General features: G+C 43.2%; 1 protein-coding gene across 1 annotated transcript; it reads left to right on the forward strand.

The window, feature by feature from the left end:
* Positions 1-44,462: 44,462 nt before the first annotated feature.
* TGFBR2 (transforming growth factor beta receptor 2) lies at positions 44,463-121,350 on the forward strand. Its single transcript, XM_080673197.1, has 7 exons — positions 44,463-44,840; positions 80,925-81,093; positions 85,965-86,155; positions 105,332-106,131; positions 107,693-107,834; positions 118,519-118,646; positions 120,822-121,350. The coding sequence occupies exons 1-7, from the start codon at positions 44,747-44,749 to the stop codon at positions 120,999-121,001; spliced, it is 1,704 nt and encodes a 567-aa protein (XP_080529323.1). The 5' UTR covers positions 44,463-44,746; the 3' UTR covers positions 121,002-121,350.
* Positions 121,351-121,896: the final 546 nt, after the last annotated feature.

Genomic DNA, 121,896 nt, shown 5'->3' on the forward strand with positions numbered 1-121,896 from the left:
CGGGCCTCTAGTGTTTAACCACATATGGCTGATAGTTGCCATATTGGACATCACAGATTCTAAACTGAATATATTTCAGATTGTGCTTAGAACAAAGGGAAATGCTGGGAATTTTTTCTGTTAGGACACTGACTGATTAATTGCTTGAAGATGTCTCTTAACTACACAGGAGACCCACTAAACTTGACTCCCTACACTCTGCACCTCTCATTGACTCTCATCCTTCGAATGTACTTATCCTATGTCCCATTTTTGAAAAGTATTTCTTCTAGTCACTTATCTGATTAACTCAGTAAAAGATAGTCAGTAAAAGAGCAGAAAGTGTCAAGAGATAGTGCCTTCTCTGAAAGACATTTTCAGTCAGTTGGTCCAAAGACAAATATCACAAATTTTTAAGAAAAATAAATCATTCAGGTTAAGATTGAAAAAAAAATCACTTAGAAACTGTGGAAAATCTTTACAATAAAATTTTGGTATGAACAAATAAATTCAGCACAATTCCAATTTTATGCATTTGTGCAATCCTTAGGTGTTCAAATTATTATACACAATAAAAGTGAGCAACAGAGTTATGGAAAAAAACTCTTTTTTTACATTTTATAAAAGTGAGCAACAGAGTTATGGGAAAAAAACTTTTTTTAATTTAATAAATCTTTATTGTTCAGATTATTACAATTGTTCCTCTTTTTTCCCCCCATAGCTCCCCTCCACCTGGTTCCTACCGCACCCTCTGCCCTTACCCACCCCCACCACTGTCTTCATCCATAGGTGTATGATTTTTGTCCAGTCTCTTCCTGCACGCCCACACCCCTTTCCCCCCAAGAATTGTCAGTCCACTCCTTTTCTATGCCCCTGATTCTATTATATTCACCAGTTTATTCTGTTCATCAGATTTTTTATTCACTTGATTTTTAGATTCACTTGTTGATAGATATGTATTTGTTGTTCATAATTTTTATCTTTACCTTTTTCTTCTTCTTCCTCTTCTTAAAAAATACCTTTCAGCATTTCATATAATACTGGTTTGGCGGTGATGAACTCCTTTAGCTTTTTCTTATCTGTGAAGCTCTTTATCTGCCCTTCAATTCTGAATGATAGCTTTGCTGGGTAGAGTAATCTTGGTTGTAGGTTCTTGCTTTCCTCCATTTCTTTCATTTGTTATCTGTTTCTTTGTCTCCTCATTTTGACTGCTTCCCTGAGTTGATGGAGTGGCTTTGTGTGCTAGGTGTCCTATATGGCCCAGTGGCTCAGCCTCCCCAGTTACCTGAGGTGGACACTCTTGGTGCACCCCTTTGTGGGCTGTGTGCACAGTCTTGTTGTAGTTAAGTCTTGAATGTTGTTGGTATCACTGGGAGGAATTGACCTCCAGGCCAATTGGCTGTGAGGATCAGCTGTGTCTATGCTGGGAGAACTTCTGTCCTGGAGACAGCCTTATGAGACAAGACTTGCAAAATTGCAAAAGCCTCTGTGCTCAACTTGGATGGGGCGGAGTCTCAGGTCTGAGCAGACAGCCTTGGCTTCCTGTCAACCCTTCCCTAATAGGCCCCTGGGTCTCAGTGTCCCTTGGTAATCGCTGCAAGCACCTCTGAGAGAAAGCCGCCCTCGAGTTTCACCCGCTGCCAGACAGTCCAGTTTCTCCCCCAGTGAATCTGGATTCCCAGATTCTCGCCTGGAACTGGAGTTCAGCGCAGTTGGGAGCTTCCGTCTTCCTCCCACTAGAGAAAGCCACCGGCACACTCAGCAGTCAGTCCTCTCTGCGCGCACTTGCGCGCACGCCTCCAGAGCTCTGCCTTTTGCAGCTCCCCTGAGTTTCCGTGCACTCCTCTCTTTTCCTGACAGTCCAGACTCCCCCCATATGAGTCTGGGACCCCAGGGTCTCGCCCGGAACTGGGGTTCAGTGCAGTCGGAAATGGGGTTCAGTGCAGTTGGGAGCATCCGTTTCTCTCCCGCTAGAGAAAGCTAGCCAGGCACTCAGCCATCCGTCCTCTCTGCACACGTGTCTCTGTACCTCAGAGTTTTGCAGCTCCTCTGAGTATTCGAGTGCCCCTCTTTTTCCTTCCAGTTGTAGAATTTCCATTCAGCCAGCTTTCCTGTGGTTCTGGATGATGTCTGTTCTGTCTTTTAGCTGTAGTTTTGAAACTGTTGTGTGAGGCAGCAGTTTAGGTGTTCACCTATGCCACCATCTTGGTTTCTCCAAAACTGACTATTTAATATAAGAAATTTCTAGAGGAACTGTAAAATGGAAAGAAAATTTATATAACCTGAATTTATTTATTTTTCTTAGGTAAAGACCAGTCTGCCTATTAGGTAATGCATTTTAAAAGTGTGTCAATTTCATTTATGACTAAAGTATGTATCCCACAAATCTGCCACCAAAACGTCATCTTTCTGATGAAATTATTATTTTTTTTTTTTTCTGAGTTTCAGTACCTTTTCTCCTGAGATTTAGTTTCTCCACCTCCAATGGAGATCAAACACCTGAGCGACCTCCCTGTGACCTAGAACTCAGGGTACAGGCTGCCCGCTGTTACTGGGCAATTCTGAGGAGAGAAGATGATTGTATCTTCAAAAGAGTCTTAAAGAGCAGAATGTGCTGTGGCCGGCCAACCAGCCTGATCAGGTGCGAGGCCGGCCGGCCAACCTCTTGCGGCCCCTCCCCAAAGCTGGCCCTGATTGGCCCCGATCAGGGCAGGCCGGCCGGACTCCACCTGTGTACGAATTCATGTACTGGAGCTGCAGTAGTTGTATAAAAGAATAAGGCCAAGTCCTTTTTATTCCATTTGGCTTCCACCCGACATAGCTTAATCCCTGGACATAGTTCTATCTGAGCCACTTGGCTATCTGTTGGCTGTCATGTTATGTTTTTAGTTGTCTATGTTCTAAATTCATTTCAAATGTATGCAATTAAAAGGTTTAGATAATCCTTAGGTTTAATGGAAAATAAAATTAACATTTGATGTGTACAAGTGAAAGGGATATTTTAAATCCTTTTTGGTATCATAGGGATGCTAATAGTGATAATTAAACTGAAGGAAAGTTTTGATAAACTTAATATTAGCAGAAAAATAAATATTGATCAAAGTTGCTGCCTTAATTAGATTGAAGTGACATAATGAAAGATAAAATCGCAATTAAATATTTTTAATTGCCATCAAAGAAAGACGGAAAGTGAAAAGTAACATAGGCTTGGGGAAGTAGAAAATAATTATGTAAAAAAGATAAAGTATGCATAATACTGCAAGTGATGTGATAACTTTTTCCATTTTTAAGATTAAAATTGTCTATTCTTATAGGCTCTTGACACAGAGATCCACCCCTCATGCCCCAACCCCATTCTGAGGAAACTTGGAAAAACTCCATTTTAGAGCCCAGAGCTCAGTAAGAGAGAAACCTCTGATCTCCAAGTTAACCTGGGTCAAAAGACTTCCCTTTGTGTGAGGTGGGCCCTCAACAGCACAGGTAAGATTTATAAACCAGAAAAATGTTTGTCTAAGTATGAACCATAAAGGGAGTTTCTGTGGGTCAGAAGTGAAAAAGGCATTCGCAATGGGCTGAATTGTGCTCCTCACTCCGCCATTCATATGTTGGAGTACCTCAGAATATGACTCTATTTGGAGATAGAGTCTTTATAAATGAGGTCATGAGCGTGGGCCCTAATCCAATATGACAGGTGTCCTTATAAGAAGAAAAGATTAGGACATAAATACACATAGAGAAAGACCATGTGAGGACACCCAAAGAAGACAGCCATCTACAAGGCCTTAGAAGAAACCAAACCTACCCAGACCTTGATCTTGGACTTCTCGCCTTCAGCACTGCGAGAAAATACATTCCTGCTGTGTAAGCCACCCAGTCTAGGGTTCTTTGTTATGGCAGTCCTAGCACACTAAGACAGGCACCTTTCCAAAATGTCTAAATCCAGTTGGTTCCTCCATCAAATCACACATTAGGGGAGTGATTAAAATGTGTCTCATTACTATGAAAGGAAGACATGTCATGATTGGGTTTTCGGGTGCTGATCACAAGATTTTCTCACTCCACTTCTAAACACAAGATCGTCTAAGCCAGATCTGAGATGCTTGCTCATTTTCCTACTTTTTAAATGCCTAGCAAATAGAACTACTAAGTGATTAAGTAACACATGGTGAACATGAGAAGCAGGAAAAAAGAAAACGCTGTCTCCCAGTGACAGTGTTGTCCAGACCTCTTCCCCAACTCTCAAAAGAAGCCACTGAGGAGAACTTGAAAATAAATGGGAGCTGTGTGAAACAATCAACCTCACTTCCCAGCACTCGTGTCTTTGTCAAGCAACAGGAACACCAGCATTGCCCTAATGGAAGGGAACAATGACCTATTTATTCTGATATCCTGTCTCCTGCTGAGGGTTATGCCAGGTTCTTTTGAGGAAGGGCTAAACACCACTAAGTACCCTATTGTGTACCACTTGATCTGGTATGAAGTGGGGGCACTTTGGAGAATATGGGAAGGGTGGTCTTCTTCCTGAAGCATGTGGGATGTGTAAACAATATCCAGTCATTCGTCCCTGAATTTGGATTTCTGGGGACCTCGGTTAGCAGGATTTCTGAACTGCAAAAAACATGCTGTGAGTGGTGACAACGCACACACCACTGTGTATTTTGTTATTTGCAACCGCCTTTCGGTATCTCTGTGTCTGGCCTTCTTTGCCTTCCAAAATCATCAGAGTTTTCTAAGCTTTTTATTTTGACCTTGGGTAAATGTTATGTATTCAATTTTTCACTCTTGCACATGGAATACTAATAACTTCTAGTATTCCATATTGATTAGGTATATTAAAAATTTATGACCTCTAACTTTACCTGGAGCATCAAGACAATTATTCTATTTATCTCTACTTGATATTCACCTTTTTACACAGCTGTTTATAAAAACAACAACTCTATTTCCTCTGGAATGCTTTGCAACTCCAAATGCGTTTTGTATTTCCTACTACTTGCATTATTTTGTTAGAATTGAATGTTTACTCAATGAAATTTTTATTACATATTTTATATTTATTCATGGGGTTTCAAAAGACAGCAATGATTTTAACTTCTGTACTGAGTAGCCATATATTCTTATAAAAAGTTTCAAAGTCTCACAACATGTTCTCATTATACCTCATTATATCTGGGTCCCTGGTTCTTCCATTGTTTGTAGCACCAGTGATGAGATGCCCTGAAAATATACAACTGGACATCTTTTATGTGGTAATGTTTCTGGGAAGAAATCGAAACCTCAATTCTTATCTTCTTAACAGAAAGATTTCATTCAAGAGACAAAGGGCAGCAAAACAAGCAAAAATGTATTGGCTGAAGCAAAAGCACACTGAGACAAGGGCTTGGCATAGAAAAAGCAACAGGAGAGCTTAGGCGGGGCTGCTTTGGCTCACTGGGAAGTCAGAGAAAAGGGGGCCCTGGAGACAGGCTCAGGGACTTAGCCTGGGATGAGCTGCTGCTGCCCATTGCTTCCCTAGTTGCAAGTCTCCTGGGGTCCCTTAGAGTTTAAGAGATCATGGCTGGGGGAAGGAGAGAAAGAAGGGAATGGCACAAGCATGCTCCTCAAAAGGAGAGGGGTGCTGGGTCCTTAGTGGTAAAGGTATTTCTCTCTCTCCTACAAGCAGGAATCTTAGGGGAAGTCTCAGGGGAGGGTCTCAATAGAATAGTCTTCAGCTTTCCAAGTGTGCTCTTTTAGAATTGTGGTCTCTACTGACAGAGACCAGACATGGAGTCATTAGATAATGCGCTGGTCCTGAGGCAAACAAGGCATCATTTCTCTAGTTTTGCTACTTTTCTGGGCCTGGAGCTGACATACAACTGAGGCCTAGATGTTACCTTTAGAAAGGAAAAGCCAGGGGGGCTAACCTGCACGACCAGTGATATGTTAGGGGAGGAAAGGTCACCTGGAGCGAGGTCCTTGTTTTCCCAGTTTTGCCCCTTGCTAAGCACCTGGGGTTTTTCTGGCCTGGTGACCTTCTACACCTGGGCCATCAGCCTTGCTCTGCTCATATATGTCTTAACTGCCTATTACAGTAAGAGCTACAAGAAAATGGATAAAAACTCAAGTGAAACATTATTCCGAAGCAATTTTCTCTGAAAGGAATGCCCTCACTGAAGTGACAATAGGGTTCATATGTGAAAATGCTCCTTTAGAAGCACTAGAAACTGGGGCACAGCCAGAGTGCTGTTCAGGGTGGCCTGCAGGAGTGGATGAAAAATTAGCAGCACATGAAGGGGCAAGAGCCATTCGCATTGCATTTGAGCTTCCACTTATTTTGGCCAACCTCCTATTGTCTGGTTCTGTAAATCTGTAAAAAATAATATTTTATATTGTTTTCATTTTATGAGAGCAATTTTATTAAACTCAATGAATGCACTGATCCAAATGTATAAAATACAAAGCAGTCTGCCCCATATAACCTTATGTTTTTAATGATGCAATATCCAGAAATAACCAGACAATAAAATTATATCATATGAGATAAGAGAAGACCAAAACATGAATCCTATTTGACTGACCCATTCATGCTACACTCAACAGTCCTGGTCCCAGGATACTTCGCAGAAATCGTGGAGTAGAGTTTCCATTTAGTGATGTAGAAGAGAAAAAAATATTTTTCTCTCTACCTTCCTTGGTTCAATAGCTGGGGCCCACAAATCAAACTGATTAAAGACATTAACAAGGGAAAAAAAGTAGTTCTAATTACATATGTATGCACTACATCTCACAGAGAAAAATGTGGCTCCAGCAGGCAGCCAGATGAAGGAGATTTGTATACCATCTTAGGCTAAACAAAGGAAAAGGGATTTGGGGCTTCTGGGCAGGGGAGGTAAGTTTTGGGAAAGTGAAGGGAAGAAAGGTATGATAAATGAGCGTTGTCTTGTTATGCTGATTAGAGACTCTCAGGTGGTGAGTTGTGCTCTTCCTGGTATAGAAACATCTCAACAAATGGAAATTTCCTTTAGAAGTGTAAATTTCCTTCATAAAAGGAGAAATTAATATTATATTTTTAGGCAGTTGGGGTGAGGTAAAGAGTGTCTCCTGTGTCTGCTGGCTCTCCATATAGTCCTTATGCCAAAGTGGCATATTTTGGGGTGACATTTTCTGGTATCCTTAAGTGACATTTTAATCACAAATTAATGAATGTTAAATGCATCACTGCCCACTCTTCTTGTTCATTGGAGAATTAACAGACTTCATTTCATCCCAGAAAAACTGCTAAATAATTTATGAATATAATTTGCTACAAAGCCTTTTGTTTTGTAACAGGAATTAGAAAAACTTTTCTATAAAGAGCCAGATATAAATAAATACAGGGCCAGGACTAGGGTAAGTCATGTGAGGCATCAAGGCACAAAATTTAAGAAAGCTCTCACGCTCAGGGTCCTGCAGGTGCCTCTGGGAATGAGTGCCTATTTAAATTTTGCACCCTAGGCACCTTACTCACCCTAGTCTTGACCATGAGTGTATCTGCTAGGCTTTGCCGGCCAGATGGTTTCTTGTAACCAATCTTGTAATTAGCTAGTTATTAATAATAGGGAAAGAGTAAAGGAAAGGCCAGACATTCTAGGCATGTTATTTGGGCAGCTTCACCAGGAAGCTGCAGCTTTGCACTCCCTGGGAAACCACAGGTCTATTCCCTGCAAAATACTGGGGGAAGGGAGCTGGAAAAAAGGAAGATAGACAGGGGCCCAGTAAAGCTGGGATGACATAGGGAAAGTACTTGTCTCTCACTCATACCTGGGGACAGAGATGGTTGACCAGAATGGGCGGGGCCACTGCAAGCATGCAAAAATCTGAGACTACACAATCTCTTAAACGAAGGAGCTCACTTTTTTGGTGCCCTTGGCTCATGACTATTGTTGGCCTTGCCTCTTGGCTTGTGGGGCTCTTTGCTTCTGCTTCCTTGCATTCACCCCAATAGGCCATGGCCATGTGAGCCCCACATGCAATGGACTAATGGATTGCAATGAGGAAACACAAGCTAAACTAGCTTGATGCTGGACTAGACCCGGCTCCAACATGGAAAGGGAACGTCTGGACACTGACTCTGATTTTAGCTCTGCTAAAGCCCCAGCTACTCTTCTTCTCTGACTGGACTAAGGGAAATGGGACTTTGGAAACTCAGAGATTTAATTCCACAAAAATAAAGCTTTCTACTATATCTCATCCTCCAATGGGGGCCTCTGGAAATTCTTATTCCAGTGGTACCCCAAGAATCCCACCCCCACAAACAACCAGGGGAGAAAAAGCCCTTTACCCTCCATCAACATAACTATCCAACTCTGTCATTTAGCACCATAACATTATGAATAATACTAAATGAATAGGCATGGCTATGTTCCAATTAAACTTTATTTGTAAAAACAGGCAGTGGGCAAGACTTGGCCTGAGGGCTATAGTTTGCCAACTCTAGGTCTATGTGAATATTTAAAATGAATACAAATGTTACATTATTTGATTTGCCCATTAAATTTCATCAGCATGCAGAAAATGTTGCCAACAAATGACATCTATTGAAAAACATGTTTCCAGAACAGTCCTTGGACTTAAGTAATACTGGAAAGAAGGTTCCAAAAGTGGGGTTGATCTCTGGGTTGAGACACATATATGTTTTCACACCTTTTAGAATTTCTTTCCTTTTTTTGGAGGGGGGATTTCAACCACCCACCTCCTAGTTCACTTGTCAAAACACTACTCATCCTTTAAAAGCTAAATTTAAAAACTGCTTCCTCTATGAAACTCTCTTTTTGCCTCACCTCCTCCAAATACAAAATTACTCACACTTCTACTGTGATGATATAGCCTTTGGTTTGGAATTCTATACTAAAAGTCTTCAACCTGCCTCAGGTTACAGTTAGCTATTACACGTGCGTCATCCTCACTAATCTGTAAAGGCAGGGCCCATATTGAACTCACTTATTTTCCAAAATACTAAAGCGTATTATATTCGTGGTGGTCTTTAAATATATATGGAAATAAAGTGAATTGATATTTTGCATTGATTCGCTCTTAAGGGTTTATAAAGTGCCACTCTTACAAGTCCCTCTCATACCACAGCACTCCAAAAAGGAGCTCCCTGAAGCCATGTAGGAAGCAGGCGAGGCAGTCTCTTGGCTCCAGACCATGATCACAGCCCACACTTTATATTTTAACAAGCTGATATACCACCCACCAGTTCATTATTCTCCTCCCATTTTCTGATGCTATGTAACTCGGGATGAGAATATTCGAGGAGTCCAAACATGCTGTCCTTTATCAGAAAAAGATTAATTGCAAACAATTGTTCAAAGTTATTCAACCAAATGCTATGACATCTGGGATTTTCTTCATAATAATTTACTGGTGCAGGGGAATAGAGGATGTAGATGAAACAACAATGAGTTGATGATTCTTATACTTCGGTGATGGGTACACAGGGGTTCTTGTACATTTCTCTCCAGTTTTGTGTATGCTTAAAATTTACCAATAAAAATAGCAATTTAGGTAAAGGGCAGAGCTATTTTAAAGTCTGCCTTTGCCTTTGATAAATATATTTTTCTTTAGAGGCCAATTCACAGGGAAATGGAAAAGAAGGATGATGGATGAATAAACAGATGATAGATCCATAGATAGATAGATGGATGGATAGATGATAGATAGTAAATGATAGATAGATGATAAAGCTTTTCCTCTGTACTCATTTTTCAGACTTTCATTTGTCTTGCCCTAATTTCTTCTAAACCATAATCCATTGGTCAGTGCTTATAGTCACAACTCTGATAGTTTTTTTCATTGTCGTAGCCAAAAGAAGTGTTGCATAATGGTTGGCAGCAGGAGGGATGGGAGAGACACTCACATTAATGCTAGCTAACTGTTGAGTGCATAATTTATTTTTAGACTATTTGAAGTGTTATATATTAATACACTTAATCTTTCTGTATACTAACCAGTGAATTAAATCTTGTTTTTTACCCTATGTTAGAGAAGATATTAGTAACTTGACCAAGTACACACAATTTGCAAATGGAGGAACTGGTATGAGAATGCATACATCTGGCCTCAGAGCCACTACTTGTAACCATTATATCATGTAATAGAAAGCATATAGTAGAATTTAAAGAATTTACCAAACCAGGCCCAAGTTCCCATTCTTTAGCACCTAACTCTATTTCCCAGCTTCTACTCACAATTTCCTCCTTAGAATGTGGTTTGTGTAACTATCTCCACGGACTGCTTTTTCCCAAAGCCTTAGAGGTCCCTCTCAATACTAGTCAGTTTTTATGCAGTGACAAAACTTCAAAAATCTTAGTGGCTTACAACAACAAAGCCTTATTCCTTGTTCATGTTATGTTTCTACTGTGGCATGACTGCAGCCAGGCTGTAGTCTGCTCCATGTGTTTGCTCATTCAGAGACCTAGAAGGGAAGAGAAGCTCCTTTGTGTGACGTGCCTGTGTTCAGGGCACAGAAGAAGAACAGGAGCTCTGATGGAAATTTGTGATGCCTCTGAAAGTCTCTGTGTGAGCAAGGAATATATCACGTCCTCTCGTGTTTCATTGTCCAAAGCACATCATTTGGCCAAACCCAAAGGCAGTGAGGCAAGATGTTTATCCTTCACCCAGGAAGCACAGAAAGATATATGGGATCAGGCAGGAGGGGGAGGGTGGGTGGGTGGGATGTAATCAACCAAAGACCTTGTATGTATATAGGCATCACCCATGGACACAGACAATAGGGTGGTGATGGCCTGGGGCGGGCTGGGGGAGGGGGCTGGAGGGGGTCAATGGGAGGATAAAGGGGGACATACATAATACTTTCAACAATAAAGTTTTGTTTTTTTAAAAAAAGAACGTTTTCTGTGAATAAAAGAAAAAAGGGGGAGGGTAAATAATTGTGAAAACTGGTGTCATCTACCTCCTTCCTTTCAATATCTCTTTCTCACAATAACTGACTTAGCATATCCCCAGAGTCCATCATTACCCACTCTCTGGTTTAAGGTTTTTCTCTAATCATACAAACAGGAGCCTTCAGTGTTCTTAATTCCAACCCTCCCATCTTAGAAAAAAATGGCACTTGTCCAAAAGCATACGTATAGCTCAGGGATAAATTGTTACAAGAACATAGGACTCTTAAATGCCATCCAGGGCCCTCTTCAGGGTTCTCCTAAAGATGATAAAATAAAAGTCCATGGGCATCTGGCCTTTTAGTGATCAAGATTACATTTGGAACAAAGAAGATATTATTATTTAAGATTACATACATCAAAGAGCATAAACCCTAGTACACCATCTTAAACATAAAAGGGGGTTATTTTTTTCACATGATACAAAACCCCAAAGTAGGCTTACCTGGGCTTGTATAGTCAAGAACCCAAGCTCCTTTTCATTTTCATCTTCACCTACTTAAGCATCTTTTTACTTTGTACTTGCAGCAAAGCAGCTGCCTTTCTGGCCCCATGTTTAAGTTCCATGCAGGGATAAGGCTAAAAGAACAAAGAGTGTAAAGAGCCCTGGCTGGTGTTACTCAGTGGTTACAGCATCACTCCATGCACAGAAGGGTCTAGGGCTCAATTCTCGGTCAAGGGCCCATACCTACTTGGAGGTTAGTTCGCTGGTCCCAGTCAGGGCATGTGCCAGAGGTAACCAATCAATGAGTCTCTCTCACATTGAAGTTTCTCTTTCTCTTTCTCTCCCTCTCCTTTCCACTCTCTAAAAATCAATGGAAAAATCATCCTCAGGTGAGGGTTAACAACAAAAACAAAAAAATAAGTGAAAACCTAGGCATACCCCTTTTAAGTATGATAAAATAGCCTACCCAATTCTGCTTATATCCCATCCGTCAAAATTAGTCACAGCATCATCCTTACTTGCAAAGAAGTCTGAGCTACTATCTTAATTTTTTAAGTTTTTTCTGGAAATAATTAGAGTCGCAAGAAGTTGCAAAAATCATACCAAGAGGTGCCAGGTAGCCATTATACTACTTCCCCCCAATGATAGTATCTTCCATAGCTATGGTACATTATCAGCCCCGCCAGTGTGGTTCAGTGGTTGAACGTCAACCTATGAACCCGGAGGTCACGGCTCAATTCCGATGTCAGAGCACAAGCCCAAGTTGCAGGCTCCATCCCCCAATCAGGGCATGCAGGAGGCACCTGATCATTGATTCTCTCTCATCATTGATGTTTCTATTCTCCCTTCCTCTCTGAAATCAATGAAAAATATTTTTAAAAAACTTCAGAAATTTACATCGACAGACCAGACTACCAACCTCATTATGATTTCACCAGTGTGTTGTTTTTCATGAATTCGGTGTTCTTTTTTTTTTTATATTTCAGTGACATTTTATCACCTATATAGATTCATATAACGATGGTCACAATCAAGATACAGAGTAGTTCCATAACACAAAGGAACTTCAGAAGCTGGTTTTTTTTTAACTACACACATTGCAGCCATGAACGAAATCAGGGATCCTGCTAGGAAGAAAAAAGAAAAATGCATTTGGGGGAGCCAACAAGTAGCACCTGCCACAAAGGGCAGCTATTTTAAGGAGAGGGAGTTTTCCATGATCTTGGAGGTATGAATAGATTTCATCCACCCCCCATCCTTCCTCCCAACACATACACTCCTTTTGTCCTTTAGAAATCTCTCAAACAAATGCCATACAATTTGATTTATCTCATACTGCAGGGCTGTAATGACCCCATTGAGATGTGGAATTCATGGTTTCAAGAAACAGCAAATATATGTCTTAGTTCAATACCACTAAAACCACCCCAGAGACCAATGAAAGAACAAAGGGTTTTTATTGTTATTGTTCTAATGAGAATAATTCTTTGACACAGGACCAAAAGGCAACAAGTATAGAGGAAGGAAAAACCTAGAGGGTCTCAAATTGCATCATATTTGACAGGGGTCTGGGAGTAAAGGGATCTCTTAACTCGAGGGCCCACTGTTATTTTCAGTTCAATTCCAGAATTTTCTGAATGAAATCCAGCTATTTTCTTCCTATGGACCCTGAGAAACATTCCTTCTTGTAGTCTAACATGAAAGTTCTCTAAGTGTCAATAATGAGAAGAAATGAATATGAGCAAACGTGTAGAGAATATGCATATTCTAGGTGGGAAAAAATATCTTCCGGAAAGTACAAATCCATATAATAAAATATGATCATTTATTAAAGTGCTTTATTTGAATTTGTTCTGTCAAAACATGGGCAAGCTTGATCTGATGCATCTGATTGGTAACTAATAATGTCCATTTCATGATATTCCAATGACTTATGTGAGATTTGTCCTCCTTACAACTATTGGTTATTGAGGAATCCACTGCAATCATTGCTAATAGAATTAGCAACTAGCTGCTCAGACCCTGAGGAAAATGACCCCTGCCCAAGCAGAGAGCTACGGGAAAAGCAGTTAACCCTTCTGAGCACATCCTTTTAAAATGGTGTCTTTTCCATAATTTTTAAAAAAGGTTTTTTTAAATTGATTTTTAGAGGAAAGGAAGGGAGAGGGAGAGGGAGAGAGGGGGGAGGGGAGAGACATTGATGTGAGAGCGAAACTATCTCCCCTGCACACCTCTTACTGGGAACAAGCCCGCAATCTGTGCATGTACCCTGACTGGGAATTGACAACCTTTCAGTGCATGAGATGATGCCCAATCAACTGAGCCACATCAGCCAGCGCCCCACAATTTTTTGAGGTAGTCTTTGGCATAATATAAAACATCAGAGTAAGAAGCTTAAAACTAAGGGCCAAACTATTCAATATTCTATTCAAACCTTAATGGTCAAACTGCAAGACGACCAGCAAAAATAATCAGGGTGATACCACTGCTATGAACCAGCTCCCCTAAGACTAAGTGGTGCAGACATCAATCCACTCTTTCCCCAGCTCCACTTGGCTCCAGTTCTAGAACCTGCCCTCAATAGCTGTGGGTGGATGATACATTTTTATGTCCTCATTTTCCTTCATGTTAGAGATTAGTTTCTGAACCACAAACAATTAAAGACCAGAGAACGCCATAGGACTAATAAGGCCTTCTCAAGTTTCAGACGTAAGTGAAGCCGATGAGTGTCTGACAATAAGGGGTAGTGAGGACTGTGCCTAAGAGAGAAGCATAAATTCCCTCCCCAAACATATTCAAACACAATAAAAATATCACAAGGCAATGAAAACAGAACAATCAATGGTGTGCTCATTGGATAGTGTGAGGGACAAATTCAGTCTAGGATCCCCCAACATGGGACTTTGACCAGATAAAAGACAAATATGAGACCAGTAGTATTCGTTCAGTCCCCTATCAGCTTCCCAGAAATTGGGAGGGTCGGGGGGGGGGGACTGAAAATTCCAACCCTCTATTTATGGTTGGTTCCCCTGGCAACCAGCCCCCATCCTTAGTTGCTTTCCAAAAGTCACCTCTTAACACAAACCCAGTTTTGGTGGAAAGGGGCTTGTTATATGTAACAAAACACCCATTTCACCTTTATGGCTTTGAAGGTGTTCAGGAACTAAGGACAAGAGAAGAACTATTATAACAAAAGATGCTCTCATTGCTCTTATTGCTTGGCCAGCGGTTTCATCAGCCATGCCAATGTATTGAAGTCTCCACAGAAACCCACAAGGACAGGGGCCAGAGAGTTTCCAGGTTGGGAAACACATGGAGATTCTGGAAGAGTGGTAGAGTGGGAGAGGGCAGGGAAGCTCTGAGCTCGTTCCCCATATCTTGCCCTATGCATCTCTTTCTTTTGGATATTCTTGAGTTCTTTCCTTTAATAAGAAATCAGCGATCTAGCAAAGAAAATGTTTCTCCGAGTTCTCTGAGCTGCTTTTGCAAAATGGGAGGGGGTCATGGGAACCTCTGATCAATAGTTTGGTCAGAAGCACAGGTGACAACCTGGACTTGCAGTTGGCATCTGAAGTGGAGGACAATCTTATAGGATGGAACCCTTAACCTGTGGAATCTAATGCCATGTTGGGGTAGATAGTGTCAAAATTGAGTTGAACTGTAGGATACTCAGCTGGTGTCCAAAAACTGCTCGATGTGGGATTCCCCCCACACCCCCTGCCCATCCACATTGCAACTGGGTGTGGAACATTTTACATGGTTTAATTCAAACCCTAAATAGGATAATATCAAACATTTATGTAGTATTTACTATGTGCTTAGAACTGTAACACATGCATTTCTCACACAATGCTAAGAACCAAGTATTATTTGGAGGAAACTGAGGCACAAAAGGATTATGTAACTTGTCGATGGTCACTCAACTAGTAGGCAGCAAGGCTAGGATTCAAAACCAGGCAGCCTGGCTTCAGAGTCTGTGCTCTTAACACACTAAAATCACAACTCTTTTTTTTTTTTTTAAGAAATTCGATTTCATGTAGTCAAAATAAGCAAGGGTTTCTAATATGCTCCATAACTCCCTTTTAAGTTGTCTATTTATGGACTAGGCTCTGCTTCAGCTTCACTGGGATATATTGATGAGCTCCAGGAAGGACCACACACACGGGTGTGATGCCACAGTCAAATGCTGAGGGATGCCATACTTAGCACAAAGCCTGGGGACATTGCATAATACTTTACATACAAGGATCTTCAGAAAAACATAATCCTTTCTGACCTTAGGCTCAGGAATAGTTACAGTTGTTCTGAACAATGGGTTGGCTTTGAATAACTACTCTTTGGTTTCACAACTACTGGTATATAGCTGGCCTTGTGTCAGAGCATGTATCAGGTTATACATTTTTCTATATTCCTCACTCCAGGCTCTATTTTATGTCCTACCTTTCATTCCCTTGCAGAGGCTATCCTAATTCTTTTTATTTAAGGTATCTGGAATGTGTGAATACTTGTAAGTTTTTCTAAACACATGTTAGAGTAAGATCAGTCAATTAATTAATAAATTAATTGGGGAAGATATTCCACTAAGAGAAGATGGCCCAGAGAAGACAGAGAAGAAGAGAGAGACTTATAGACAACATCAGTTAGAATGCTCTCAGGTAAAAGAAGAAACAAAAAACTATAAGAAGACCTAAAATTCAAGGCCATATACTTTTATCCAACAAGAAGTCTGGAGGTTGCTCCTCCCAGGTGAGTCCATCAGCTCTGCATGACAGTGTGGAGGACAGGTGTCTGACATTGTCCTGGACTCTGCCCTGGGATGTTCAGGTGGCTGCTGCCACTTCCTACATCACCTCCTCATGTGCCTGCTCCCAAAGGTAAGAAAGCTCATTTCAGATACCTTCCTGCTTTCATCCTGGAGGAAAACCCATCTCAGAAGGACTCCAGAAGACTGCCTCTTATATCTCCTTGTTCGAATCTATGTGACATGCCATTCTTGGTTGCCAGGGACGCTTTTTAATCCCTTATAGTAGAAAGCAGAAAAGCAAAATTGAAGCTAGGAATGGTTGTTAAGAGGCCAAATACTCTTGTCTGCCACAAGATTTTAATTAAAAAAAAAAACAACAATCACTGGTTATATAAGGTATTTAACAACACTGATTAGAATCTAGTGTGTATGTGTGGAACAGGCAGGGGGGGGGGGGTCCACTTATACATTAGTTGTAATTAGATTTGTACCAAACCATTAGCAAAACTCTCACAAGAATGTTTGTGTTAACCTTGTAGTCCTTCCCAGGAAAGAGACTGCAGAGCTTCTGTTGAATGCAGAGTTGAGGAGGGAGGTGCACTGGCTGTCCGCAGTCCATGAGGATATTCCTAGGTTACCTCGAGGTTGAAAGCCAGGCAGGTCAAGGCCACATATCCGGAATGATCATCTAACTTTGACAGAGCCGCTCTGAGTTTGTTCTCTTTCTTTACTGGGTTTGAAAAGCATTTAACTGCTAGCAAAATGTCTGATCAACACAGGTAATTTGTTGCAGCTGTAGTGTAGGGTTTCCCAAAATGTGATCTGCATCAGAATCCCCTAGGCATGCTTGTCTAAAATTCATTTCCCTGGATCCCATTCCAGACCTATAAATTCGATATTCTGATTCATTGATTTGGGGTAGGTCCCAAGTTTCTGCATTTTAAGCAAGATCTAAAGTTGGAAACCAACCAAGAGTCCCCATAACCAAGACTGCCCTAAAAAGATACCTATTTCAGTAATTGGAGATGTGACCAAAGTTAAATTTTGAGGATGATTACTTTTAATGCTAATGTTTTTTTCTTCTTTCCTCAATTCTTGTGTTTGACATTTGGCCTTGAAATTCTCATACAGATTCTGAAATTACATTCCTGGTTTCTCTTGGCTTGTGTCTATGTATGCAAAGCGAAAAGTGAAATGTGCACTGAAAAGTGTTATATATAAATCACTTAATGGCCCTGCTTTGTTCCTTTCATCAATGAGGCCATATCTTAGAATAATTGTTTTAAATTACTGAAGCATGTTCCCCCACCCCCCTAGGAGTTAAATAATAACAGACAAGCCACAGACAAATACAAGAAGTACTACTTTATGAGTGGTTGAAATTCAGGTACTCTTTTATTAAACCACAGCAATATGAGACAGATGAAATTTCAAGCATGGAGACTTTTAGTATTGTTCCTGTAATTGCAAGGCATCCACAGGCATTCCCTTGCACTAATAATTACCCTCTCAGTTAATGCAATTGTTCCTAAAAATTAAACAGAAAGGTTCTAAGAAAATTTACAGGGTTTTTCTTTGTTGTTGTTTATCGCAACACTAGAGGATAAACTGTGGATTAATTAATTGCTCCTGTGTCAGTTTCTATGTGATATTGATTTTCAATTCAGAGTTAAAGCTTATGCTCTCACACTAAAAAGCCTGTTTATAAGATCATTTTTAATCCTCTTCTGAAAAGGTTTAATTTATAATTGAATATGCTCTCTCCTCTGCTTTAATTGTTCACAACAAACAATGCAAATGAAAATGTCCTTTATGGCATGGAAAACTGGGGATGAGAGAATTCTCACACACTGACTTTCAATATGTTCTTATGGTTTCTCCAGAAATAGCATTATATTTGAATAAGTGACCTCTCCCATTACAATGGAAACATGGAACAAAAGAATGAGGGCACAGGTTTTGTATCCCAGACCCACCAAGCCCACCAAGACCCAACAGGATAATAAAGAGCAATAGTTTTGCTTAATGACTAAAATGAGTAATAATTCTGTTCAGGCTTTCTGTCCCCTGCCTGTGCCTTCTCCTGGCCCCCTGCTTCCCTTTCCCTCTTCAATGTCTTCTCATCTTTCGTTAATCCTTAAAAGTCCTTGGTAGGGTTTTTTTTTAATTAATATATTTTTATTGATTTCAGAGAGGGAGAGAGAGAAACATCAATGATGAGACTGATCGGCTGCCCTCTGCACATCTCCTACTGGGGATTGAGCCCAGAACCTGGGCATGTTGCCTAACAAGGAATGAAACCATGATCTCCTGGTTCATAGGTCAATACTCAACCACAGAACCACACTGGCTGGGCTCGAGTTTCTTTAGAAAAATAGTGAGGCAATAAGAGAAGAACTGAAATGGGCAGTGAGTTGTAATAAATTGCAAGTTAAACAAACAAAGTGTCCCTAATAATTTACTGCTCAAATTAAGCTGATAACGTTACTGTACACACGTATACACACACACACACACACACACACACACACACACACGCACACACACACGAGTATATACAAAGCAAATAGAAAAGATAGGTCTTACTTAATTTACCCTTTCAAAAAGGGTATAACCAGGGGTGGGCAAACTTTTTGACTCGAGGGCCACAATGGGTTCTTAAACTGGACCGGAGGGCCGGAACAAAAGCATGGATGGAGTGTTTGTGTGAACTAATATAAATTCAAAGTAAAGGAGCGGAGGGGAGAGCAAGAGAACCCTCCACTCTTTCGGCTCCGCGGGCCAGATAGAACAGCCGAACGGGCCGGATCCGGCCCGCGGGCCGTAGTTTGCCCACGGCTGGAACCTCACCTTTCACCATAAAAATGAAACAGCATATTAGCATGAAAAGCTTCTGTGCCTTCATTTTGCCCGGCTAGCTTGCGAGTTTCCATTTCTTTCATCTCCATTTCTACTTGTACTTATACTAGTATCTTAACAGAAAAAGTCAAATGCATTCCAAATGGCCCTGAAAGCCATGGTGTAAAATGGTGACCACTGATCAAAGGTAACCCCTTTTCTCGAAGCCTGGTGGATGAGATCAGGATGGATTAAACAGATTTGGACCAAGCCAACAATGCAGTCTTTGATTTATGAAACTCCAACGGTAAGCTCGGCATCAGACCAGAAACAGTTTTTCTGGATGGCCTGCCCAGGAAAGATGGCCAAGCCTCTCCTTTGCCAGCAAGGTAGGATCACGAAGGAAACCCAAGGGTCAGAAAGCTCACCACATCTGGAGACCAGACACGGGCCGGCTCACACAGATTTTGAATATTTTCAATTCACTACCAACATTTAAAAACATGAGAGTTAACATAGAAAAGCAAGATAACAGATCTTTTTTGGAAAAAAATGAAAACACATGGCAGCCCTGAGCCTGAGTGTGGCAGTGACTGGCAAGAATGAAGTAGATGGTACCCATATGGAACAGATGTGGGCGCTGGGGCCTTAGCAGCCTCCACTCCTCCCTCCTGCCCTCACCCTCCCCTCTCCATTCAATCACTGCCTGCCCGGCCTCCGCAGCCCTCTGAGTGTGTTTCCTGAGGTACGCCAGCGTCTGCACGTTTCCAGAGGCCTTTACATCCCTTACCATGCGCTCACCATACTGAGTCGATGCAAAGTTATCACACTGTTATGTTCCCCTTCACCTTTTCACCCGCCCCTTCATCCTGCATCCCATCAGTGTGCTTGTTGTTTCTATGAGTCTGCTTCAGTTTGGTCCTGTTTGTTCATTTTGATTTCCTTCATTTCACTACCCTGCACACCTGAAACAAATACAATGTTATCCTTCAACTATACTTTAATGAAAAATAAGCCTGGCCAGTGTGCGTCAGTGGTTGAGCATTGACCTATAAACCAGGAGGTCACAGTTCCATTCCCAGTCAGGGCACATGCTCAGATTGGGGGCCTGCAGGAGGCAGCCAATCTGATTATCTCTCATCATGGATGTTTCTCTCTCTCTTTCCCTCTCCCTTCCTCCCTGAAATCAATAAAAATATATTTAAAAAATGAAATAAAACATCTAGTCACCTATGCACAACTGGGAATGGACCTCTGCTCTTTCCCTTCTATCTGCAGTCATTAAGTAAAACCTGTTTTCACCACTTTAACATTTTTTAAAAAGGTAAAAGAAACAAAAAGAACGGAAGGCCTTGACAGAAGTTGCAAGTGGACCGTTGAAGTCCGCTTACCCCTCAGTGGGTGAAGAGGAGCCGAACGCAGGGAGTCATGCTCCCCCATGCCACTGTGAAGTGGTGCCACTCCAGACAGCGAGCGCGAATCCCGGAGGGCAGGGTGCGTGGGCAGAATTCCTTACCACGTCTGCTCTGTTTCCTCCCAAGAAACTTAGAGTCTCATGCCAGAGACTAACCTTACAGGAAGGGCTACACCCAGTTCCTGGGTCTGATGACACGTGACTTAGCTCCACTATCTAACAAACATTGCCCACGAGCAGTGGCATAGTAAGGGTGGGCCCGGGAGTGGCTGGCCCTGCTTCTGTTTATAAGACAGACCTAGCGCCCTGTGGATAGTGCTAAAACAATGGGAAAACTGACTGAAAGTCAGCCTTCTTTTAATAATCCTACACACTAACAAGTCTGAATGATGACAGTGATACAGAAATATTCCTCTCTAAAAAAAATGTTGTTGCTTAAGTTCTAAACAATTGCTGTAATTATCATTACATTTAAAAAATTGTCCTAGTCTGTTTAGCTCAGTGGTTAGAGTATTGGCCCTCGACTATAGGGTCGCAGGTTTGGCTTAAGGGCACCTAACCTCCCGTTGCAAGCTCAATCCCTGGTCCCAGTTGGGGCACGTGAGGGAGGCAAGCAATCAATGTGTCTGTCTCACATCGTTGTTTCTCTCTTTCTGTCTCTCCTCCTCCCTTCCACTCTCTCTAAAACTCAATGGAAAAAAATATTTTTGGGTGAGGATTACCAATGTATATTGTCCCTAAAATGTATACATATATTTTGTATAATTATAAAGGCAGTGTTTTTAAAAATACATTTTATTTTCAAAATGGAGCTATCAGCTGTTAAAGTGTGTGTGTGTGCATCTTTTTGGGACACCCTGTATACGTAACCAGAAAATGAGTCAATTTCATTATTTGCACATGAAACTCAGAGAATCCTGTTAGACAACCTAACACAGAACACCTGCCCCCGCTTCATGCGTACTTGAGAGTAAGTCTGAAATCCTGGTTTCAGGCAAAGTTCCTGTCTCTAACCTCTGGGGTATACATTCCAGTTTAAACATTAGCTTGGAGATAAACAATGATGGTACAGTGATTGCAAAGACAAGGAACAGAACTGGGGTGACTAATTCTGCCATCGTGGGGAGTCTTAATTTGTGCTTACAGTTCTTGGCTTGCACAGACGTTTATCTAAAGCCCCTGGAATCAATCACACTACTTTTTTGTTTATTTTTAATTTTTTTTAATTAATCCTCACCTAAGGATATTTTTTTTCCAGTGATTTTTAGAGAGAGTGGAAGGGAGAGGGGGAGAGAGAGAGACACACATTGATTGGTTGCCTCCTGCACGTGCCACGACTGGGGCAGGGATTGAGCCTGTAACTGAGATTCATGCCCTTGACCGGAATCAAACCTGCGACTCTTTAGTCCATGGGATGATGCTCCAACCACTGAGCCAAACTGGGTAGGGCTTAAATTATTTTTTTAATTACCCTTGACATACAATATTATATTAGTTTCAAGTATGCAACATAATGATTAGACATTTATATACTGTACAAAGTTATCTTAAATCTACTATCTTAAAACAAATATATGGGTATTGCATTTTGGGGTTTTTTTGCAAAATGGAATTTTTTGTAATCTCTGCCAAATTTATCTTACATTTAAGGTTTTTCATAACTATTTCCATATATGTTGCTTCATGTGAAAGAAACATTTGAAATTAAAATGAATAAAGTGTGTTCTTTGATCAATTATGAAACAGATTGAAAAATCTAGCTATCCTCCTTTTTTCAGGAATGTCTGAAGATTAATTTTGATGAAGTCATCAACAAATTGGCACAAATTAAGCCTCAAGAACAAACTTGTCATGCTATTATTTATTACTATGAGAGAACAATATGATGGCATACACTTTCCCCTTTGTTCAAAAAAAGTACATTAAGGTAATCACCAAGTGTTAATCCATTCATTACTCTTTCTTTTCTGACCATTGTTTTTATGAATCTTTTACTTCAGAATTATTACTGAAAATTATTTTATCTAATAAAGAAGGGTGTTGTTAAAATAGGACAAGCTCTGGGTGACAATTATGCTAGATCTTTCACTTTGTAAAGTACCATGTTCCACCTTTACCCTTAATGGAATTCCCATAATTTATCAGATATAAGTAGCAGATTTTCACCTGACCTGCATTTGGACTGAATTTAATGCCTGGTTGTTATCTACAATAGAATTCTCTGCACTGTGAAATTTTCCCAGAGGTCCCATTCCTGGAGAGTTTGCGAGTAATTCACTCTTTTTTTAATGTTTTTATTGATTTTTGAGAGTGAGAGAGGAAGAGAGAGAGAGAGAAACATTGATTGGAGAGAAGAATCAATCAGCTGTCTCCTGCACACCCCCTACTGGGGATGGATCTTGAAACCTGGGCATGTGCCCTGACCAGGAATCGAACCAGCTGGTGCATGGGACGATGTTCAACCAGCTAAGCCACACCGGCCGGGGCAGCCTAGCATAGTGCAGAGATTCTCACTCTTCAGTTGATTCCACAGTACTTTGCCCACAAATAAATATGTCATGAATAAATGTTTACATGACCGTCCTTCCCAGTAAACATGAGCTCCTTTAACATAGGGAATGTGCATTAATTATACTATTTCTACTACTTTTCAGGTACCTAATAAACTACATTGAGTGGATGAATGAAGGAAGGAAGGAACGAATGGATGGATAGATAGTGCTCGCATGTGACAACAACTCTGTGAATACATGAGATTTACATTCCTACAAAATTAAACAAATACCTTTGAAAGGAGTGATTTTTCTTAAGAGCATACTCTAACCCTAAAATACCATTGCTATCACTTTAAAACCACATGTCACTGGCAGTGTCCTCAGTGGTCCCTGCACCTGTCTCTTGCTTCAACAATATTTGGACGGAACAGACCCAAGGACGCCCCTTCTTCCAGTCTGACCGCCTCCAACCTCTTTCCCAGCCGCCACCTTCAGCACCATCTCAGCCATCCTCAGCCTCCAGACCAACCAACCCTGCTTTCTTAGCTTAGCTCTTACTGCCAAGCCACCGTGAGCTCCCAAACTCGCCAGAATCACTCCCCTGCGGCGGAGGCCACTGTCAACCGCCTGGCCACCCTGCATCTGCGGGCCTCGCACACCTACCTCTCTCCGGGCCTCTACCCGCGGATGTGGCGCTGGCGGGCGGGGGCCGCTTCTTCCCCGCGTTGGCCGAGGAGGAGCCACGGGCGCCCGAGCATCTCCTGAAGATGTAAAACTGGCGTGATGGCCGCGGTGTCCTTTTCCAGGATGCGCCGAAAGCTTCCCAAGATGAGTGTGATCAAACTCAGGACGCCAGGGAAGCCGCCATGGCTTGCGAGAGGAACCTGAAGCAGGCCCTTTTGCACCTGGGCGCCCTGGGTTCTGCCCTCACCGACCCTCATCTCCACGACTTCCGGAGAACCACTTCCGGGATGAGGAGATGAAACTCATCAAGAAGATGGGCGACACCTGACTGAACTCCGCAGCCTGGCCGGCCCCCAGGATCCACGGGCAGGTATCTCTTGGAAATGCTCACCTTCAAGCAGGACGAGGGGCCTTGGGAACCCTGAGGCATTTGAGGGTCCCCTCTGCTTCCCCCTTGGCATCTGGTTTCTGCCCCAGCCTTTCCCTGCAGCCACTACCCTGGAGCCCTCTACCATGCTGTGGACCAAATGGAAACAGTGAAGCTTTTTGCAGCAAAAGACACAAAATAAAACCACATCTCACTTACGTTAATTATCAGAAAACCCAAATAAATTATTTGGGAATCTTTAAACAGCCAGTAGCCAATCGATAATATTATGGCAGCCTAGCATAGTGCAGAGATTCTCAAACTCCAGATTCATTGCATACTTCTTCATAGTTTTGCGTAAATATTTTACATTATTATTTATTTCTGTGATTATTTAGTATATATTTTTAAGTCTGCCTACTTTTTGTTAACTTAAATACAGTCTTAACCCTGTTGCAAGAAATAATATCCATAAATACTTTAGTTTTATGTGCCTGTTGGGTAATTTTTCTAATGCACACTAAAATAAACACAGAAATATGAAATATATTGTGCCCATCCTAGAATTATCTAAGGATATACCATGGGAAACCCTGGCACAATAGAATGAACATAGGTTCCAGGATAAGGTGAATGAGTGTTCAAGTCAAAGCTTTTCCATTTCCAAGGTGACTTAACCTCTTTAAAAGTCAAGTCTTTTTTTTAATCCTCAACCGAGGGCATTTTCCCCATTGATTTTTTAGAGAGAGTGGAAGGAAGGGGGAGAGAGACACAGAGATTGGTTGCCTCTTGCATGTACCCTGACCAGGGCCCAGGTCTGGGAGGAGCCTGCAACTGAGGTACATGCCCTTGACCTGAATCAAAACCCAGGACACTTAAGTCCATAGGCTGACGCTCTATCCACTGAGTCAAACCAGCCAGGGCTAAAAGTCTTCCTGTAACTATGGAGGTAAAGAAACTGACCTCAGGGAATTATGAAGATTAAATGGAATAACATGCAAATCACCTAATGAGAGCCTTCCATAGACTAATTGGGGGCTGCTGAGTCATAGCTGCTAACATGGTTCTGATGCTTCAACTTTCAAACTGTATTTCTTCTTTCTCCCCTTCTGACTCTATCTACAAGTCCCTTGACCACTGATTCTACATATAACCTCACAGAACCAAAGTGGCTCAATTTAATGCAAAACAAGCATCAGTCATAACAATTGCATTGAATAAAAATAAGCATGAACAATATAAAAACAAATATGGACCACGCTCAGGGAGCAAGAGTACAGAATGCAGAATTCTTCTCTGGCCTTGCTTCCATTGGTTTTCTGCCATCTCAGAAACACCACATGGGGCTCTGGGCCATGTTCTCCTCATCTAATAAGATTGAGGGAGTAAATCCCTTTTCCCTCTAAAACATTAGTTGATGAAAATTGTGCTGTATAACACATCTCTTTGCTTTCTTATCTTCTCTCTCTTTTCTTTTCCTTATTCTTATTGCAAAAGCTCACTGTGAAAGTGAAAAGACCTTCCACTGGGGTTTCAAGAAAGGATTTTTCAAGTTGAAACAAGTTTTAAACTGAGGTCTCTTAACCTTGTCCTATTGAACCATCAACGCCAGCCAGCCCTTATCAGTGTTCCAGTCTCCCCACCCTCTTTTATTCAGGTGGCACTAACTTGTTTTTATTAATTCTTATCTTGTTGGGGGGCTTGGGTTCTCAGAGAGAAAGTAGGTTAAAAACAAGAGCAAAAATCAATAGTTGTAATCTGAATAGTGGATGGGAATTTTAGTATGCTTTTTTTTTTTTTTCCCAGAGAGAGAAAAGTGCTTAGAGTTTTGATTGTATGGTACAGACCTCCAAAGTATTTAATTAAGATGTCTGAGGCAGATAATAACAAATGTGAGGGATTCGGCTCCTTGAATGATCATCCTGCAGACGCCTGAAAACCAACAAACAAGCACCAAAGCAAGAATGCAGGTTTCTGCTTCTGCCCCTTCATCCTGTGGACTCAGCAGGCAGGCTGCACGTGAGCCCTCAGAGGTCAGCCTGATGGTGGTCAGAAGAGCAAAGACTCTGGCTCCAGGCAGACAGGAGTTCAAACACCAGATCTACCATTTCCCAGGGCAGGACTCCAAGTGACTTCAGTTCACTCTGTTAGACCCCCCAGAGCAAGGACGCTGGGCCAGGTTCAGAGACTCACCAGGGAAAAAAAGATGCAGATGCCTAGCAAGAGGAAAAACTGGGAAAACAAGAATGGTGCCTCCAGGGTAACCTATCCTCCTCTAGCATGTCACAGGTCATGTGATTTGGACCCCTGATCTTTCATATCACTGAAGATAGCATCTAGGCCTCAACTGTATTATGGCCTTGCCCTGGGAGTCACGTAGCATAATTTTCCCTGTGTTCTGTGCTCAGTTGTATTTCAGCTCCAGGCCCAGAAAAGCAGCAAAACCAGACAAGTGGTGCCTTGGCTGCCTCAGGACCAGCTGTATTGACTAAGGACCCCCCGCCCTGGCACTGACCAATCAGTGGAGACCAGGACCCTGAAAGAGCACACCTGAAAAGCTGATACATATTCTAGTAAGACCTTCCTCTGAGACCTCCCCTAAGATTTCCACCTGCAAGAGAGAGATATGCTCAGAACAAAGAACCCAGTGCGAACTCTCCCTCCAAGGAGCATGCCTGTGCCATTTCCCCACAGGCAAATATCCCCCAACCTCTGAGGGACTCCATGAGACTTGCAACCAGGAGAGCAATGGACAGTGGCAGCTCGTCCTCAGCTGACCCCCTGAATCTGTCTCCAAGGCCCCCTTTTCTCTATGTAGTTCTTCCCTTTGAATATCCCCATCTCCCATCCCTTTTTCCTTGAATAAATTCAATTTTTTTTTTGTCACCGTCTGAGATGGCTATTTAGCCGGCCCACCCATCACCAACTTTAATCTTTCACACTCACTGATTCAGTTTCCATTGGGATTATGCAGGGGTTTGTAGAAACCTATTGAGAAATTGCTCTGATTATTTATTACTGCATAATATGCCACTCAGAGTTCCGTGACTGTGATTTTGCTGTGAATGTTGTAGGTCAGGAATTTGAACAAGATATATAATCAGGGAGAGAAACCAAGATGGTGGCATAGGTAAACACCTGAACAACAATTTCAAAACTACAACTAAAAGACAAAACGGACATCATCCAGAACCACAGGAAGGCTGGCTGAGTAGAAATTCTACAACTAGAAGGAAAGAGAAAAACACACTAAGACTCACAGGAGCGGCGGAAGGCAGAGGTATGGAGGTGCGCACACGGAGAGGGCTGGCAACTGAGTACGCAGCAGGCTTTCTCAATCGGGATGGAGACAAAAGCTCCCGACTGCTCTGAACTTCAGTTCCGGGCGAGACCCTGGGGACCCAGACTCATACTGGGAGAAACTGGACTGTCTGGCAGTGGGTGAAACTCGAGGGTGGCTTTCTTTCAGAGGTGCATGCAGCGATTACCGCGGGACACTAAGACCCAGGGGCCTCTTAGGGCAGGGCTGACAGGAAGCCATTGTGGTTTGCTCTGCCCTGAGATCCCGCCCCAAGAAGCCATTGCTGCTTGCTCTGCCCTGAGACTCCATCCCATCCAAGCTGAGCACAGAGGCTTTTGCATATGAATGGCCTGGTCCTTTGATTTCTAAACTTACCTAACAAACTGCAGGTGAGTCAGTGAGACCCCGAACATCCAAAAGAAGGCCCAAAGCCCCACAGCAGCTTGCATTGCTTCACAGCTGGGCCTCATCTGGGCACTTCCAAAACCGAAACAAAGAAGAAGAATCTGCAGATCTCTCCGTAGCTCCTGCTGGGTGGCCTCAGGCAGAAGCTAAATTAGTACCTCCTTGCAGATCCAAGAGCCAGTGTACCCGGGGGTCAGAGTGGGACTATCCAGAATACAATTCCTCAGATCCATAAGGGTCACACTTAGAGGGCAGACTCAGTGAGCACCAAAGCCCCACTGAAGCAAGTCTTGTCTCATAAGGGTGTCTCCAGCACAAAAGTTCTCCCATTATAGACACAGCTGATCCTCACAGCCAATTGGCCTGGAGGTTAATTCCTCCCGGTGATACCAACAACAATCAAGGCTTAACTACAAGACTGTGCACACAGCCCACAAAGGGATGCACCAAGAGTGTCCACCTCAGGTAACTGAGGAGGCTGAGCCACTGGGCCCTATAGGACACCTAGCACACAAAGCCACTCTACCAACTCAGGGAAGCAGCCAAAATGAGGAGACAAAGAAACAGATCACAAATGAAGGAAATGGAGGAAAGGAAATGACTGGATATAGAGTTCAAAACTACGGTTATAAGGTTTTTCAAGAATTTTCTAAAAAAGGCCAATAAATTTAGTTGAGACCCTTGAGGACTAGAAATTAAGCATACACTGACTGAAATAAAAAATAATATACAGAGATCCAACAGCAGACTAGAGGATCTCAAGAATCAAGTCAAAGATTTAAAACACAAAGAAGCAAAAAACACCCAACCGGAAAAGCAAAAAGAAAAAAGAATCAAAAAATATGAAGATAGTGTAAGGAGCCTCTGGGACAATTTCAAATGTACCAACATCCAAATTATGGGGATGCTAGAAGAATAGAAAGAGCAAGATACTGAAAACCTATTTGAAGAAATAATGACAGAAAACTTCCTCCACCTGGTAAAAGAAATAGACTTACAAGTCCAGGAAGCGCAGAGAACCCCAAACAAAAGGAATACAAAGAGGACCACACCAAGACACATCATACTTAAAATGCCAAGAGCAAAAGACAAAGAGAGAATATTAAAAGCAGCAAGAGTAAAACAGTTAATTACCTACAGGGAGCACCCATATGATTGTCAGCTGATTTCTCAACAGAAAGTATGCAGGCCAGACAGGGAGTGGCAAGAAATATTCAAAGTGATGAATAGCAAGAACCTACAACCAAGATTACTCTACCCAGCAAAGCTATCATTCAGAATTGAAAGGCAGATAAAGAGCTTCACAGATAAGAAAAAGCTAAAGGAGTTCATCACTGCTAAACCAGTATTATATGAAATGCTGAAAGTTATTCTTTAAGAAGAGGAAGAAGAAAAAGGTAAAGACAAAAATTATGAACAACAAATACATATTTATAAACAAGTGAATCTAAAAATCAAGTGAATAAAAAAAATCTGATGAACAGAATAAACTGGTGAATATGATAGAACCAGGGGGGAAAGGTGTGTGGGGGGTGCAGGAAGAGACTGGACAAAAATCGTACACCTATGGATGAGGACAGTGTGGGGGGGTAAGGGAAGAGGGTGGGTGGGAACCGGATGGAGGGGAGCTATGAGGGGAAAAAAGAGGAACAATTGTAATAATCTGAACAATAAAGATTTATTTAAAATAAAAGATATATAATCAGTATGGCTTGTCTGTGGTACACTGTCTGGAACCTTTAACTGGGAAGACTCAATGGCTGGGGTCAACTTGAGGTGCATGGGGATTAAAATGATCTTCACTTACATGCCTGGTACCTGATTCTCCATAACTTGAGTGCCTGGGGCTCACTGGCATCTCTTTCAATGTAGTCTCAGGGCCTTTCCATATTTCTCCTCAAGGCCTCACCAGCATGGCAACATTAGGGTGGTCAGATTTCTTACATGGCAGCTCAGAATCCCAAGAGTAAGTGATCCAGAAAACAAGGTTGAAGCTGAGTGGTCTTTTATGCCTTGCCTTGGGAGTCACATAGCATCATTTTCTCTGTGCTCTGTGCTCAGTTTTATTTCAGCTTCAGGCCCAGAAAAGTAGCAAAACCCGACAAGTGGTGCCTTGGCTGACTCAGGAACAGCTACATTAACCAATGACCCCCTGCCCTGGCACTGACCAATCAGTGGAGACCACAACCCTGAAAGAGCACTCCTCCCCTGAGAGCTCCCCTAAGATTTCCACCTGCAAAAGAGAGATAAATATACTCAGGACAAAGGAGTCAGTGCTTGCTCTCCCTCCAAGGAGCGCGGCATGCCAGGGCATGCTTCAGCCCTCTGAGATGCAAGGGGAGTGCACACAGATACAGTATTGAAAACATGCTATATTAAAAGCATCATACCCAACACCTGGAATATTACTGAAAATCCAGAAATGTTACGGATCAGAATGCCCCCAAGTCAATTTCCTGTTGTACCAATATGGCCATAAATAAATCATAAAATATGGAAGCATATCCTTCACAAGGCACCTTTATATTCATTGATTCATTATGTCACATTATCCCTATCTAAGCAGGAGAAATATTTTCCCTTATTTTGGAAATAAAGGAAGTCAAATTCTGAGAGGTTAAATCAGTTGCCCAGGATGGCACAGCTAGTAAGTAGTGAAGCTGAGCACGAAACCTAGGATGTCTCATTCATGATGCCATCTGCTTCCCTTTTTTAGAGTGAATGGGAATAAATACACTCAGATATGTAAGTATGCAGATCTTTATCTTAGAAAGATCTGGTAATCATTGACAATTTCAGCTCATCAACTATAAAACTCGCAATTATATTATATTATACTAGAGGCCTGGTACACGAATTCATGTATGGGTGGGATCCCTAGGCCTGGCCGGTGATCAGGGCCAATCAGGGCCGGGCCAATTGGGGCCTGCTGGCGGGGGAGAGGGACAGGGCATGGCAGGTTGGCCACCAACCCCAAGGAGGGAGCCAGCCCTCAGCCCTCCTGGGAAAGGGGCCGCATGCGCCACCACCCACCCTGGTTCCCTGTCCTACCCCAGGGCCCGAAGGCCCCGGTGGGGTTAGGAGAGAAGGCAACAGTCGCTGGACTGGTCACAGAAGGAACAAATACCAGACACTGATGCCACCTGCCAGCCATGGGAGGTTGGCTATGGAAGCGCACTGACCACCAGGGGGCAGCTCCTACGTTGAGCGTCTTCCCCCTGGTGGTCAGTGTGTGTCATAGCGACTGGTCGACCAGTTCCGATCATTCGGACATAACGGTCGCTTAGGCTTTTATATACATATATTTTAGTTTTCCTTTTTAATCTATGTTCTTTCACTAAACTTGTTAGAAAAATAAAATTGTAATGCTCTCCCTTGTACTGTGTGACAATATAGTCTGAAAATATTCTTGGGGTGACTCCTTCCTTCTTGTGTTATAAGAGAGAATCTAAGTCCCTAACAGACCACCTTCCTAAAAGCCATTAACAGTTCCTTACGTTTAACAGAAATGGGTTCCTTGGGCTCTCTCTCGTGGGGACTGGTGTCCCTGACACTGGTGCCCCATTGTCCATTCCTCTTCTCCTTCACTTACCCTGTGGCTAGTTCAAACTGACATGGATGGTAAACAGAAACTATGTAATGAAAATCAATGACAGTATAAAAATAATATAAAGTATCTCAATAATTTTTTTCTACTTCCATATGTTGAAATTATAATATTTTGGATATATTGGTTTAAATAAAGTATACTGTTAAAATTAATCTTACCTGTTTCTTTTTACATTTTTTAATGTGGCTATAAGACATTGAAAAATACAAACATGGCTTACATCAAATGGCTGTTAGTACTTAAATTGGAACAGTTTAAGGCACAGGGCTGTGTCATGCTAATAACATAAAGGCCAGTCCTGGAAAAACATGCTAAAATTTTCTTAAGAGAAACAGTGTGATTTTACAGCTAATATTAGTATGAGAACAAGACAATTAAATAGCTACACATGTTCAATGAAGTTTGTGTCACAATATGCTCAATCCAGTATTTTACCAAATGCCACTCAACAGTTATAAATGGTTGTGTGTGTTTTTTTTCTTCTATAGTAAAAATGGCTGAAATAACATGAAGGTGCAATTTGGCAACAAATTGAGAGGCTGTTGCTGGCAAACTTACAGGAAATATGTGGAAAACATTGATGGAAATGGAGAGACAAACATTAGAGCAAATCACACATGTGGGAAGGTGCTGTGTACTTAAATAAAAACACAGATGTTTATACCTGTCTTGCCAAATGCTTTTGTAATACATAGAGACAGAAAGGAATACATGTTGGGGAACTATTAAAAAAGATGTATGAGAGCCCTAGCTGGATAGAGCATCAGCCTGCGGACTGAAGGGTCCCAGGTTCAATTCCAGTGAAGGGCACACGCCGGGGTTATGGGCTGGATCCCTGGGAGGGGACGTGCAGGAGGCAGCCGATCAATGACTGTCTCTCATCATTGCTGTTTCTATCTCTCCCTCTCCTTTCCTCTCTGAAGTCAATAAAAATATATTTAAAAAAAAAAGATGTACGAGAGATGATAAATTCTTTAAAATATTTCAGAAAATAACTGTGGCTGCTTTGACTAGGATAAAACAAAACAAACCATCAGGAATAGCATTCTTTTCTTCTATACTATTTGTTGGGTGTGGTAGTATGGCCAGGGAAAGCACTACATTCTTCAGCCTCCTGTGCATGTGCCTGGATTGCAGGCTTGATCCCCAGTATGGAGTGTGCAGCAGGCAGCCGATCAATGATTCGCTCTCATCATTGATGTTTGTACCTCCTCCTTCCTTGGAAAATGCTACACCAATATTATTTTTAGGTCTGAGTAGGCACTGTACACTTCACCCAGAAGTAGAATTTTATGTACAGAATTGTCATTTTTCTGTAAAAGATATTTACATAAAAGGCCTGACTGGAAAACCAGAACTATATAAAAGTTCTATGGTAAAGCCATGTTCTAATTTTCTCTATTTTGAAAAATGTCCTATGTTTCCGAAGAAAGAAGCAAATACATTTTATTGGAGCAGATGGCTGAGCTGAAAGAAAAAGTAGAGCATAATAAAAGGTGTCTATAAAATCAGTCAAATAAAACATTAAGTGTTAGGGAAATTGCCTGATATTTTAATTATCTTTCAAGAGTTTGTTTTGTGTATGGAGGCAAAACAATAACAATAAACTTCAAAGGCAGCCTCTCTGAACTGCTTCCTCTGGAATTCTAAGGACTGGTAGCATTCTGAGAGCCTTTATGTGAAGAATGACTACACAGAGCAGATGATTTAATGTAATAATGACTTAAGAGATAAGCATTTACCAAGAACCAATGCCTATTATCAAGTTCAGGAAGGAGCAATCCTTTGAAATGCCTGAAGGCACAAGTGACACATGCTTTTCGGGGGGTTAATAATTAATAACCTCCTGAGACTTGTGCAAATGATTATGCAAGTGCACACATCACACTGTGATTTCTTCACTCCCGATGAACTAAAGCATAAGGGTTTTATTACCCAACAGTCTTGGCAATCGTTCTCAGCAGCTAATCTAAAGTTTCTGCGTTTATGAAACTGCTGTGAATTGACCAAAGTTATTTTGTCACTGGCAAATACTTGGTTCCATTTGGTAGAAGGGAGAAGTTAGGAATCGATCAGAACTCAAGGTCTGCCCATATCCCTGCATCACATTTAACGATGAAAGGAAGTCTCAGATTGAATTCTGCTACACATACAAATATTTTTTAGGAAACCAGCATTGACCTCTTCTGTAGGAAGGTGAAGACTCTGCACTAGGTACCTACTGTACTCTGAACGTATTTTGCAGAAAACGCTTCACTCCAGAAAAACGTGACAATTTCTAGCAGTAGGATCCAGTTAGTCTGAGACCAAGGGTCAGAATCTTCCCAAAGTGTCTAAACATAGGATCCTGGGTCAGGTTTAGGACTCCACTCCCATAAGCTGAAAACCAACCATTTCAGTAATAAAAATGTTATTTCTGACTTCCATTATGTCAATTAACAAAATTTCTGGAATCCATCTAAAAGATGGCAGAAGCTGCCTAGGGTGCACAGTCTCTTGATAAGAGCTTTCTAAATGCCACCACTACCCTAGAAAATGTATCTTTGACCAGGGTACACAATTTTTACCAGAAAACTTCAAAGTTCATTGAATCTAATTAGTACACATTCATATGTATTTCCATGGGTTTGAAGCACAAATTAAGTATAGCTCTTAAAATGATTATCATCCATTTTCTGACACGAACTAAACTAATCCACCTTAAGACATATTTTTAAGTCAACAAACCTGTACCATTGATTTTGTACTTTTGTGAAGTGAAAAATTAAAATAGTTTGTTATAATTAAAGTAATAACTTACGTTTGATTAAGTTTCTAACTTTCAAGTCTTGTGAGATAATTTGGTGAATAACTACTTATTAAACGGAATAATTTTGGAGCTCGGATTGGAAAATAATGTCAAGATGAGAGTGAAGTTGTCCAGAGTTTCTAAGCAAGCAAGATCAAGTTAGACAAGAAAAAAAGAAATGTAGTGTTTTGTTGTAATTTTCATTTTTAGAAAATCTTAAGAATCAGAGATGAACATTTTTTACCAGCTTGAAATTGATGAATGTAACTCACTGTCAAGGACATAAATGCTCTCTCAGGAAGTGAAATCTATCCTTATTTATTTGTACCATTTGCACGTTTAGGAAGCATTTTTCAGCAGTGGAAGGGAAAGTTGATGTTGATGTTTAAATTCCATGACAAACATTGTTAGCTTCATTTGGCTGTCAAGCATCAAGAGCATTAGAGATTTAATTTCCCAAATTCACAATGGTTCTTGTATTATATACTGTGGAGTTTGTTCATTGAATCACCCTCTCATTCATAGGTATTTATTGAACAACTAATATGGACCAGGGATAGTAAGCTAAAACATAGTCCCTGCCTCCAGGATGTCATAGTCTAGGGGTGGAGACCGAAACTCGGCCAGTGTAATGACAGCAGACGAGAAAGTGGCTTAGAGCCCCGCCTCTGCAGCCCATCTTGCTGGGTTGGAACTCTGCCTCTGTCATTACTTACCCTCTCTGTGGTTCAGTAGTTTCATCTATAAAATGGGTGTGATAATATTATCTACCTCACAGGTCGTTAGGAAGACTTAAGGCATTTATTCATATAAAAAACTCAGCACAGAGTGTGGCACATACTAGTAAATGTGCTGGAAAGCAAGGTTGGCTACAGTTATGAAGTGCATGGTGCTTTGGAAGCTGCCTTCTGCAAAAGCATTCTTCTCTTCATCCCAACTCAGTTCAGACACCAATTCCTGCTTGCTGAGTTCTTTATTAGCTTTCTTATCTATTTACTAGAGGCCCGATGCATGAAATTCGTGCAAGGGGCTCAGCCCCCGCCCACCTCTGCCTCCGCCCCTGCCGCTGCCTCCGCCCCCGCCGCTGCGGCTTCGTCTGGAAGGTTGTCCGGAAGGACATCTGGAAGGACGTCTGAGCTAATTAGCATATTAGGCTTTTATTATTATAGATTTCCCTCTAGTCCCATGATCATGAGTTTGGTTCAGACTTGTTATTTCACACCTGTTTTTCTGACATAGGCATGTCCTCAGAGCATCTTTCAGAGCTTCAGATCACTAATTTGAAAGTCTTAAATGATTATCTCTGACCATCTCCCTCCCCTGAACAAAATCCCCTTTCCATGTCTTTCATCATCTTGGGTTTGAAATACAAACTCTTCTGTCGGGCATGAAAGACAGGGCCTCTCAGAACTGAAGTTATTTTGGGCCACTCTTGGGTTCAGTGATCCCTTATTATTGTGTACAAATAGCTAACTAGCAAAATAAACCCACAAAATGTTGGTATATGTACATATTTGCAACATATAATTACACATATAAAATACAAATATATAAATATATTTATTTATGAACACAAATCCATACACATACAATTGCATGATTCACAAGATAATTGGAAGAACCATGCAATTCTTAATTCATAGTTGATGTGGTTCTGTATTTGGTACACAGATTGACAGCCATATGGCGACTAGAACATCTTTCCATTTCTTCCATGGACTACTCTGTATTAAAAATGATGTTGACTGGAACTAACAATTTATACAGCATCAGTTTATTAAATCTTACTAGAGGCCCGCTGCACGAAATTCGTGCCCGGGGTGGGGGGTGTACCTCAGCCCAGCCTGCACTCTCTCCAATCTGGGACCCCAGGTAGGATCGGGCCTAAACGGGCAGTCGGACATCCCTCTCACAATCCAAGAGTGCTGGCTCCCAACCACTCGCCTGCCTGCCTGCCTGATTGCCCCTAACTGCTTCTGCCTGCCAGCCTGATCACCCCCTAACCACTCCCCTGCCAGCCTGATTGATGCCTAACTGCTCCCTGCCAGCCTGTTTGCCCCTAACTGCCCTCCCCTGCTGGCCATCTTGTGGTGGCCATCTTGTGTCCACATGGGGGCAGCAATCCTGTGTGTTGGAGTGACAGTCAATGTGCATATTATTCTTTTATTAGATAGGTTTAGATAGGATAGAGGCCTGGTGCACGGGTGAGGGCCAGATAGTTTGCCCTAAAGGGTGTCGGATCAGGGTGGGGGTTCCCTTGGAGCATGGGGTGGCCTGTGTGAGGGGCCTGTGTTGGTTTGCAGGCCAGCCACGCCCCCCAGTAACCCAAACGGAGGCCCTGGTATCTGGGATTTATTTATCTTCTATAATTGAAACTTTGTAGCCTTGAGTGGAGGCCTGGGCCGGCCAGGCCAGGCTGAAAGCTTGGCTTCCTCCATTGCTGGGGAAACCCAAGCCTCCTGCTCGCTCCATGGCCACAGCCATCTTGGTTGGGTTAATTTGCATACTCGCTCCTGATTGGCTGGTGGGTGTGGCTTGTGGGTGTAGCAGAGGTACAGTCAATTTGCATATTATGCTTTTATTAGATAGGATGCTTCTGTCTGGACTAGGATTGCTAAGCATTTGCTAGGGCTGGAAAGTCCAAGATGGCTTCATCCATCCACATGTTTAGTGCCTTTGCCAGGAGGGCTGAGCAGCTGGTGGATGGCGACTATCTCTTTCTCCAGGTGCCTCTCACATGGCTAGCTTGAGCTTTCTCACAGCCTGATGTTCCGACTTCTTACCTGGCAACTGGTTTCTAAGAGAGGAAGTCTGTCTTTGAGACTAGTCCTAGATCTGGCATTGTGTCATTCCCACCATATTCTGTTGGTGAAAGCTCACCCAGATTCAAGGAGAGAGAAAACAGAATAGACTCCATCTCACCTCTGGAGGTGAGGAGTAACATGAGAATATAGGGAGGAAGGAAGGGACCTTTGCCATCTTTGAAGACTACCTACCACCCTCAGATAATGTCCGCACTGAAGTAGTTGCTGGTATTGTTTCAGTGGTTCTACTCTGATACTTTTGCCTTCTTCTTATTGTTGAAAGGTGACTATATACCCCCTAACAGTTTTAGCCTCCTCTAATTGTGTTGAATGTAGGAAACGGGAGTGGTGAGTGGCAGAGGAGCTCTATGGACACTTCTTTGTAACCAGCTAGAAAAACATTTTTCTCACAAGCCTCCATCAGAATTCTGCTTACATTTCCTTGTCCAGAATTGGATCTACCCTTAAACAAAGATGGGCCCTTTCCCTAAGATGTAAAGTCACATCCTAAACACAATTGGACTCTGACAGCAAAGTGGAAAGGGAGAATGGATTTTGTGTAAGCAAGCAATGATGTTGGCCATATTCTGTAAGAGCGTATATAATCAAATTTGTAGATGACACCACAAATTTAAGTTAGAGTCCTACTGCTCTCCTCATCCCCAATCTCCATAGCTAACCCCATTATCATTTTTGCCTATAAGAACCTTTTGCCTCTAGTGAGAAGTACACACAGTCACAAGAGCATGGATTCAGGCAGGGGTGGAGAATTGGGCCCACAAATTCAATCTAAAATCCCTTCAAATCTATACTCGAGGCATTCTGAAATATTTGCATCTCCTTACTTAATCCAAGCTCATGTGTCTTCTTGTCTTTACTGCTGACCTCTGTATCTGTAACATCTTCCTCTCAGCTTCCCTAAACATTCTTCAGGATTCAGTTCAAATGTATTTTTGTCCTTACATCTTCTCTTACATTCAGGTTGGATTAGTGGCCTGTAGTGTCTTCTCCTTAGCTTATCACTCTGAGCTTATCACCATTGTGACAATCATATTATCATATTTATTTTTTTATTAAAGCTTTTTAAATATATATATATATTTATTTATTTCAGAGAGGAAGGGAGAGGGAGAGAGAGATAGAAATATCAATGATGAAAGAGAATCACTGATTGGCTGCCTCCTGCATGCCCCACACCAGGGACTAAGCCCACAACCCAGGCATGTGCCCTGACTGGGAATCGAACCATGATCTCCGAGCCACACTGGCCCGGCATCATCCTATCTAATAAAAGAGTAATATACAAATTAACCATCACTCCGCTACACCCACAAGCCACGCCCACAAGCCACACCCACCAGCCAATCAAGAGCGAATATGCAAATAAACCCAACCAAGATGGCTATGGCCACAGAGAGCAGGAGGGAGGCTTGGGTTTCCCCGGCAATGGAGGAAGACAAGCTTTCTGCCTGCCCTTGATGGCCTAGGCCTCCACTCAAGGCTACAAAGTTTCAATGATAGAAGATACATAAACCCAAACAGAAATGGCGGCAGCCACAGAGCTGGAAAGAGCAGGAGGCTAGGGTTGCCCCCGGTGATGGAGGAAGCCAAGCTTTCCACACACCCTGGCCGGCCCAGGCCTCCGCTTAAGGCTACAAAGTTTCAATTATAGAAGATACATAAATCCCCCCAAAAAATGGCTGCCGCCACGGAGCAAGCAGGAGGCTTGGCTCCGCTCCAGGCTACAAAGTTTCAATTATAGAAGATAAATAAACCCCAGATACCAGGGCCTCCGTTTGGGTTGCCAGGGGGTGTGGCCGCCTTCAAACCACCACAGGCCCCTCGCCCAGGCCGCCCCACACCCCAAGGGAACCCCCACCCTGATCTGGGACACCCTTCAGGGAAAACCAGCAGGCCCCCACCCATGCACCAGGCCTCTATCCTATCTAATAAAAGAGTAATATGCAGATTGACCATCACTCCAACACACAAGATGGCTGCCCCCATGTGGTCAAAGATCCTGCCCCCATGTGGACACAAGATGGCCACCACAAGATGGCCAGCAGGGGAGGGAAGTTGGGAGGGACCAGGCCTACAAGGGAGGGCAGTTGGGGGCGATCAAGCCTGCAGGGGAGGGCAGTTAGGGGTGACCAAGCTGGCAGAGGAGGGAATTTGGGGGTGACCGGGCCTGCAGGGAAAGGCAGTTGGGAGGGACCCAGGCCTGCAGGGGAGAGCAGTTAGGGGGGACCAGGCCTGCAGGGGAGGGCAGTTAGGGGAAAACAGGCTGGCAGGGGAGCAGTTAGGCATCAATCAGGCTGGCAGGGGAGTGGTTACGGGGTGATCAGGCTGGCAGGCAGAAGCAGTTAGGGGCAATCAGGAAGGCAGACAGGTGAGCAGTTGGTGGCCAGCAGTCCTGGATTGTGAGAGGGATGTCCGACTGCCCGTTTAGGCCCAATCCTGGTGGGATCGGGCCTAAACGGGCAGTCAGACATCCCCTGAGGGGTCCCCGATTGGAGAGGGTGCAGGCTGGGCTGAGGGACACCCCCCCCCCCCCGTGCACGAATTTCGTGTACCGGGCCTCTAGTATTTAATAAGCTTATTTGTTTCCTTATGAATGTTTCACATTAGATCATAAATGTGATCATAGCCTGGTGCCCTTCAGTTAAGGCTGGGATTATATGTTCTGAGTCCTTATGTCTTCATTGCTTAACACAATATTTGGGTAATAGTAGAGAATTAAATGCTGGTTGAATAAATAAATAGATTAACGGTAGGTTGAAATTAGGTTCTAAAGGCAATGAAAAGGCATTGGGTAATTTTAAATGTGATTGCTCTTCTTGCATTTATGAAGGGGAACATTTTGGTCACATTGGAGGATGTGATAGAATGGGGTGAGACTAGAGAGGCAAGAAGATTAAGAAAGTGAAATAAGAAATAGAACTAAAACAATGTGAGTGATGAGGATGAGAAGAGAATTGATTCAAGAGATGTTTAGGAAGTAAATATACCCCAATGCCTACTAAGTTCTGATGGGTAAAATAGAGGCAAACTCTTAGCTGATTTTTATGCTGGCTTGGATTACCCATTGGAGATGGAGCCTTTACTTCATATAGGAAATGTGCCAAGGGGGCATACATTTTGGAGTTCCACTTCAGAGCAAAAAGTGTGGATGCCAGCAGAACATCTATGAAGAGAGTAGGTAGTTGGAATAATTGTAGCTTTAATGAGAAATTAGAGCTTGATCATTAGCTTTTGAAATCATGGTATATCGGTGAAGCCATAGAAACAGATGTGTCCCCAGCAGGAGTGATAGAGGGGCAGAAGACAGCGTTGGTAAGCACTTCCATTTGAACAATTAGTGGAAGAAAACAAGCCTGTAAAGATATTGAGAAGAAACAGCTGAACAAGCAGGCAGGAAGGAGGGTGCATTAGTTGGCTGGCGCTCGACAGACCTTACTTCAAATCCGGGTTCAGTCTCCATCTAGATATGTGACCTTTGCCAAGTACTTGAGTACTTCACCTCTCTAATCCTCAAATTCTTTTACCTGGAAAGTGAAGGTTAGAATAGTACTGCAAGGATGTGTCCCAAAAGGTGGACAGTGATTATCTCTTAGTGATAAAGTTAAGGGATTCTTTTTATTTTCTGCCTTTGGCTTGTTTGTATTTCAGACATTTTACTCTATTAAAAGTAATCTATAAATTACTGTTGTAATTTTTTAAAGGTTATTTTTTCCAAAGAAGCTATTCATGCTTTCTGTAAACATGTGACATAACTGCAGGCTCTATTAATATCAGGAAGAATTGCAAACAACGAAATGGATTAGGGAAATAGATATTCTTATTTTTCACTCTATTGAAGATAAGAAATATACATTGTAAGGTGCAGAGTGGGGTTCAAAGTTGACAAAGGAATAATCTGTGTTTTCAAGGACTTTATAATTGGTGAGGTAGAATTCCAAAAAATAAATGCATAACTATAATGCATTTCATGTCCCCATGAAGCAGACATAAAAAAAAAAGAAAAGAAAAAGGATAAATAAACGTAATGCTCATTGGGTTCTCCCTGGGAGAGAAGAGATCATATTAGGATGAAAGAATCACAAAATGTTTCCCAGAGGGCCTGGCATCACCTATGACCTTAAAAGAGTGGGTGGGTGACCCTCACAAGTTCACTGTCGTCTCAATGCTTAATGGTCTGCTTCACAATAGAAGGAAAATCGGGCAAGAGATAAGAGCCGGAATGCAGAGTGATTGATTTGCATGGAGAGGAATCTCCCTGTCAACTGCTTTAGTCACTTGGGTTGACTAAAGTAACCTCAACAGCTGCATGTCAACAAGTCCAGGGGAGCAGAAAATTCTTGCTTCATCACAACTGGGAAATGCAGGGCTCACATTAACCACATTTTGATTCAGTCCAATTGTTTTATGTATGTGTGTTTAGTGATTGTAAAACGAGGAAAATGAAGATATTCAAGCTGTTTAACTTTGGTTCGGTTTGGTTTTTATCCTTGTTCAATCTGGTAAGGGCTTAAACATTACCTTCCTTGTTTTTTAAGTCCTGAGTTGAGCTTTCATTTTTTGTTTCCATCTGCAAATGGCCCAATTTTTGCATATACATATGAACTGCCTAAGTGAATATACAGAAAATAATATTTAGTCAAATATACAATGATGTGTGACACAATGTCTTGATCAAGGATGTTAAATTTCTCTTTCAATGAGAATCCCAAAAGGAAGGTGATCTTGACAAATTTTCAAGATGGTCAAGTTGTAATATTTGTGTTTACATGTCTGATTTCATTGTGATGGTTGCTAAAAGACGAGTTTGCACTTGGCAATGTTGAATTCAGACTATCAATTTCACAGGAGATTAAGGATCAAATCAGAAATGGTAATGGCAAAGGAAATTGAAATCAGCATTAGTGATACATCATGACAGAGCCCACCAGTTAAATATTCCACCATGGAATGACATACCTCAAACCTCGTCTCTAACAATGTAAACATCTGTCTTTGCAATAAGTATAGAAAATAAAGTCTTTAGAATCAATTGGGCATTTATTTGCCTCAGTGTGTTTTGGGGAGAAAGGAAACATATGTATGCTATGTGGAGAAACTTGGGCAAATTTAGAAAAAGGAAAAAAAAAGGAAACTTACACACTTCTCTATTTTTAAGAAAAGGAAGTAGTGACATCACCCTCAGCTAAAATCTAGCTTGTTTATCTCAGTTTATTACCTAATACATTGCCCTCTTTAGAGTCATGAAATAACTAGGAGAATTCAGTATAGCTTCCTTCTGAATCATTATTACCTCCTTTGCTCATTCATCCAACAAAAATTTATTGAACACCTATTTGTGCTAGGTGCTAGGGATACAATAATGAGTGGAGGGAAACTGATCTTTGTCCTCAAAAAATTTGGATTTCAGTGAGGGAGAGGAATAGAAGTTAAAGAATGATAAAATTATAGCCATGGTAAGTGTTAAAAAAGAGAGGCATTTGGTGCCCAGAGAACCTATCATGAAAGGGAAGTCAGGTAAAGCTTGTCCATTACGGAATTTTTTAAAAATATATATTTTATTGATTTTTTACAGAGAGGAAGGGAGAGGGAGAGAGAGCCAGAAATATCGATGAGAGAGAAACATTGATCAGCCACCTCCAGCACACCTCCCACTGGGGATGTGCCCGCAACCAAGGTACATGCCCTTGACCGGAATCGAACCTGGGACCCTTCAGTCTGCAGGCTGACGCTCTATCCACTGAGCCAAACCAGTTAGGGCCATTATGGAAGTTTTGATCAGGAGTTGGCTGGGTGAAGAAGAAAGGAAGGTCAGAGGAAGGGAAGTGCGTCCTGGGACGGGCTCTGTGTGGGAAGAATAGAAGGGTATTTTCTAGGCCTGTAGAAAAGGCCCTCAGCAGGAGAGGAGGGAAAGTCCAATGGAAAGTTACAAGAGAGAAGGGGGCTTGAAAGCATGCAAAGGGTATGGTTCCTACCCTCTACCTCAAGAGCAGTGAGAAGCCATTAAACGATTTTAATCAGAAGGTGGGTATACTCAGGTTTGCACTTTGAAACACCAACTTCAGCTCTGGTTTGAGAAACTGAGTAAAAGGGCTCAGAATGGCCCTACTGAGGGTGAGTGGTTGGGGGACTCGTGCTCAAGGGATGGCAACGGAAGAGTCAAGGTGGCTGTGGAGAAGGAAATGGGGAGAAGCAGATTGGAACTCGAGTTTTCTGCATCTTAAAGTGGCTCCAACTTTGCCAGTGGCATTGGTGGGCAAGAAGATGCCCAGCCCTCCTCATTTCCCTTCCCTTCCTGCCTCCTAAACCGCAGACCTGGGAAGTGGCATTTTCCTAAAAGACACATTCAGAAGCAGCTTTGGTGCTGGCTGGAACCATGGTGACAAGACTTACGGTGCCAGGATCAAGCAAATGAACCCAGGGATTGACAGGGAAGGTTTCAGGAGTTGGGTTTACGGGGAAGGCTATTGCCTTTGTGCATTTCCAGTAAGCCTGGCCACCTTGCCTCTTTGCAAACAATCTTTGTCTCAGATAAAGGAGTTAGTTGTTTAACCTGCTGGAAGAGTCCCTGACCAGAGGGTTATACGGAATCCTGGTCTCGAGAGCTATTAGTAGGGTGAGCATGTAATTCATTGTCCTAGTGAGACACATGCAAAAGAGAATGTATTTTTGGTTGGGTAATGATTAACTTCAAAACACATGTACACCAGAAGTGTTTGGGGCACACCTGGTCCCCCTATCAAGAAGGGGAAGTTGAAAGTTTCTCCTGTTCTGCTCCCACGATTTCACCTTTTGCAGAGACGAGGCTAAGTCTTCTCTCTCATCACTGGCACTATTGCAATGCACACGCGGGCATTCAGCTGACCTCCAGGCCACTTTTGTTTTTAAATTTTTTGCCACACAGGATACACTCTGAAGAGAACCTTTCCCGCCATTATAACTCTGTGATGGCTGATCATGTACCATTCTTCACTGAATCACCCCCCCTTCTCCCCCCTCAAGAGTCTGTTCCAAAGGGGAGCCACCACCCACAAGCTCATCAGAAATGCCCCCACCTAGAGGTGCTGAAGCAGAATCTGCATTCTAACAAGATTCTCAGGTGATCAATATGCACAGGATCTGAGAAAAAAATTTCTCAACTTCCACCTACACTGCATACATAACTGAAACACAAGTTTAATTGAGGCAATACTTTGCCGATTTTAATAGGAAAAAAAAATGTGCTCAAACTCATTGGATTTCAGCATCCACTTCTAGGTTGCAACTTGTAGTTTGAAAACACAGCTCTAAAGCACCTTGGAACCATCCGAAGAAGGTTCGGGGGGAGGGGGAAGGTGCTTGGTGAGGGTGCTTTGAAAGTATATTCACTTCCTCTGTTCACTTACTTTGTGAAACGTGTGCGCTTCGTCACCGCGAAGCAAATCCGTGGAGCCAGGACTCCCGAGGGCGGCAAGGGGCAGCTGAAAGTTGGCCAGAGCCCTAGGAGGGGCTGGTCTAAGGGACGTGATTGGCAGCTCGGAGAGAGCGAGCCAGGGCTGGGAGCGGAGAGGGAGAAGGCTCTGGGGCGGCGAGAGGTCCTGCCCAGCTGTTGGCGAGGAGTTTCCTGTTTCCCCCCGCAGCGCCGGGTGAAGTTGAGTGAGTCACTCGCGCGCCCGGACCGACGACACGCCCGCGCACGCCCGGGACAGGGGCAGGAGCGGGCCTCCTGCGCTGCTCCCCTCGGCCGCCGGGGGCCTCCCCGCGCCTCGCCGGCCTCCAGCCCCCTCCTCGCTGCTGCCGAGCCGGCGCCACATCTGGCCCGCACATCTGCCGGGCCGGCCAGGCGCGGGGTCCCGAGAGGACGCGGCGCGGAGGCGCAGCCAGGGGTCCGGGAAGGCGCCGGCCGCTGCGCTCGCTCGGGGCTCGGTCTATGACGAGCAGCGGGGGTCTGCCATGGGTCGGGGGCTGCTCAGGGGCCTGTGGCCGCTGCACATCGTCCTGTGGACGCGCATCGCCAGCACGATCCCTCCGCACGTTCAGAAGTCGGGTGAGTGGCCCGCAGCGGGGCTTGGCGGGGCGCCTGGGGTCCCCCGGACTCCCCGCCTCTGCGCTGCGCTTGACAGGCGGTCCCGGGAACGCAGCGCTCGGCGGAAACGGGAACCTTTCCCCTCGGGCATCACGCACCCCGACTCCCTTAGCCACGGGAATGTGTGAGTTGTGCTTTCCAAAGAGAAGGAAAGTTCAAGTGGCAGGGGGCGCGGGGCGCGTTTGGCCCCCTTTGTGCGGGCAGGAAAGGCGTTGTGTGTAGGCTGCGTTCGAGGCGCGCCCCAGCCCCCGGAAAGGGAAGTTTGAGAAGTTGGTTATCTGGAGGAGGCAGGGGAACCGCGGCCTGGAGCAGCGGCCGCCAAGGCCGCCGAAGCACTTGGCACACCTGGGGCCCCAGCGGCCCTTGGCGATGCTGCGTGCCAACCCAGGGCTTGCCGAGCCACCCCCATAAATGACCGGTTACTACATCCTTAGCCCCTGGGAAGGGCCACACACTCCCCCAGACCGGCTTCTTGGCCCGGAGTTACTGAATAGTTAAACTCTCAAGAAAAGAGGCGATTTGCAAAGGAAAGTTATCTGACTCCACGGAAGGCTTGGTTGGCCTGGATGCTTTAGGGGCTGGGGATTGTCTGGTGGAGGCGGAGAATTATTGACCGAGGGCCTGCTAGGTGCTGGGTGCCTGAGAGGTTGCCTGCAGCAAGACAACCCTATCTTCTGGAGTTGATGGTTCTCTGTAATTATCTTGGTGGAAACGGAAAGGTTAAATGAAAATTGTAAACTGCAGCCCAACAGATCTCTATCTCTAGAGGTTTCTCTTTTGGGGGAGGGGAATGAATGAATTGAATACTTAAAGATGTGTTTTGGAAAGTACCGAACCCCTGAGACCTTAAAAATTAGATTTTTTTTAATTTTTTTTTTTTTCAGCTAGGATCCATATAGCAGAGTATCTACAATTGTGGTCTGGGTAACTTAGTATTTGGACCTTGCAGGGCCTCAATTTTCCTCATCTGTAAAATGGCAAGGTTAGATTTGGGTACTTTTCCATTCCCTTCATCTTATGTCCCTCTCCTCCCCCCTGTGGTGACTTGGAGATGCCCTGTGTAGATTCGGGATGGAATGGAGAGGATTTGACAGTCCACACTGTCACTCTGATGCAGAAGTTAGCTTTATCTGTAGGTTTGTCTGGAAGAAATATGCACCAGGTTCTAATGGGTGCATTCCAGACTGTTTGAAGTGGATTGAGAATTTCATATTGAAGGTGACATGGAGATGGGAGTTGTTAATGGAACAAGGAAGAAGCATTATTTTAAACAAAAGTTCCTAACACAAATGTGAGTTCTAGGGTTAAATTAAATCCTGGTGTTTCATTCTTGGATGTTGTCCTACATTTCAGTACCAGAATGTTCAATATGTTCAACTGTCTCTGATTATACTCCAGACTCTTAAAAACTGAGTTATAGCTAACTAATAAATATTTTAAATGCACCCTTAATTTTCTCTGTACGTGCAAAATCATTAAAATCTTTGTTTCAGATTACGAAAGAAGGAAATTTGTGGGTTCTGATTTGTTAGGTTTTGTTTACAAGTATAAGATTTATGATTACAAATTCCAGACTCAATAGTTCATGAGTCAGTTTCATTTCATCTATATACACACTTTTAAACAATTAAAAGCCTAGTGGCTTTTTATTTGGGCTTTTAAACAGTTTTACAAACCCCACATATTTCGTATCTTTATGGAATTAAAGTTTCAAAATGGTTGAACTAAGGAATCATTTTGAATGCGTATTCATTTGAAACTAAATTTTTGAAGCTAGTTGAAGGTTGAAAGTAACTATAGTGAAGATGAGAAACCTAATTTCATGATTACATTTTAATTTTCCAGATAAGTAGATGGTTTCAGGATTTTTCTAACATAATTGGTAAACTGTCAAAACATTTTTCAAGATATCTCAATTCATGATAAGATATGAGGAAATGAGATTATTTACAGCATCTTATCAGGTCACACACACACACACACACACACACACACCCCTGTGTTCTGTTTAGTAGATTGATAAGTTAGCAGAGGATTGCAATATAAGAAAAAAACTTCACTAAGAAATATATTTAACTTAAAAAACTTCTTAAATTAATAGATTCATTTTTCCTTAAATGCTCAGAATTAAGTAATTACTCTTTTGAGGGAAAACTTTACATGTTGGAAAACTCTTCCAATCTGAAAAATACGGCTTTTTTATTTCAAATACCTAACAAGAGTTGCTTGTTGCTGACTAAATGTTGGTAAACGTGTCATACAGATCAACTGTTTTCCTAAAGTCACTTTAATGATGTGATGGTTTTGTCAGGGTCAGAAAGCAGTAGGCCCATAATTTGATCTTAGGTCTCATTGCTTTTGTTACCAGAAAGCACATTTCTACTTCTAAGTCACTTCCTTTAATAACATCTTATTTTTTTTAACCAGTTATGATTTATACAAAACACTCGTCACATTCTGGATTCCTCGCCTTTTTACAGAGATGGCACCCCACGGTGATGAGTCCTCATTGTCCTCTGTGTAGTCGGCATAAATGCTACATGTTCTTCATTTCAGTTTACCAATCCTCAGTTATCAGCCCAACTTTTAAAGGTTTTCTTTATTCTTTAGCCCTATTTTTCCGATGAAGAATGACACTTCCTGGGTGCCCTTGTAAAAAGTGGCCATTACTCATTCTTCCTTCTCAATAGCAGTTAGAGTGAGTGCCTCCTTGGGCCAGGCCAGAGGCTCAGACCAGAGACAGCCATTGACGAAGAGGCATGGTCTTTGCCCTCATGGAGTTTAACAGGTGGCAGCCTGTTGAAGGCGAAGAGAACATTCACATTTTAATCCTGTACACTTGGAAGCATTACTGAGCACTGGCAGTGTATTTTCCAGACCCCTTTGTCCAAAGTCCACTTCCTTGTTGAATGCTAGGGAGTGGGTACATGTTGAATGTTTCCTTCTCAGTCTCGCTGAACGTTTTTTTTTTCATTGATCTCTTCTTTTCTATACAGGCCTTGTTTCAGGTCCACAATTGGGCCACCTCAGTTCTTCAGTCTGTAGCCACAGCATGAGGGACCCATATGTATGTGCCCATCCAATCTTTCTTCCAGCATAGACTTGCAGATAGAAGAGTATAGGGTACAAGCTTTGGAGTCAGGCTATCCTGGGTTTCAAACCCACCTCCCATTTACTATCTGTGTAGCCTGATGGCAATGATGGTTCTCTAACCGTCATTGCCATCATTTGTAAAATGGGGTTTACCGTGTTCTGCGGAAGATTCAATAAAATACTGTGTTCTAAAGTGCTTAACATAGTGCCTGCAACATAGTAAATGCTCACTAAATACCAGCTTCTATTCTTCCTATTATTAACGACGGAATCTGGCCTAACATGGCCCTCCGTGACCTGGTTCCCCTCTGATTCTGCAGCTAACATCCCGCCAAGACTCACACTTTCCCAGTCCCCTCCTGTCACCGTGCGCACACATGCTGTGAGCAGTGCAGGCACTGTGCCTTTGCTGAGGGTGCTGTCTGGAATACCTGCACCCGGGATAATTTTCACTTGTCTTTTAAGACTTAACTCAAATGTCATCTCTTTTTAAGGAAACCTGCTTTGAATGCCTCTGGTTGAGCTGATACCCTGTCCTGGGGCTAGGCCTCTTTTTTTTTTTTAGCTCCTAACACCTGTTAACAATAGCCAATATTATATCTTTATGTGATCACCTTGCCCATTAGGCCTTTAATTCTCTCAAAGGCAAGGGGTGTGGCTTACTCATTCCTCTATCTCCAGGTCTCCTGCAGTACCCGGCGCTTCATTTGCTATCCAGGAAATGCTGAACTCAGTCTCTCCTTCATCCCCCTGGACAAAGTGCATTTGAACAACCAGGCAGTCACTCTTTATAGGGAGTTTTGTCTATAGCAGGGGTGGGCAACTATTTTACTGCCCAGGGCCATTTGGGTATTTATAACATCTTTTGAGGGCCATTCAGAAGTATCAGCTTAAAATTAGCCTGCTGTATTTGGTCAGACATTTAATTAATTCACCCCTAATGCCTTGGCAGAACCAGACCCAATGATTTTCCAGGCCTTATATGGCCTGTGGGCCGGATATTCCCCACCCCTGGTCTATTGGTTTTTTTATTCTGATGAGCTATGGAAAAGAGTGCTGAAATCGTAATTTAGTTTCTAAGTTCCTTTTTTTTTAATCAGGGTTTTATGTTTTGGCTTATAAGTAGTTGAGCAGAGTTGGTCTAAGCCTGGGAAGGGGGGTGGTCCTTTAGGGCCGCTGACTGCTGTAGAGCAGTGTGGACATTATTTAGGCCTGATGCAAACCACCAAAGTGGTTTAAAATAGGGTGCCGAGGAAACAGTTCCTGGCTACAGCTTGGCATCGTTTAGTCAATTTCCATGTAAAACATAGCTGTATCACCTTGTTAGCGTCATCCTTCCAGGGGTTAATCCAGCAGATTTAACTCCTGATTTTCAGTAGAAATGACATAGCAGATATTCATTAGCAGCCAGAAGGCTCACCACTCATTTTGCCCTCCCTCTTTTAATTGTAAATAATTTGCCTCCCAGGCACTTGTTGCTTCTAATAGTCAAGATAATGATGACTGTCTTTGCTTGGCATGTCAGAAGGGCGTGAGCAGGCAAACTGGCTCATCTCAGGGTGAAGTGGGGAGAAGGGAGAATCTGCTCTAAGCCAGCTGTTTGACATTCCTTAACCTAATTTAATCTTCAGAGGAAACCAGGAAGATAAGTGTTATTATCTTTATTTTATAAGTTAGGAAGATGGAGTCTGCTCAGGGTCACTTGAGGTTTGCTTGTGTGTGTGTGTGTGTGTGTGTGTGTGTGTGTGTGTGTTCCAAGCTTGCCCTGCTTGCAATGTGCATGCTCTCTTTCATGGTACATCTGTGTATGCGTGTGTTAGGATGGAAGTCAGGGAGAGGGTAAAGGGACATTCCTTTTGAGAAAGGGGAAACTTCCCAGCTAATGTCATAAGTGCTCCTGATTTCATGATTTGCTTTGCTTGCATGATCTGGCTCCTTCCTGATTATCTTTGTCCAACGGAACATCAAGATGGGGGAGCGTCTCTTTGCACAGGAAACTCTACAGTTCCTAGTCTGATAACGGCATCTTGGTGGTGGGACCCACTGCTGGAGACCCATGGTTTGACTATTTACAGCAGTTACACCTGTACCGTTTTCAAAGGTGTGTAACTGAACCCCAGATTCCAGGCATAGAGGACCCGCATCTGTGCACAGGCCTCAGACAACTGCTTGTGAGGGCAGAAAGAGCAGAATTTATCCTACGCAGTAAAGGGGGATGGTTTGACTTTTGAGGTCCAACTAATTTGAAAACTTGTGGGTGGCTAAGATTCTTCTCTGCACAGAAGGATCTGGCCTTTCACTTGCCTTGGTCAGCATTTTAGGTGTTGGCACCCAACATGGAGCAACTGCCTCCTTGGACACAGTCAATGTGGGATGGCTTGCTTAAGCCCTTAAGAGTTTCCTAGCATCTGTGTTTTGTTTACAGGGCTGAAGCTATAGATTATTAGAATGGATTTAGCTGCAGGCTAAGTGCCTATGACTGGTGACATTGTATTTGGGAAAGGCTGCCTGCTTTCAAGACATGTAGTTCTTTCTTCCTCTTTTTAAAAAAATTTTTTTCTGATGAGATATATCCTCCTCCCCCCTCCCCACAATATATGCTCATCCACCATATAAGAGCAAAAGGAGCTCTATCATGAGCCTTAGCGGGTACTGCTTTTATTCTTCTCTGGTGCAGACCCTGTCCATGGGGTGAGCAGATTCCAGACCTCTGAGTCCAAACTCTGCCCTCTTTTTAGATCATGTTTCAGGTACCTGGGAACCCCCAAATTCACTGTCCAGATGGTGCTGGACCAGCTTTTACAACCTACATGGACTATTGGTTTTCTCTTCCCCAGGCCTTTATAGCCACTGGTCTGTGTGCCTGAGGGGTGGTTAAGGGACAGCTGTGTATGTGTGGGATGAGTTAAAACTTGGGTGTCCATACACATCTCACAGGGCCCTCTTCATGTGGGAGGGACCAAGCAGTGGAAAGAGGGAAGCAGACTGCTGGCCAGGCCTGGGACTTGGAGTAGTTTAAGAGTTTTAAAGTAGTACTTGGTCTTCCAAGATATATTTGATAGTCAAGGTAGAAGGATACAACCTATTTTACTGAACAGTCTGTTTGCTTTTCTCAGCTGTCGGCATTTGACCTTGAGTATGTGGACCTCCATTTGTCCTCTTGCTCTTGAGCCTTTCAGTATCAGTGATGGATCTGGCACCAGCAACCTTCCTGTGCAGAGGTTTTGAGGACAAAGGTGGTTTTCCTTGATTGCATCATGTTTGCCCTGGGGTAGAGAGACTGCTTATTATTAAAAAGCTAAGAGTTGCCCTAGTTGGTTTGGCTCAATGGATAGAGCATCAGCCTGTGGACTCAAGGGTCCTGGGTTCGATTCCAGCCAAGGGCACATGCCTGGGTTTCGGGCTCGATCCCAGTAGGGGGTGTGCAAGAGGCAGCCAATCAATGATTCTCATCATTGATGTTTCTATGTCTCCCTCTCCCTTCCTCTCTAAAATCAATAAAATATATTTTAAAAAATAAAAAAAATAAAAAGCTAAGAGTTGGTAATCATACTGTTGTATTTCCTTTGGGAAATTCAGTTTTTCATAGTTTGCATGTTCCTGAAGGGAACTTTAGCTTTATCCACTGGCCTCCTTCTATTTGCTGTTGCACTTAAACATTTTTAAAAAGGATTGCCCAGTGCCTTGGTTGCATTTTCTTTGTGTATTGAGGACATGGTAACGCTTCTCTGGATGTTTTCTTCTACTATTGTAAATATTTGACTAGTCCGTGGCCTTCTCAATCCTCTTTAAAGAAAACAAGCTATTAGAACAGTGTAAAGTGAAAATCCCTCTGACACTGAAACAGGTATAGGGTTGTCAAAGATATGCTTCTTTCTTTCTTCTTCTTCTTTATTTTTTTTTTTAGAGAACTAAGGGTTTGGCAGAACAAACATGAATGTCTTTGAAGAAAAATATGGGGCAGGTGCATGCTTTCAGCATATGCACAGCAGCTCTTTATCTGTTTAAGTTGTAAATCAATAGAGGGTTCATTGACTTTGGAGGAAATTCCGCTGCTTTGTGGAGGACTACTGGTCATTCTGAAAACTCTCCACAGCTTTTCTACACAGAGAAATGCAGTTGGCTTCATGCTCCCTGTGAGGGGTGTTCCTATCTTGAGGATACTACTCAGGAGCCTTCCTGGACAGGTTTCCCGATAATGTATGTAGCTACCTCTTTCTGAGGTCTTGCTACTGCCTGGATCGTGCGGAGCACTTCATCTGTATTATTGCACTACCTTCTACTGTAGGAGGTAGATTTTATAATGCTCCTTACAAGTCCTCTAGGCTGAGAGTAGGAAACTTAATGAAGGCCACCCGATTAGCAAATGGATAATACTCTGGTTTGGGGACCTAGACCTTAATTGTTACGTTATACTGAGACTAGGCCACCTCAATTGACATAAACCACTTCTCCATTGTAGCATGGATTTTGGGAGACTCTAGGGATTAAGAGAAATAGTGATAATAATCAACATTTTTCTGATGCTTTAGCATGTTTTATGTTATCCCACTTTCTTTAGCTAAATAAAATGATGTTTGATTCATACACAAAGTAGTCAAACATCATGCCTGTCTTGTGATCTCAACGGGGAAATGAAAATATATATATATATATATATCAGGTGATATAGTCTGGGCTGAATCATGGAATAGTTATGCCATCAAAGAGTTTAGGTTTTCTGAGCAGAACAGCCACTTTATTTGGAAGGATTGGGGGAATGCAAGGATGCATAAATAGGTGGGGGATGTATACGGTATGCGAAGAAGACTTTATCATGAAGTGAGTGGAATTTAACTCAAGGCTGCTCCCTCGTACAGGCCCATCTCCTGGCTCTGGATGGGGCCCTGCCAATGTGGCTAATGAGTGTCATCAAGTTAAAGAATATTTAAGAAATCTTGCCGTGCCCTGAATATTACAGCTCACATATGAAAGAAATTTGATAGAGTGATCCCAAATTGAGAGGCAATCCAGACATTTATATACTACTTACAATGAGTTATGAAGCAGAAAGAAACTTTTCCAAGTTATTCAACAATAAAGTACAAATTCTGATTAACAGCTCTAGAGGAAAGATTAAATTATTTTTCTGTTTTCTCTGTGGACAATATTGCGAAATATCCCTGGAACTGGAAATCAAACAGTATGCAACCCCCCCAAAAATGTCGTAAAAGTATTTCAGTAGTGTGTCAGGCAGTTAACTAACACACATATTTGTTTTATTTTTTAAAAAAAAATATATTTTATTGATTTTTTACAGAGAGGAAGAGAGAGGGATAGAGTTAGAAACATCGATGAGAGAGAAACATCGAGCAGCTGCCTCATGCACACCTCCCCCTGGGGATGTGCCCGCAACCAAGGTACATGCCCTTGACCAGAATGGAACCTGGGACCTTTCAGTCCACAGGCTGACACTCTATCCACTGAGCCAAACCGGTTAGGGCACATATTTGTTTTAAGTTTTATATGTGTGTTATTTACAGCTTTTATTTTAAATTAGAGGCCCAGTGCACGACATTGTGCAGGGGGAAAGGGGTGGGGAGGGGGTGCGGGGTGTCCCTCAGTTCCTCAGCTTGGCCTGCGCCCTCTTGCAGCCCGGGACCCCTCAAGGGATGTCTGCCTGCTGGCTCAGGCAGACATCCCCCTCGCAGTCCAGGCCTCTCGCAGTCTGGGACCCCTCGCTCCTTACCGCCTGCCTGCAGTGGAGGCGGGAGAGGATTCTGGCTGAGTGGCACTCCCCCTGTGGGAGTGCACTGACCACTAGGGGGGCAGCTCCTGCATTGAGCGTCTGCCCCCTGGTGGTCAGTGCACGTCATGGCGACTGGTCATTCTGCCGTTCGGTTGATTTGCATATTAGGGTTTTATTATATAGGATTTGTAATTTGTAAGAAGCCATTCTAAATTCTAAATATTCACTTTCATACCTAAATTTCTATTCTTAATTTTTGTATTCTTTTTCTGAAAAAGTGTCCCTGAAATTTAAAAGTTTCAGCTTCCATGAGACCTGACTCTCTATGCCTAATGGTAGGATTTACTTTTTGACTTAGAAAATAAATAACAACTGCTTCCTCCTCCTCTTCTTGTGGACAAACAGACTTACGTCTGCATTGTTACATCACCATCTGTTTTCCCCCAGATGTAGCTAAACCCCTTCAGCATTTTCCTAGTGTAGAGGCCCCATGCCAAGTTGAAAAGAAGTTGCAAATATGTAATTACCAAAAACCCATGATCTTGAATGAAAGGTAACCCAGATCTAACCCGTAGTTGGAGATTAAGACTCCCTAGGAGACAGCTGGTAAAGACTAAAGCATGTGATACTGGCGATCGAGGTGTCTGGGTGACCTGCTTAAGTCCTTTGGTTTCACTGGGTCTCATTTTTCTTCCGTGTATGATAAGAATTGGACTAGCTGAGATTTTCACTTTTTTTCTGTTGAAATCTTTCATTCTGTAGGTTAGTTAGGAGAGGAAACCATTGAAGTGACTTAGAAAACACAAGCTTTGACTAGTCAAAATAGGAATCTGTCAAAAATCATAACAGGTCGGAACTGACAAATAACACAGACATTCACTTGGCGTTTGTTGGCAATGACTACTGTTAATAAAAGGAAAAGAAACCATAGTTCTTTTGAAAAGTTCCCAGTTGGGGTGCCTGAGCATACATCCTTGACTCAATAGCATGTTTACACCGGCTGGCACTCCTTCTTGCTGAAGAAAAGGCTGACTGGGTTTTGGTGGTAATTCCATTTCTCTTTGGTTAATTACGGTGTTTTCATCTTCCCCTTCCTCTGGGTTGGTTAACATGTCTGTGAAGGTTTTCCCTAAGGTAGAGAACTGTGAAATGCTTGGCCATGTCTAGGAAAAGAACGCTCTTAAGGAGCTTCTATGTTTTGGGGTGGGGGGTGGGGGGGAAGAAAGGAAACTTGTCTGAATATAATTAGTCATCTGTTGCCTTTCAAAGATTTCTCCACCACTTTTCTTAAAATACTCTCAGAAAAGACAGAATTTGCTACACATTGGCAGTTTTCAGACTGCTTTTTGTGGGCAGGGGAGTCGCTGTGAGTCCCATAATTGCATTTCTGTAGAAAGTGTTTTGCACTTTACATAATGTGTTCTGCAGATGCTGCTTAGCACAGAGGAGGAGTCTTCTAACTATTGTTTTGAATGACTATCTTGTGGCTACATATCACATTTACGCTTTATTCTCTAACTCACAGTATTGGGCAAAAAAGTGATAACATTTTCCTTAAATATATGAAAAGGAAAAAAAAAAACACCCAAAATAATATTTTGTATTCACTATTCTGGATTCCCTTAAGTAACATGGTTATAAAATAATTCCTAACAATCTAACCCCTCTCCAGATTCTTTTTTTTATTATTATTATTATAATTGATTTCAGAGAGGAAGGAAGAGGGAGAGAGAGGTAGAAACATCAATGATGAGAGAGAATCACTGATCGGCTGCCTCCTGTACACCCCACTCTGGGGATTGAGCCCCCAACTCGGGCATGTGCCCTGACAGGGAATCGAACCGTGACCTCCTGGTTCATAGGTGGACGCTCAACCACTGAGCCACACCGGCCAGGCGGCACTCTTACTTTTATCCTTATGATTTCTGTTATAACTAATCACATAATTTTTATTGCCTCTCTTATCACTTATTTATTCTAATGAGCAACAGGCCAGCCGGTCTTTTGCTTTGTTGGTATCTCTTGTTTTCCATCACCTCCAGCTTGCAACCCTGCTTGTTCTTCCTCACTCTTTCAGGAGCCTCATTCCTCTTGTAACTTTACCTTTCATGCGTTACAGTTTGTGCACTGAGGCCCAAATCTTGAGTTTGAGCGTTGTGACCCCCCCTCTCCCACAAACGATGCTTTTTATATCATCCCCTGATAACAGCAACTCAAGATGTTCTAATGCCTTGCTACTGAAAGGGTGGTCCAGGGACCAGCGGCATCAGCAGCACGGAGAGTTTATTGGAAATGCAGAACGCTGGGCCCCTCTCCAGACCTACTGCTGGGAACCTGTATTTGAACAAGATTCCCCAGGTGACTCGTTGATGTTGGAGAAGCACTGCTCTAGTAGCATGGAAGCCTTTTCCACAGAGGCGGCCAGTGATCTGCACTGATTTCAGTAGGTCAGATCCAGCTCGTTTCTGGCACTGAGCAAGAGAAGGTTCTAGGAAGAGCAGCTCCTGGTTTTATGAGAGTGTTTTGACTCCTCCTAAGCCCCAAGGCCCTGTTTAACTGGTTGTAACTAATGTACCAAGGTAGCAGAAGAGAGAAGGCATTGACGGCAGGTCAATTAATACGTTAGTTTTAACCAGTCTGTTTCCCCAAAGGGCCCTTCATGTTCTTTCCTCCACTGAATGCCCCTTGACCACCAACTGTGGGTCCCAGGGAACCGTTCCTCTGCTGAATTCACAGCATTCATCATGTTTATTCACTAGGCATCTAATCACAGTTGGCCTTGACAGTTGTAGGCCTTACTGGAGAGCTATTATACCTTAGCATTACTTAAAATCTATAGCACTCTACTGTGTACAAAGTATGTGCCCAATAAATGAATGAATTGATGTCAAGTTTTTCTAGGAAGTAATGCTACTCATCAATATATATATATTTTTAATCTTCTTTTGTTTTCAGAAACTTATCTGGCTGTTGCTCAGTGAAGACTCACTAATTTTTCCTCTCCAGGTTTATTTTAGTCGGTTCTGAGAATACCACTATTGGCTGTTTCATCGACTGGCTTCTGTATTTTACTCAGCGAAAGGCAATTTTTTTTGCACCTCGATTACTTTTTTCTTCAAGTATTATGGAAGAAAAACAACAGTCACAACAACCTATCAGTCACAACAACCGGTTCTCATAGCCACTTTCTGATTTTTTCAAATAATTTTCTTTTCTGACCTATTTTTTTTTCTTTTGACATCTTAACTATACTTAGAAAAAAAGAAAAAAAGAACAGTGAAGGACTTTCCATTGCAACCTATATCTCATGTTTCCTGTTGCATCAAATGTCAACTTATTTATCAGAAAAATTTTAAAATCTTAATACCTAGGATCTCTTAATCAGACATTTATTTACAAGAGGAATCCAGTTACATGAAAGGCATAACTGTTTGGTTTCATTTTTGCTCTTACATTATGTTACCACAATGCAAGGCTGAACTCTTCTTCTCTGTCATCTGTAAGAATCTCCTCATTGGTTTCTGCCCATGGCCACCCCACGTCCCTTATCTCTCTCATACGTTGTTCAGTTAAATCTCCCCTCACCTCCACACACATCATTTTGAATAGGTGACCTCTGTTAGAAAATCTCCCTTGGATCCTCTCCCTGGATCCAGGTGATTACATGGCCCTGGCTTCCTCTTTGAGGGCAGAGGCTGTATCAGTGACCTTGGCTCCTAAGACACACAGATGGGACACAGGGCTGTGTGATGGCCCCATGCATGGAGTTGACCAACCTTCTTTCTCACTTCCTTTGTGCATGCTCCACGCCCTGGCTCCACTCCAATCAGGCTTTCTCACACATTCTTTTGCTTTCCAGTATTCTAACTTGTGACTTTCTGCTCCCCCCAATTTTCCCATTTTCTACCTGGACCCAACAATACCTCCACCTTCTGAAATAATGCATGACTACCTGCTACTTCTTCTATTTCATCTTTTTGTTATTATTCCAGTCAGAATTCCCTTTTTAATCTTCACATCTCTCTAACAGGCCTTGCTTCTCACTCAGATGGCCTTGACCATTGGACTACCTGTGGCTGTTTGTATTTTAACTCTCTTACTAGAATGAAAACTCTTTGAAGGAGAACCGTCTGATTCTTCTCTAGCACCCAGCACACATTTCACTAAAATATTGTTGCTATCTGGAATTCATTACTTTTAAAGGCCAGGGAAATACTGCTTATAAATCCAAGACGGGGTGACAGGACACACACACACACACACAAACACACACACACACAAACACACACACATTTTTCCCCCTACACTGCTTACCTTTTCACCACCAAGTGTGTCTGTCATGCATGGCTGTGTTATTTATAGCCACCTACAGTGTTGTTTGAGAGAACATGGGCTTATGGGAAATTTCAGACTATCTGATGTGTGTGAGTTGCTGTTTACGGGGGATGTTTCCTCTGTCTTCAGTCTTCAGTGTCTGTGAGTTTGGGGGAGCAGTAGTCTGTGGGTGTTAAGGGTTGTTATTTTTCCACCCATTGCAGGCTGCCTTTGATTCATTTATCTTCTTGTGTGTGAATTTTTTTATAGAGGGCCAACATGTTATGACTGGAGAGGCCAGAAAAAGTCATAACGTAAACCATCCCATCTGACTCAGGACAATTTTTGCCACTCCTGCCTTTCACTTTTATGAATCATAGGTTATCTCCTGTCATTGGGATGGTTGGAGAAGGGGCCATTGAATGAGAGGGTCTTGCTTGGTGTGTGGAGAGTGTCTGAAGACACTGACACTCTTCTACCGGCCTGAGGGTGAACATCCCATATTGCAAAGGTGACTCCTGGTTGTACTTTTTGGAAAGCCCCGTCAAGGGCGCATGTTAAGGAGACTTAAATATGGAGGCTTTCTTCGATGGGTGCTTCATAGGAATGAGTCTTAAAGGTCCAAGAATGTTCTTGAAGGTCTTCAGTTTCCTCTCCCACCATCATCTCCAACAGCTCCCCGTGCCCTCCCCCCCCCCCCACACACACACACCGGATGAATGAGAGTCTAGAAACCAGAGGTAGTACACTTCCTGTGCCTGCCCAGCTTCCAGACCAGCCTCCCTTCCAGCTGGCTCATCATCACCCATAGAGCCCTTCCTCTGGGAATTCTGGAGCCACCAATGACTTTATAACATTAAACATGGACGAGCAATGCCCTACTGGCTCTACCTAGGAGAGAAAGGAGATGAAATAAGAATTTTATGTCTTCATTTCCTGGGGCACTTACTGGAAATGGTTGAGATAGAGTCCTTTTAATTTGATGTACCATTGGTAAGCTTTCAAACTGCCAAAAGCAATTACCTTCCAAGATTTTGACGATGATGTTGGTGAGGATGTTTATGGTAATTACATAATCACTTATATTTATTCAGCACTATGCGAAGTATTTTGTCCAACTCAGAGTGTTTCCTGTTAACAGTTTGTTAGTGAAATGCTTATGTTGCCTTCAGGGCACAGGGAGGGGAATCTAGTTTCTTAACAGTTCAGTGTTTAGTAGCAAAATCCACTATTGGCTTTGCTACTCTTCAAGGTGTAACTTCTTTGCTATAGAAGCAATTGACTGAATGTTAGATCCTGTAACCGGTTTGGCTCAGTGGATAGAGCGTCGGCCTGTGGACTGAAGGGTCCTAGGTTCATTTCCGGTCAAGGGCATGTACCTCGGTTGCAGGCACATCCCCAGTGGGGGGTGTATAGGAGGCAGCTGATCGATGTTTCTAACTCTCTATCCCTCTCACTTCCTCTCTGTAAAAAAAAATCAATAAAATATATCTTAAAAAAAATAAATGTTAGATGTCTGCATTACTTGTGTTCTGCTAGTCAAAACAGTTTTGCTCTTCTCATTACATCTTTAAATTATGGGAAAGGAAGCCCCAAACAATACTTGACCTCTGATACAATGTTCTATTTTGATTATGATCAGTACTTTAATAAAAGTTTTATTAAAGAGACTTCTGAGCGAGCTGTTGAAAATCTTGGGAAAGTCTGATGGATCCGGCATCGCCTCTCTTAAATCACCTTCCCGTGTTACACAAGGTGGTCACGGAGGCGGACTTGGCCCCTGTTCTCTAAATTGAAGTGCCTTTAATTTATAGGAAAAGGAAGGGGCCAGAGTGGGTGGTTGACGACTGTGCTGGTGGCCAGCAGACGCTTGTGTGCACTTTGCCAGTGGTGACCTGGGCTCAGTAGAGAGTCTGCATTTTAAGGAACATTTCTGTCCGCAGTCCTCTTGGGTGCATATCTCTTGAGAACTAAGTGTTTTGTGTTTTTTGTTGTTGTTGTTAAAATAGCTTTCAAATAAGTATTCAAAGCACAGCAAACATTGTAAAAATAGTCATTTGCCTACTTGTCCAGGCAAATGAAAACTAGTGCCAGGAACACAGAAAAGAGAAGTGATTTGAATAACTTTACTATCACGGCGGCTTATGGGGGAAAGAGCACCTGGCAACCTTGACCATGCCTGGTGATAATAATTTTTTACAGAGAGAAAGGGAGAGGGATAGAGAGGTAGAAACATCGATGAGAGAGAAACATCGATCAGCTGCCTCCTGCACACTCCCTACTGGTTATGTGCCTGCAACCAAGGTACATGCCCTTGACCGGAATCGAACCTGGGACCCTTGAGTCCGCAAGCCGACGCTCTATCCACTGAGCCAAACTGGTTAGGGTGTGATAATAATTTTTAAACAACCTCTCAGGTTAATAGAATGCTTTATTGTCCACAAAACAGTTTCACTCACATGCCATATTTAATTCTGGAAGTAATCCTTTAGGATGGGTATAATGATCCTGCCTTATAGATCATATGCAAATGGAGACCCAGAAAGATGGTAACTGTCTGAAGCATTGCAATGGATCACAAATTTGTCTTTCCATCATTTTACCATTTTTAGTCCTTGTGTTCTGCTCGCTGCTTGCTTTCTGACTAAACCTAAGATTAAAAACTAGGGTCCCGTCGTGTTTTCGTATTCCCGTCGCTAAATTGCAGAAGAAAGGGATGGAAGGATAGATATCAGAAGCTTTGTTCTTTGCCTCGAAAATCAGAAGCCACATTTAGGACTGGAGAATTTCCTCTTTCAAGATGCATGTCTTTGAGTGTTTTGTCCACCAGTCTTACTGGAGTTCAGGCTATGTAATGAGTCACTTTTTACCCCTTTTTCATGTGGGGATAATTTCTCTTTTAAGCACCATGTGGTCTGTCTCCTTGAGGGCATGGTCAGTAGACAGATGTTGCCATTTATAAAACATTGTGGTCGTTGCTACAGTCCTGGAGCTTTGCTCTTTCCCAGAGCTTCAAGAGCTTAACATAATCAGTGGAGGGCATCTGTACATAGGAAGGGCGCTTCTTCACCAAGTGGGCATAGAGGTCAAGTATTGTCTGGAGCTTCCTTTCACAGAATTTCTTGAAGATGAATATCTGAAGAAAGATACAGAGAAGAACAAAATAGTTTTGACTTGCATAACACGAATAACATAGACATCTCATATTGAGTCAAGTTGCGTTCATATAAAAGAAGTTATACCTTGAGTAGCAAAGCCTACTTCTTGTATGACTATGACATTTTCAAAGGATATGGTAAATACAGAATGATCTCAATTAGCAGAAACTGTATTTGGTTTGCCAGACAGAATGCTAATTTGTATTCTTGCTTTCCTGCAACTTGCTCTGCATAAATGTTATTTCCCCTGCCACATAAAAAGAGAAGTTGAGTCATGATGTTGTTTTACTTAATTTTGGTTAAGGATGCCCATAAAATCAGCTCCCACACTAATATGGACTTCTTTCTCTTCATTTCCACCAGTATTCATCAGGATGATTTCCCCCAGGGACTTGGAACTGACAGTCATTCTGATTTTTCCTTCTCAGTGAAAATTTCCTAGAAAAGATGAGCTTCATTAAACAATGACTGGGCTCATGAATTTATAATTGGAGAGCTTTTCTTGAAAACTATCATAGGTTTAGGTTTTACATTTTCGTGCACTTCAAAAAAAGGATTTCAAAGTAAACCTTCTGGAATAATACCTTTTATATATAATCCTTTAAAATTGTAATTTTTACATACTGAATTCTGTTAAGGCAAATGCCATTGTACCAAGAAAAATACTCAACTTCTGCACATTTCAGGAATGGTTCCCCAGATCTGGTATATAGGTGGTGCTCAATATATATTTGTTTAATGGACTAACAAAGAAAAATATCACAGAGATTAGGAAAAGAAATTAAAGTATAGGAATATATTGACTTAGAAGTTATCTGTTGTGTGTTATATCTATTTAACTTTGAGATTTTTCTGAAGGACAATCTTGTCCACAACTGTTAACTGATCTAAGGAACTGTTTATTTGCCTTTTAAACTTGTTTGCTAGATTATCCAAAGGAAGATGCATTTTCTCACGTTTGCTTGAATTCACTATTCATTTTGCCTCATGGGGTCAAAACACCTTAGAATTCAGCTTTCTCAGGAAACCTGCTCCTCAGATCTTTCAAAATGAGCTTCCTTTAAGCTTATTGTCTCCTTGGTAATTGGGAAAGAATTTCCATCCTTTGGTAAGTTAGGAACTTCTAAAATCCGTACTTAAAAATTAATTAAAAGATCCTTTTCCAGGAAGAATTGTACAATAACAACCAAATCCCTTAGGGCTGGTTATGTTTATGATCCCTGCCTCATTCTAAAATATTAGAGTTTGAGTCACATAAGAAAACTATTTGGGTTGGGCTTGACTCTACCTATGCCCATGTTTGATAAGATTCTGTGATAATGTTGTTTGTGATCTTCCTTAGCAGCTGGGCAAATGGAGACACATTGCTCATGGGCCTGGTCGCCCCTAACCCAGTGCTGTCATGGCCCCTATCTCTAACCTCTAAGTTTATTTCTGTTAAGTTCTTACTCCATATAAAATAAATCCTTTGCTGAACTGTTGTTTTTCCAACTCTAGGAGCACATTAGAATCATCTAGAGAGCTTGTAAAACAATTCGAAGGCCTGAGCCTAACCCCTAGAAGTTCTGATTTCCCCTTGGTAGGGTCCTGGCACCAATCCCCAGATAATTCAGATGTGGAACCCAGGTTGAGAAACACTGATGCAGCCTATTCCAGATAGGTTACAAATGGGAAATTTGACCAGAGAGGTCAAGGTACTTACTTGATATTCCCCAGCAAAGAAGTACCATTTATTGAGTTCAAAACCTCCCATCTTCTGACTGTATTACTAAATCCAGTATAACAGATATGAGGCAGGTTTTGGAGTAGAGCAATGGGAGAATGAAAATCCCTTTACTTACGGAAACTCACCTGCAGAGTGGGGTAAAATAGATGCCCATCTAAAAGGCTACCTCACAATGAAGGGGAATAAAAATCAAGGCCAGAATAGGCAAAGACTGGGGGATTGGGTTGGCAGTGAGTAATAAGGTTGACTTTCTGAAGGAGAAAACAGTTGAGCAGGGTCTGAAAGGCTGCTACCACTCAATGGCAGGACTGTCTACTTGTGAGCCCCAGAGTTATACTTCCCTACCTTCTTCAGAGAAACAGAGGGGAAGCTGGGAAGCTGCCTGCTGGCATTATGTCCACTGACCACACAGAGGAAGAGCTCCAGCTTCCCCGAGCCACATCCAGAGTGGACAGTAGCATGCTAACTGCCTTGGGCCTCTTTTCCTGGACAGTGTCAGACACCAGGTGTCCTAGGAGAAGCCATCCTCTGAGTCCCTTCTCCCAGTCACACTAAGAGGTTACTGAACCCTTTCAGGGGCCTGGGCAGCCCACACTGGCAGATCTTGTGGGGAGGTGGGAAAGGCAGTGACCTGAGCAAAGGATTTTTGATTACCATAAATGCCAGCCCATGTAGTTTAGGCTTACGTCTCTGTAGTTTAGGCTTGAGTCGCTGACAAATTGTAAGTAGAAGAATGACATAAGTGAACCATTGCAAGGCCAGGACTTTTTCATGATGTGAAGGTAACACATCTCTTTCTTCCTTTCCCATAATGCCTTGCAATAGCAGAGGCAGGGGAGTGCATCAGGACCTCCCTATGCACCCAGTGAGCACATGGGGGCTAGGATTCCTTGTCAGCACGTCACAATTTTTAGAAACTTTCATTCCTTCTTTGCACCTGAAAAGATTTATGGGGAAGCTCTTAAGAGTCCAGAACTTTCCTTAGGTGCTATCTAGACCTCACTCCATGCAAAGTAGCCTGCTAAATCCTCTGGGGTAAAGTGTGACAAAACAAAATAAGACAAAACAAAAAAGCACACAAGTACATTAATTCCGGAGAGTGCCTTATTTTGCCTGGGCCTCATTCATGTTCCTGATAAGCTCACACTTCAGTTATCTCATATGATTCATGTACGTTTGGAACTCTGAAAGAATTTAGACTTTCACTTGGGGAGAACCTTGGTGGAATACTTTTCTAACATCTAAAGTCATTTTAACGGGCTTGAGACTGGGAGGTTGGGTTGATTATACAACATGTATAAAGCACTGCAAGGAATTCATCAGGGTCGAGGTGGCCAATAGCCCAGAAATTGGTGTTTTAACTTCATAATCTCTATGATGATATTGGGGCAAATTATATAGCGGTTTTAGAGAGCAGCACTATTCAGTAAAACTTTCTGCATTGGTGACAATATCTTATATCTGTGCTGTCCAGTGTGGTAACTAACCATTAGCGACCTGTGGCTTGCAATATGGCAGGTGCAGCCAAGGAACTTCGTTTTAAAATATTATTTTATTTCATTGAACTTAAATGTCAACCGGCACATGTAGCAGCTGTTGGCTACCATAATAGCAGAACAGTGGTAGCATATCCTTTAAATTCCCATTTTCCTCAAATCCAATACTGAAGTCTATTGAGGTCATTTCTTTCTTTTTTTTTTTTTTTTTCTTTTTTAGCACCTATAATCATAGTGGGACAGATTAAATTATTTGTACTTTTCCAGTCCTGTACTTTGGAATTACACAGACCATTTCTATCCTGGGTACAAAATATTTTAATGCTTATGGAAATACTCTTTAGTAATACACTCTGATTATAATACTTCGTTGTGAGAGGATCCAGCCAGGTCTCTTTTATCACCTGTGCTTTTAGTTTTAATATTCAAAAGGCTGTAAAACTAGTGTTGTCCTGCAGGAGAAAAACATGCTTATAGTGTATGCCCATGGCATGCTAGGGATTATAAACCATTCAAACTCCTGGACAAACTGGCTAATGAGAAGTCTAAGAGGCAGGTAAAGGTCTCCAAGGAGAAAGGTCGCCCTTGGGTATAGCTTCCATCACAGAAATCCATGGGAAGTGGCTACCCTGAGGATACTGGGATTTTCCCCTATGAATGCATTCTTCCTGCTTTGGTCACCTCTCTGCTGTGTTCTAGAAACTCACCCTTATTTGGCCGGCTGTGATTTAAATCCTCCGAAAAACCTTGACAAAAAAGGCCAGTATTTTTTTCTGAGATGTTAATTTCCTTGCTGTAGGCTCATGTGGGCTTTGACTGGAAACTTAATCTGTGTGCTTCAACTCTGAGTTACGTTTCAGCCATGGAAATGCGGCTTACTAGGAATTACTTAATACCTTCGGAGTCTGACTTTTTTTACACAGTCTTTTATCTTAGGCACAGGGATTTGCATTTTGAGAGGTTGTGCCAGCTGACTTGAACCCTCACAGGTTTCAGCTTGTTGCACACCCAGTTCGGTCCATTTTTCTTACTTCTGGAAACTTCTGCTGCTGCCACTCATGGCTTATAGGGTTACCGTGGAATCTAGCTCTTGTCCTTAATTGTCTTCTGCCCCTATCTCAACAGAAATAGTACAGACAGCCAGTCATTTAATACAGAACACATCCCTTTAGAAATCAGGATAGGACTTTAAGTACAGATGGCTTCCAAGCCAGTAGGCACAGCTCCTCCCAGTGGGACATTCTTCCTAGCTCTGCCCTGTTTCTCCCTCCATGTCCTGCAGCCTTCGTGTTCGGGTCTCCCTGAGAGTGAGGAACCCAGGTCTTCTTGGATTTCCTTCCATCAGTGTTGTCCAGTAGAACTCTCTGTGGTGATGAAAATGTTCTGTGTCTATGTAGGCTGGTCACATGTGGCTACTAAGCACTTGAAAATGGCTAGTGCACCTTGAAAGTGAGTATGTGCTTTTATTGAACTAAAGTTGAATTGAAAAGCCACTGGCCACCAAATTACACAGTGCAGCTCTGGATTGTCCCCCTGACTTCAGAACTGTATGTCTTGAGAGAAGCTACTTCTCTTGACTGTTCCATGATCCTGCACTTTTATGAACCAGGTCTTCCCAGAAAAGAAACTTTGGACTTGTGAGCTGACTTCTTCATATGGCTAATTTTGACTAATGAACCTTGAGCTTTTTTTAAGCAACAACCCTCCATGCCTGGGTTCAACATTTTTCCCCCCTATTGTCCTAGTCCTTCTGTGAGCACATCTTTATTCCTTGTCCAGCAACTGCAAATAAATACTATTTTTTTAAAAACAAGTGAGAGGAATTTCCCAGAAGGGTAAAAGCTTTCTCTAGGAATTAAGAACAGGATATGAAACTTGGCTTTAGAGGAGTTGGGGAAATGGAAAGCTGGGACCAAGTGTTTATTGACTACCGGCTCCCCTGTTCTAGGCAGTGTTCAGGATGCTGGAGAACAGCAGTGAACTAAACAAAATCCATGTGTATAAGTTAGCAAACAGAATTCTACTCACAGGCCAGGGATGGTGAATGCAAGCCGCGAGGCAGGGAGTGATGGTGAGTGTTTGTAATTTCAGAAGGGTTGTCACATCCCAATGTGAAGAAGCCAGATATCTGGGGTAAGAACATTCGAGTTGGAGGGAACAAGTTCAAGTGCCCTAAAACCAAGTGCTTGTCATCTTTGCCCGCTATCTCCACTCCCCGTGGTTTGTCATCTTTGCTTCTCTCTTTTTACATTAGACTCCATAGAAATGGAGCCAATTGCAGTCCTTTGGTGTTGGTAAAGAGATGATGCTGAGTTACACCTTGGCTCTCACTTTGTAGGTTTAACAAATAAGATTGTGGGGGGGGCGGGGGAGGGCAATTTGAAGGGACAAACATTAGTTGCATACCAGAGATTGCTGTCTTAAGAACTAGAAAGTATTTTAATTCGATTTTCCAGTCAAAGGTAATCCAAAGCATTTCACAGTTTAAGTTACTTATTAAACCCTATCCCTAGTAGGAAGTGTAATTTCAGTATGCAAATGTGGCCATTCCTCCTTGATGCTAGGAGCTCACCACATTCCAATACTATGTGAGAAGAATGTACTTCAAGGACTTGGAGTGTAGTTCTCATTTTCCATATTAAAATGGCTACTGGAATCTATCTTGTCTCTACTGCAGCCTGTTGACAATGTCATCATGTAAACATTATCCTCTCTTCGCCCCAACTTGAGTTGCATTGTTATGGCTTAGAGAGAAGTTGGGTTTTCACTCATTGGAGGATTGCATCAGACAAATGGCAGCTACATACCTTTATCCTAGTTATTGCAAATAACTTGAAGGTCATGACAGCAATGAATGATGCCCAGGAGAGGCAAAGACCAGCCTCACATTTTCTCATCCAACTGCACTGTGAGAAAGCAAGTGAAGTTGCCCAGTTTAAGGGCAGATTCTCAGATTTCGTTTCAAATTTCCTGCCCTTTGTTGTCTTTTCTTGAAGCCTTGACAATGCTTGAAAATTGTTTCTTTTTAATTTCACTTCCTCTGCTTGAAAAACATGAAGTATGTATGTGTGTGTGTGTGGTGGTGGTGGTGGTGGTGGGGAGGTTTCGGTGTATTTGGTGTTATTTTAGAAACCAAAGTGAATCTGAATATGCCTTTTAATCCTCATATACTAAGTAGTCAAGGGTAGTTTGGCCACTACCAGTCAATTAAAAGCCTCCCCAAGTTCTTTTAGAAGTGGATCACTGTTTTTAATATATCAGTAGAAGCACACTAGAAGTTGTTTCTATATTCATTTCCTTAAAGTTGATTATGTTTCTTTTACTTCATTTGCATTTGGGGGGAAATCAACCTTGAATAGAAGGAGCTTGATCTTGAATTTTGGCTTTTAATTCAACCAACATGTATTGGGCCCCTATTATGTGGCAGACCCTGGAGGAGGCTGTCATCATGGAACAAGACAGATGACAGTCCCTGCCCTCAGGGAGCTTACAGCCTGTGCTGTCTGCCCACCCAGCAGGTTCCTTTAACACTTTCCTCTGCTGTGACAGGAGAACAATAATGCTGACCTTCCACAGCCATTTGTCAGACAGAATCAAGGTTTCGATCAAGCAATAGGATTTTTTTTTACACAATCAAACCTTTTGTTATGATTCCTTATCATCCAAGCTGAGCCCAGAGAATGGATTCAGAATAAACAAGAGACTAGAAACGTTAGAAACATGCTCAGGGTTGTTGTTTTAAACTGTGACAGTAAATGTCTTTGCTGCAAATCAGAATTTCCTCCACATCCCCCATAAAATGAGAGGAAATGCCTACAGGGGCTGAATGGAAAGTGACCCTTCCATACATTTCCTCCTTCCAACCTCGTGATGCCCAAATGACACTGTGGAGTTTTGTTCTCACAGGACTGAGCAGCGTCCGGGTTCAGGTTTATGTCTGTGTGTGAGTGTTAAGGCGGGGGTTGGGGGGAGCATGGTACTTAAACAGCACGCTAAGAGGTTCCAAAGGTGGGTTTCTCAACTAGCAGAGAAAAGAACCCAAGGTGTAAACGCCCTGCCTGACAGTCCTGAAGCCATTTTTCTTCTAAGCTGAAACAGCAACTCATTCTCTTTCACCAGGGCTACCCGCTCTCAGCTGGGCCATATTTGAATTATTCAGCTTTCTTCACTTTTGGGGCTTGAATTGTGAATGTTTTCCAAAATGAAAGGGACTTTAAAGGTCATGGTTTCAACCCACCTATCTGGTCAGAGGACAGGCAGAGAGAGTGGTTGAGTTAGAGTCTAGTGGTGTGACCCCAGCTCACAGTTGGTCCATAGCCCTCTCTGCTGCGACCTGCTTCCGTTCCCAGCACGGCCGATTCCCCTCCGGTAGAAATTGCATAGCAATGTCACATAATTAATGTTTACATGAGTAAATGGCCTCCAGGAGAAGAGATTAAGAAATACTGCTTTACATATACCTGAATGGCACAGAGCACTTCTTAACTGGATACTTAACACATCTAGCCAAACTGTTGCTCATTTTCTTCTCTGATTCTCTCACCAGCTGGGAGTCAAAGTGTACTGGTGTTATTTCCTTGAGAAAGGAAGCCAAATCTAACTTTATCTCAACACTTGAGAATTTCATAATCTTAAGGCGCCTCATTGCCTCCCCACCTCTGCATGTCAAACTCACTAATCTTATTAGCGTGTTGCCAAATAACATATGAAAGTGTCTCCAGGCCAGAGCAGATCAGCTCTCGCCTGTTGAGTATTGTGTAGAGTCAGCAGAGAATTTGAAAATTGAACTTCATCCTACACTGGTTATGAATAATATTTTAAAACTGGATTATTTGGTTCTGGAAGGATTATTTAAAGATCCTAAACACTCTTGGGAGCTTTGTTGTAAATCAGTGATTGATCCCAGTATATCTCTGAAAGCTTTGGAGCACAGTGGTAACAAAAATTATATTTCACCTTGTCTCCTCACTCTAATTTCCTGAAACATTTTTTAAAAAGCCACCAAACTGCTACATTACTCTTAATTGTATTGGCCTGTCTTGCCTGTAAATTTCTTTCTTGGGATAGAGCATTGCATGCGGTGCAGGTTCCATTTCTAACCAGAGTGCTGGTGTGGCACTTTTTATTGTCTACACCAGTGGTCGGCAAACTCACTCGTCAACAGAGCCAAATATCAATAACAGTACAACGATTGAAATTTCTTTTGAGAGCCAAATTTTTTTAAACTTAAACTTCTTCTAACGCCACTTCTTCAAAATAGACTCGCCCAGGCCATGGTATTTTGTGGAAGAGCCACACTCAAGGGGCCAAAGAGCCGCAGTTTGCCGACCACTGGTCTAGACAATTTCACATGTACTTCAGCATGTTTTCTCTTCTTCTTGACCCTGGAAAGTACCGTTCCATAGACCAAGCAATGAGATTCCAAGAACTGAAGTGGCTTGCCCTTGGCCCCACAGTTAATATTGGCAGAACCCAAATTCATTCTCAGGTCGTTGACCTTAAAACTCTCGGACTTCACCAAGCTGCCCTTATTCTATATGTCTCGTAAAATATGTGAAGTAATTACAAAGAATCAAAGCTCTTTTCTGAGAAACTTACTGCTCCCCCTGCACTTACATACTCCCCTCAACCTCTGCAGGCCACACGCAGTGTCTTTGTCTTCCATGGAATTCCAGCAAAGCTCTGCTCTCAAGCCTTTATATTGGGAACATCCATTTTATTGCTGCATGAGGAAGAATGAAGGGTTCCATGTGACCTGTGGCTTTGCCTCTCAGCTGTCTGTCATGGATCTTGGATAAGTTATTTCACCTCTTTGACCCTCAATTTCCCCACTATAAAATGGTGATGACAAAATTACATGGTTGTTTTGATGAGCAAATGAAATAATCATCACAACACTTAGTACGGGGCTAGGCTTGGCTTGCATTCAATAGGTGGTTGATAATAGAAATAATAACCAGTAATATTATCCCATACAGAACTGATTAAAAAGTTGTTCTTTTCCTTGAACCATATTGTGAGTATCCACATTAGAGAATCAAATACATATTAGAAAATAGCCACAATAGCGAGTTAAATCATGAGTTTTTATATTCCAGTGAAATCTCTAATACTGGGAGAGAGAATCAAATGGACATGTTAAATGGTCATTAATGGTAAAATTTCAGTTGGTCACAGGGGCCAGGCAGGGGGTAGGAGATCCGACGGAGTGGCAGAGGTGAGGCAAACTTGAAGATGCTTGTACCACCTTAGGGCGCCACCACCCCTCACCACCAGCTGACTGTTGTCATGGGATGATGTATGCCCAGTGTTGCTCCATCTTTTTTATTTTCTTAGGTGGAGTTGGAAATCTGGCTTTTCATGGGAAGTATCCTAATTTTAAAGCTTGGTTCACATTTTAAAATGAAAAGAGTTTAGGCCCAACAGAACACATCCTGGCCTCTCCCTGGCTCACTCCATTCTCCCCTTCCCACCCCCCACCAACAACCTCTGTTTCAGCATCTCTCGGCCTGGTCTGCTCCCCAGTTACTTGGTTGTCAGAAACCACGTGTCTTGGACCTCACCCTTTAAAAGGAGTCCCTCCCCCCAGCGCAGTAATGTTCCAGCCTTTCTCCAGAGCTTGAATATGGAAATCGTCTGCTTTGACTGATATTTTCACATACCCAGTAAAACTGTAATTGAAAAATCTTTCAGGCACTAGGCATGTTTGGAAGGAGGGGGAGTAAAAGCTCCCACAACATTTATAAATGAAAAGCCCGGTCTCACAGGAAATTGATATTCAGACCAAATTCCTTGCTCAGTTGAAGCACATGGGTCATCTCAGGTGCCTGTTTTTCAGATGCTCTAAGAGCTGCTATCTTTTAAAACGTTCTTTCTTACCAGATTCTGTTACTCATTTTTGCATGAAGTTGCCTGAGTACTTTGAGATTAAGTATGGTTTCACTCCTAAATTAATAACATGATTTTTAAAAGCGCATCTTCATGTAGAACTTTTTCATTTTCAGCTCGTTAGATAAAAATCATTTTTGTGCTTTTTTTTTTTTTTTTTTTCGTTCCCTGTAAGAATGTAAGCCCCTTGAGAAAAGCGCCGTGTCTTATACTGTCCAACCTCTCCTCTGGGGTTAATGTGAGGGCACTCACAGAGTAGATAAACAACGTATATTTGTTTAGGTTGGCCAATTTTTCTGCTAAGCAACAAATTATTTTAGCTGAATTATAATGTTATAAAACTCCATAAATCGTGTGCTCATTATCTTGCCTCTCTCAGACTGTGCTGTTTACCAGTGTTGTTTTGACTCTCACCAAGAGAGTTAATCGTCTTTTATTTTCAATAATCTGGATGGTTTTCCGTATGGCTCAGCACTTAGTCCAAATTTGAACAACCCAGGGAGAAGAGGGAGAATGTTTTCTCAGTTGCTATTGCTTTATGTGAAGTCCCAGCACTTCCAAGCAGAAGAATAAAATTAATTTCATCAACTGGATTCCTCTTGTCCTCAGCCCCAGCCCCTGCATGCTCCTGGTTTGGGGCTTAAGTCCCTACAGTTAGGATTGGCCAGATACATACACTGTTAAAATCAGCTTTATCAATGCTAAACTAAAATTGCCAAGTGTGGATGGTGGTATTTGCTGCAAACTGCTCACCCCTGCCCAGCTTTTAGGAGTGTGTTTTATCCACATGATCCCTATTAAAGATGAAGGAAGGTGATCCAGAGGCCTGAAAGTTTTTCAGCTTTTGGAATATGGTGAAGTGCTGGTATTCTGAAATACTGCCTTTGGCAACAATGTAGATTTTTTCCATCTGCAAGAGTCATTTTAAATGTTTGGGTTTTGTCTCCTAAATATGTGCCCTGATTCTGAGACGTATTAAAAAAAAAAAAAGGCAAATTCAGCAAGGGTTAGAACTCAAACTACACTTCATTCCTCAGTGATCCATGAAGTTCAGGGAGAAGCAAGAAAACAGTGTGCATTTTTGGGAGTTATTAGAGGTACTGGGGAGTGTTCAACAGGGAGGGATGCAATGGAAACTCGGTTAGTTTATGTTTGTCACTAGAAAAAGGCAATTACTTTTTCCATTCAGTTATGGTTTGTTTTATTCTATATATGGTTTCTTTAAAATGTCCTTATCAAAAATTTAAAATCCTAAAGGCACAAATTTTTTAATTTAAAGTACTCTTTTGGGTAATCCCTTGGTGTATCCTGTAATTCCTTAATTTCCTTGTTTGGTGAATACAGATTTATGTTTATGCAGTCTTCTTAAAGCAATCCAGAGTGAAAAATTAAACTCATGAGACAGAAAAGCTACTGAAACCCAAATCCACAAAGCTAAATCCCCTCAGTGGAACAAGTCAAACAGGGAAGGAAGTTATACACACATACATACATACACACACACCCCTCTCCAATCCTATATAATAAAAGTATAGTATGCAAATTGTCCCCTCCACTGGGAGTTCGACCAGGGGCGGGGCCGGCCGGGGTAAGGGAGGGAGTACTGGCCAGCAGCCAGCAGCAGCTAGGGACCCTACCAGTGCACGAATTTTGTACACTGGGCCTCCAGTTCATTCATAATTACCCACATAACTATATAATAGTCAAGGTAGTCTAGAACTCCTTTAGTAAAAAGTTCTACAACTCTCCAGATTCACAGATTTATTTGCTAGTTCTTGACTTTTCAATTTTTAAATGAGGCATTGAGTTTATTCAGTTCATTTTAGAACAGAATATTTTTCTATTGTGAGATTAGGTGGACAAAGTCTGGGACTTTGTCTGCGTCTCTTCAATTTTCCTTGCCTGTTGTAAATCTAGTTCCGGCCAACCCAATCGTATGAACCGTATACACACCTAGAACCTCCGTGTGCCTCTCAGCCTTTCCATCTGTGAAATGAAACATGCAAGTTTGTTGAATAATTCTGTGTTTTCAGAGATATGATGTCTAGATTGTCTGGATCGCCCATTCTGCTCAACCACTTGGTCTGAGCTATGTTCTCAACCCATAGTGTCTTTCTGACCTCCTTCTGCTTCTCAAGACCACCATCCTGCAAGGATGAACTCCTCTGTGAAGCTGGGTATTCCTGTATGGGCTCTTTCTCCTTTCCTCACCTCATGTTTGCATGTAAAGGCAAGCACATTGCTTTGGAATCTTGCCTCTCAATCTAGAATGTCAGCCACAGTAGGGCAGGAGCCAACCTGACCATGTGAACATCAGAGACACTTGATAAATCCTTACTTGTTGACCATGTGATAGGCAATTTCAATGCAGCAAAATATATATATTTTCTTACTACAAAAAAATATATATCTTTTCTTTCTGACTAATACAAATGATTTCCCTACCATTTCAAAGAGATTTTAGGGTATTGATTAGGTCATCCTGCAAAAAGTTTTTAAAAAGTATTATTACTATGAAAACATTTGCATAAAAAGAAGAATCGATGCCTTCAGGCCACTTGTCTCCGTTTCTTTACTGCCCACCCGGTGGTCTCCCTGTTAACTAAGTGATGGTTTCTCCAGGACTGGCCCTGGGACCATGTGGGACCGTCACTAAAGGAAAGCTCCACCTCTCCTGCTCTCAAGATACTTAAAATTACTTAGGGGATGAGGGTTCCAATACAATTCAGAAATGAAAAAGAAGGTATCTCATTGTGTTAGAAGTTCCAATTGTGCAATAGATATTCAGAGAAGGGAACTATTCCTACAATATCTTTGACTTGATCATAAGGTGTTTTTTGTTTGTTTATAATAATTGGCCAAACTATCTGATTAGCTTGGGGATGTCTTTTTTTTTCATGAGGACTCATGAAGGGCCACCTCTGAGGTTGTGTGACTTGCTTCTTTGTTCTGGGCAGGAGGACATGTGTGCCAGGCCAGTAAACTTGTCCCAACTGGTCTCAAGGGCCACGCGTGGGGAGGCGGCGGGGAGGTATTGCCCACGTCACAGACCATGGCGGCTGTCTGCCAGATGGTTGCCTCAGTGTCTGACTTTGAAATGCCAACTGTGATTAAAAAGTTTCAGAGAACAAGTCTTTCTATTCCGGGCCCATATGGTGATCGGAGCCCCTGGGCCTGTGACTGTTTAAGAGGCCAGGCTTCAGAGAAAAGCAGATGGAGGGAACTGTAAGATGAGACATGCCTTTAAAAAAGGTGAGAAGCAGTACAGCAGGTCCTTGAATAACGTCATTTCATTCAAAGTTGTTTCATTATAACGTTGATGAGATGACACAGCTACTTAACTCTTGCTTACATCCATTAGCCTGTGACCAGGTTAGTTTCATTAACCGTCATTGCTTAAAGTCCAAGAACCTATTGGCGACTTCAAGTGAGGACGTAGTATATTTAATTTTGCTAGATCCAACATGAATGGAGAAAGGGAAATAATGGCCAGTCAACAATCGGGTTCTTCACAGCCTTTCTACTCAGTGTGAACCAGTGGCATGATGTCACCCGGGAACAGAGTCTCCATTCCCACCTGTGCTGGTCAGTGTCTGAGGACTTGGCCAGGCCCTGGTGCCCAGTCCTTTAATCAAACACTGATCCAGGTGTTGCTGTGAAGGGACTCTGTAATGTGAATACCAACTGCCATCAGTTGACCTTAAGAAAAATTTAGCCTAGATAATGGGAATGGGCCTTATTCAATCGGTTGGAAAGCCTGTGAGCAAAGCTGAGGTTTGAGGTTTCTTGGAGAAGTTCTGCCTCAAAAGTGCTGCATGGATTCCTTCCTGCCTGAGTTTCCAGCCTGCCCACCTGCCTTATCAGTTTCAGAGTTGCCAGCTCTACAATTGCACAAGCTGGATAGTGACTATCCAGCACTCCTGGGGCGGGAGGGGGGGGGAGGGGGGGGGAGGGGCTGAACATGTTCCCAAGGGATTTGTGTTTATTATCATTCCTGGCTCCCAGGCGTAGTGAGTTCTGTTCACCAGTTGCCATGGATTATTCTCTGAGATGCTGCACTTAGTTGCATCAATTTTAGTGATTATGCTACGAAATATAGAGCACTAAGCAAGTCGTGTGAAATAAGTGACTTCTTAAATGCCCTCCCCGCTAAACATGCTGTAGAACAACAGTAGGTAGATGCATGAATTCAAAGATACACGAAAGCATTTCTGGCCAAGTGTGTGGGATTATTTTTGGAATCTTGAGATTTTACATAATTGTAGACTCTATGCCAAAAATATGGACTCAGGATTCCTATCCAAAATGTCTAGTTTTTAATCAGGAATAAATATAACCCTTATTAGGCTGTTCACCTCTGACCTTCAGAGATAACAGGATAGTTTCAGAAATAGACACAGCTAAGCATTTGCTTGATTCATATTCTCAAGACCTGGAAACTCTGTCTCTTAGCAGTGATCTTGGGGAAAATGTGTCCTAAAATGAGGAAGGCAGTATGACCTAGACCAGTGGTCGGCAAACTCATTAGTCAGCAGAGCCAAATATCAACAGTACAACGATTGAAATTTCTTTTGAGAGCCAAATTTTTTAAACTTAAACTTCTTCTAACACCACTTCTTCAAAATAGACTCACCCAGGCTGTGGTATTTTGTGGAAGAGCCACACTCAAGGGGCCAAAGAGCCGCATGTGGCTCGCGAGCCGCAGTTTGCCGACCGCGGACCTAGACTGAAGGCTGGATGTAGTATTTCTCAAGCGTTTGTTTGAAGAGAAGTGAAATATGATGGGCCATGTGACACCATCATATGCTGCAAGCAGCTGCCCATGTCCACTTCCTTTACTGAATGACTTTAAGGGGGGGGGGGACATTCATATTGGAACCTTTTGGGGGGGGGAACATTACAAATAGCTAATTTGCCTGTGATGGGTAGGAAATCCCTCTAAAGATAGTCAGCTGCTCTCCAGGGGGTCTACAGACATTAAAATGCACTGCCTTAACATGAGAACATCATAGCTAAAGAGGCTTAGGGGAGTAATTTAGCAACCTGAGGTGGAAGTAATTTTGAAGTTGGTTAGGGTTTGCTATAGGGTTAATTAGGTGGCTTTTGTTGTATTGTTTAGCTCCATCCTTGGCTATTTACAGGTACAGCTGTCCCTTGGTATCCTGGGGGTGTGGGATTGGTTCCAGGACTGCCCCCCCCGCCTTAGATACCAAAATCCATGGATGCTCAAGTCCATTTAACCTACACACATCCTCTCATATACTTTAAATGGTCTCTAGATTGCTTATAATACCTAACACAACATAAATGCTGTGTATGTAAGTAGTCATATACTATATTATATAGGGGTAAGAAAAATGTCTTGTGTTTAGTACAGATGCAACCACGGTAGGCCTAGCTACACATCAGCAACAAAGTAACTTAAAAAAAATTTTTTTTTTTTCAAATATTTCCCATCCGAGGTTGGTTGAATCCACAGATGCAAAACCTGTGGGTATACAGGGCCAACTCTGCACTTACTTTATGCATTCCTTTGGCCTTACGAACATTATGTATTAAACATAAAGATGTTTGATAAGTGAGGTCATGACAGTAACTTCTTCCTCTTTGGGTTGGAATGCACCGAAGCAATCCACCACCCCCTGCGCCCACTGGCCCTTCACCCCATTCTGATGGGCAGTGTGCTGCTTGGCGAGTTATCACTCTTGAGGACTCTAGCAGTCTTCAACTGGGGCTTATGGACCTTCAAGGAATCTGTGAGCCAATCCTCTGAAATGATGAGCAAAATCTGCATGTACCTCTCTCTCCGCCCCCTGGCCCCAGAGTGAGTTCATAAAGCTTTTATCAAAATGAGGTGACCCCAGCAAAGGTTAAGAGTAGCTTTGTTCTCTGCACTTAACTCTATCTCAGCAACACAGTTATTCACAAAGGAGAATACTGGCTTAAAGCAAAGGCTGGATATTGACTGGCTGGAATTATAGGGTGGGGAGTCTCCCTAAGTCAACTAATAGTGAGTGGCAGGCTGGGAGGGGGTGGAAAAGGCTTTCAAATGAAAACAAAGTCGGATCAAGATAAAAAGCCTGCTCACCTTAGCAGGGGTAGCTTTTACTGTCATAAAGAAAAAAAAAAAAAAATGAGGCCTCCTTGCTAGATACTTACCAGGTGATAACTTACATGCCTTAACTAGCAGGAGGAGCTTAGCATAAATTCCCAGTGTACACCTTCCCCTGCCCCCTTTTGCTTGGCCTCCAAGTTTGGAGTAGAGCTGGGTGTTTGCCTTTTACTCAGAATTCAATGGAGAGGTCTTCTCTTTCCGGGCCTCAGCTTGAGGCTCATGGATCCACACCTGCCCATATCCAGGGCCCTGTTTGCACAGATTGTATGTAATGTGAGTGGTGCCCCCGGGCTGTGCAACTTGGTGACTTTTCTTTATTCTTCCTTCTCTTTTCCTCTCCTCCTCCTCCTCCTCCTCCTCCTCCTCCTCCTCTTTGTCCTCCTCCTCCTCTTCGTCCTCCTCCTCCTTCTTGATGGCTTTTTTTCTTCTTTTGTTTTGGTCTCTTCACTGTTGATTGTGTTTTGCAGGCATCAAATCCAACCCCCTTATACTTGTCACCACGTCTGTGGCTGCCACTGCTGCTTCCAGCACCATCTCATCTGTTTTTATTTATCACCCCTAACTCCTGTCACTTTCCTCACACTTCCACCTTCTGTTAGGAAAGGACAGGACAGCCCCAAAAGGATGCATTGCCCCCTGAGGTGTGAAAGTGCTAATCTCCTAGCTTTGGGTGCATGCTTTCCACAAGGAGTCATCCAAGCTTTACTGAGGGGCTCCCACTCCACTGTCACATAAGTTGTATATGTGTTTGAATTGTGGGGGGGGGGGGGTGTTCTTCTCTGTGCTTTCTTTTGTGCTGGTTATGATGCTTTTCAGGTAATTTTAGGTTAGGGGTCTCAGCCTGGGTTGCACATGAGAATCATCTAGGCAGCTTCTAAAATTCCTGATGCCCAGGGGACCCTCCAGAATAATTAAATCATCTGGAATGGGACTGCTTCATTATTATTATTTTTAGATATGTTTTTATTGATTTCAGAGAGGAAGGGAGAGGAAGAGATAGAGAGAAACATCAATGAAAAGAGAGAATCACTGATCAGCTGCCTTCTGCATGCCCCCTACTCAGGATCGAGCCTGCAACCTGGGCATGTGCCCTGACTGGGAATCGAATAGTGACCTCCTGGTTCATGGCTCGACGCTCAACCACTGACCCACGCCAGCCAGGCATTATTTTTTTTAATGTTCTCTAGGTGATGGATTCCAACATGCCCCCAAATGAATAGCCACTAATCTAGGCTAACATCCTAATGTGCTGGGAGGCTGAATTCCAAGTCAGGGAGGCTTGATTTTATAGCTAAAAACAATAAGGCTTCCTCACCAGCAAATAGATGCTTATCTTAAACATACTTTATTAAAAAGAAATCCAATACACCAAAACACAGCCTACCTTTTTTTTTTTTTGCTTTGCCCATGCCTTGTGGGGAAACCTAAAGGGTTAAACTGATTGTTTCAAAAATGGATCCAAATCTAACGATTGCAGAAAAAAAATACATATTCATTGCTGCTTTAGTTCCAAATTTAACACAAGGTTCAGAGAGCACTTCGGCCTATATTTTTAGCTAAGCATAGAGAATTTCAAAATAGTTTGTTACCTAAAAATACACTTCCTGAAGTGAACTTGAAGCCTGGGAGGGATGAATGGGTTTATTTTTTCTTCTATATTTAATGTTACCACAAGAAAGCAAACCTTGAATTTATATACGTCTATATTTTTAGAGACCCAGGAAACAGGTGCTATGTCCAAGTGACAAAGAGGGTTGAGTGGCAAAGTGTCGATGACAGAAATCTGATTTCACAGACATGGACTGTGGGCGGGCTTGGAAACTGCTTCTCTGGGTTTAGGCAGGAACATACTTAACAAGAGGAGGTGATGAGGAGGCTTTTCCAAGCGTGATCCCTGGGAGATCACCTTCTTAGCCACCTTGGTCAGAAGCATTGGCCATGTCACTCCCCCCTTCTTAGCCAGCAAGGAGTGGTTAGTGCCACACATGGTCTAGGTCAGCGGTCACCAACCTTTCGGACCTCACGGATCACCGGTTGGTGACCACTGGTCTAGATACTGGATCTTCCTTAGTGCCTTGAAGTTCAGGTTAGTTGACCAAATGCCTTATAGCCTTGTCTCACTTGACTCTCCAAATGCATGCCTTTAATTACCTTCACTGCCAATAGAAATGGATCTCTTTGAGGAAAATGCTGGGGAAGTGGAGTGTTATACATTATTGCCTCTCACCATGCAATATGTGAGTTGCAAAGGATAATCTGCCTTCAATGTGTGATTGGTGGGTGCGAATGGATATTGCATTTATAATCACACACCCCCTAATATGGGGGAAGAAGTTCTGTATTCTTTCCCTCTTGGTATGAAGGACCAAATGCAAACTTCTCATATTCATTTCTTCATGTATTCATCTCTTCACTCATTATTCAATAAGTATTTTTTAATATCTTCTTCCATGCGACAGGCCCTCTTCTTGGCAGAGTATATAACCACGGCAGATAAAGTCTCACAGAGCTTGCCTTTTGGTGGCTAGATTATAAGCGTGTAAATGACCAAGTTGGATTGTGCAGAAGATAAAACGTCTGGTCCTTGTTACTTGGGGGCTGCTATAAATGAAGAGCTCTCATTTAACCAGAGACCAGAAAGGTGACAAGAAGCCAGACAAAGGGACTAATAAGGAAAGGCCCAAGGAAGGAAGGAACTTGTTTTCTTCCAGGACTAGCCCATGTGTCCTCAAAATTAATGGGTAAGAAGTAAGAAGATGGGTGATGGAGGTGGTGGTGGCGAGGGCCGAAGTCAGAGAGGTAGCAGACCCTTAGGTGAACTCAACTTTCCCTCGCCTGCAGGAATCCAGAGTCTTGGCAGTGTTTGGGATTGTTTCTAGGAGGCATTCTGTCCATGTTGGTTGATCAACTGGTTTTCCTCAAGGCAGAGGCAGTCCCTTGCAAGAAGTTCCCACAACTCTCTCGGGTGCAGGTCAGGAACAAAGTCCTGCCTCACCTACAATGTCTCCTGGGAGTAGCCAGCTCCTGTTCGCACTTCATGGCTCTGCTTCCTCTGTGACCTCTCTGCCCATCTGGGTGGTGACTCCTGTCCAGCTTCCACATCCTCTGTCTTTCTCTCTATTTTTGGGTTATCCTACCCTCATCTGTTTCCTTGACTGTCCACCCAGCTAAACTATAATTTCCCTATGGGTCCTTTTCATTGTACTCCCAGCACCCAGAACAATGCAATAGGCCAATCTAATCTGTGTTTCTTGATGGGATGATAAGGTTTGTATAGAAAGAGTGCCTTATGAAGTCATGGACAAAAGCAAGAAATAACTCAAAATCCCCCCCACCCTGCAATGGCTTACGTGAACAGGTTGTAGAGGTGCAGGGAATGCTCATCTGATGTGGAAGCATTATTTTGTCTTTCTTCGTATTTATTTTTCTGACACCAGGTTCATTTGAAATTGCATAACATCATCAGGAATTCATTGGTAGGAACTCATTAGATAATCATTCAGTGTATCTTTCTTTTCCCTCCACAGTTAATAATGATGTGATGATCACCGAAAACAATGGTGCACTCAAGTTTTCACAATTGTGTAAATTCTGCGACGTGAGATCTTCCACCTGTGACAACCAGAAATCGTGCAGGAGCAACTGCAGTATCACATCCATCTGTGAGAAGCCCAACGAAGTGTGTGTGGCTGTCTGGTAAGGTTGCCTTTGAAAAAAATCTCTTCCCCCTTTTATAGTAACGCATGCTCTGGTACATGGAGTCCCAGTGTCTTCATGCCCGAAGCGTAGACACAACCTATTTCCCTTTCTCTTAGACCAGTGGTCGGCAAACCGTGGCTCGTGAGCCACATGCAGCTCTTTGGCCCCTTGAGTGTGGCTCTTCCACAAAATACCACGTGCGGGCGTGCACATACAGTGTGATTGAAACTTCGTGGCCCATGTGCAGAAGTCGGTTTTTGGCTCTCAGAAGAAATTTCAATCGTTGTACTGTTGATATTTGGCTCTGTTGACTAATGAGTTTGCCGACCACTGTCTTAGACCATCTCTCTTTTAATTGTTAAATGTGGTTTCCAGAGACATTCTGTGCATTTTCAAATACACACACACGTCTATCTATGTGTGTGACAGTATATCAGATGACTTTTAATATTTGCAATAAATCTGGAGACCCTTCCTTCTATGCAGGAGAAGAATATGACACTCTTCAACATTTAATGAACACCGCCCCCCCGCCCCCCGCAGTGACACCAGGAGCTTTGTTCTTCTGAGGCAGCCTCAGTCTCGTTTTAAGGAAAAAGAGGAGATGAAAGGTTGGCTGTTGGAAGAGGGGAGCACTTGTCAAAAAGGGGAAGGTATTCTGGAACCAGAAAACAACCCATTCCTTAGTCAGAAGCATTGGCCATGTCACTCACACCACCACTGGGCAATACACTACTTCTTTCTCTTGGATCAGAGCTACATAGTTCCCTTAGATCAGATTCCTTCCTCTCTCTCTCTCTCTCATCCCTCAACCTTACCACACACACACACACACACACACACACACACACACACACGTGCACTCATAAATTATCTGATTAATTCATAGTTATAATTGGAAGTGTGAACAAGAGATTAAAAAAAAGAGAGATCATCCAATAAGTCCCCATGTTATGCAAATGTTTACATTCATTAATGAAATACAACATATTCTCATGATTTGAATTTATTTGAATTCATGTTTTTAAGTAACCTATGTGTCTCCTGACCAGTTACAAATGAGAATGTAAACCCACATATCTCCCCCTCCCTTTTTGGGAATGAGTCTTTTGGACTTTCTCCAAACCACATATAGTTAGCCTTGATGATGGAGCAATCTAAAAACCTTGCAAATTTCTCTACATACGGGGGGATGAACTTGTTCCCTAAGAACTAAAGGAATGTTAACAGCACAGACCTGCCAGGACAGTTGCTGTAGCTGCCAGCTTCATTCATGTCCAGTTCTGAGAAGTGCTTGTGAAAAAAGAATTCTGACAAAGACTGTGTGGAGAAGAAAGGGACCAGCATTGGAGGTTTAGAAAGTGTGCCGTCAGAAGAATGGCTGAGGCGATTAGACATGGTTCCAGGAAAGAAAGGGTGAGGGTTCTCTTGAGAGATACTGAAGGACATGATATCTCTTGAGATAGCTCAAGTAGGAAATATAGTGAACATTTTCTTTGTAATGCTGAAGGGCAGGAGGAGAGTCTATGAAGTTTACAAGGGGACGGACTCATGCTCAGTACATACTTAAACATTTTCACAATCGTGATTTCCTAACAGCAGAACAGACTTCCTCCTTTGGAAGAGTCAAAGTTCAGGAGGGGCTGGATGTCTGGCAAGTCTAGTGCAGGAAAGACTGAGACACCCGCCTGATGACCCCAACACTTCCTTCTTCACTACGCTTCTCCCCTTATCGTCTGTACCTAAGTATCACTGCGGTGTGAGCTGACTTCTGCTAATGAAGGAAAAAATAGGCTTTTTAAATTAGGATCTTTTTCCCTGACTCACAGTACAAGTCTGAATGATTGATTGTGAATCAAGCCACCAGAATAGAGGCTTTACTTGTCTCAGAAAATGGGAATGTGTGGGGGAGAGGAAGCTTGCTGTCTCCACCATGTCCCAGCTATGAAGTCAGTACTGAACAGGGAGCCTTAGTTCTACCTGTCTTCGTAAAGACACACACTCGTGATGAGGAGAAAGGCACATGCAGTGGGTGCTGTGCTCTACCCTTCTCATCCTCCTCAGCACCGAGGCACTCACCCCATCGGCCTCTGGAGCTTGGGCTGCTAAGGGCTCACCCTAGTCCCTCCTGGGGACTCCCTGACACTGAGCAGAACTGCTGCATTAGAGTTGGGCTTTTCCTCAAGTTTGGCCCCTCTTCCTGGGCAGCCAGCATCCTAGAACTGATTGATGCAGGGGTCCAATGCCTGGCCACGTTGCCTCAATATGGGACAGCTCTGATGGGCCATCCCAGCTTTACAGCTCCTGAGGGATCAGCTGAGTCCTTTATTTGCAACCTGCATTGCGGTTCAGATCCTCCAATGTGCAGGTCACTTACAGGTGCCTGTCCAAAAACCTCCTGCACAGAAACCTCATAACCTCACTGTCTGTTTCCAGGGAACCCAAACCAGGGAAGGGGGCTGTTTTGGAAACAGTCACACATGGAAACTGAAAGCCTCTACCATGATAGGGAGTGCATGCCAAGGCCTTAACAGTTTTAGTGTTTGTTTTTTTTTTTCATTCATTCATTGAGTCATTCATTCCTTTAATATCAACTGTGCACCCATTTCATGTAAAATGTTCAAGTTCTTTCCAAGAACAGAAATATATTGGAACCAGAATTAATTTCATGACCGTGGTTCTGCTTTCCAGTGGCTATTGACAAACTCTTCAATTGCTCAGAGCAAACGTTGCTGGACAAAGACATCTATTTTTTCCCACAGTGTTTTCCCTCCCTGTGTTCGTCTGCATCCCAAGGCAGTTTGCAGAGTGAGCTACGCTGTCAGAGAGAGCAGCGTTACAGGACTGAGTGGAGAAAGCAGCTGAGGACGTTACCCAGACTCAGGCTCTGTATTTGAGTTTCCTCTCTGTGATCTTAGTTCCCTAGGAGCTAGGAGGTGGGACGCAAGAGGCTCTGAAGGAGATGCCCAGTCATTGCCGAGGGCCTGTACTCACAACTTTTTCCTCATCTGATGCCTTGACCTCTAGAAGCTTCACAACAAAGAGACACCATGCTTTTCCCTGGGAGCACAGCGGACTCCATGTGCCTTTCTATACATCTGCACACACATGCACGCGTGTTTGCAACACTCACAGACACAGCTTTGGGGGAAAGGAGGTGATCTAGTTTCAAGGCCACCATTTCTGCTAAGACTTTCCAGTAACCTTGGGGCTAAGGGTGGGTAGATTTTCCAATAGACATATTTGTTGTACGATTGTGCCAAGCCACGTGTCATTGAGTTCCCTGCTACCACCCTGGAGGGAGGGCTCCGATTGTTGCTCCCCCTCTAACAGTGGGGACCTGCGTAGCAAAGCCTTGCTTCTGTTGCTCCTGCTGGAGTGTTAGTTCGAGGACCATTGATATGTTTCACCAAGTGGCACGCCTGCTTCTGCCGGAGTCGCCTCTGGATGTCACAACCATGACTCCATTCCAGCCTCACTCTCATTCCTACTCTCGTATCCCCTCCTTCACACACTGTTCTTTAGTGTCCTTGAATTAAGCCCTAAGCCAGTGGGGGATTCGTCAAGTTGCAGTTTCCCTATGGTTATGGGCCCACTTCTTTTCAGGGGAAAACTGTCTTAACAGCTTCATGCTTCCAGCCTGCCTCCCGTTTTCCTTGCTGTGAGCATTGAGTTTTTTGGGGGTGAGGGGGTTGATTGGTGAGTGTGTGCTAGTGTATGCTGGCACATATGCACTCACATGCATGCACTCAGAATCCTTCCCAGGGAAGATTATGCGTGCAAACCTGACTGGACCTATTATGTCATTTAAGGCCTGATTTCCCCTCCAGATTCAGAGACTACTGTTTAAGACAACAGCTATTTTGCATCTGAAAAGGGGAAGATGGGAGGAAGGATATCAGACCAACGCAGTCACCCAAGATGGCAGGGTTTTGAGGGGAGCAGAGGGAAGCAGGCGGAGAAGCAATGCACTTCCAAGGATACCAGAGGTTGATTTTGGCTTGTGCAGTTATAATAGCGGGTATTAATCATGTCATTATTAGATGCAATGTACACATAGAACCAATTGAGCACTCCATAGCGCCCAAGCAAAATGGGAGAGAGTCGCTGAGCCCGTAGCTGAGTTAGGCTCCCAATATGTGATGTAAAGGAATACAAAATGTAGACACAGTTACTCTATATTAGCGTAAAATAGTTCACTAAACTGTAAGTGAAGAACATCTTACAGGTCTTTCCCGTGGGTTTTAGTCCTCCCCGCTTCTGTTCCTTTCTGTAATTCAATTCTGGAAACTGCAGTTCTTTGTCTAGGAGTTATCTTCCGTTTTCTCAGCACAGCCAGCTGCTGACATGGAACATGCTTTCCCTCATGGTGCCCAGCAAACATGGAAAGAGGAACCGCAACTACTTCCCCAGACATGCCCTTTGAGAAGAAGTTAGCTAGACAGACGCTGGTTCTGCCCAGTAACCTAGCGATGCCATGTGAGCCTGGCAGTACACTCAGGATGGAAGGTTTGAAATCATCCTGGGGACTCAGCAGTGTTCTGTTTCCTGTGCCTTCCCCTTTAACGACTGAATTAAGACGGTGTGCAAACTCCTCTGACAGGATAGCCCCTGAGGTAAACGCTCATGTTTGTGATCATAAGTGGGCTTGGGGAATAAGCAAAGGAAAAACTGAAATGAGTAGAGAAAGCACAGGGGACTATAGGCAACCTGTTCATGCTGCAATACAGGAACCAGCTGCCCTTCTGAGAAACAACCTGATGAAGGAAATACATTCCAGATTGCTTTTCTGTCCAGAGACCCCATTCATCCATTCTCTCTTTCTCTACTCCCCACCCCTGCTCCACCTCTGAATCTTCGCACCCAAGGAGAAAAAACGATGAGAATATAACACTAGAGACGGTCTGCCACGACCCCGCGCTCGTCTACCACGGATTTGTTCTTGAAGACGCCGCTTCTCCGAAGTGTATTATGAAAGAGAAGAAAATGGATGGCGAGACTTTCTTCATGTGTTCCTGTAGCACGGATGAGTGCAATGACAACATCATCTTTTCAGAGGGTGAGTTTCCTTCCCTTGGTGGCTTGGAGCCTGACTTCCTCTGGGCTGATTTCTCGGGTCCCCGGTCTGCAGTCTCAGAGGACAGTTCCTCCTCCTCTGGCTGGTGCTGGAGAGTGAGTCTATGGTGGAAGGAGGTGCTTATGGAGCAACAGGGTCAGGTGTGGTCCTTATCAAATATGAGTCAGAGGGTCCACATTATTATTTGTCTTGGACCAATAGTTTCCTTTCCCCAAAGTACAGCATGACTGGAGAATGTGCTAGAAATGCAGATTCTGGGGCCCTAGCACAGACCCACTGAATCAGAAACCCTGGGTCCTGGGCCCAGCAATCTGTGTTTTAACAAACCTCTCCAAGTGATTCTGATCCAGCTGAAAATTTGAGAACTACTAGATTGGAGGAGGCTATTTGACACTGGAGGGGACTTGCTTTGAACGAACTCCAGTGGTTTAGTGTACATACTCCTAGGATTTGTCTGTCTAAAGGGTAGTTATTATTGGTCCCATGTGAGAAAAGAACTAAAATGAAGGAAAATAATGAGCCAAGGTTTACCCATGGAGACAGGAGAAGACTCAATTAGATTGTTCAGCATTCACTCAGCTTGAAAGAAGGGTACATGCTATTCCCTCAATTTAAAAAACCAACAACACCCTATTCAATGATTTTAATTATAAAAGCAGTGTATCCTTATCAAAAATTCAAACAATCCAACAACATGCAAAATTTTAAAATTAAAAGTACATTCACCTCATCCCCTCACTCCCAACTCATCAGATACTCAATACTGAGAGCTTATGGGAAACACATGTTTCTCTGACATTCATTCATATAATCCCTGCAGCCTTTCTCCCTTCCCTGTCTTCCTCCATCAATGCATCTGTCCTCTGTCCATCCATCTACCCATCCCATCCACTCATCCATCTTTCAGAGCAAATAGTTGATCAGACTATAAATATTATTGGGCAACATTTTTTTTTAGCCAACTACTTTTACTTGTCCTTCTAAAGAAGATACACATACAGATACACTGCACACCTTTAATTCCATAATATGGATTACCTTCTATGACTGACTGAATCATTTCCATTGGGATTATTTAGGTGTATCCAATTTGTCATTTAATGTTACAGTGAATACCTTTGTAAGCTCATCTTACACATGTGTACTATTAATATTTCTGCAAGCTAGATTTCTAGAATCCAAGTTTCTCGATCAAAGTTATGAACATTTTAAATATAGTAACCATGACTAAATTGTTCTTCTAAAAAAGATACCTGAGCATACGGATTTTCATTTACCTTATCCAACAATTATAAGCCTTAATTTTGCCTGTCTGATAGTGAAAATGATATTCTCTTGGTTTTAGGAATGTAAATTCAGAGTGGGAACAGGTTATTAACCCAAAATAGATCTGATTCTATAAAAATTCCTTTTGGAACACAAGTGCTATGTCTGCACACTCCCTGTGTATGTCCCAACGATGCAGACCCATCTCCTTCCCTCTGTGTCCTAGACCTCCTGCTCGTTCCCCTCTCTTCCTGCCCAGCTTCCTACTTATGCCAGCTTCTCAGTTCATGAAGGCAGGCATGTACATTTTTATCAGTAACACTTATAAATCACTCCTCCCTCCTACTTTCTCATTGTATAAACACACCATTTTTCTCACTTTCCTTATGTCATTTGAGTTAGGGGGGAAGATATAACTAGATTAAATCACACAAAGGCATGTTAACACCTGATATCCTGGCTTAACATGTCAATGTTCTCCAAGTAGTTCACTTAAAAAAAAAGTTGTTGTTGAAAGTATTATATGTCCCTTTCTCTCCGCCCCCCCCCCCCCCCCCCGCATTGACCTCTTCTAACAGTTCCCTTTTAAAAAGAAAGTCCAGGCTAAGGTAAAGGAATTAATATTTAAGAGTAGAATATCCAGACATGTTTACGCTCCTCTGTGAAAGTATTTTTCTCCTTTTGCATACTGGGGCTTGCCCATAATGGAAGAGTTTATTTCATCCCCAAAAGACAAAATGTGATAAATAACCTGCAAGTTGGATACATATAGTACTATAAGCTTTTAAGATATTAGTGACTTCAGTTTTCAGTGTGTTTCAACTCAGGTGATAATCACAGGCCCACATTCACATATTTTCCCTCTTATTCATTATCAGACTGTTTCCTTATGATGTGAGATAATCACCCTAAAGGCAGTTTCTCACTGTACAACTCAAGAGATCCAGTACAGCTGATGACTCAGATGTCTGGGTGATTTCGGAGTCTTTTAACACGTTTCCAGGGTTGTTTGCATTTAGTCTTCTAAAATGTTCTAGGGGTGTTTCCTTTTTCAAAAACATCTCTGTTCTCCACAGTGGGATATTCCTCGCCCCCCCCCCCCCCCCCCGCCTAAACCAGCAACATTTTAGGATCCATTTCTCCTCTTTTTTATACTAAAAAATAAAAACTCTGGAAGTCCAAACCAAACAAGATGGTGAACACAAAATCTCTGGTGGATCTTACACTGTATTTTTTTTAAATATATTTTTTTTTATTGATTTTAGAGAGGAAGGGAGAAGGAGAGAGAGATAGAAACATCAACAATGAGAGAGAATCATTGATCAGCTGCCTCCTGCATGCTCCTACTGGGGACTGAGCCTGCAACCCCGGGCATGTGCCCTTGAGCAGAATCGATCCTGGGACCCTTCAATCTGCAGGCCAACACTCTATCCACTGAGCCAAACCAGCTAGGACTCTTACACTGTATTTTTATTAGTATAGTACACTGGTCTCATTGCCAGATTTCTGACCTGCAAACACAATGGATGATAATGACTTACATCATCTGGTTTCTTATGTAAGGGAAAAAAGGTTGAGCTACAGTTTTTTTTAAATTGTAGATCTTTACTTTCCGGGCTGTGATGTGTGATAGCTCACATTCAGAGAGAATGTACTGTTGCTGTGTAAGGTGCTCAGAGCTTTCCATGGCATGGCCTCATTGAATCTCAGAGCTACCTCCTGAAACAGGCACTGGGAGCATCCTCATCCCATGCGTGAGAAAGCCAAGCTCAGAGAACGTGAACACTTTGTCCGGAATCACGTGGGTGGCATAGGTAGGATTTATAATGGTTTATGTATGAACAAATCTATGAGGGTCTTCTTTCCTTCCTTCTCCCCTACTTTCCTCCCTCCAACATTCAGCAAGTCCTTGGAAAGCGGTATATCCCCGCTTCATGTGTTTGTGAGGAATGATGTTTGTAAATGATGATCTTCTCTCACCTTGTGAGAAGATCATGGTCTCCTCAATAAAATCATCTCCCCATCTAAGCCATTTTTAAGCTGTTTGTCCTTGGGTGAACTAATTCACCTTAGACTTGCCCTCTGAAAAAATGCGGATAGAAATAGTGCTCAATTTCAATAGGGTTTTTGTGAAGATAAATGAGTTTATTCATGTAGGAACTTAGAATAGTACCTGGCACAGAGCTGATTATTCAATACATTTTGGCTGTTACTATTGTTCTTCTGGATTCAAATGAACGAGGAGCTTTATAGCAAACTCATGTCATATTCTCTTCCTTCCTGAAAGCCCTCAGTTATGTTTGATGCCACCCACCAGGACAACATTCCTGTGAATCTTGGTGAGGTGCTCACTGTCAGGAATGTGGTTGAGGAAGCTCTTTAGTGCATTGCATTGCTGTCTTCCTGAGAAGCCAGGAGAAATGCCTCTCAGCTCCCGGCCTCAGAAAGATGGCTCCCTCACGAAGACCTATTTGCATCGGAACTTCGCGACACTTTGAAGCATGCAGAGCAGGGGCCAGCAATCTTCTCCGATGGAGGAGCTTGCAATAAACATGTTTGGCTTCGCAGGCCATGGAGTCCCTGCTGCAGACACTCAGCTCTGCCGTTGAGGCGGCCATAGACAGTATGTAAACAGTTGGACGCGGCTGTGTTCCAATAAATCTTGCCTTCCAAAACCGGGCTCCAGGCCAACCCCTGATGTAGATGGTCATGTTTTTTTGTTTTGTTTTGTTTGTTTTGTATTTCTCCCTTCGATACAAACTACCAGAAAAGCTTAAAGTCCAATTTAAGTCATGCTCCTAGCAAGTTTGTGAGCACACATTTGTATACTGTTACCATCCCTGCTTGCCTGTTTTCCTACATTTATCTCCCATTTGTCTTGATCCCAGCTCCTTCTGTCTTCCTTTACCATTAAGTTTCTCCATAGGTTGCATGTGAGTTTTCTTTTTCTAAAAAGATGGAAATGGGGGAGGAGGATGGAAGCATCCTAGAAGAGGTTAATGGGGGGAAAAAAGAGAACCTATGTAGTAATACTTCCAACAATAAAGATGAAACAAAATAAAGATGGAACTATCAGCTACTATATCCAGTACATCTATGCCACTTAGAAACCAGGACTCTGGAAACCGCTCTGACTCAAAGGTCAACGGACGGGGTTAAATGGAGAAGCGGACCATGAGATGTAGGCTGTCACCCCGGGTGTGTTCACCGCTGACCTGCGGGCTGCGTGCAGGCGCTCAGCGCGCTCTCTAACCGGAGAAGTCGAGAGAGGGGAGACGAGGACTTCTAGTAGCCACAGAGTTTCGTTCCTTCCTCTCTCATTGTTGTAAGACTTTCTTTTAAATGAAAACAGCCTCTTTGGTTTGCAAGCCTACCTCTGGCAGGAAGACAAATGATTTTTTTACAGTATCAGACACGCGGTTTCCTGTCTGTGTTTAACTCGCTAGCAGAACATCTCAGCCAGCTGGTTCCCCGTGGACCTACTGTGACCTTAATAACGTTGCCTTCTGCCATCCAGCAAGCCCACTCTGTGTATTGATCACACGCCCAGTGCCCTTGATGGACTCGTATTGGTTTTGGAGGCAGGGAAGGCTTGGAGGGAGGTGCCGCCTCTTTCCTCTCAAATCTCATTGTTGTGTTTGTTTCACGCCGGGATCAGGGAGCTGGCTCCTTGAGTAAGTCCTGGTTCTTGCATGTAAGAAATGAGAAGCGTAAGTGGCGTTTTGGCAGGTCGGGGAGTTCTGGGTGTGCTGCCTTGGAGCCATGCACCCGCTACTCAAAATAGCTGTCTCGCCAGCTGTGCATTTTTGTTTCGAGAGAAGCAAACCAGATTTACTTTCTGGTCTAAATGCAGAAGAAGACAAAAAAAATAAGAGTGGAAGTATGGTTGTGCAGACTTGTTAGCAGAGGAGGAAAATGATGGATTCAAGTCAGTAGTCTCATTCCTGGGAAGAGAAATCAGTCATTGGTGGGATGACTCACGCCCGCGGATCCTTGGGTTGTGAATGAGTGCCCTTAGAAAGCCTCCTCGGAATCCGTGAATTCGGCCCGTGTCTGGCCAAGAAAATAATGAAAGTTGTACGTGCCAGAGGCCACTGTGACACAGCCCAGTGAAGTTTAGGGAATGTATTTGTAGTGACTTCAGGCAAATCAGTGGCTTTTGTAGATTTTTATTTTCCTAAGCAGCAAAGTAAACAAGATGCTCCGAGGCCAGATGTGGCTGCTGGTTATGATTATTTCTACTCTGGAACCTCATTCTGATGTGAATCGAGGCAGAGTGGAATCACGAAGGACCCTCTCTGCCTTGCGTCCCGGCCACAGGTTGGATGTAACGGGTGGACCACTGAGGCTGGCATTGCTCTGAGGCTGTGGTGGTACATCCATACATCCACACGCCCAGTTTCTCATCTCTCCCCAAGCCCCCTCCTTGTGTTCTATAAACAGCAAGTGGATGGGTGATGGTGAAAAGGGTCGAGGGAGACTCTTTGCTACTTTACTTAAGTATGGCAGTGCCCCACCGGTGGAAAAACACCAGGGAGCTGGCTAACCACTGTGAAACTGACTTTCATTTCCGCCCATACTAAACTTCAGAGGGCGTGTTTACCACCAGCTGGACATCTGGCCGACTAGCTCTTGGAAAAAACCTTTTCTGGTTTGCAAATCACTCCTGCATGTTGCTAATTATGTAAAATTTCAATTTTACCAGCAACAATTACGCCTTTAAAAAAAATCCAATATTAACTTTTCAAGAAATAATTCATATTTGCTTTTCTATTTTTGAAAAATATATACCTCCTGTTACCTCATTAGGATATTGCTAGTTCCTATGTCAAGAACAATTGATCCTACATTCAGCCATTAAAGTTCTTTCCATTCCTTCCATTGTCCGGTCCCAGCGTATTTAAAATAACCATGTCGCCTGTCAGGCTGGAGTCATTCCCTACCTTGGCCGCAGGTTTGAAACACCTGATAAGCTTTAAAAACTACTCATTAAAGGGTCTTAGTCCTGCAGTTTTGGACTTAATTGGTCCGAGGCCTTGTATCAGGATTTTAAAAAAACCACAAAAACTTCCCAAGATATTTTAATATGCAGCCAGTGTTGGGAGACACTGGACTCAAGACAGTTTGTTCTGCCAACTATTTTTGTATTTTTCAGCATGTCCCCCATATAACCTGAAAAAGGATGGTAGCAATTAGAGAATGCCAGCCACCACAGGAAGTAGCTGAAATTTGCTTTCTAGGTTAAAGGAAGGGAAAACAAGCAAATAAAACACCCGTATTACCAGACCCCTGAGGAAGATTCTTCTTCTTCTTTTTTTTTTTTAATCCTCACCCATGGATATTTTTCCATTGATTTTTAGAGAGAGTGGAAGAGAGAGGAAAAGACAGAGAGAAATTTCAAATGGAGAGAAACACATCCATTGGTTGCCTCCTGCATGAGCCAGGGCCAGAGAGGAGCCTGCCACTGAGGTACGTGCCCTGGACTGGAATCGAACCCGGGACACCTTGAGTCCCCAGGCCAAGGCTCTATCCACTGAGCCAAACCGGCTACAGCAAGAGTAAGATTCATTCATGTAAGCTTCATTGAGAATAGGTGTGTGAGATTTTAGAACTGATGAAATGATACACTGATGGGCAGGCACATTTTAAACCTGAACGTATGGCTGAAAGGTTGTATGCTACTGCCCTGGCAAAGATGGGGCGGGGCAGCGGCTGGGGGGCAGTGTGTGTAGTTGGAGGAGGTGAGACCCTCAGGCGGGAGGGAGTCGTGGCAAGCTGTGGTTCCCGTGGAAAGCCAGTAGAGAAGTCAGAACATGTTTTGGTGACCTGACAGGTGTCGATAGTGTGAGTCATCAATGGGCATTTTCTAAAGCCGGCTAGTCTCCCTATTGGAGAAGATACTGAAAACACTTAAGAACTCTATCTCTGCTTTCTGGTTTCCTGAGAACATGAAGGGCCCCTAGACACAGTAGAAGATATAATCTAGAAAAAGAATTGAAGAATCGGGGCATCCTAACAAAACCCCACCTTGGTGGTCAGCAGACTATAATACCAAGAAGAAAATGAAAAAAATTCCAGCTCCAAAGAACATATCTCAGGCCAAGGCACTGTCCCTGATGGAATAGACATTCATAAGACGTGGCGTCATATCATGGGCAAAGCCTGGCCGTTGTCAGCTCTCTGATGGCATTGGTTGTCCTCCTTCTAAAACCCAAGCCACAGAAGTAGCAAGAATCCATATCCCCAGGAACAACACAAAGGTTGATGAGCAGAATGGAAGGAATGCCTAGCACGGCAGAGACACAATCCGGGTTTTCATTGCCTGGAATGACCAGTAATACGAAGCAACAGATAAATGTAAAGTGAGACACATAGATTCAAACAGTCAATTGTAGAGGGGCAGCTCATGAGAAAGCTGGCTGGGCATCTGTTCGTGATACAGGCCCAGGGACTTACAGGTGAGTCAAGGTCATCCTGAAATCAGGGTGATCTGGCCGAGAGAATCAAAACAGAACAGCAGAACAAACAAGCTAGCAGTCATCTTACACTGCACTCATTGGAAGGGGCCCACTGTAGTCTACGCCGCAAGTCTTATAGCTGGGTCTAGCGAAACGACATGGAGGATCTTGAGTAACAAGAATGATTTCAGAGAACAGATCACCTTAGACTCACAAAAGGACCTGGCATGGATTGGGCACCTGCTGTAGGCTGGGCAGGCAGACTTTAGGGTCTGACAGATACGTCAGACTTCAGAGTCTGATACACATGTCTTTTTGAAAAGTGATTGAAGGAAACAGGGGTGTTCGACCGGAAAAGGAACTGATGTAGAGAAATGGGCTAAATGCCCACCAGGAGTTTAAGACCTCTCATCTCACAGAAGAAGGAATCCTTTTGTTGTCTCTTGTCTTAGAGAGCAGCAAGAAAGCCATTATGCGGACGAACAGCAAGGCTACATATGACTGAACATAAAGAATAACCTTTCGAGTAGCCCAATGTTTAGAATTAGTTTATCCTAATAGACCTGCAGCTAGATCTGTTGGGATTAGATATTGGGATGACTTACAGAAGGGTGGGGTCCCCTTGTAATATTTCAGCCAGACATTTTATCTCTCTCTTTCTCTCTCTCTCTCTCTCTCTGGAATATTCCCAAAGAGGTTGTCATATCAAATTAGACTACGTGTAAGACCCTTTTGTTGGGGAGAGAGGTGGGAAGGAAGTAATGTAAGGGAGACTGTGGGATGAGCTGCAAGAGATGGGGTTTTGAAATATGTATAATTGGAATAAAACCACCATATGAACTGGAGGGAAGCATCTTCCATCATTCTGGGGGAACAATATTCTCAGTGTCTGTCTGGAATGACAAACAGTCCTGTCAATGGGTTGGAGGTTAAATTAAATTCTGCATGCCCAGTGAGCTCACTGTCCTTCTGTTGTTTAATTAAAATGGTTTTTTCATTGTTTGCCTGAATTTAATTGTTTGCTTTTTATGGAGATGATGGATGGGGAATCATATCTCATTCTACACTCCTCCAGAGGTTCCTTTGACTAGAAAATTCTCAGGCACCATTTCTCATTGGCTTGCACTGAATGCAATTGTACGAGGGCTTTGCAAGCAAGTCCATTACAACTTTTCTTTGCAAGAGGGAAACATCTCTGTGGCAGAGCACCAAGGGGCTTATTCCATGTTTGCTAGAGCCGTGTTTCTCAAACTTCACCGTGTAAATGAACCGACTAGAGAACTCTTTAAAATGCAGATTCTGGTTCAGCAATTTGGGTCAGGGCTGAGAGTCTCCATTTGTCATGAATTCCCAGGTAATGCCTGCTGATGTTGCTGGTCTGGGGAGCACACTTTGAATAGAGGGTGTAAAAAGATTCTTTCTGGACCATGCCACCAAAATTTTTAAAGATGCAGAAAATGGTGATAAAATATTGGAATTCCTGAGTATGAGATATCTGTGTATCTATATCTGTATCTATATCTATATCATCTATATCTATAGTCCCAAAAATATGTACACACTTTGAATAATTATAAAGGCAGTGCTTATTAAAATATATTTCATTTTCAAAATTGAGTTATCAGCTGTTAAAGTATATATTTTGGGGGAACACACTGTATATTTAATGGCTTGGGGTATGTGCATGTGTGCATGTGTGTGTGTGTGTGTGTGTGTGTGTGTGTGTGTGAATGATGGGGCAAGAACAGAGGAAAGCAGATAAGGATATGAAATACAACAAAATAAAGAGGCAGTTTGATTTGCTCCTTATGAAATCCTTAATCTTTCTCGGAGGGGATCCCAGCATGTCTGCCTGGTGAGTGCTGTGACTCAGCAACGCTTCCTCTGTATGATCAGTGAACATACTCAGAACATATCCAGTAAATATTTAGGAGATATCAGTACTGTTTATCTTTTTTTTAAACTTTTTTGTTGTTGTTAATCTTCACCTGAGGATTTTTTTCATTGATTTTTAGAGAGAGTGGAAAGGAGGGAGGGGGAAAGAGAGAGAAACATTGATGAGAGAGAGGCATATCTATTGGTTGGCTCCCACACACACTCTGACCAGGGCCAGGAATTGAACCTGCAACCCAGGTACGTGCCCTTGACTGGGAATCAAACCTGTGAACTTTATGTCTGCAGGCAGATGCTCTAACCTCTGAGCAAAACTGGATAGGGCTGACGTTTTAAAATTCCACATATGGTGAGATCATGCAATATTTGTCTTTGTCTGATTTATTTCACTCAGCATAATACCTTCAAAGTCCATCCATGTTGTCACAAATGGTAGGATTTCGTCTTTTTATGACTGAATAGTATTCCATTATATATATAATTAGTGGACCACATAGGTTGTTTCCATATCTTAGCTACTGTAAATAATGCTTCAATGAACATCAGGGTGCATATATCTCTTCAAGATAGCAATTGCATTTCCTTTTTATTAATTAGATTCTGACTAAACATTTTCCAAAGGATTCTACTGGTATTTATTGTAGGAAGAATTTGGGGACAGGGTTGGACAAATCTGCAAAAATCAAATGTTGACATTTGTATTTAGTCATATTAAGGCCAGGAAAACTACTTGGACAGAAAAGGCTACAATCAAAGATAAAAACGTATGAAGGTTTTGCTGTAGGAAGATTTTTACTTACTCATCTTCTTTAACATTTGTAAGATTATTCGAATTCTATAGTTTTTCTTGGGTCAGTTTTGGTAAGTTACACATATATATCATTTTTTAGGTATTTGATCATTGTCTAAGTTTTCACATTTATTAACAAAATGCTGTGCATGGATTTTCTTAGCCTTTGCATCTTTGTTGGGCCTGTTATTAACTATATGTCCCCTTTGTGCTTTTGTTCCATTATCAGTCTCACAGAGCTCCGTATGTTGTATAATCATTTACACTACACTTGGGGTGTTGCTGATTCTCCCACTTATGTCTCTGTTTTCTATTTCACCAATTGCAACTACCTTTACTTCTATTTTCTTTGGCTCCATAATCTTGTCCTTTTTCTGAATTTTCATGTTGAACCCTGTGTTGGCTTACTCTCCTGAGAGCTACCATGAGCAACCTCGTCAGTGAAGCTCAACCCCTCCAAACACATCGCTAACTACCCTGCAAGGCTCCTCTGCTTGGACCCCAGCTCACTTTATGTATCTTTCCCCATTTCCATTTCTACGAAAAGGGAATAATAATACATACCTAGCTGTGCAGCTACGAGGATTCAAACTTAACCATATAAAAACATAGTGTGTGGCATTTAGTAGATGCTCAATAAATGAATGCTGTACTTTTGGGGGGTTATAATTTACAGAATGGCTCGAGACAGGAAATACTCCCTCCCCTCCCTTCTCCTCCCCCCCCCAGCATATCTTTCTTCTGCACAGTTTCCTTCTTTGGACCTCTGCCAGTTGCATATATATCCTGTTGCTTTAGATGAACATGTCGGCTTGTGAAAATCTTTGTGGTTAGAGGGTTACTACCAACTTCACAAGAATCTCTGTAGTTGCCATGTGATGCTCATTTGTATACCCACGCACCACGGGATGGGGAAAATGATTATCTGTGCCCCTTCCTATTGCTCGGATAAATAAGTATCTTGGTAAATTTGCTCCAAACGGCTTCTATGTGGTCTTTTTAAAATACTGATTTAGAGATGGTTCAATTTTTATTTCCTTTTAGCAACCAGTGTTGGATATGGGCATCACCAAGGATTTGAAAGAGGCTGGAAGCAACCTGTCTTCATTGTCCTCTATATGGGTATGGGTGTATGGGTGTGTGTGTGTGTGTGTGTGTGCAACCTGTCTTCATTGTCCTCTATATGGGTATGGGTGTGTGTGTGTGTGTGTGTGTGTGTGCAACCTGTCTTCATTGTCCTCTCTATGGGTATGGATGTGTGTGTGTGTGCAACCTGTCTTCATTGTCCTCTCTATGGGTATGGGTATGGGTATGGGTGTGTGTGTGTGTGTGTGTGTGTGTGTGTTTCAGCAACTTGTTTACTTTTAAATCACTCCAGAGGAATGTGTACCATGGAATTTCCTCTTGAGGTTTTCTGCCAGTTTGTGTTTTTTATGGCATACTAACATTTATCTTTGATTGTCTTTAAAAAAGATTTATTTATCAAGTCTGACATTTGCAAATGGCTCCTTCTTTGCAACAAAATCTGGCCTCTCTATGTGGGACACATTTTGTAGGAAATTTTCAGAATGAGTAAATGGATCTCTGGGTTTATTGCTAGGAACACAGCTTGGTGGCATGGGGTGAAGGAACCACTCAGACCTGGGGAAATGGGCACTCCTGCTTGCCTTGTGCGAACCATCACAAATCTCAATTTCCCCGTTTTTTTTTCTTCCTCCTTTTCTTGTATCTCTTTCCAACTCTCTTTTTCTTTCTTCTCCATCTCTAAAGGGAGATGATGCTTATAAAGTGAATTGCTCAGAACCTAGGTCAACGAAGCACATGATGGTAGTTACCTTTATTATTAAGAGTTCAAAGGAGGCGGTCCCATCATTTTCCCACTGCAGAGCTCCCTGTCCATGTGACAGAAGCTGAGGAAGAAACCACAGTTGCCTGTGGGGAACACAGCATCACGTCAGGAGGTTCTGTTTCCTCCCTTACCAGCTTCCCCAAGACCCGGGAAGAATCTCAAGCTCTGTCCTAGGAAATCCTGGCAAAGAGATTGAGCGTCAGGTGCCTTTACGCTGCCAAGGGCTCTTGCTTGTGCGCATGGGCACCTTGGACTTCTTGGAAGTGAGGAGAAGCCTGTGGACCCCTTCTCAGAGTGATGTTTTTTAAACGCATATAATATAAAACACAGGACACCAAAGAAAATCCATGACTTTGGACTGCAATTATCAAATATTTTAAAAAATAAACTCATGCTATAGTAACATCTGTTTCTATGGTAATGTTTTAAATAACAAGATCTAGATCAGGTCTAAAAAATGGAAATGGCCCTAGCCAGTTTGGTTCAGTGGATAGAGCATCGACCTGTGGACTGAGGGGTCCCAGGTTCGATTCTAGCCGAGGGCACATGCTTGGGTTGCAGGCTCGATTCCCAGTAGGGGGTGTGCAGGAGGCAGCTGATCAATGATTCTCTCTCATCATTGATGTTTCTGTCTCTCTCTATCCCTCTCCCTTCCTCTCTAAAATCAATAAAAATAATTTTTAAAAAATGGAAATGTCTAAGTGATGAGTATAAATGATACGCCAAGACATCTGCAATAAATGTTAATATTGGTGACCAAGTTACCAATGCTAATGCTAGGAAAGGTTATATTTTAGCTAAGGGTTAGAGCAAATTTTTCCCATTTTAAACTCACAGAGGCACTGAATTCTCTCCACGGAGCTTAGGCTAAGAGCTCCTGCTGTTATAGTGTGGGGACTCATTTTTTACAATATTGGAGAAATGCCCCTTATTGTTATGCCCTCCAGAACAAGCTCAATGTTACATAACAAGGGAGTGTCGACTGAATGTCAGGTCTTGAGCACTAGTTACCTATGCATCCAAGAAACAATTCATGGAAGTTTGCAACAGTTCAGCAATTACATCTTGAACCCCACTATGTTCTAACTAGGAATAGGCTCTGAAAGAAAAAGGTTTTTAGGGTTCTTCCTCATGTAAGATTTTTTCTTCTCATGTAGAGAAAAGATGCATATTTTCAGGGACACCACTCAACTGTGGTTCTTAGTTAAGAACGAGAGAAATAATCGGCACACTCAGAATATACCCCTTAAGACACATCATCCAAGAATTGCCGGTATCACTTAACCGATGGCTGTCCACTCGCTTAGTCCAGCCCCAGCTTTTATCAGACTGGGAGGTTATATGGAAGTCATTGTAAATTGGTTCCCATCAATGGGAAGTCTTAGCATTACAGCACAGAGTTAAGAGCAGGGGTCTCACCAATCTGACAGGCGCTTTTCAAATGTCAGTTTTGCTATTGCCCAAGTTTATGGTCTTGGGAAATTATTTAAACCATCTGGCCCTTTTACATTCCTCATCTATAAAATGGGGTTTATAATAATAACAGTTTTACCTCATAGGGTTTTTTTTCTGATGAAATAGAAACCCTATCTAATAAAAGAGTAATACGCAAATTGACCATCACTCCAACACACAAGATGGCTGCCCCCATGTGAACACAAGATGGCCGCCACAAGATGGCCAGCAGGGGAGGGCAGTTGAGGGGGATCAGGCCAGCAGGGGAGGGCAGTTGTGAGCAATCAGGCCAGCAGGGGAGGGCAGTTGGGAAGGACCAGGCCTGCAAGGGAGGGCAGTTGGGGGTGATTAAGCCTGCAGGGGAGGGCAGTTAGGGGTGACCAGGCCGGCAGAGGAGGGAAGTTGGGGGCGACTGGGCCTGCAGGGGAGGGCAGTTAGAAGTGACCAGGCCTGCAAGGGAGGGCAGTTGGGGGCGATTAAGCCTGCAGGGAAGGGCAGTTAGGGGTGACCAGGTCCATAGGGGAGGGCAGTTAGGGGTGACCAGTCCTGCAGGGGAAGGCAGTTAGGGGCAATCAGGCTGGCAGGGGAGCAGTTAGGCATCAATCAGGCTGTCAGGGGAGTGGTTAGGGGCAATCAGGAAGGCAGGCAGGTGAGCAGTTGGGAGCCAGCAGTCCTGGATTGTGAGAGGGATGTCCGACTGCCCGTTTAGGCCCGATCCAGATTGGAGAGGGTGCAGGCTGGGCTGAGGGAAACACACCCCCGTGCACGAATTTCATGCACTGGGCCTCTAGTATTATATAAAACTCTTAGGAAACAGCCAGGTTCATACTAAGAATTCAATTTATGAGTTTCTGTGTAATTGGCGGCTGGCAAGAATAAATACTTCCTGCTGGCCTCTGAGTATAGAAGATGCTAGCTGGTACCTACACCCACAGCTGTTGGTTTTATTTTTAGTAGCAGCCTAAGGGTTAATCTGCGAGAGGGTGTGGGTGGCTCCTGTTTAGATAAAGCCACATCCCAAAGCTTCCTTTCAGCCCCTTTGCTATTGTGAGGGTTTTTCACCGCCTCTTTGAAGTTTCAAAATTGACAGATGTTATTCAATAATTCCCTCCCCACAAGGTATTTACAGTAGATTTTCAAAAAGAAAACACAGGAAATTCGAGGGGAAAGTAAAACTTTGGTTTCTGACATTGAAGGTGGGGATATTTCTAGAGACGTCTTCAATGAATGACCAGATACATTTCAGGGATTTCTGTGTTTGTGTGTCTCTTAGTCTGAAAAATAGAATTTATTGAGGAAGACCCTTTTGCTGTATGGCCAGGAATTATAAAATTCACTTAGGAGTGATAGATAAAACAGCTCATTTGGACGTTTTGCACTCTTTAATGAATTGGAGACATGACTAAGTAATTATGCAACTAATATTTAAAATTTTCTAATTGTGCTGATTTCTCATATGTGAAAGAGAATATTCACAATGGATCAAAATAAAATCTCCAAATTCTGCCAGTGTATTACAGGTTGTTAAAATAACATCTATAGAAGAGTCATCAGCAAACATTTTTTTGGAAAGGGGAAGACAGTGAATATTTTAGTCTGTCTGAGCCAGATATGAGCTCTCTTGCATGAACTTCTTAATTTCTTCTTCTTCTTAGTTTATTATTCTTTTTTAAAATTTATTTTTTATTGGGATAGCATTGGTTATTAAGTGTATACATTTCAGGTATCCAATACTATAATTCAATATCTGTTTACTATACTGTGTGCTCACCACCAAAAGTCTAATTTCCATGGTTCACCATATATTTGACCCTTGTGCCCATTTGCCTTCCTCTCATCCCTCTTTTCCTCTGTTAACCACTATTCTGTGATCTGTATCTATGTTTGCTTTTCTGTGTGTTTTTTGTTTGTTACTTTTTTGGTTTATATTCCACGGATTAGTGAAATATGGTTTTTGTCCTTTTCCATCTGACTTATTTCACTTAGCACAGTACCCTCAACATCCTTCTGTGTTATCACAAATGGCAATAATTTATCTGTTTTTGGCTGAGTAGTATTCCATTGTATGTATATACCACTTTTTCTTGATCCAGTCATGCATTGATGGATACTTACTTAGGTTGTTTCAGTATCTTGGCTATTGTCAATAATGCTATAATGAACATTGGGGTACATATATCTTTCGAATTAGTGTGTTTGTATCTTAGGATAAGCACCCAGAAGAGGAATTGCTGGGTCAGATGGTAGCGGTACTCTTAATTTTTTGAGGAACCTCCATACTATTGGCTATAGCTGTTGCGCCAATTTCCATTCCCACCAACAATGCCCAAGGACTCGGTTTTCTCTGTATGGTGCCCATACACTTATTTCTTCTTTTTGAGAATAGCCATTCTTACAGATGTGAGATGACTTTTCATTGTAGTTTTTGATTTTCATTTCCCTATCAGTGAAGCAAAGTTTGTTTTTTTTTAAATGACCCTTTAAAGGTGAAAAAAAAATGTTAGTTGCTCATAGGCTGTACAAAAATAGGCCATGGGCCCTTTGGCTGTAGTTTGCCAACTCCTGCTGCAGAACATAAAACACGTGAGGGATATTGTTGCCCATAAGTCATCATTCATTCAACTTCTACAACAAATAGTGGCTGAGTACCAGAAAGTGCCCCATCCTGAGGCCAGCTCTGGATGTATGATGAGGATCAAAACACATCTGGCTTTTCCCCAAGCAGAACATGCTTTCTCATGGGAAAGACCAACAGTCAGAGCATCAAACCAATTTATGATGATAAAACATCTCTGTATTTGCAGACAAGTGGATATTTGACACAAACACATTCATTGGATACTTCAGATAATAGAGGTGGAGTTTTAGGAAAGGAATGTTGTTTCCAGCTGTTGCACCTGAATATCATCTCATCTGTCCCTTTAATTTTGCTCTCTAGGCTCATACTCTGCCAGATCCCAGGGACAGTCCACATGTCTCCACAATTCCTTTCTGTTATTGCTTCATCCCATTGTCACGTCCACTCCTAGTCCTACCTGTCCTTTGTCCCACTTAAGCTTCCAAGTGTGAGTAAAAATTCAGTTTAAAAAAAAATGTTTCTATTGATTTCAGATAGAGGAAGGGAGAGGGAGAAATAGAAATATCCATGATGAGAGAGAATCATTGATTGGCTGCCTCCTGCACGCCCCCTACTGGGGATCAAGCCTGCAAACTGGGCATGTGCCATGACTGGTAATTGAACTGTGATCTCCTGGTTCATAGATGAACACTCAACCACTGAGCCATACCAAGCAGGCAAGAATTCAGGTTTTTAAGAGTCAAATTGCATCCCTTTTCCTATTTGTTTTAATGCATTAATGTATCTTTCCTCAAAATATTGATTTTTTTTCTCTTGGTTGCTGAAAATATGTTTTGGGGTTACTTTTCCAGTTTTTAGTGGCATCAGGCTTAAGACTTAAGGTTCTCATTTAGAATATATAGTTAGTGGAAGTTGGTGTTTCCACTTAGAAGTTACCATAAGAATAGGTTGTGAATCATATTAAACCTAAAAACTCCAAGTTGACGTGGTCCTAGCTTCCTTACTCATTGTGCTTCATTAAGTGACTATATCAAATAAAAGAGGTAATGGGTTCCCTTAGGGAGATTATGGTTATCTCCATTCCACCTGTACTGTATTCTCATCATTCCCCCCGCCCCCAAATGCCTATCGTCAGTGAAAACTGCCAATTGAATAATTATAGATCCCTTCTCTGATATGCCTGGTTCCATATCACCTACTCATTACTTTCCTTTTTATTTCCCTTATGCAGAATAATCAATGTGGGGGGATTCCTCTTCCTCAAGTAGATAATATATTCTTAATTCTTAGCATAACATTCCTTTTACACATCTTTAACTTTTTTGCCCAACTCAAAGGCAGTCCTTGCCACTGTGTCTTCCCTGTTTCTCTAAGTTTTTCCACCAACACACAGACTGCAGCACAGACTGTAGATCCCACTCTGGACGGACATATATCACTAGGCATTTGAATACGTGCCCTAACTCCTCTGCTGGGTTATAACCTCTTTAAGGGCAGTGCCAGACCCATAGCAGGAACTCAGGAGCTCTGTGTTTAATGTATGAATGTAGCACCTGAGCATGAGGCCTGCTAATGAAAGGATACCTTTGAGGGAAGACGTATAAAGCAATAGAATTCTGGGATTCTTGCCTAACAAAGCTCTCACTGAACTTCCATTCACTGCCTCCTGCCCCCTGAACGATTCCATCCACGGCCTTCTCCCCAAGAGGAAAACTGTCTAACCAGCCTTTACCATGGCCAGCACACGAATCAGAGTTTGAAATACAAGACACTGTCATGAAATAGCTGGTGTCAAACCACAGGGCCTGCTTCAGTGACCAAGTCAGCAAACAGGCTACATTTCCTTCTCTAACTTCTCTCACCTTTGTTGCCATTAAGTATTTCTGTTCTGTGAAACTACAAATCACATGCACACTGAAAAGAGGAATATGGGGTGAATTTAAGGGAACTGACTTCCAAAGAGACCCCTCCCACAGATTCTCTCTCTACCACTGCCAGGCTCAGAGCTGATGCTTAAGGGTAGCCTAGATGTTGATCAGAACAGGACACGTTGGAGCAAAGACTCTGGGCGCACTATGGCGATCTCTTGGTTTAAACCAGATCCCATATATGCAAGTTTTTGGAAGCAGGAGTTGTCATTCTTTCTATATTCCCAAAGCCTCCTGCAATGCCTTGAGTATAGTTAACACTCAGGAAACACTTCTTCCACTTATTCAACACTTATTGAGGCTCTGATGGGTGCTAGATGTTGTTTACGGTTGTGAAGAAGACAGACATGGTCCCTGCCAGCACAGAGTTCTCAGTCTACTGGGGTGGGAAGTAGAAAAAGACAAATATAAAACCACTAAGTAGAGTCATAGTTATTTCATTGAAATTGGTACATTGTTACATAGGAACAATGTAGGGTGCTGTGAGGTTATATAAAGGAAAATATTTTCCAAGTTTTCCTAGATTTCTTTTAGGCTGTGGCATTTAAGCTAAAGTTTGAGGGAAGATTAGGAAACATTGAATGAATGGTCAAAGGCAGGGAAGACGAGACGGGTGCACACTCGCATTCATCCATGGAATAAAAGTTCGCAATGCGTTATTTATAAAAACTATACTGATGTTGAAACATCTGGACACGTGAGGTGTACACCCACTTTCTCACAAAGACGGTTAAGACAGCCCTTCAGTGACCAAATTAATGGCATTTATGAGTATTTCCACCATAAATCTTGGAATTTCAGGAATGAAGAAATATTTGATCTGCAAAAGCAAAAATAAACACCTGAAGTATCACAGATGTTGCCTCCCAGGTTATCTGCCAAGGATGTACCTACCTACTCAACCCAATTCCTTTTCTCCTTTGTTTTGTTTCCCACATCAGAATATTCCACCAACAACCCTGACTTATTGTTAGTCATATTCCAAGTGACAGGCGTCAGCCTCCTGCCACCACTGGTCATCGCCATCGCCGTCATCATCATCTTCTACTGCTACCGGGTCCACCGGAAGCAGAAGCTGACCCCGTCCTGGGAGACCAGCAAGCCACGGAAGCTCATGGACCTCAGCGAGCGCCTGGCCATCATTATGGAAGATGACCGCTCCGACATCAGCTCCACGTGTGCCAACAACATCAACCACAACACAGAGCTGCTGCCCATTGAGCTGGACACCCTGGTGGGGAAAGGTCGCTTTGCCGAGGTCTACAAGGCCAAGCTGAAGCAGAACACTTCAGAGCAGTTCGAGACCGTGGCAGTCAAGATCTTCCCTTATGAGGAGTATGCCTCCTGGAAGATGGAGAAGGACATCTTCTCGGACATCAACCTGAAGCATGAGAACATCCTTCAGTTCTTGACGGCCGAGGAGCGGAAGACGGAGTTAGGGAAGCAGTACTGGCTGATCACTGCTTTCCATGCCAAGGGCAACCTACAGGAGTATCTCACGAGACACGTCATCAGCTGGGAGGACCTGTGCAAGCTGGGCAGCTCCCTGGCCAGGGGCATAGCTCACCTGCACAGTGACCACACCCTATGCGGGAGGCCCAAGATGCCCATCGTGCACAGGGACCTCAAGAGCTCCAATATCCTGGTGAAGAACGACCTGACCTGCTGCCTGTGTGACTTTGGGCTTTCCCTGCGTCTGGACCCCACTCTGTCTGTGGATGACTTGGCCAACAGTGGGCAGGTAAGTCAGACCTGGATTCCCCTTACCTTGTCCTTGGCCTCATCTACCTCTTCATCCCTAAATAGCCCTACACTCTTATACTTGTCTATATCCCACTCTCTCCTGGCAGGGTGCTAATGAGCAGTAATTCTCCTCCTATTTCTTTAAATCCTCCCCAATTCAGGACAGACATTTTTCTTCTTGAGTCGATCTTCATTTCTCTTCCACTTGCCAATTATTTTTCTGTGCTTCAAACACTGTTAGCACTTTATCTCTCTTTTTTTCCTCTCTGATGGCTATACTCTGTACTGTTAGTAGTAGTATTGTTTTATTATTGTTTTACATTGTTCTAGAAGGCACTCTCCATGGAGTCCAAATCCACGCCCATTTGGTCACATCTAGCACAATGCCTTGAACAGGGAAAGTGACCAAGGAGCATTTGTTGTGTGAATGATGGGCTGAGTGAATGAACAATTCCACTTTTAAAGCATCTCACAGTAAAATAGAAACCATTTAGCCACGGAGCTATTGGGAAGTGACTAGAAATTACCAGCATCCTTTATGAATGACGTGGCCCCTGGTTTTCCCACACTGGAAGCTTAACTGTGGACCAGAGTGGAGTCTCCAGGGCACCAATGTTTTCTCTACCCGGGAGGAGGAACGTGCTTCTGAAGCCTTTAGTCACTGCCCAGTCAGCCCCCTGGATCCATGACTGCTCAGGCAGCCTTGAGGTAAACATGTGGAAACATGAACAGATCAATGTGCCAGGAGAATGACTCATGCAGTGACCTATTAAAAAGAAAAATGTCTTCTACTGCATGCCAATAAAAAAACATTCTTTGGGGTAATAACACCAGCTCACTTGACTTTCCTTAGATTCTTGAGAAGGGAGGACTTCAATATGATTTAGCTTTATAGATGCTGCATCAGCAAGCATTTCAGTGATTCCTTCCCTAGAAATATTTTGGTGTTCCTTTGTGTCTCAATGTTTTCATATTATCAGTCATTGTCCAAATGAAACGACGTAAAGATCTAGATTTGGTCTTTTACTGGGGAAATATCTTCATACAGTTTCATTTCGTGGAGATTTTATGAAATTATACTACATTCTCAGCACTGCAAAGAAGATTCGGACAGCCCTTAAGTGACCCAGACTATTGGCATTTATGATTATTTCCACCATAAATCGTGGAATTTCAGGAATGAAGAAATATTTGATTTGCAAAAGCAAAAACAAACATCTGAATGACCACAGATGTTGCCTCCCAGGTTATCTGCAAGGATGTTATTGTATAACACGGTGACCTGTATCATGGGGCTGGACAAGGCAGCTCTGGGGTTTGGCATTTCCTTATTGTGGCATGTTGTGTGTATACTCCTTGAAGGGTGTTCAGGAAGAGAACACCTATTTTTAAAAATAATGATATAAGCTCTACCTTTCCGCGCAGGTCTCCTTATTTTAAAAAGTGTTGTACTTTCTCAGATTCTCTACCCAGTGTAGGGGACAAACATCAGCTGTATTTGGAAAATAAGAATGCATTTGGAATGAAATAATGGGCCGCCATGTCTGTTTTTGCTTTAGGTGGGAACTGCAAGATACATGGCCCCGGAAGTCTTAGAGTCCAGGATGAACTTGGAGAATGTCGAGTCCTTCAAGCAGACGGATGTCTACTCCATGGCTCTGGTGCTCTGGGAGATGACGTCTCGCTGCAATGCGGTGGGAGGTACGTATGCACCCCCATCCTGGTGCATGTGCCTTCACACTCATGTCATGTTCTTTGCTTCCAGCAGGATTCCAGGGTTGCCAAAGTGTCAGCCCCACAATGAGAGCCTAGTTGAGATGTGGTAGTACATAGCCATCCCAGTAGGGTTTGGAATTATGCTAAAAAGCATAGGTCTTTAAGCTGAAAACCCGTGTTTGGAGCATAAAGCTTTTATCTCCTTTCATAAAGTATAATTCTTTCTCTTGATGTAGCTTCCCACAGATATTTGAATACCTAGAAAGTGATGAACACTAATAAGAATTATTTCTACTTATCAAATGAATACTATTCAGAAAAATATCTGATTTTTTTTTTTTTTTTTTGGTATTTTAATGTTACTCAGAATTATAAGGTCCAGGAGATAGATTTGACTCAACATTTACTTTTATGGACATGACTTCCCTTTGTTGGGAAAACAAGCAGAATGGTTTGATGTATCTGTTTAGGTTTTGAAAAACTGAGCGAAGAGAGGTTATGAGGAATGCAGCATTCTTCAGGGTGCAGGGGTGATGTCACTGTTTTAGAGAGTATTGATCCCTTGTCCCCTGAGCTTTCTGGACATGAGAATGGCTGAGGTCTATAGTACTTGATCCTTGCCTGACTCTCTTCTCAGTAGTTTTCATCAGGGTCTGAGGTCCCAACTTAGAAATTTATGGTTCTAAATATGGTCCTGGCTGACTGCTAAGTCAAGCCAACCTAACTCCAATTTTATTTTTAGCTCTTTGTTTTGCAGCAATTTTAGACTTTTACAGAATAGTTTCAGAAATAGCAAAGACAGGAAGTTAACATTGGGACAATACTCTTAATTAATCTATAGAACCTATTCAAATTTCCAAGTCCCTAGTCATGTCCTTTTCTGGAACAGAACCTAATCCAGGTTCCCCCACTACATTGGCCGTCCACGCCCTCTTGGCGTCCTTCAACTTGTGACAGCTCTCAGTCTATCTTTGTCTTTCATGACCTTGGGACTTACAAAGAATTCAAACCCATTATTTTATAGACAGTCTCTCACGTTGGGTCTCTCTCATATTTTCTCATGATTAGATTGAGGCTATATATTTTGGGCAAGAATACCCCAGAAATGACATTGTGTCCTTTTCAGTGTCTCATATCGGGGCCAGGTCACCTTGATCACTTGGTGCAGGTGGCGTCTACCAGCTTTCTTCTCTGTAAAGTAACTACTTTTTTTCCATTTGTAATGAATATGAACGTAGTTTGTGGGAAGGTACTTTGACCCGTTTCTAAAGACACTAAACACGTACACAGTAAGGATACTAGACCTGTTTCTTAGAATTCTACCTGCTAATTTTAGGATCCATGAGTTGTTCTTGCCTGCAATAATTATTCACTATAATGTTTTTCTAACAGCAATTCTGTTTCTTATTCCTCCTGCGTTTATTATAGATATTCTACTGTAAGGAATGGCTATACTTTCTTTCATTACTTATTTAATTATGAATTTATATCAGTATGGAGTTGTGGATATTTATTTTAGTCTGCGGGTCTGTGATGTTATCATTATTTATTTTGTTGCTTCGATGGCCACAGCTTTGCTCACGGGGCCAATCTACCCAACATTTGGCCCGAGGTGGATTTGGGTGACACGCGTGCTGGCTCCGATTCTTCATCCTGTCTAGAACACGCTCAGCCAATTTCCCAGGATGGGCCCAGGTCACCCCCTGGCCCTGAGCACCTTGCTGTACCCTCCCCTGCTCCCCTGGGGCTCTGCCTAGGGATGGCGCTTGCTCTCCAGCTACCACCGTCATTTTCTGGTTTCCTGCCTGGGAGTCCTCCCCTCACAGCACTTTCAAAAGTTACTTGGTTTTTCCTTACACAGTGATCTTTGTTTAACCAGGTTTCAGCCACTGAGGATCGTTTTCTGTTTGAAAGCTTTGACAGTTCCGAAATGAATCCTTTAGGACCTGTATGAGTTGTGGAAGAGATGATGCTGTTGTCACTGTCAGAATAAATTTCCCTAAATTTCGGCATCTTTCCTGTCCTTTCAAACCCGATATCCTGTAACTCCGAGCTGGAGAGGGTGTCTCTGTGTCGTTCGCTCTGTCAGGGCAGCCAGCTCATTAGGGCCTCGTGTGAGCTTCCTGCCTTCGTTGTTATCCATGAGTGAAGCCCTTTCCTGTTGCTGTTTGCTGAGTGTGGAAGAATTCAGGCGAATGGGGAAGAACGCAGTTCACCAACTTTTATGAGGCCTAAAAACAGATACAGTATAAACAAGTTTTCCCAAGGAAGGAACAGGATCCCATTTGTTCAGCTGGTCCCAGAGAGCCTTTCATAACCTCTAAGGTAAGAGCAGATGGCCGGCTTTGGGGGATCCGGAAAGAGGCTCTCATTCTGTTTGATCGTCAGCCCACAGTCCTGTTTCTTCCATCTCTGCTCAGGCAGAAAAAAAAACAAAGTTGTTTATCTATCGTCATTTGGGTCCAACAGAAAGCCTTTCACTCGGTTAAATGTGTGAACTCATTTATTAAGTCCTTTTTTTAAAAAAAAACAAACACTTTTTTCTAAGAGCATTTTTTTGGGGTTGCCTTAAAAACCTTAAAGCCAGATTTTTATTTTTATTTTTTTTTCCTTGTCTTAATTTCAGATTTGGTTTTTACATTTCAAGAGTCTCTTGGAAGGTACATAAAACCTGAAGAGCAACGTGTTCCCTCCCGGCTGCTATAGAAACACACATGTAAAGACGGGGCTTGCTCTCGGGAAGCGTGTAATTTACTGATGAATCCGACTTATATTTTGTTCTCCTTCTTAAAAAATTTGCCCATGCAGACACAGTTCTTCCCTTACAAAGAAAATCGATAGTTCCCTCCATTTGATGTCCGGCTTCAATTGATAAGGTTTAAGAGAGAGGGCAGGGTATAAATGGCTTTCCTTAAGCTTAAAACTTTTCTGTGACTTGAATACAACATTATTTCTTTTCATTGCCAGCCTCATTTCAAAAAGGAAATGCGGACTACGCTCACCTTAGTTTGAGGAGTTATAAAGCGATTTTTTTTTTTTCAACAAATAGGGCAACTAATATTCCCATCTAGTTCATTCTGAGCGAGAGAACATCTGCCTGAATGAAGTAGGCTATGAAGTGACTGGGGGACAGTCTTGCAGGAGAATGTGAGCTCCCAGTTTTCCTGCCTTGGAGCGAGTCCGTTCTGTTCTCAGGGTTGAGCCCAAATTCTTCACGTGGGTGCAGCCCGGGCCTGGCTTGCCTGGTCTCCTCTTCGCTTGACACTCTCTTCGTTCTGCAGTCATCTTTATGGACGTCTTTTAGGTCTCACCTCCAGCCTTTGTCTCATGCTGTGGACTGGGACTGGGACCCTGAAATCGACTTGTAAACAGGCAAGTGCGGTTCAGCTGTGGTTAGCGCTGCAGGAAGGTAAGGCGGGGGCACAGGGAACTGAATGCCCACGCCGGCTAAGGGGAGTGTGGCCATGGGGTGAGGCAAGGAGGGACAGGTCAGCTCTGGAAGTAAAGGAAAGACCCAGGAGTGTCCTCTTGAGCTGCCTCTTTTCAGCCAGCCTCTCCTCTGTGCAGAGCAGCTCAGAGAGCACTACAATGGGGAATCCTCGCTGTCATCGGGTGAGAAAATGCAAAGAGGCGATAATAGCACCATTCTGAAGCCAGTTGGTGCAACCCCATTAGCACAAATTTCCACCTGGGAGCTCAAGAGATGGGTTGCCATGACTGAGGAGAGTGGCCAGAGGGGAAAGGCTTTCTGGAGGAGGTAGGTTTGGTCATGTAATAAAACACAAAGGAATACTAGCTACCATGACATGAATACCAGCTTCATGGATCAGCTCATTTCATCCAGCAAGGACTCCTTGAAGTATGTACTACTTTTTTAAAAAAGTATGTTTTATTTTGTTTTGTTTTTGAATTCAGAGAGAGGAAGGGAAAGGGAGAGAAAGAAACATCAAAGATGAGAGCGAATCATTGATTGGCTGCTTCCTGCACACTCCCTACTGGGGATTGAGCCCACAACCCGGGTATGTGCCCTGACTGGGAATCGAACCGTGACCTCCTGGTTCGTGGGTTGACGCTCAACCACTGAGCAACACTGGCTGGGCTGAAGTATGTACTATGATAAGCCCCATTTTACAGATGAGAAAACAGAGGCTTCAGGAGGAAAGCTGTGGAGCCAGGAATCAAAGCCCTGTCATCTGACTCTAGCCCACAGGCCCTAACCTTCCTAGTGCGTGCTGGCCTGACCGACAGAGTACACGTTTAATAAATGGCAGGGACAATTACCATTGTTTTCTTAGGGACGGGGGAGTCGGCACTACTTTGTGCATCCCGGCCTTTGACGCAGGCCTTTCTGGAAGTCCCTGACAAGACAGCCACACATTGAGGGATGTTCAGTGATGGCCTCACATTGACCTTCCTGTCTCCCCAGGTGAATTTCTGTTCACAGAATCCCAAGGCTAGTAAATTCTGAAGCATGTTGCAGGCTCAGTGTCTTCAAGTCTGAGATAACTTCCTTATTCTTACATTTCTCTGAAGATGCATTCATTTGTTCATTCATTCACTCACTCAACCAGTATTCATTGAGCACCTGACATGTGGCAGGCATTAACCAAAATGCGAAGGATACAGCAGTGAGGAAAACCAGCCTCTGCCCTCAAGGGACAGAAAGTCTAATGAAGAGCTACTATTTTTGAAAGTCAAGTAATGAACAAGTAGATATCCTATATAATAAAAAGCTAATATGCAAATTGTTCCCTTGACCAGGAGTTCAACTGAGAGTTTGACCACGGGGTAGGGCTGGCCCACCAACCACCCTCAGCCCCTCCCCCTGGATGGCCCATCCTGATCAGCCAATTGGGGTGGGCCGGCCGGGCCCCACCCATGCATGAATTCGTGCACCGGGCCTCTAGTATGCCATAACATCAGGGTTGAATATAGAAAGAAAAATAAAGCAGAGTTAGGGAATAGACAGTGACCAAGAGTGTTATTTCAGATACTTTGATCTGAAAGAATACAAGAGGAAAAAAAACAAGAAAACAGGGCTTTGTAGTTGTTTGAAGAGAGAGCTAGAAAGGAGGAGGAGACGGGTGTGTTACTTCTTATGAAGGAGAAAAGTGCTGAAATCTCCATTCAGTGAGCAGCCCTTTGACAAAGAAATCTCTGTCCGTGGCTTTCAGTTTGTTTAGTCTTCATGCAAGTGTTTGTGGGGTGTGCGGCAGGCAGATGAAGGTGGGGTGCCTCTCAGGGCGCCCGTTGGCGAGCACAGCCGGCACCATGGTCCTGGCATCCCCAGCCAAAACAGATCCACAAGCCCACCGACTTCCAAGTCTCTAGCCATTGAGGCCTTCGAATAGCAGCTGACACATAGCAGCTGGCCGAGCGGATATTTAACAAAGAGGAAAACAAAACCCCCAGAACGGCTCCTGCGCGTGCTGTCAGCTTGCTGCAGTCTTGTGAGACTGACAAAAAGTGCAAATGCATCAAAAAAGAGAGAAAAGGGAAAAAAAAATAAGAGGGGGGGTGGGAGCGAAGGACCAAAGACCAAAAAGACTGGGATGGAAGCACTCGGTTTTGCTAGATTTCAGGGGAGTCTTACTTGGACGGCAGATATAAAACTCGGGGGCCCTGCTTCGGGGAAAACTGTCCACAACTTCTCTGCCCTGTGAAGCTGGAGCTGCAGTCCGCGCAGCAGCTGGGGGCCAGATGCTGACTTTCAGAGACCAGCCCTGGAGCGCTGCCCAACTGGGAAGACGGAGGCAAGTGTGGTTTCTCTCCAGGGCCTCCCACACGCCCCAGCAACACTCACATGGACACCGAGCAGCAGAGAAAGTAAAGGAAGCTGTGAGGGCCTGGGGGGTGAGGGGAAGGGTGGGGGGCTTCTGTCAGGGACAAGGCTGTGGGGAAAGGCAGGGGAAGGGAAAGAAGTGGAAAGGAGAGCACGTTCTCAGGCAGTGAAATGAAGATGTTTCTTAGGAAGGGTGTGTGGGGCCCTCTAGGTCCTGAGGTGTAGAGCCGCATACGCCTGGGGTGGGAAGCAGCCCGTGGGTGAGACGGGGACTTGGTCTGAGCCCATAGTTGTACTGTATGGGCATCTGCCTTGGGTTGGGTGTCGCAGAGCCTGGAACAAGAATTTGAGCGCGTGTAGTTCTTTGGGAATAGATCTCAGGAAATGCCAGCAAGGGAGCGGGGAAGTGAGTCATGAAAGGGAAGGAAGCCAGTGAGTGGTGTGTCGTCAAGCGGGTCTCCACTGTGGACAACTGGAGCTTAACCTCGCTGGGGACCCGGGGTGCCAGGTCGGACGTGCACCTCAGCCTCACACCACCTGGTTCAGGAAGAAGCTGGGTGTTTATCTCACAGCGCCCATCCGTCTTTGGTCAAAGGCTGCTCCCGGGGCAAAGTGGGAGGGTGAACTGCCCGCTCGCCCCGTGTGCATGGAAAGGGTAAGTGTAGAGGGGTGTGTGGCCAGTGGTCAGTCCTATAGCAGTTTACAGTGGTCCCCCTTATCCGCAGTTTCAGCTACTGCAGTCATTCAAAGCTATTAGATGGACAATTCCAGAAACAATTCATAAGTTTTAAATTGCACAGTGTACCGAGTAGCGTGGCGAAATTGTGCTTAGGCCTGCTAGGGAGGGGAATCATCGCTTTGTCTAGCACAGTGGTCGGCAAACTGCGGCTCTTTGGCCCCTTGAGTGTGGCTCTTCCACAAAATACCACGGCCTGGGTGTGTCTATTTTGAAGAAGTGGCGTTAGAAGTTTAAATTTAAAAAATTTGGCTCTCCAAAGAAATTTCAATCGTTGTACTGTTGATATTTGGCTCTGTTGACTAATGAGTTTGCCGACCACTGGTCTAGCATAACCACGCTGTTTACGTTCTCCCAACTGCCAGCCTCATCATAGCCGCTGGGTCATCAGATCCACTGGCTTGGCATCTTATTGCTTGTGTCCAGGTCAACCTTGTTTCACTTAGTAATGGCCCCAAAGCACAAGAGTAGTGTTGCTGGCAATTTGGATGTGCCAAAGAGAAGCCGTAAATTGCTTCCTTTAAGTGAAAAAGGTAAAAGTGTTTGACTTAATAAAAAATCACACACACACACACACACACACACACACACACACGTTGGAGGGTGACACTGTGCACGATTTCAGGCATTTGCTCGAGTCCTAAAGCATATCCCCCTCGGCTAAGAGGTGCTACTGTGCAGAGTAATGATGGAGGGCACTGACTTCCCTCACTTTGTGGATATGGGAACCGAGGCACCAAGTGCACACGTCTCCTATCCAAGTCCTCCTATCTAGTTCACGATGGAGCCAGGGCAAACAAAACTGACAATACCCCAACCTGTGACGCATATTGTTAGCACTGTTTTTTTTTAAGGGCTAAACTCAGTCTTACTCTCTCGCCTCTTTGCTTTTCTTCTTAGAGGCATTTCCAGATTTTTTTAAAGGGTGGTTCTCATTCTAGGTTAGCCAGGGATGGCACTCTTTGAACTAATCCCACTCACCCCTTAACTTGCTGCCTCTGCAGTTCATCACAGCAGGGAGGCCTGGGCATTGTTTGATCAAAGGCACACAGAGGAACTCGAGAAAATACTGCCATAACTCTTGCCAACCATGCCCTGACCTGGTACCTGCAGTGTAAAATGCAGCAATCTCCTCCCTCCTCTCCCGCCCCATCCTCCAGCTCCCCTAACCCCAGAATGGTGCAGTGTCGGTACAGAAGAGCAGTAAGGAGAGGGGTGCGCTTGGCCATCCAGCGGTGTCTCTGCAGCGCTTGTTTAGGAATGACAAACCATAACATCCAACGGGTCCCAGAAGGTTCCCCTTTCGGGTCTTCTGGTGGGAAGGGCCTAGCCCAGGCAGCAAGGGACACATTTGTCACGTTGGTGACAGGCATGTTCCCAGTGTGCTTGCTCTGGGTGGTGGGGGAGAAGAGGTCTCTGAAAGGCTTGGTAGCGAGGAGAAAGCTTCCTAAAAAGGCAAAGCCGTTCCATCAGAGTGACAGTAATGCAGTGGGCAGTTCCGAGCGCTCTTCCCGGAATCCAGTGCACCCTTTGGCCTTCGTTTTCTCAACTGTGAAAACGAGGTTCTGGGTCACATCTCTGAAGACGCTCCTTTAGCATTCTCTGTCTGACTCATTTGGAACCCTTAGAGTATCTGTAACAACTTGTATTCATTTCCTCTGTCGAGATGCAGCGCGTATTCCTTGCAAAACATTTAGAGCAATGCCATGGGCCTGTGGTCCTCTGACTGGTTGTTTCAGATCTGTGACGTGGAGGAGGATGGAAACGAGAGCAGGTGGTTAGTAGCTTTAGTAGCAATCTGGTGTTGCCATGACACCCAAGTGGAATTCATTTCTATAGCGTTTCCCGGAAGTCTCACTCCCCAATGAACCGGAGGCAAAAACATTTGCTTTTTGTTTGTTTGTTTTAAATAAAGAAATATATGGGTAAGGGACAAACAACAAGGGGAAAATTTAAATCACTTTTAATCCCACCCTTTAGCCTAAGCCACTTTTGTGAAACGAGGGGCAAGGAGTTGAGAGATATTTGCTTTTGTCTGTATCTATCTGTGTAGTGACTTTGTACTTTTCATTATCTGCATTTTCTGTAATAAAAATAAAGAAGCAGCGTGAAAAATAAACAGGGATAAAAGGTAGGTAATGCGGCCCCAGCAGTTTCGCACTGGTTGGCGAGTTGCAAGACACAAAACTCAGCCTCTTCCTGAGGACTTTATAGTTTGGTAGAAGGGAAGAGAAAGGAGGAAATAAATGAACAGCAGGCAAATCAAAACTCAGGTGTCACCCCAAGAGCAGTGTGGGTTAAAGGCTGTGAACCCCTAAAGGCAGACGTGTGCACACAGCAGGGTGCTTTGTGCTTGTCTTTGGGTGAAGGGAGGCCTTCCTTCTACATTTCTCTATTTCACACAATGTAGAAGGACATCTTGCCAGCTCTCCTGATTGGGTGAGGCTGAAGAAGATATGTTTGCGAGCAGGGTTCTGGGAAAGAGGGAAAAATACCAAATAAACAAGAGCAAGCCATCTATTTTCACAAAATGTCATTTTGCCTTGAAAGCTTCTTCACTTCTTAGCCTGGGAGGGCCAACGAGAGAAAGTTGTACTCATTAACAGGATGATTTTGAAGCTCTAGGTCAAAGGTCCTCTTTCCTTGGGAGAAGAATGTTGGATCCAGCCTCCTGTCCCTTTAGCTCTGACATGTTTTAGTTCTGGAGTTGTTTCTATCTTTTAAGTTTTCCCGTGCCTCCCTGACATGTATTATTAGCCCACCCGCTGGAATTAATGTGCTGTTTTAAGTAAGATTCAACCGGGGTTTATACATTGCTGCTCTGGACAGGATCCACAGGTCATTCATTCACTCACTCTTTCATTCATTCATTCATTCATTCATTCATTCACACACCAAAGCTCTCGTTGGGAGTCTTTTGTATGGGAGGCCCTCTCATGGGTGCTGGAAATACGAGAATGAGAAAGGAACTCTGAATCTGCCCTCGAATGCTCACAGTCTAGTTGGGTAAGACAGATAAGCAGGTGATTATATTAAAATACAACACATGATAAAGTAGGACATCTGATCAAGAATGGCTTGGAGTATATTCAAGAAAGTTTCTATAAAGAAATTGATCTTAGTGGAAACGTGAAGCCCTAGTGAGGGGTTACATCATGTTCTATTATCTTTACAGCATGTCTCACTGAAGGAAAATTACTTTTTAAGCTTTTGTTTATTGATGTTATTACTAATCTCTCCCCTCTATCATCTTACTCAAAAGCATTTTGCAAACTTTTTCTCATCATTGCTATCCTAAGGAGACTTTGTAGACTTTTTTTTCTAAATCACTAATTTCCATGAAAGTATACATAATATACCATGTTAACCATTAAGTGTATAATTAATTCACTAGCATTAAGTACATTCACAATGTTGTGCAACCATCACCATTATCCATTTCCAGACTTCTTTTTTTTATCTTCCCCAACGGAATCTCTGTAATCTGCTAAATACTAACGCTCTATCTCTTCGCCCTGGCAACCACTGTTCTACATCCTGTCTCTAAGAATTAGTCTATTCGAAGTATCTCACGTAAGGAGAATCATACAATATTTATTTTTTTGTCTGGCTTCTTTCATTGAGCATAATGTTTTCAAGGTTCATCCATACTGTAGCATGTATCAGAATTTCATCCCTTCCTATGCTGAACATTGCCATGAACTCAACACCACCTGTGCAATCTGTTTTTGTAGTTTGGACCATTGTCGGGCTACACACCCCTCTAGTGTGTAAGGCTGCTTCCACCTCCCAGGAACGAACCAGTTTTGCTCCGTTGGGGCCACATCACCCGGTGGAGAAGGCCTGTGTTCAAATGGAAGCTTGCTGACCTTGCTGGTCTTGCACTCCACTCTGCCCCCACTGTTAGCCCAGTCAGTACCGAGCACAGAGCAAGCACTCGGTCGTCATTTGTGGAATACTCCTCCCGCTCCTTCTACATCCACTCCTTCCTTCTAGTTTTAACCCAAGATTAAAAATTGCACTCAGAGTCGTCGCGGATATATCTTGACCCTCATTGCCTCAGCAGTCCAGCCAGCCTTCCCAGCATGCTCCTGGCCTCGGGCTGCAGACACTCTTCTCAATGGCCCTGTGTTCGTCTGCTTTCTTAACAGAAGTGAAAGAGTATGAGCCTCCATTTGGTTCCAAGGTGCGGGAGCATCCCTGTGTCGAAAGCATGAAGGACAATGTGTTGAGAGATCGGGGACGACCGGAAATTCCCAGCTCCTGGCTCAACCACCAGGTAAGGGGCGGCTGTTGTGAGGAGAGAATCTGAGTGGCCCCTCGGGTAGGAGAGAATTCTGGGCTATTGGGCTTCCATCGGAGGGCAGGTTCCCTTGTGTTCCGTGATCCCATTAGGTTTTGTTTAGAAAGAAAATTTCAGTCAAGTGGGGTGACCCTGTTATTGTAAGTCCCAACTGGCAGGTAGATACAGCGTTCAGAGAGGGCTCACGATCATCATTTGAAAGGCATCTGTCTCATTGTCCAAGGCCCCTCGGTTCCAGTTAAAATATTTTGTTTGCGGCCTCTGCCACTCACCTCTAGACCTTTACCTAGGGAGTTGAAGTTTGGTTCCCTTCTGGGTTCCACATGTTTTCTGGAAACGTTCAGCTGTAGAAGGAAATACTGAGCAGAGAGAAACCAGCAGAGTGTGTCGGCCAGCTGGGCTGAGAGGCGACGGCTGTGCGCCCGGGGCCGCGTGCAGGCCTCTGCAGGCTGTGCACAGAGCTCAGAATGGAAGAATGCAGAGAGGAGGGACATGCACATGAACAAACCGAAAGTCAGTTTGTTGGGAACATCCTAATGGCTTATTTTTTCTTTTTCAAGAAATGGTAGGTAAGGCCATCTGTAGCAGGCCAGTCATTCTGGACTTATCCAAATTCTCTGTTGGGGGCATTCGCACTCGGGGGAGGGCAGTGGTCAGAGAAAAAGAGCAAAGTGATAGGCTGTGAGCACACACCCAGGACAGAGCCGTGACTGAAGCACGAGAGGGAGCAGTGTGCCCCGTGTCCCGGACAGAGCTGTCCTTTCTGCAGTGGAAAACCTCCTCTTGCCTCGGATGAATCGCCATCCAGTGCAGGCTGGCGCTGTCCCAGGTTTTCCTAAGGGCAAGGCGAATGAATTCGGTTAAGAAACAGAAATAAGAAGTCAGGCCGGAGGGAAGACAGACGGAGCAGGAGGCCTGGCCTGGGCGGGGCCTGGCCTAGAGCTACTTCCCAGGACAACAGTTAATAAAGCTGGGGAGAGTGACCCGCCACGGCAGTCCAAGGCTGAGCCCCGGGCTTCGGGCAAGGCCTCTTAGACTCTGATGATGGGAGACTGTGGGACGTTAACTCTGAAATCACTCATGTTATTCCTTTGCAATGCACCTCCTAAACTGTGCAGTTCTTGTAATGAAGCCATGATTCATGATTATAAAATTCTGGAAAGAATTTGCATAATACATTTTTCCCCTTAATGAGATTTGTTGCCCTATTGATTTCAAGTTAATGCTTAATATTTAATTTAATTTACTGCCTGTAATTACAGTGTCAGAATAAAATAAATGTTACTTGTGTACCAACAATAACACTCCACTCTTAACAGGGCCATCAATCAATACTGTCAATTAGGTGAATTATACAATTAATTCAACATCATGAACGTGATCCCTGGCAGGGCAGGGAGGGGCTCTGAGGTGTGTTAGGAAAGTTGCAAGTAGGGGGAGCGTGCTGGTTCTCAGTGCAGTGCTGGGATTCATGTTCCACCAGGCCCACCTGGTGCGGAGTCCCCACAGATAAGTGTTGAGCCTAATTGTCCGGAGCACACTCCTTCTGCCTAGAGGCTATCTGTTTAACCCAGGCCTGCTTTATTTCCCACAAGGACTTGAAATAATAGCAAAAATGTTTGCAATGCAAAGTAAACGTTGAAGCCCTGGAAGAAGACCCTCCCCAGGGTACTGGGCAGCATTTCCTGGACGGGCCTTTTGAATGGGGGCCATTATTGGGGTCAGGCTGAACCCTCTGAAAAGGCCTGGAGTCAGGCAGGTCTGACCCACAAAGACAGCTGTTTTGCAGGGCCCAGCCTAACGCTGGGGAGGAGTGGGGAGGCTCTGACTTGTATTTGGTCCCGTGATATAGATTGGGGCACTTCCTGGGAATTTTCAGGACCCCAGAAGCCTACTGAGGGTCCTTGTGCTGTCTCTCCATTTTACGACTTATTGTGATCAAAAGGCAGCAGAGCGGAAAGGTGCAGTAGGTGTCCAGGGCTATGCACAGCCCCCTCACTCTGCATGCCACTGGCTGGTCTCGTGCTGCGAGCGCTCGGTCGGAACAGTTCAGTGCAGGGCCTGCACTGCGGGAACAAGGAACCATCTGGCCCTCCATGGAGCCCAGCACCACACCCGCTCATGCTGCCTGTGGACTTCTCTCCTCTGCAGGGCATCCAGATGGTGTGTGAGACTCTGACCGAGTGCTGGGACCATGACCCCGAAGCCCGGCTCACGGCCCAGTGTGTGGCCGAGCGCTTCAGCGAGCTGGAGCACCTGGACAGACTCTCGGGGAGGAGCTGCTCCGAGGAGAAGATTCCCGAAGATGGCTCGCTGGGCACCACCAAATAGCTCTTCCAGGGCAGGCTGGGCCAAGTCCAAAGAACAGAGGCAGCGGAAGCTGCCCCTAAGCCGACGGATGCTTCCTGGAAAACCAGGGCTCCCTACCCTTCCTGTAAGCGATGGGACTGAGCAGAAGACAGCTGGCTGGGGTGGGTGACATGAAGCATTCTATGCCTTTGACGTTGTCATAGGATAAGCTGTGTTAGAAGTTCCTCAGGAAATGAGATTGACTTTTATAATAGCTAATAACATTTGCACTTTATTAATGCCTGTATATAAATATGGAATAGCTATGTTTTATATATATATATCTATATATGTCTATATCTATATATACAGCCATACTCTGGAAAGAGATAAAGAAAAAGATAAGGTTTTCCCAGGAAATTGGTTTGATTGGAGAGCTCCAGAGCTGAGCACAGAAGAAGGGATCCATGACAACATTAGCACTTGACAATCACATGTGGGATGGTTGGTCCTCTGACTACATGGGGGGTGGGAGGGGCTGGCATTAGGAGAGGCTCCGTGTCCCACAGTCTGCTATGGCCACGTTGCACTTGCTTCTGCAAAATCATTCCCTGTGAGTGGGCCCTCACCTGTCCATGGAGCTACTTAAGAGTCCCACAGTTTGGGGACCAGATCCTGGGGCTCCTTGTGCCACTGTTTCTCCTGGACTGTTCACTTGAGCTTCAGGCCCCACATCTGGCTGGCCTCGCTCCACCTTCCTCAACTAGCGCAGAAACGTGGCCCCATCTCTAATGGTTTAACTATTCTTAAGCACCGTTTTTGCCTCCACTGGCTGCAGAAAAATCAGGACAAATTTCCTTGTCCATGAAATTGCTATACCTTCTACTAATATGATATATATATATATATATATATATATATATATATATATATATAT

This window comes from Plecotus auritus (assembly GCF_963455305.1).
Source record: "Plecotus auritus genome assembly, chromosome: 6".
NCBI lineage: Eukaryota > Metazoa > Chordata > Mammalia > Chiroptera > Vespertilionidae > Plecotus > Plecotus auritus.

What these genes read in the sequence shown, in the direction of transcription:
- TGFBR2 (XM_080673197.1), top strand. Translation starts at nt 44,747, where the DNA reads ATGGGTCGGGGGCTGCTCAGGGGCCTGTGGCCGCTGCACATCGTCCTG. An exon ending in GAAGTGTGTGTGGCTGTCTG is followed by an intron (nt 81,094 to 85,964) that starts GTAAGGTTGCCT and finishes TTCGCACCCAAG; the next exon opens with GAGAAAAAACGATGAGAATA. An exon ending in CAACATCATCTTTTCAGAGG is followed by an intron (nt 86,156 to 105,331) that starts GTGAGTTTCCTT and finishes TTCCCACATCAG; the next exon opens with AATATTCCACCAACAACCCT.